The sequence below is a fragment of the Lemur catta genome, chromosome 4 (assembly GCF_020740605.2).
Source record: "Lemur catta isolate mLemCat1 chromosome 4, mLemCat1.pri, whole genome shotgun sequence".
Classification (NCBI taxonomy): domain Eukaryota; kingdom Metazoa; phylum Chordata; class Mammalia; order Primates; family Lemuridae; genus Lemur; species Lemur catta.
In genome coordinates, this window is record NC_059131.1 from 18,091,261 (window position 1) to 18,224,471 (window position 133,211).

At 53.0% G+C, this 133,211-nt stretch overlaps 1 protein-coding gene and 2 long non-coding RNA genes across 9 annotated transcripts; 2 read left to right on the plus strand and 1 right to left on the minus strand.

The window, feature by feature from the left end:
• Positions 1–23,036: 23,036 nt before the first annotated feature.
• On the minus strand, positions 23,037–118,734 carry DNMT3A (DNA methyltransferase 3 alpha). Of its 5 annotated transcripts, none has more exons than XM_045549183.1 (23): positions 118,574–118,734; positions 91,583–91,833; positions 79,996–80,100; positions 66,285–66,555; positions 60,230–60,273; positions 59,636–59,782; positions 36,607–36,822; positions 36,172–36,330; positions 35,645–35,752; positions 35,243–35,399; positions 34,754–34,903; positions 34,605–34,649; positions 33,869–33,948; positions 33,116–33,228; positions 32,748–32,931; positions 32,505–32,589; positions 30,549–30,694; positions 29,697–29,787; positions 29,358–29,506; positions 28,194–28,279; positions 26,245–26,314; positions 25,477–25,595; positions 23,037–24,470 (listed from the first exon to the last, which is right to left on the minus strand). In XM_045549183.1, exons 2-23 carry the CDS (start codon positions 91,643–91,645, stop codon positions 24,329–24,331), a joined length of 2,730 nt encoding a protein of 909 aa, XP_045405139.1. In that variant the 5' UTR covers positions 91,646–91,833; positions 118,574–118,734; the 3' UTR covers positions 23,037–24,328. The 5 variants fall into 5 exon arrangements, with proteins under 5 accessions (XP_045405139.1, XP_045405138.1, XP_045405140.1 ...); XM_045549182.1 differs by lacking the exon at positions 118,574–118,734 and adding an exon at positions 117,959–118,039; XM_045549184.1 differs by lacking the exon at positions 118,574–118,734 and adding an exon at positions 91,969–92,015.
• LOC123636677 lies at positions 39,484–44,609 on the plus strand. 3 transcript variants are annotated; one of them, XR_006734633.1, is made up of 4 exons: positions 39,484–39,551; positions 39,703–40,240; positions 41,172–41,520; positions 42,286–44,609. It is a non-coding gene; the product is annotated as an uncharacterized LOC123636677 (long non-coding RNA). The 3 variants fall into 3 exon arrangements; XR_006734634.1 differs by lacking the exons at positions 39,484–39,551; positions 39,703–40,240 and adding an exon at positions 40,467–40,774 and having other exon boundaries at positions 42,286–43,483; positions 43,565–44,609; XR_006734632.1 differs by lacking the exons at positions 39,484–39,551; positions 39,703–40,240 and adding an exon at positions 40,467–40,774.
• On the plus strand, positions 46,913–70,668 carry LOC123636678. The gene is made up of 3 exons (XR_006734635.1): positions 46,913–46,930; positions 69,446–69,656; positions 70,455–70,668. It is a non-coding gene; the product is annotated as an uncharacterized LOC123636678 (long non-coding RNA).
• Positions 118,735–133,211: the final 14,477 nt, after the last annotated feature.

Genomic DNA, 133,211 nt, shown 5'->3' on the forward strand with positions numbered 1-133,211 from the left:
ACTCTGGGAGGCTGAGGTGGGAGGATCACTTGGGGTCAGGAATTCGAGACCAGTCTGAGCAAGAGTGAGGCCCCATCTCTACTAACAATTGAAAAAATTAGCCAGGCGTCATGTGCACCTATAGTCCCAGCTACTCGGGAGGCTGAGGCAGGAGGATTGCTTGAGCCCAGGAGTTTGAGGTTGCTGTGAGCTAGGCTGATGCCACAGCACTCTAGCCCGGGCAACAGAGCCAGACTCTGTCTCAAAAAAAAAAAAAAAGAATGAGATCAATAGACCACAACTGAGAGACCCAAATAGACCCAAATAGACCCAAATATCTGTGGAAATTTAGAGTATGATAAAGTTGGCACTAAATCAGTTGGGAAAATGGATTATTCAGTACATAGTATTGGGGAAATAGCTAGCCACTTGGAAAATAATTAAATGTGGATCCATACCTTTCTCCTTTACAGTAAAATAAATTGCAGGTGGATCAAAAATGTAAATCAAAAAATGGAACCACAAAGCACAAGAAGAAAGCATGAATGTACTAGTAATTTGAGTTAAAAAATGAAAAACACCTTTGTGGCAAAAATAAAGACAATAGATAAATTGGGGGAAATATTTGCAACAGTATGAGAGACAAGGTGCCAATGTCCTTAACTACAAAGAATGCTTAGAAATCAATAAACCAAAGATAAAGAACCCAGCAGAAGAGGCAGGACAACACAATGCAGAAAAAGGGAATCACACAGATAACAGGTATATTAAAAGCTCAGCTTAACTCATAATTTTTAAAATACAAATTAAACAAAACACCATTTTTTTGATGATCAGATTGACAAAGATATGGGCAAGTGCTGGTAACGGTGAGGAGAACTAGCAGATTGTTTGTGGAAGTGGAAATGGTAGAGCCATTATGGGAGGCAATTTGGCAACAGCTATCAACATTCTCACGGCACATCCGCCTTAAGCCGGCAATTCCACTTCTAAGGATTGATTTCACTGCAGCATTATTTGTGAGACCAAAACGCTGAGAACAAGGGTGGCAACCCTTGGAGATGGTGATATGAACAGAGCTTCAGTGTGCCCTTTCAAGTGAAAAATGCAAGGTGCAGAGGTCTGGATTTTTTGTTTTTTAAGGTTACATACATACCTATATATTAATAATTATGCATATATGCAATTACATATGCACACACATATAAAAACACATATATGCTTTGAAAAATTTTGGAAGGCATACAGAAGAGACTGATTGCCTCTGAGAAGGAGGCCTGGAGGTTGAGGATGAAGGAGAAGGGACTGTCTTTGACTTTCACATAATATCCTCCTTGACTATATGAATTTTTACCGTGAGAACCTATGACCTTTGTAATAGTACCAAAGCTGCTGTTGATGCTGCTGTCGTTAAGATCACTCAGGCTGCAGTGGCCTCAACTGACCACAGGGGCATAAGTGAGTTGTGGAGAGACATGTGGCCATCCAGGTACGACATCACGCGCCGGGATGGTGGCACTGCTGGCTAAAAAGAAACAAATGAATTCCAGATTTACCTAAAAGGCAAAACTGACAGGAAAGATGGTGAAAACGGAGCCATTCTCTGTTCCCACGGCTACTCTTCCATCCCACCTTTCTGCTCCATGACAATCGTCATCCTCTAAGACCTCGGACTCAGAGTTGACTCCCATAGGGAAAGGCAGGGAAAGGCGCAGAGCATGAGGGGATGCCAGAGGGGACAGCGGGCTTGAGCCGGCTCTACCCACCAACCCCCACTACCCACCCTGCCGGGCCTTGACACGGGTAGGATCCTGCTTGGCATTTGAATGGGTATTTTGCAACTAATTGTTAACACCTTAATCTGGAAGGGTATGCAGGGCTCCTTCCTGGCGGGTGCACCAACTGCTGTGCACACTGGCATCCTCTCCCTGCCAGAACCCTGGGCAGCAGGAAGCACTGGCGGATTCTCCTGGCTGGACAGACGGGTCCAGAGGGAGGGCTGCTTAGACCCCCGCCTGCATCTCTGAGCACTGGCCGTGCACTCCCTGCCTGCCCCTGCCCTCCACACCTGGCCTGCCCTTTGCAACTCCTGCTTACCGGAAGTGATCCTTCCCAGGCCCACCCCACTGCCCGCTTCCGCTGGGCCACCACCTTCCATAGACTCTGACTCCCTTTAGGCCAAATCGAATGAGGAGGAGCAACAAATTTGTCCCAGGAGCACGAGAAAGGTCAGCACAGCTTCTCAAAGGAGCTAATATCTGAGTTGGGCCTTGAAACATGAACAGGAATGAGCTTCTGCGAGACAAAAAAAGGAAAAGAAAGAGCTGGGCACAGTGGCTTGTGCCTATAGTCCCAGCTACTCGAGAGGCTGAGGCAGGAGCATCACTTGCACCCAGGAGGTGGACACTGCAGCGAGCTATGATGATCCCACTGCACTCCAGCCTGAGCCACACAGCAAGACCCCATCTCTAATAAATAAGTAAGCAAATATAAAAAGAAAAAAGAGGATGTGGGTGTGCATAGGGTATTCCGGACCCAGCAAGCTTCTTGCAGGGTGGGACTGAGAGCTTGATGTGTCTGGGTTAGAGGCAGCCAGACTGTGAAATGTTCTAGGGAGTTACAGTCGTAAGAGCGACCTCACACCTCACTGGCTCCCACGCCCTGGTGCACTCCTCCACGTGCTGCTCACACAGGTATGTGGTTGTCAAGGCCGTGTGGTCAGCCTTCTCCACCAGACTCTGAGCTCCTCAAGGAAGGGCCATGGCCTTGATCTCTGTGTCCCAGTGCCAGGCACACCCTGGGGTATAGGGTATAGCAGATGCCCAGCAGATGTGTGTTGATCTTTAAAAAAAAAAAAAAAAAAAAAAAACCCAGGACAGAACACTGGAGACGCACATCCTAAACAGGGCACACGTATGCTCAAAAATTATCTGTTGCTTATCTGAAGTTCAAATTGAACTGAGTGTATTTTATCTGGCAATCCAAACAGAAACAAACAAAAACAAAACTGCTGGCTGGTGGGTCCCACCTGCAGTCCCAGCTACTAAGGCTGAAGTGGGAGGATGGATGGAGCACAGGAGTTTCAGGTCACAGTGAGCTATGATCCTGCCACTGCTCTCCAGCCTGAGTGACAGAGTGAGACTCTGTCTCTAAAATAAATAAATTAAAAATTTAAAAATTAAAATTAGTAATCCTAACACTCTGGGAGGCTGAGGTGGGAGGATCACTCAAGGTCAGGAGTTTGAGATCAGCCTGAGCAAGAGCGAGACCCCGTCTCTACTAAAAATAGAAAGAAATTAGCTGGCCAACTAAAAATATATATAAAAAAATTAGCTGGGCATGGTGGCGCATGCCTGTAGTCCCAGCTACTCGGGAGGCTGAGGCAGGAGGATTGCTTGAGCCCAGGAGTTGGAGGTTGCTGTGAGCTAGGCTGACGCCACGGCACTCTAGCCTGGGCAACAGAGTGAGACTCTGTCTCAAAAAAAAAAAATTAAAATTAATATAATAAAATTTAAAATTAAGAATTAATGAAATAAATTAAATTAAGTAAAATAAAATTTAAAAGATAAAAAATTAAAATATTTTTAAAATGCCACCGGTGGGTAAAGATTGTGTGCGCCGGGTGCCCGCCCCGCAGCGCAGCACGACCGCGGGGCCAGCGTCTCCCGGGGCCTGCGGCCGTGCTCGCTTTGGGACCCGGCGCGGGGACGGGATGCAGAGCAGCGGACAGCCCTGGAGGCGCCGGGCCCAGGGCTTGCCTGGCTGCGATGGCCAGCGCGAAATCAGGGTCCGTCCGTCCCCCAGGCCCCTCCCCACTGGGCGCCTAAAGGACGCAGCGGTTTCTCGACCGCTTTTATAACCGAATCCGGTGTGTTCAGAAATGGCTTTCTGTGGCTCTGGAAGGAGCGCCTGAAGAGGGAGCAAAGTCGGCTCTGTTTTCAACGGAGCCGAGCGCCCCTCACCACCCTCCCGTCCTCCGCTGCTCTGTCTCGCTGCGGAGACGGTCGCTGGCGCCCATGAGGTCCCAGGACGCCCGCCAGGGCCCCGTGGGAGAGGGACGCCTGTGACAGCTCCTCTAGCTGTGCTCTGCTGCTCCTGTCATTCTGCCACTCAAATCCCAGGCGTGACACTGTGTAGGCAGAAACAGGTGGGGCTCCTTGTTTTTGCCCCACAATCTGAATACTGAAAGGCGCAGCAGAGAACTTTTGCTCACTTAAGGAAAAGCCAATCTGTGCCTTAGAAAGGGCAATAATAAAGATATCATAATACTAAATTAATAATACATAATACAGTCATAAAGGTCCAAAACCTTATGCTCAGGAACTCACTGCCTGGGAATGTGTCCTTATGAAATGGTTCAAAAGAATAAAAGTGCCCTGTGCATAATCGGTTTCATTATGGCATTATTGGCAGGAGCTGAAAGTTGGAAACAACCTAACAAGCTAGGAAAAAAGAGCAATGTTGAGTAAACGGCTCTACACCCACAGAATGGAATGCTGAGCAGTCATTAAGTGATTATTGCAAGGTCTGCAGAAACACGGGGGTGGGGGTATGTTTATAATGTAATCTTAATGAAAAATGGTTTAACATGAAATGGTATTAATACATCCTCCAGAATTGCCTTTTCTTTAATTGAAAATTTTATGTAGATAATTGTAGATTCACATGCAGTTATAAGAAATAATACAGAGAGACCCCGCCTCTGCCCAGTTCCCCCCATGGTAACGTCTTGCAGAACTATAGCACCACATCACCAGCACATTGACAGTGGTGTAATGTGCCCATAGCATTCAGATTTCCCCAATTTTACTGATACGTGTGTTAGTTCTATACAATTTTATCGCAATCGTAAATTACAATTTACCGGAGTTCTTTTTCAAAGAACACGTGCATGGAGAGAAATGTGTTAAGATGGTGGCATTTGAGAGATTTTCTTCTAAATGTTCCCCTTTAATGTTGCTATGTTATCAATTAAAAGCAGGGGAAGGTTGAGTGAGAAGACGCAGGCAGGGGAGAGGCAGGAACTGTGGCCGTGATGGCGGGAGGCAGGGGTGTCTTCCCAGCGGGGCTGGGCCTTACTGGGCCTTCTTGGGCAAATCAAGGAACATCCCTTGAGCTGCAGTTTGTCAACAAATGGGGATTATTCTCCCTGCCCTGTCTATCTCACAGGGTCACCATGAGGTCACTTTTGCCAAACTCAGGCCAAGTCATCATCCAGGCCCGGAGCACAGTCAATTGACCACCCTGCAGAAGAGGAACCGTCCATGCTGTCTCTCACAGCCTCCTAACCACTCATGGCCCAGCTACTACCAAAAAGGGACATCTCTCCACCAGGCAGGAGACGTGACAAGGAGCTAAGAGGCCTGGTCACTAGAATTGGACTGTCAGGCTCAAAAATGAGTCCCGTGGGACAGCCGGAGGCAAACACCAGACAGGAAAGGAGCAAATGACGCGGTGTCTGGCGCCTGCAGAAAGAGAGTCTGCCGGACTTGGTTTCTCTCCCAGTGGGACCTGCTGGGGCTCCTTCCCAGGCCTCCCCTCCCAGATGCACCTGGGCTGCGTGTGCAGAGGGGTGTCAGTTCCCACACTCTCCTCTCCAGCAGCTAGAAAGCCCGAGGGCACGTTTCCGAGGGCGTTCGTTCCAACCGCAGATGCCTTGGGTTTTATCGCCAGCTCATGGCATGCCTTGTCTGTGAGAGCTTCAGGACCGCTGTCCTCAGCGGCATTCCTGACCTGCACCGTGTTTAGCTTTGCTGTCCCCTTAGCCTAGGATGCCCTTGGCCTTCTCTGCCCTGTGAACTCCCACCTGTTCCTTTAAGGCAGGGGATGGCAAACGTTTTCTGTAAAGGGCAAAATAGTAAATATTTTAAATTTTGTGTATAGTGTTAGTCACCATTAACCATAGAATGAGTGTTGTGTCCATTGCATTTTATTTATGGACACTTGTTAAGGGTTAAATTGTGTCCCCCTAAAATATAGGGTGAGTCACTATTCAATTGGAACTCACTGATGAGCACACATGTGCACAGAGGGAGGAAAATCTCAGTGGAAATCAAGTGGGGGGAGGGGGAGGGGATCACTGAAAACCTACCTATCAGGTACAATGAACACTACCTGGGTGACAGGCACACTTACAACTGTGTCTCAAGCGTTATAAAAGCAATTTATGTCACCAAAAATATTTGTGCTCCCATAATACTTTGAAAAAAAATTCATCAAACTATAATTCTCAAGACAGTGGTTTGTAAATGTTATTTAATCACATAAGTGACCTTTTATATTTCATTTTCTATAAATATTATGTTACACTTTGAAAATATATTCTGTTTAGCAATGAAGAATTTTTTCAACAGCAAAAAAAAAAATAAGATAAAATAAAATAAAATATAGGGTGAGGTCCTGTATCTGTGAATGTGATCTTATTTGGAAACAGGGTCTTTGCAGATGTAATCAGGTTAAGATGTAGTCATTAAAGGCCATAGTCCCCCATGATTGGTGGCCACATAAGAGGGAAATTTAGACATGGACACACAAAAAGAGAAGAACACCATATGAAGACACAGATATGGAGGGAAGATGGCCATGACCTTGATTTTGGACTTGTAAGCAATAGGCAATACATTTCCATGGTTTTAAGACACCCAATTTGTAGTACTTTGTTACAGCAGCCCCAGGAAACTAATACAACACTACAATCTCATATTGTGTTCACAGGTCACCAAATATTCTCTAGATATCATGAGTCAGGCCAGAACACGACGCAGCCCACAGATCCAGTATGGACTTGAGCCCTCAGCCGAGGACAGCCCCTGGTCCGACGGCTCTCAGGCCTCTCCTCCTCCCACCGCTAGAAGGGTTCAGTGACACAAGAGCTGTTCCCCTTCACAGCTCATTGAACTCAGGTGACCCTGAGCCAAGCCGTGCAACCAGAGTCTCTGTCCCAGAAACTTGAGCAGAGTCAGCGACAAGTCAGCCAGCGCCAGTGTAGGGATTGGAGGATTATGAAGGCTGAGACATGAGACCTTTGGAGTGGGCTGTGAGGGGGCCACGTAGACGTGGGAGTGCATAGGCGAGGGAAGGACCCAGACAAGCAGAAGGGCAGAGGCAGAGTGCACAGAGCCCCGGAAGGGAAGGAAGGACAGAGAGAGCCGCCGTCTGGGAGACCTTGCTTACTCTGGCGCCTGCCCTGCCTCCTACGCTGGGTTCCATGAAATGCCCTGATCCTTATTCCAAGTCCCCCGTGACCCGAGCAGCTTAGTGGGGCTTCTGGGCCTTGCAGCCCTACCAGCTGCCGCAGCACAGGCTCACAAGAAGGAAGGAAGGACCCAGCCCAAAGTAGGTCCTCAAAATATCTTGCCCATCCAAGGAGGTCCCACCTGGTTTTGAGGGCTGGGATTCCTTACTTCTCCCCAGGGGAAGGCATCTGGGGCAACTTCTGGAAAGGAAGGCTCCCTCAGAAAATAGGGAGGGAGAGGCCAGATGCCATGGCTCACACCTGTAATCCTAGCACTTTGGGAGGCTGAGGTGGGAGGATTGCTTGAGGTCAGGAGTTTGAGACCAGCTTAAGCAAAAGTGAGACCATGTCTCTACAAAAAAATAGAAAAAATTAGCTGGGCATAGTGGCACGCACCTGTAAGTCCCAGCTACTCAGGAGGCTGAGGCAGGAGGATCGCTTGAGCCCAGGAGTTGGAGGTTGCAGTGAGCTAGGATGATGCCACTGCACTCTAGCTGGGGCAACAGAGTGAGACCCTGTATCCAAAAAAAAAAAAAAAAAATAGGGAGGGAGCTGGGGCTGGGATTCTAGCAATTTCACAGGTGACAGTAATAGGTCATTAGTAAATGCGTACTAATACTCTATTAAAATGTTGGATTTCATTTATTGAGGACTCATACATATCCTTTATTGCCACCTTATATACATATCTTAATCCTCACAACAAAACAACCCTAGAAAGGAGGCTTTTTCTTTTTTTCAAGACTGGGTCTCACCCTGCTGCCCAGGCTGGAGTACAGTGGTACAATCATGGCTCACTGCAGCCTTGAATTCCTCCTCCTCCCTCAGCCTCCAGAGTAGCTAAGCCTACAGGTGTGTGCCACCATGCCCAACTAATTAAAAAAAAAATTTTTTTTTGTAGAGACAGAGTCTCTCCATGTTGCCCAGGCTGGTCTTGAACTCCTGGCCTCAAGTGATCCTCCGGCCTCAGGCCTCCCAGAGTGCTGGGATTACAGGTGTGAGCCACTACACCTGCCAGAGGGAGGCTATTAATTGGGCCCATTTTACTGAGTCTGTGAAGAGGTTGCGTTGATTATCACAGAGCTATAAAGAGCTAGGATTTGAACTCTGCTCTGTCTGCTTTTTCTGCTTTGCCACACTGAACTCCTACCACAATTAAGATCCGTATGCCTTGGTCTGAGTCCTCTAGCTGCTGCGGTCTTGTAAATGTAAGTTAATCAGTTGCAGAGCAGGGATTTCAATATTTGTATTCTAATTTTTCCAAGAGCTGAGCAGCCTCAGAGCAGTCTGAGGATAGCCAGCTGCCGGTACTTTCTATCGACCTGGCTGTTTACAAGTCTGTCTCCCGGACTACACCGTGTGCTCTTGGATGCCGTGCCTCTGCCTTCTTAATTTTTTACTTTATCCTGACAACCACGTGCAGGATCTCTGGCTGGTATTGTTCTGAGTTGACCAGCCTCTTTCAATCCCATTTCCTTCTGGAAATAGGCAGCCTCCCACCCTTCTGCCAGGTCACTCTAGCCTGGCCAATCAGCGCACCCCATAATGAGATGGTACAGGATTGAGCAGGACCAATCAGAATTCTTCTCTGGAACAGATCCAAGGCTATCGTGAAAATTCCACTGAGGCTGTAAGCTAAGCGCCTGGAAATTCAGGGCTGTCAGTGGCCATCTTTCCCCCACCTGTAAGGAGAAAGAGAGAGAAAGTATCAGGTATTAGTTCCAGTTCCTAGGGTCTGTTCAATTCTGTGAACAATCCTGGCATCCTTCCAAACTCTCTGAGAGCGTCCATTTCCTTTTGGTAAAGCACATGGTTCCATAACACGTCACCATGACGAATACAGCATGATTCACCTCCTGGGGTTCAATGGCGGAGGATGAGCTGATCAACAAGTTTCTGTCATGGTGCCAGCCAGCCCCATCTTCATGCTGGGAACGAGGACAGTTCCTGCTCTGCCCCCCAGCGTTTGATCTGCCCTCTGTCTCTGCCCTTTGGATGTCGACAGCGCATTCTACACAGCCAGACCTGGAGACCCGCAACACCTATCAGACCTCGGTTCGGGCTCCAGCTCCACAGAGACCCGAATGGCAGTTCCTGGGACCCCGTCTCTCCCATAGACCCCACATCAATCCAAGCATCTCTGCCTCCCACCCCTCAACCCTCCATCATTACCCCAAGCTCTGCCAAGACACCTTATATCAGCCAGACAGGGTCTGTGTCACTTCTGACTCGTGCCCTGACCTAGGCCCCTGCTGCCGCCATCCTTCCCCTCTTCCTAGAGGGCCCTCCTCCCTGCCCCGGCCTTCCCAAGTCTCTGGACATTCCCGCTTCCCGGTTGCTCCTCTGTTGCCTCCTCTCCCCAGGCTTGTCCCAGACCTAGTTCAACCGCGGCCTGGGAGCCCCAGGACCTGGGAGGCCCCTCCAGAGATGCCGACTGGAGAGGCCCGGCCAAGTCCAGGGAGTGCTGCTCTTGTCGGGCAGGCTGCCTCCCCTCCCCGGGTGACTCCAATTCAAGAAACACCCTGGCATGCTTGTGGGGTCCAGTGTGCACTGCCCAGTCCCAAGAGGAAGGGTGGGTAAGGCCTCCTGAAGGCGGAGCATGCAGCCAGCCACCTCTGCAGATGCCTCTGCTCACAAAGAACACGCACATCACAGTCCATTTTTATTTAAAAACTAAACTTAAACTGTGTATGTAGATGTATATATAGGCATCCATACACACATATTTACATTGCTCATAAATATGTTACATTTATATACATATACACTTATATGTATCTACATACATATATTTACATATGTATATCTAATAGAATGTACACTATATATAAATAAAAATATAGATTTATTTTTTTAAACGACATTTCCTTTATTTATTTATTGTTAGAGATGGAGTTCTGCTCTGTCACCCAGGCTGCAGTGTAGTGGTTATTTACAGATGCCATCATGGCACACAGCTTTGAACTTGGCTCGCTCGATCCTCCCACCTCAGCCTCCTGAGTAGCTGGGGCTATAGGTGCGCTCCACTGCAGCCAGCTCAAAAGTAAATATTCTAAAATGTCAACAGTGGTGGATTTTTTTAACAAAGACATTTTTAAATAAAAACTTTATTGAGCTATACTTACATACAATAATCTGTACCTATGCTAAATGAGTTCTAATGAAAATATACACTCATATAACCACCAGGTGGTTCAGTATTTTTATTTTCTCCTTTATGCCCTTTTTTTTTTAATTCAGTGGACACGTGTGACTTGAGGAGTTAGATAAAGACAGGTACTGAGAGAGAGAGAGAAATCATTTTTTAGTCTCTGGCCTTGCAGTCAGAGTCAGGGGAGCCCTGCCCCTTAGAGAGGGCAGAATGGCCTCTGGAGCTGGCTCTCCGTGGACCAGGGGCTTCTATAGCCATTGCCCATATGGCTTCCCACAGCCACTCTTGCAGAACTTGGTTAGGGCAGAACATGCTCCCATTTTGTGGTGAGTAAACTGAAGCTCAGAGAGGTCAGGTGACCTGCTCAGTAAGTGGACAGTCACAGAGCCAATAAGTGGAGGTCTTGGACTCTGAGTCCAGTGCTCTTTTCATATGCCATACTTAACAAAAGGACACACCACCTGGTGTGGGGAGCCCAACTGAACTTTGTCCAGGTGTACAGGGGTTCCAGGCACCTTGGAGCTGCAGGGAATGAGGCCAACAGCCTGTTTGGTTGGACACAGTAGCCTCAAAGCCTGGCCTTCAGGGACAGCAGCCTACTCCCTCCCCTTTCCACCTGGGCTGGCCACCAATTTGACTCAGGAGGGGATGGTGGAATACGGCCCAGGGCAGGAGGCCTGCTTCTTCTGGGGACCCTATTGACACCTCACCCACACTCAAAAAGGGTGAGCACCTGACAGCAAGACCCATCTCCTACTCTTGTCCCCATCATGCCAAAAATGCCTTTGATCTTGGCCAAGCCTAGCCAAGAGGAAAAGGAGACACCCCTTGATCTTGGCCAAGGAGAGAAGAAAACTCCCTTTTCAGCAAGCTGGGACAGGGAGAGCAACACCCCTATTCTCACACCCACCTCCCTCCTACTTCCAGAGAGGAATCCTACCAGAGCTGAGTTCCTTAGGGCTGCAAACCCAAGGGAGGGTCGTCAAGGCCCCTCCTCTGACTCAACCGGGAAACTGAGTGTTGAGGGGTTAACATGTAGAAAAGTGCAGAGCAAACAGCAGGGCCTCACAGCCTCAGTCTACCCTGGGAGGAGGCTGGAGGCAGGATGACCTCATCCACATCCCAAACCTGTGCCCACTGTGGACCCCGCCCCACCTCCCACCTCACCCTCCCACTGGCATATACAGCATTTATTATGCTCCTACTCTAGGCTAGCTGGGCCCTGTACAGACCCATTTACACAACAGGACCGCCTGCAATCCTCACAATAACTTCATTATTGCCCCATTTGCTTAAGTGAGGAAACCAAGGCTCAGGGCAAGGAAATAACTTTCCTAGGGCCAAAGGTTTCCAGAGGTTGCCCCCAAATCCTCTGCCAGTATCACTGGTTACCACCCAAGAGTCCTTCCCCACCACCACACGTGGCTTCATCCAAAAGTTCTTCCCCTGGAAACCGCGCGGAGACACCCAGAAGGCCTCCAGGTAAAGGTGCGCCCCCACGCACCGCTCCGCCCTCACCTACACACGGGCCCGGCGCCCCTCTTAATCCGTGCGTTTGGGAGCGCTCAGTCTTTTGGGGGACAATTTACCAAGATGGGTCCCGAGCCCTTCGATCGAAATTACACCTGAGACATTTACGCTAAGAAATGATCACGTGCGGGCGGCAACTGACTCGCCCCCCTGCACCGCGCTCCTGGCAGGCAAGGGCGCGCCCGGGCGATCCCGGCTCAGCAGGGCTGATGCAGGCGCCACCGCGGTGCGCAGGGCCGGCCCAGGTCGGGAGGGACCTTCCCGCGCCCCCGGAAGCCCCGGCGGGCTGCGGGCCAGGGAGCCGCCACCCCCGGCTGCGGCCGGCGCGGCCGCCGGGGTTGGGGCGACGGCGGCGTGCGCATGCGTGCGGGGCGGGACGACGGGCACCTGAGGCTCCTTGGTGGCTCACAGCGTCCCCAGCCCCAGGGTCCCCAGCGCCCCCCGCCCCGGGCTCTAGCGGGGTGAGGGGCGTCCAGGACAGGCAACATTTCGGGGCACCGAGTAACCGCACCCAGGAAAGCTGCACACACCCCATGCCACCGCACTCCTCCCGCATTCTGTTGCCTTTCTGCTCTGGCAGGGGTCTTTTCTTTTTGTTTTTTCCAAAAATATATGTAAATGCATGTCGACTTGTGAAGGAACAGGCTAGAATGCTCACTCACTTCGGCGCTGTTGATAATTGCACCCTCCAAGGAAAAGGCAAGAAAACAACCCAAATGTCCCAAACCAGAGGATGGATTGAATCCATCATGGAACACCTGAGGGTGGAGTAGTCTGCAGCCATTAAAAATGATGTTTTTAAAGATACAGGAAAATGTTCACAGGAAAATAATATCTATTGGCACACAATGAGTTCTCAATAAATGTTAGCAATGATCATGACAAAACAGGATGTTAGTGAACAATATGATTTTAAATTAGTACAGTTGTATATGTATCCAATGCAAAAGAAAAAATAGAGACATTCCAACAGGGATTATCTCTGGGAGGTGGGATTATAGATGATTTTTACTTTTTCCCCTTTTGGTTATTTTAAAAGCTGGCACAATGAATATAATTTTAGGCTCAGGGGAAAAGAAGGACATGCTATATTAATTTTTTTTAAAGCCAGTCGTAGTTCACTGTCTTCAATGTAGAGGTTGCTGTGAGAGCACAGGCAACGCTCCCACTGGGCAGATATCGCTCTGAGGAAGCCTGGAGGGTGGGATGTGAGACAGCATCTCGGTTCTTCTCCTACCCTGCAAGTTATGTAATCCCCATGAACCTCAATATTCACATCTGTAAAATGGGCATAATTCCCAGAGTATGAGGCCTTTGCATGAGAATTAAACAAGATAATGTACATAAGGGACTTGGCACAAGCCTGTACCCACGGGAAGTTCAGTCACTGTTGGCAGTTGCAGGGATTTCTTGTATATAGTGGACCCTCAACAAATGTTGCTTTCCTTCTCCTTGCCCTGGTGCACTGTGGACATAACCTAGGCATTGCTGCAGCTGAGTTGGAAGTAACTCACGGAGGTCCCAGACACTGAAGACAACTTCCTAAACCATTCTCAGCCCAGCAAAAGAGGCTTCTAAGCCCTTTAGAGCTGTTGTCCTGGAGATCCCCCAGGTGTGGGGCTGGGTGTGGTTACTGATCCATTCAACAACCATGCGATGAGCTTCTGAGGATACCAGAGTCAGTACAAGACAGAGTCCGATCTGCCCTCACGGATTTCCATTCTAGTGAGGGAGATACTCAATAAATAAGTAAACAAAATGATTGCCAGTTGTGATAAGAGCTACAAAAGAAACGAGCTGCAACAGAAAATCATGGGGAGGGGGTTCAAATCCAAGGCAGGGATAGGCCTCTCCTGGGAGCTGGTGCCAATGGGAGTGTCTGGGGAACAATAGGAGCCTATACAATAGGAAATCTACCGAGGTCCCCCTATGCTCAGCCTTCCTGTGCCACTGCCTGGTTCCCCTGGATGTCCCTAGACTGGGCTCTGGGGCAATGCTGTGGACTCACTGGGCTAAGCCCCTTGGTGGTCGAGACTGCCAGAGAAGACAGGTGGCCCCTTGCTCCCTCACCACTGTCCCAAGCCCTTCCTCATTCCCTATGTCATCTGATCCTCAGCTCAACCAGAGGCAGATAGGGCCCAATTCTTTCTCTCCAGTCTAAGCAGAGGGTAGGACTGGTTAAGAGACTTGCTCCAGATCATGTGGCCTTCAACTCCTGTGTGCCCCTCACTCTGCAGAGGCAGCCCCCAGGGTGGTGGGTGGAGAAAGAGCCAGGGCTAAGGCAGGGGCAGGGTGACAGGCTGCACGTCCAGACCCTTGAGAAGGAAGTGAGGAGCTCAAGACCTGTGAGAGGCGGAGTGGGGCAAGTAACCTATAGTGCGCAGACAGGTTTTGAAATTTGGGTGTTGCCACTGTGCACCCTGTGACCACGAGCAGGGTACACATCCCATCTGTAAAATGGGAAACTAGAACTTAGCACAGAAGCTGGTGAAGATCAAGTGAGTTAATACAGGACAATTTCTGGTGCATGCTGAGCACTCAATACACATGATCAATAACAATGATTATCATTACTACGTAACAATTATGGACGAGATCTGGTCTGGGTCCTGGAGATACTGGAGTAACTAGAAAGTATCCCCCCTTGCAGAACTTTCATTTTAGTAGGGAAGACAGACAATACATAGTAAGCAAACTAATAAGTAAGAATTTCAGAGATTGACAGCTATGAAGATAATAAATAAAGTAGAAACGAGTGAACATAGCACTACTTGATCAGAGTAGTCAAGGAGGGTTTCTCTCAGCTGAGACCTGAACGATGGGAAACACGCAGAAGAAGGAGATGAGAATGCTTTCCAGGGAGAGCACACAGCATGTGCAAAGGCCCTGTGGCAGCAGAGAGCTTGGCGTGGTCCAGGGAAAGAAGGCAGTGTGGCTGAGTGCTGAGGAGGGCGGGGCTTTGTGGGCCATTCTTGTCGCTATAGCACACAACTGATGGATTTTTTTTAAATGGCTTGATTTTAATTAGATTATTCTGTGTGCTGAACAGGCTGGAAAGGACAAGAACAAAGGCAAAGAGACCTCTTGTGGTGTATGGAGACAGAAGCCAGTTGAGGACACAGGATGGGGACTTGGGCTGAAGCTGCAGCTGTGAAGATGTGAAGATGGCCAAGCGGGCACGTTTAGGGGTGAGTGCTGTCAGAACAAGCTGGTGGCCTGGAAGTGGCATGTGACAGAAAGAGGGAGATCTAGGGTGTATCCCAGGGTTTTGATGCTTGTTGAGCAGCAGTTACGAAGTGCAGAAGATGGGGAGTAAGTTGGGAGGAGAGCAAAGAGCCTATCTTGACCAGTCACATTTGAGATGCCCCTTGAACACCCAAGCGGAGGGGCAAGCAGGCAGCTGGCGGTATGAGCCGGGGCCTTGGGGACCAGTCAGGCAGTGAAAGCAGACCCAGGAGCCCTGGGGCTCTCCGCCATTCAGAGGACAGAAAGAGGAAAAGATTTGTGGGGTAGGAAGCCCAGGGAGGTCACCTGAGCCCCAGTTCCTGAGAGATCACACGACAGTAGTGGGTGGACAGAGGAGAGGCCGGAGTGAAGAAAACAGAGAGCGCTTTTAAGTTTTGCTGCAAAGAGGAGCGGAGAACTAGGGCGTGTGTGTAAGAGGGACGGGGCCTAGAGGTGCACTCGTGTGCTCTGGACAAACAGAAATCCATGATGCCAGACAGAAGGAGCCCCCTCCCCACCAGCAGCCAGCAGAGGGAGGCCGCAGAGTGCAGCAGGAAAGGGTGGGAGTGGGGAGGAAGGACAGGGAGATAACAAGTCCTCACGCTGGGCCAGGCAGGACCAAGGTGCTCTATAAAGGTCGCCTGTTGCTGTGACTAAGCTGATGCAGGGCAGGCGGCGGGAGGCGGGTATTTTCCTCTATGCTGGGCTTCCAGCGGGGCCTTGGGATTCCATCCGGGCCAAAGCCTCCCCAGAGGCTCTGGGGTCCCTCTCTCAACTCAAGCACACTCCCTTGGTTCAGGGAGAGGTCTCCACCCACATCCCCCAAACCAACATTGTCCTCTCCCCTTAACGGGGCTGCATCTTTTTACAGTGGGAAAGGGAGCTTTGGGAGCGATGCTAAGAGACAGTCCCAGAGGTCCCCCATCCCCCTTGGATGCGACTTTCTTGTGCCCCCACCTGCAACAGAGCAGCTCCTCATGCACCGCCCACGCCTGGCACCTCTGCCCTGCTATATAAGGACTCAGCCATACCACCGCAGGCCCCCCTCCCTCCCTCCTCCATTCCACTCCAGGCTCACTGGGAGCTGAGACTCCTCCGCCCAGCCCTGCCCTGACCCATCTCCCCCTGCCCCTCTGCCATCAAATGACACCTTGTTTAAACCCAGGAACTTCTCATGATGGCTTTCAACCAAATGGCCCCAGCAGCTCCCTCCCTGCCACAAGTTCCAGCCGTGGATGACCCTGGGGTACTCAGGCAGGCCCCCCTACCCCCAGGCCTTCTTAGCCTTGGAGCTAGTCTTGAAGATTCTGAGTTAGCTTACCTGGATGTCTCAGGTAATTTTTAAAATTTTCAAAATTCAGTGACCAGATAGTGTTGCTTCCACCTCTTGCTTCTTGCTTGGATAATTTCTAGCTTCTCAAAAAAAAAAAAAAAAAAAAGTCTTGAGTCTTTACTTCCTCACTGGAATGAATGTGTTTCTGATCAAACTAAGGACCAGGCTTGTTTCTTCCTGAACTAGTGCCTCAGAGCTGAAGCCACCGCGTCTGCTGGACGCTCAGAAGAGACCAGGCAATGTGTTAGGAGCCAACCAAAATGTTCATCTACTTTGGCCCAGTTAAGTTTCATTTCTGGGACTCTATTTTAAAGAAAAAATACAAAATATAGGGGGAAAGGCAAAACATGAAGATGTTTATTGATGATCTATTTATAGCTAAAATAAATATATATATAGAAACAAATATCCAACAAGAAAATGCCACACAGCCGTTTTTAAAAAAAGAACTCTACATCCACACTGAAAAATATTGAGGAAAAAGTAGGATAAAAGTTAAATGTACATTTACAACTTTGTGAAAGAAAAAGAATAAGTGCCCATGAAAAAAAGCCTGTTGGTAGGGTTTTCCCTTTTCTCAAACATCCCTTATAATTTCTTTCAATACTGCCAGTGAAGTGGCGTAAGCCCTAAGCCTCCCCCAAGTCTGCTGTAAGAAAGGAACCTGAGCCACTCATTCTTAAGAGAAGCCAGGGGCTAGACCTACTTGACGCTTAGGAGATAAAATTGCAGCACAGAATGCCTGAGGTCTCAGAGTTGAGATGTGGTCCCAGTTCTCACATTTATTCAGATTGTCACGTTGGATGGGGACAGGAACTGTTAAGCAAAGAGTCATGAAGACAAAGGGGGCGCCGTGTGTGAAGGGGCTCTGTGGACCACAAGGCACTGTCCACTTGCAAGACAGTTCTGAGGAGGGCTGGACAGAAAAAGGAACCCAGACTTGGGGGCTGAAGACCAGGGGTGCCCCGCAAGGCTGTCCAGCGCCTTTAACTGACCAGGGCTCCACTGCACTCAAGGTGACCCTTGTGGGCTTGGCCCAGGATCTCCCTTATGCTGAGCTGGAACCGGCTTCCCCACTGTGGAACACCTGGAACATCCCCAGCCCTGAGGGCCCGCCATGTCCTACCAACTCTCACTTTTCCTATGCCTCGGTTCATTCCAGGGTCCCTCGACAGTCCAGACTGTCCCCCACCTGGCTGCTCTCCTCTGGACACTCTGGTTTGTCAGCAAAACCCCGTTTGGAGGGGAACAGTGCCCACGGTCTAAACTCCAGCCACATCTGAGGGAGACACAGGGGAGAGGCCTCTCCTCTCCCTGCTCTGGTCTTAAAGCCGCCATTGCTCAGCCCAGGCCAGAATTTGTCTTCCCAACAACCTTGTTTCACTATAACTTATCTTTGAGCTTCGAGTCAACCAAACTCTCTTCCTCAGCCCCGACTGAATGATAGAAAACCTGCTCGGGGGATGTTTTCGGTGGAGGCGCCGACGCCATCACCTCCTGCTCAGGTGCTCCAGCCTCTGGAGAAGGCCGGACGTCAGGTCAGGGAAAAGGAGACGCGAGACAAAAGGACATTATTACGGTGCTTTTTCCGTTTTTCTTTTTGCACAAAAACAGTCCATTTATTCAAGTGTTCTCCAGCACAAGTACATTAGAAAGGAGCTTTATTATATTCTTCTGGGCACAAAAAAAAAATGTGATGAAGGCGGAACTGACAGACTTTCTACATCTGTTGTACGCATTGACCTCTTTAATTATTTCATAAACAGCTATGTCACGAGCATCACTTACACAGAGATACAATAGGACACCAGGCAGGCAGGGCGGGGGCCGCTCAGGACCCCCTCCCTTGTGCCCCTCCCTGGATGCCCCAGAACCAGACTGTGAAATGTACATTATTATTGTCAATAAATAGAGAAGCAACCCTAAAAAAAAAAAAATACAGTGGTGAAAGGATGCTGGAACCAGGAAAAAAAAAAACAAACAAAAAAGGAAAAAAGAGGAACTTAAGAGAAAGGAAAAGGGGGCTGGGGAAGGAAGAATCTGGAAAGTCCTGCATTTAGCTGCGTGGAATGTGGAGTAAAAGTGCTCTGCCACTGGGGTCAAAGCGAAATCGTCTGTAACAGTAAAAGTTATTACCAAATCAGCTACGGAGTTTATTCTTCAGTATGAATACATGATTTCCCACAAGTAAGTAAGCACCCGCTACTTCAATGCCTCAGCTAAAACACATGAAATCGCTCATTTAGTTTTCAAGTACAAAGTTAAAATGCCTTTTTAATAATAATATATCAGAGTAAAATAATAGTCTCTTTTAAACTCCACTACAAGAAAACAAAACAAACAGTCATTGTCCAGACAGCAGACTTAATTTAACAATATATATTTTTAATAAAATGTTTTAGCACCTTGTTGAGTCACCTCCTCCCTCTGCGTATTCTAAGGAATTTCAGCATTTTTGTTGTCTGTTGAATTCTAGGGCTGTGCAACCGAATTGGTCTGTGAAGTGAAATGGGACCAGGGTGATGCTTTAGACCACTGCTCATGTCCTCAGGCACGGGGCTGGAGGTCGCTGGGCTGGGGTCAGGGGAGCCGCCCTCCCTGCCCTCAAGCGGGGCGGATCCTGGCAGTTTTCCAGTTACCGGAGTTGCGGGAGTCCAGGGGCCTCTGGTCAGGGAAGTGAGCAACACCACTAGCAAAGGGGTCTTCTGTGGCTGTCCTCCCTGCTGTTTCCCCCTCCCCCACAACTGCACTGCCCAGGGGCAGAGACAGGCCACCAAGCAAAGGCCCACCTTAGCTGGGTCTGTGAAACACACAGATACGAGGTCCTTGCCCCCCCCAAAACTCTGGCCTTCCTTTACCAAAATGTGAAGCTTCTGGAGCTCAGGCTAGAGCAGTGGAGTCCAGCCCTGAGTCCACTCTCCTTCCTCCCAGGCCCTCCCCACCCCAGCATGAGGCCTGGGCAGCAGAGAATGGCAGGAAGGGCCGTTAGAGTTCCATCCAGGCCTCCCTCCCTAACACCTTTCCCATCCTGTGGGAGAGAAGGGGAGGCTTCAGCTGCTCTTGCCAAACAGGCACGACTCCTGAAGGACAACCCCAGTATCTCTAGTCACCCGCGCTGGAAACAAGCACACTAGAGAACGCCCGATGACTAACTCGGATCACTCACCTCCCAGGATCAAAACTCGGGCCTGCTAGAAACTCAGCTCTCACCAGAATCTTGGCTCTGCCACACCCTGACCAAACAAAACAAGCCCTCTGCAGGGCACGGTGCCAGGCAGGCCCTCCGGCCCTAACCCACAGCTCGAGGGGGCTCCTATGGGTCTCCTGAAAATGATGGCTCTGAAAGACGCTTGGTGCCACAGCACCTCTGCACCAAGCAGAGCAGCAAGAATTCAAAACTGCCTCCAAAATCTACTCTCTATATACTTATACAATCAAAAATATGAAAACTAATGATCGCAGTTTTCCTGTAAGAACACCTTCCAGATGGCTCAGCTGAAATATCCCTTCTCTAGCTCCTATTACAATTTGCCTGTGCTAGAGAAGGCAGGTCATTCCCGTGTAGGCTTCCCTAGAGTCGCCGTGGCCTAGCCGGGCAGTGAGGGGACCTGGGCCCCGAGGCCCCTTTGATGTCAGCCTTCCTTCCTGCTGGGTGTGCCCGTCCCGATCCATACCCAGGCACCTCCGCCAGCCAGCCAGGCCCATTTGAACAGCTAAGAGGCCTGGATGCTCTTTTAGGAAGTCTGTTTTCTAACAGGATGTTCAACAGCAAGAAGGCTCTGGGTTCCAGAGAGAAATGGACAGCAACAGACTCACATTGTCATCTGCAGACCACGAGACCTCTCTAGCGTTCCCCTGCCTGCCTGTGCCCAGGCCAGTTGGCCCCACGGGGCAGGGGTTAGCACCAGCTGCCTGCTGGAGACTAGCTTCCTGCTCAGGCAGGAGGCCAAGGGCTCTGTGCCCCAGAATGAGCACCTGCTACCTCCCCCAATCAAGAGCCACGGATCTCTTTGGCACCATGCTCCACCTGGCACCTGCGGGGAGGAGGTTGTCATCTGCAGTCTCTAGAACCCTTATTTCCAGAAGAAAAATGGGCCTGCTCCTTGGAAAGAAAATTCCACAGGGAGCACACTCAGCAATTTCCCCCAGGCCCTCTTGGTTTCCCCCACTCCACTGCCTCCAACCTCAGCTTCATCTAGACCAAGTGTAATGACCCCCACCTGAATCCTTGTGCGATGCTACCTCCGCCTGTTGAAGCACTGTTCTCTTTTGGAAGGTGACCCAATACCTGTCCCAAAGCCCCCCCCAGGGCTGGAGGTGGATTAAGCATGTCCCAGCTTGACCAAGTTGGCACATTCCCAAGGCCCTTGACACTTCTACCAAGTTCTACTGGGAGACCAAGCCCACAGACTGGGCTGGAAGAAAAGCTGGTGATTGTTAACTCTTGTCCCTCCAGGGGGGCGCGGGGATGTGACCCCTGGGGCATCTGGTCCATTCTGGGGCCTAATCAGGACCAGGAAGAGCAAGCGCTCTGGAGCAGTCAGCCGCAAGGGCTCCTGTACTCAGCACTCCCTCCGAGCGAGCAAGCCGGCTGGCCCACGCCAATTGCTTGGGTGGAGCACCAGGCCCAGCTAAGGTAGAGCTCGGGCCACTGGGAAAGTCCAGCTCCTTCACACAAGCAGTGGCTTGGGAAAGCCAGAAGTGTTGGAAGAGGAAGGCCCACGAGGATTCTGTCCTGACACTGGGAGCTGGGAAGACCTTGGCTTTGGCCATTGGGGGAGGGAGCACCTTGGACTGCCTGACGCAGCCCTCCTCCCCGCAGCCCTCCTAGAGTGGCACCGCTGGAGCGAGAAGGGGACAGGCAAGCGGGGCAAGCACCTGCAGTCAGCACAGGGACTCGAGGGGCACCGGGCTCCCCCACTCCTAGCTGCTCCAGCCCCGCGGGGACCCAGTCACACCACCTGCCATATGTTAGAGGTGACAGGAAGCAACTGGGTGTGATCTTAAACACCAATCTATTAAGGAAACAAGTAGATTGGGGGCCAGGACTAAGCACCCCAAAAGGGAGACAACCACCAGCTGTGTGAGCTTACTCCTGAGAAATGAGCAGGGGGCCAAAGCCTCAGTTTGGTTTTGTCACTAATTATTAATTTGTTTTATTCAAAAGATGAGGTTCACCGTCCCAATTTTTTTTCCCCAATGTAAGCCCCCTGGTCAAGACAGACCTGGATGTCAATTTGATTTTAGTTGGGGGAGAATAGGTAGGGGGAGTCGAGGGCTGACTTTACTGGTGCCTAGAGTTGCAGGTCAGTATCACAGGTTGCTAACAGAAGAATCTTTTGACATCACCAGGGGCAAAAGAGATAGAACACTACCTGCTAGAGGAGAGCACCTGCTAAAATAAAACCTCCTCCTTTTCCTGCCTTCAGCACCTAGCAACTTCTGGGATTGACAGTCTACCTGCAATCAGGGCAACAGAGGTAAATAGCTGCACGGGCTGACTCCACAAAGTCCAGAACCCTGGGAGAATAGCGCTGGGAGCTCCCTGGCGTGTGTGTGTGTGAGTGCATTCGTTATGCATCGGTACAGAATAGAAATGTTCCTGTGTATGCGTGTGAGACTGATTGATTGGTGTGGGGCTTACGTCTGCGGTGGGGACCGAGGCTCAGCACACTGAGCCTGCGTCCCCCACTCCCCACTCCATAATATTTCTTATACATGACACTATCTATGTATTTATAGAGCGCCTATCACCGTAGGCCCCATCTTTCTAGGGACGCGGACTTGGGGCCGTGTGCTTGCCGGCACACCTCCCAGCTCTGCCAGTCCCAGGAGGTGCCATCCCCCCTCCCATTATAAAATATATATCTCTATATGCCACATATCTACACCCCATCTACCCAGGCAAGCACCTGCCCGTTGGGCCCTCACCCTGGAGCCAACAGCGTCATCCCTTCCTACCGCCAACGCCAGGCTGCCCGCCTTGGCAGGAAGTGGGACAAAGTGCCGAGCACTTGCGGCTCCAGTTGCTGCTGACTCGAGGTAAGAGCACAGCTATCATCAGACCAAGTACTAGAAAAGAAATACACACCACTCCAATCACACACACAAGGAGAGAGACTGCCCGGTCCTCCCTCCAGCCCTGACACACCTGACTCAAGAGGAGGGGAAGTAGAAGAGAAGAATGATGAGCCCGGAAGGCAGGCCTTGGGGACTCCATGGCCGCCCTGCTGCCACCGCGCCCAGTGGCCCACCTGGCCCGAGGGGTGGGGAGCCAGGGCACCAGAGCCACCGCTAACTTAGAAGCACCCTGCTCCCCGCACCTTGGTTTGAAACCTAAAGGGAAGGGTGTTGGGTTTTTGTCTTCTTAAAGAAAATCTTAAAACAAACATAATTATAACCAGAACCATAAGAATAACTATAATAAAAGGTGTCATCAGCCTCCCAGTATAAAACTGCAGCCTTTGGAGATGACCAAAAACATCACATTCCAGGGGCCGGGAGCCGCCTTGTGCACAGAGGGGTGGATGGTGGGGGCCTCATAAAAGAACACACAAAAGGCGACTTAGACAGGAAAGCACCAGTACGTTTTGTATGTTTTTTTATTTGCTCCAGGTGGGGTTTTTAACTGTCACGTGCCCACACTCTGGATAATTTCTGATCCCACCACAAGGAGCCCTCGAATAGGCTAAACTGAGAAATTGGGATTGAAGACTCCTTCCTCTGCCATCTTGCCGAGGGAGTCTCCTTTTAGAAAAAAATCAAAGGTTATTGCATGAGTCTGGATGAATTCCACGCTCAGCTTTCCACGGTCCGACAGCCTCCTCTAACCCCCTTTTTGGCAGGGAAAAAACGGGAGAACGCTGCTCCCAAATCCTCCTCCTTCACTTTGCATAAAAACCAAGGGGAAAAACCCACCTTGATGGCGAGTCATCTGCGAGCTGTCTCCCTTTCTCCATCCTCGGTCAAACCCTTTGCACATAAGGCAACGTGGAAGCTGATGTTTTTACTCATCTCGCTGTTTTAAAGCACCATTATGAAGTCGGGTTGTACAGTAGTTAACAGTACCTTTTATATATATATCTCATATCTATCATATATATATAAACTGTAAACAAGAGGTAACAGCGGCTTCTAGAAACTGATTTTCTTCAAGGTTTCCTGTGTGGTAGGCACCTGAAATACTGTAGAAAAGTGTAGTATGTGGTGTTCTTGTCTCTCTGCTGCTAGCTGGGTTCTGTTCTGCATGACCAGGAATGGTGCTGGCAAGACAGCTCGGTGGCTGGGAAGGAATTCTGCCACCTGAGTGTCTCTCTGTTTCTGCCTCCTGCTTGTGCTCCTATCTGATCAGGCTAGAGACAACAAAAAAAAGATATATAGTAAAAAAAAAAAAAAAAAAAAAAAAAAAAAAACCCAATATATAGATTTCTATAGAATTTTCTTTTTTCCTCTCTCCTATCTTTCCTCTGCAAGGTATTGTTACTATTTTTTTTTTTTTTTTTTTTTTTACTGATTTTTGCTGCAATAACCCTCTTGTTTCAGTCACAGCAAGAAACAAAAACCCAAACAAACAGAAAACCCCTCGTAAAAGAGTAGAAAACAAAAGGTCTGACCAAAAAAAGGGGGGGGAGGGGCTTGGTTTTGCTTTTAAATAGGACTGAAGATTAACATTGAAAAATCAGGAGATGATGTCCAACCCTTTTCGCAAGGCATGACCCTCCGGTATTTCCGCTCTGTGGTTTTTGTTTTAAATTCCTTTTTCTCTTCTGGGTGCTGATACTTCTCTCCATCCTCACGTTCTTGGTGTTTTATTATGTTTTGTGTTTTGTTTGTTTGTTTAACTTTGTGTCACTACCTCAGTTTGCCCCCATGTCCCTTACACACAAGCAAAATATTCCTTCAGTGGAGCGAAGAGGTGGCGGATGACTGGCACGCTCCACGACCGGCCCAGAAGTCTCTGTCTGGCCAAGCGGCTCATGTTGGAGACGTCGGTATAGTGGACGGGGAAGCCAAACACCCTGGTGGAGAGAAGGCAGAGAGGGCCGGGTGAGGGCTGGCCTGGCTAGGCCCAGGGCGCCTGGAAGCCATCTGACTGTACATTGGGACCAGGCGACTACCCCACTGGGGGCAGACCAGGCGACTGCATGGGACCAGCGCTGCCCCAAGTGCAAGGACAAGGTGCACCCAACAACCCCCACCCCCATGCATGCTTGGTTCTGCTGAATCTCCTGTCCTTTACAACCAATTCAATACTCACTCGGGTCACCAGACATGTGCCAGGCATTGTGCTAGTTTCTGGGGATTTAAAGGTAGTAAGGTATTCACTGCCTAGAGATTTACAACCCAGCAGAAACAGAGTATCTCAAAAAATCCTTCAAAAACACCTCCAGGACATCTTCTACAATTCCCCCCAGTGGAGATTTGAATGCACAATTGAGATCTCAGTCTACATGTAATAAATATACACCCCTAGTATCTTCCTGCACAAGATGAGAAAAACTAAGACGGAGTTGAACTCTTGCCTGACTCCAGGCGTTGAAGGATTTCCTGTTTGCTCTGGTTGTTTGCGTAAGTGGTCTCTTTGTCTGGCTAAATCCTAGTTATATCCAGAGAATGAGAAGATAATCCTCATGAGTCCAGTTTGCACCAAACCAGGGTGCTGAGGCTGTAAGGCCCACCTGCCTGGTCCTACACTCTCTTGGTTTAAAAAATACCTACAAAATTGGCACCACAAGTTAAGAAGGCTCCTGTAGCTGCAGTGTTTCCTTGGGGTTCAGCAGGAAGTCTGGGAGCCAAGGTATGTGGATTGATTCCTGGACTTCTCTTACTCTGGAACCTTAAAATACACTGGGGCCTGGCTTGCCAGGAGTTGGCCATGTGGGGAAATGCTTGGTAAGACCCACTGCTCACGCGGTATTTGGGGGAAACAAGTCTGGTGAGGAAAGGCAGACAACCCTCCCACAAGCCCAGCGGATCAGAACAGTCCACACCACACCCATCCTGCCAGCACATCGCCCTGGGTACCTTTCCATTTCAGTGCACCATAAGATGTCCTCTTTCTCATTCATGAAGACGGGGAAATGCTGGTCTTTGCCCTGCTTTATGGAGTTCGACCTAGTAGTAATGGTCCTCACTTTGCTGAACTAGAAGATGAAGAGGAGAAAAGAGGAATGAGTACAAATTCATTCAACCAACCGTGGTCATGTGCCTACTGACTGTGCCAGGCGTGAGCCTCCAGACCCCACAGCCCTGCTTTTCTTCCTACTCTGAGGTCGCCTGGCTGTCCTTAGTCCAACCTAGCTGGCCAAAGACTTGAGAGGCAGAAGCTCTAGCCACTATACTTCCTAAGTCTTTCAAAGAATTGGTACCTTCAGAGGTGGAGTAAGTTGCAAGCTAAAGGATGCCAAATTACTCTGGGGCTCATAGATGCCGTCTAGGGCGCCGGCAGTCCTGAGTGCTGGAACTGCTGACACTCAACGCCCCACACACCCACTCCAGGAGATTTCAGCTCCAGAGAGAAATGGCGCTTCCACGTCACAGGAGGCTGCTCTGCTCTGAAGGTTTCTGCAACAGGTCTGTATCAGGGGATGGCAGGCAACGCTCACCAGGGAAGAAGGGCTGAAGGCCAGCAGCCCTGGGCTGTCCTCTGGCTGACTGGCTGCATGACCCTGCAGCATCTCCTAAACCACCTTCTCCACACTGGCAGTGCCCCCCAAGGTCCCTGGAGGGGCAGGTGGGACACAGCCCTGCCCGTCTCCCTGCCCCAGCAGAGGCACTGACTCTCGGGCTGACCTTGGCTATCCTGCCGTGCTCCAGACACTCCTGCAGCTCCAGCTTATCATTCACAGTGGATGCCAACGGCCTAGGAGGCAGAAGAGAGAATGAACGGCGGAAACTTTCGGAACAGCAGGAAACCACCCAGAGGTGCTACCCCTCCTAAAATCACGCACATACCCCCATCATAAACCTCTTCAAACTGTCCCCAAACACACCAATACACACTGCAGCCATCCACAGACAAAAACCTACCAAGTGTTAATCCTTAAAGGTAAATTCAAAAATGGTCTCAAACTACCACAGGCAGATAACGTCTACCCAGAAGAGAGAAAAAAGGCTCAACTATTTTTACATGAGTTATTTTAAAACACACTGAGTTTTAGGTGTCGTACCACAAAGCAAACTTTGGGGGTGACAGATTGTTCTGTCTGGATTTGTGGTGATAGTTTCACGGTGTATATGTTAGATGAAATTCAAACTGTACACCTAAAATGCACAGTTCAAAAGACAGATTCTGCACAGTTCCATCAAGACTAAAGTTCTATGACACTAAATGCGTCACTTCTCAGGGGGCAGACCAGATAACTGAAGATCACCTTTGGCGCTGACCTTTTCTGACATTTAAGAAAATTAAAAAAGGTTTCCCATTGCGCTGGCTCCAAGATCTCAGCATGGGGCCTGCAGTCAAATGAGGCACCTCCCTGTGTTTACGAGCACAGTCTACTTGGCCCTGCCCTGTGTGGCACCTCTGCTCCTCCTAGAACCTGAGAATTCTATTGTTTGTGTTAGAAGCAACAGGTGAGAACAATCTCACAGGACAACTGAGTTAGTGGCTCCATGAAAACAACAGACCATATAAACCCATGCATTTTCCCAATACACACATGCATCTTGGGAACTCCGCGGGGGACACAGTTTCAGGCCAGCTGCCCCACTGACCCACCTCCTTCCCCCATCAATAAGCTCTTGCAAAAGATGGCAACGCTGCCAAATGGGTAGACACTGGAAGGGTCCCGCAACCTCACGTGAATGACAAAGAGGGAGATTATTCGACTGGGACCAGGTGATAAGATGCTTCCTATTTATAGGTATACCAAAGAGGTTTAAAATCCATGACTCAAAACATTCTGGAAACTACATCTCTCCAGAATGCATATCTAGATTGGGCGGCCCTCATTCTGCTTTTGAACTGCAAACTCTGGAGCAATTCCTTTCTCCTCAAAGTCCTTTTTATAATGCAATTATTACATCTGAGGAAATGAAACTGTATTCATTCCTGGATATTAAAATCTTCTTGTTGTTGAGATGGGGTCTTGCTCTGTCGGCCAGGCTGGAGCATGGTGGCACAATCATTAGCTCACTGCAGCCTTGAACTCCTGGGTTCAAGGGATCCTTCAGCCTCAGCTTCCTGAGTAGCTGGGTTTACATGCAAGTGCCAACACACCTAGCTAAAATCTTTATCTGTGCAAACTAAAATGAAGAAAATCCTTCCAACAAAGGCCCTAAAGCCAACAAAGTGTGTGATTACTAAGTTAAGCAGAACCCTTGTACCTGCATGGTGCTGTTTCAAGGTTCCCTCACCTACAGCAGGATGCGGCAGTTTCCCAACCCCAACGCCACCCTCCACAGCTTTACCCCAGGAGCATCTAGGGACCAGTTGGCTCTGGATATATCACCCATGGAGGAGAACCAACTATGTAACTCAGCAGCACAAATGCACTTTAACATTTTCAAGGTCCTGCTTTAAGATCACTAGTTGTTGGTTGCTCAGACAAGTATTTTACACCTGACTCCCCTTTCTTCTTCCAGGAAAAGGAAATAAAAAGAATGTGGCAGAGCAGCAAGCCATTCAGCAGAGGTCAGCCCGAGAGGGCCCACCCAGGGGATCCCCTCACACCCGCCCGGGCCGTCCTGCCTACAGACCCCGACGCACAGACATTCCAAGCCCGGGAGCTCTCACCAACCTGTTCATACCGGGAAGGTTACCCCAGAAGTAGCGGGCCCTGTGTGCAGCTGACACTTCTTTGGCATCAATCATCACAGGGTTGGACTAGAAAACAGAAGACAGTTTAAGGATGAGTGAAGGAGAAATATTAAATAGCTCTGGGTAATGTTGCTGGTTTAGAGCCTTGAAGCCTCAAAGGCTCTTACTTCTGTCTCAGGAACCACACGCTGGGATAGCCTGAAGTCTCCAGGAAAAGCTGGAATTAAACCTAACCACATTCCACATGCTCTCACTGGAACATTCTAGACCAGCATTGTCCAACTGAACTTCTGCGATGATGGGAATGTTCTCTATCTGCACTGTTCAATGCAGTAGCCACAAGCCCATTAGCTACAGGTGGCTATTTTGTGCTTGAAATGAGGCCAGGGTGACTAAAGAACTGAATTTTTAACGTTAATTTAAATAGCTCCATGTGGCTGGTGGCTACCATATTGAATAATGCGGCTCTAGACCACCCAGAGGCTCCGAGAAAGACAGTTCTAGTGCGTGTAGGTGTGTTCACTATATGTCCTTGTTACAAGCCAAACAGACGCCTGCTCACGTTTTAAAGTCAGAACACGGCTTGAAGGGTTACTGACCAAGGCTCAGAGGCATGGGCTCGAGCTCGCAGAGGGCCCACCAAGAGTGCCTCTGGCAGCAGGTCCTCTGTGCATGGCTCAAACCTGGCTCAGAGCTAAACTGGGACTTGTCTAAGGAATAAAAACTGAGATAAGCCATGTTTTCTTCTCAGGTGCCGTAAAGCATCCATCATGGTGCCAGGCAGTGAGGATGAGTCTTTCTGGTCAGGGAAAACTGATTTTGGCATCTCAGAGGTCCCCCAGCATAACACCACATAGAATGCCCAACCCCAGAACCCCACCTGATTTAGTGACACAGGTCCTTTGACCCAAGGCCCACACCCACAGTACCGTCTATTGGAGTGGGACCACCGGTTCTTTCTGAGGTGGGCCTGTAACACGGCTTCCTCCCTTGTTATTTGGGAAACCTGGAGCTTCCCAACCAGGCCCTTGCAAAGCAGAAGTCACCAGTCCCCAGCTCCACAATGCAGATGAGACAGGGATAAAGCAGCAGTCCAAGGTAGAAGCCATTAGTGAGCTGGCCAAACCAAGGTTGCTGGCTATACCTCGAGAAATCGCGAGATGTCCCTCTTGTCACTAACGCCCATGGCCACCACATTCTCAAAGAGCCAGAAGAAGGGGCGATCATCTCCCTCCTTGGGCCGCGCATCATGCAGGAGGCGGTAGAACTCAAAGAAGAGCCGGCCAGTGCCCTCTGAGAGGTCGGAAGAGAAAGCCATCAGCTGGGGACTGTCTGTGTAAGACAGTGGTGTGGCTCGGGCGTGGGTAGGGCAAGGGTAGACAGGGTCACTGGGAACAGCTGTCCCAGGGCAGAAGTATCCAAGGAGGAAACCTAAGTGCGGAAGCACCAGCTCAGAAGGTGGAGGGGTGAGGACAGCACCTACCGTAGAGTCCCTTGCGGGCAGGGTTGACGATGGAGAGATCATTGCAGGGACTGCCCCCAATCACCAGATCAAACGGGCCCCACTCCTGGATCTGGGAGGATAAAGGCAACATGATGGGCCTGCTGTCCAGGGACAGAGGCAGAAAGGAAGAAAGAGGAATTTCTGTGAATTTGGCAAAAAAGTCCTTTGGCATGGGAGAGGAGACCCGGCTGCTCTACTCACTACCCCACTCTGCAGACACGGGCAAGTCTCTGAGGCTGTCTGGGCTCAGCTTCCTAAACAAGAAGTGAGGGGACCACCGTGGGTCATCTCTGAGGCCAGCAGGGAAACCAGGCAAGAAATGCAGCCACTCACTGGAAGGTGGTCTAGGCAGACGCTGAGTCTGAAGGTACCCTGCCCTCTGAGCAGTTTAGGCAGTGTCTGGGCATCGGAATGCTCTCCAAATGCCCTTCAGGATTCCAGAGGGCTTACAGTTTCAGAGGCAGGCCCAGATAACTGGAAGAGCAGAGGCACACTGTCAGAGGCCCCCAGAAAAATGGAGGCTGGTAAAGCTACTTGTGGAAAACATCGGGAGCAGAGGAACCACCCAATCCACGGCACTCTACGAAGTAGAAAGGGCCCTGAAAACAGCCCGGGGAGTAGCTGGAGCTCAAGAAGGCAAGCTCCCCAATTCCCACTCTAAACTGCCCTTTACCTTCTCAAGGCAAAGAGGAGAAACGGAAGATAAGGAGAAAGAGAGGCTGGGGGTAAAGGGGAAGGAAGGGAGCAAATGAACAAAACGAAAGGGGACAGGGGGCTGCTCCAGGAGCCGGTGTGCAGGGAGGGAAGGCAGGGCACGTCCCACTGACATACATGCTTCTGCGTGACGCTGCGGACGTCCCCGACATACATGATCTTCCCCTGGTGCCGCACCATGCCCACCGTGATGGAGTCCTCACACACCTCCGAGGCAATGTAGCGGTCCACCTGGATGCCCAGGTCTTTCAGCACCAGGAGCCCTGCGTTGGACAGCAGAGAGCACTGTTACTCACAGCCATCTCCCCAGCACCCTGGCCTTAGCAGGGGAGCCCTCCGGCCACCAGGACTCCTGGGGTCAGCTGTAAACGCAAGCCCTACCCACAAAGCAGCCTCAAACCCTTTCTGGGTCAAACTGGAATATCAATAAGCGCATCAGGGCTGTTTCGAGCCTAGTGTGGTCTACTGGGGTGGTCAGAGCCCGGGAAGACTGACCACAGGGCAGGTGGCTTCAGGATTCAGGGAGAACAGCAGCTGACTTCTTTGGTGGCCTTACCTTTGTTGTTTCTACATCTACACCTTGGTCCTAACTCACCCCCTTACTGCCTCCTGCTGCAAGTCCACCCACCCTTCAAGACTCAATCTAAATGCCCCCTAGACGCCCCTTCCCCTCCCCTGTAAGCCCCCAGCACTGTGCATCCCTTGCCACCTCATCAGAGCAGTTTATATTCCTCACTCAGCCCCTCTCGTGGATTGCAAATGGTCTTCAAGACAGAGTAGGAGGCCCCACGCACTGCGTTTCCTCCTGAGCCGACTAACTACGCTGACTTCCTTACCATGATCCCTCTGTCCATGCCTGCTGAACTGACGCAAGGAAACAATCAGAACAGACCCTGAGAGCTGCAGGAGCAACAGGTACAGTGGCACCATTTCTACTGCTCCCAATAGATCCCCCCACCAAGGAGCTTTTACGTTTTACAGCCCCTTGGGTTGTGACGTGATTTAAGAAGGCCAGGTTCCAGCCTGGGAAACGAAAGCTGTAAATGAGCTTCTGTAGGTTTACAGAATATCAGCATCGAGATGAGAACAGAACATCTGGCCTGCAAAGCCACCCCCACCCTCACCCTTGGGCCAAGGTCCCCGCTCATCAGATAAGGGCACAAATTCTGAGAAGAGCTATTTCTTCCTTAAGAACTGGGAAGCCCTTGGCCTGGGGGCGGGGCAGGGGTGGGTATATACGTCAGTACAACCTTCCAGGGGGCTTTCTGCCAATGTCAAGAGCCATGTCAAAAAAATAGTGCTTACAAGGTGACCCAGCATCTCCTAAGGGTTTTTCCTAAGGAGATAATGGTTTAAGTGGATAAAGATGCATAAGGATACTTGCCACAGAACAGCTTACAATAATGCAAAAATAGTGAATGACCTAAAGTGGTTAGTTAAGTAAATTATGGGACTTTCAGTCAATGGAATCCTATATGGCATTTATAAATAAAGAATATAGCTGCGTATTTCTTGACATGAAAAAGTGGCCATAGCAATGACAAGATGGTATGCATTTCCTATCCTCTTTAACTTACCTGTCTATATAATATATGTATGATTATATAAACACACACAGAAAAATCTAAAGGACAAATACCAAAATATTAACGAACAGGTTAACAGGTGATTGAAATAAGGCTACTTTATACTACCTTGTGTGTAAGTAAAACACAACAGAACTGGCTCAACACAGTATGTTTGTGTTTGAGTCACTAAGTCCGAGTCTGTCCGAGGCTTTGTGAAATCCTCACTGATCGTAATGACAGCTCTGTCCCCTGCCACAGAGTGTCCTTCATTAAGGAAGGGGCCCATTGAACAAGACAGTATTTTACTTTTTAATTTTGGCCAAACCCCATGTCCACGGACTGTGTACTTTTTCATTTAACATAAAAGTTTTCTCTTTAGGGTAATATTTTAACAGCTGTGATGCTGACAATCCTTTTGTTTTGCCAGAGTTTAGCGCCCCTCCCCCCTACTGCTCTCCTACCCTGGGCACAGGGGCCAGCACCTCTGGTGGGCATATGCCCTCACCTGTAGCAATTCCGTCAAAGAGAGACAGCACCCGGATGGGCTTCCTCTTCTCAGCTGGGACAGGTGGATAAACCTTCGGAGGGTCCTAAGCAGTGAGCACGACAGGTCAGGTAAATGCCCACCAGTGTTCCACAGACCCCCCAACCAGGGCTGGCCCTCCAGCCAGACTCCTGAGACCTGCACAAACCACCACCAAGTCTCAGCAAAGAGAGCTCAAGACCTCGCTCCAAGCCCAGCACTCACAAATTCCTGGTCGTGGTTATTGGCGAAGAACATCTGGAGCCTAGAGGGCCAGTCTTCCCGCCGCCGCAGCAGCCCATAGGTACCCTTGTGCCCACACATGTAGCAATTCCAGGGGTCTTCCTTAATGGCCGCCTGTGCAGCCCCCGGCCCCACCAAGAGGTCCACACACTCCACGCAAAAGCACCTGGAAGGAAGCCCAGTGAGCAGAGGGGACTCCCAGCCCCAATCCAGGACTGCCAAGGTATGCCGCCTGGAACAGAAGCACCCAGTCCAGAGCACAGCTGGAGGGGCATGGTGGGCAGGCAGTGCGAGCCCAGGTCCTGGCCAAGGAGGGAGGGCCAGCTTTGGTCTGGGGCAGCAACCCTCACCTGCAGCAGTTGTTGTTCCCGCACATGAGCACCTCACGCCCCCCACAGCAGATGGTGCAGTAGGATTGATAGCCATCGTCATCGTACTGGTATGCACACTCCAGGAAGCAGTTCTAGAGAGTAGCATAGAGGGTCAGAAACCACCAGGGCAGGACTAGGACAGCCAGGGTGAAGGCAGGCTCTGAACCTGGCCTCTTGGAACCTTGACTCAGCCCTGGAGACATGATCCCATCACCCACCCAGCCTGGGTCAGGCCAAACCACAGATCTGGGAAGGGGAAACCATGAGTCCCCCCAGCAGTGGATAGAACCAAAGAGGGGCCTGAGAGCAAGGCCAGAGAGGGAGGTGCACACCACCTTCTTCCTTGCTGCGGGCCTGAGGCTTTTCTCCTGGGACTCCCAGGGCAACCCAACCACCGCTCTGCCTGCCCTGTCCAGGCTACCTGGCTCCCACCCCCATCATATTAGTAACTGTGACACTGTGAGTCCTGCCCACATCTGGGGACTAAAATGGGGCAGTCCCCATTCTAAAGAGGAAAAGAATCTCTCAGAGGAGGAAAATAAAAGCAACTCAAAAGCCTGAAGCCCAAGGACCCATGTTATGAGGATCCTCTGCTTCCAGAATAAACCTTAAGGTCTCTGTCATACCGACCCAGGTGCCTTCCCCTACATGCCCCCAAAGGCAGGAGGTGCAGTCGGCCAAGGGACCAAGGGCTGTCCTCAACTACACCTCTCGGGGCGGGTGTGCCCCTACCTTGCAGTTTTGGCACATTCCTCCAATGAAGAGAGGGTGTTCCAGGGTGACGTTGAGGCTCCCACAAGAAATGCAAATGTCTGGAGAGCAGAGTGAGCGGAGTGAGCACCACCAAAGGCTCCTCCCACCCAGGCCAGAGCCCAGCCCCAGACAGCTACCACAAAGGAGTGTGCTGGAGCAGCCAGGAAAGCAGGCAGAGAGATCTGGGAGAGCTCCCCACGGAAAAGGGAGGCACAGTGTCCCCAGCCTCAGGAGGCCATTCGTTTCTCAGAGCAGGGGACAGAAACCCACTCGTGAGAACTGGGCCTTGGCTCGGGTCACCCTAGAGGTATTCCTGGGGCAGTCTTCCAGTCCTGGCCCCTGCCCTCAATCCTGCTGGGCCCCAAACCACATACACTATCACCAGGCCAAGGCAGACAGAAGTAGGATGCGGGAAAGTGAGGAAAGGTGAGAAGCCAAAAGGTTATCTTCAGGCAAGTTCAATGAAATCCAAGAAGGGTCACCCTCCCTTGACCCATTGGGGCATCCCAAACTCTAAAGACCAGCCGACGTCATTGGCCGGAAAGCAAAACCGTAGCACCAGGAAGACAAACGGTGTGTGAAGCAGGCTGGAGGTGGTGGGACCTGCAGGACAGGCCCCGTCACTGAGTAACGTCACAGGGCTCTTCCTAAGTGGGTGCTACTCCATGCCTGGCACCACGCTGGGAGCACCAGAACACCCAGGCCACACACTCACCTTCGATATTCCGGCACTTCTGTCGCACCTCGTATACCAGCCGCTCTGCAGAGGGGAGGGAAGCCAGCATCAGAGGCGGCCGCCAGGGCCACACCCACTCCTCGGAATGCCGGCCTCCTGGTGCCACTCTCCAGAAACAGGCCAACTACCTCTTGTGCGTTCATCGATGATCTCTTTGACCTTGGGCTTCTCTGTTGTGCTCTTTCGGGGCTTTTTGGCTGGTGGGGGTGGTGCATAGGCAGCTGCCTCAGGTTCAACCCACATGTCTGTGTAAACTTCTTTGTAGGGATTCTTTTCCTCTGATCGGGAAAGCAGGTGACAAGGTCACAATTACAGGATGACAGGGAGCCCCAGTCCTCTCCCTTCCCCTCCTTATACCTACAGTGAGGAATAGATGGGTCCCCAGTTTGTCCCACCTCCCAGGTTCCAGCCAAGACAATGGAGAGCGCGTTACCCTGGAGCCCCAGCATAGCACTGGCTGACCCTGACCCCAGGGTGAGGGAGACCCTGGCCATTCCCACGGGGCTTCTTGGTGGAGGCCTCGGCAGCTCTCCCTAAGCATGGCTTTCCCAGCCCTGGCGTGGGTCCCCCCTGGTGGGCAGGGCTCCCAGAAAGCTGGGCTGGGCACCTGCATTTACCTTCTGGTGGCTCCAGGCCCTTGGGGCCGGAGGGCTGGAACCCCCCAAGGGCCCATTCAATCATTTGCTTGTTCTGCACCTCCACAGCCTTGGCAGTGTCACTCTCGTCGCTGTCATGGCACGCTGGGAACAGTTTCCCGGAGCGGCTGCTGGCCACCTAGAGGCCAACACATGGGGGTGGGATGTGTGTCAGGACAGGCTGGAGGGCAGGAAAGTCAGACTCCAGGGTACCAAGAGGTGGGAGAAGAACCACCGAGGAGGAAGAGTATAGAAAGGGGTGAGCGAGGTGGGGAAGCTGGGGAGAAAAGGAGGCTCTGCCCAGGCCTGACCACCACAGTCCGGCTTCCAGGCCTCCTGCTGCTGCCTAAGCTCCTCCTCCAGGCTCTGTGGAGGGTCGCTCACCTGCAGGACTTCGTAGATGGCTTTGCGGTACATGGGCTGCTTGTTGTAGGTGGCCTGGTGGAACGCACTGCAAAACGAGCTCAGCGGCATCAGCTTCTCCACGCACACCTGGAGGGATGAGCCGGGCCCCTGGTTTGCTGCTCCCCACACTCGAGCAGCCACTGCATGCCTCACCAGTGCCAGGGGTGGGGGGCATTAAAGTCAGACTCAGCCCTTAAGAGGACCAGGTGCACTGATAAATAATTACCCGATGCAAAAGGGGAGTCTGGACCAAGAGTGGGGAGCACCTGAATGCAGGTGGGAAAGAGACTCTAGTGAAGGATTTCCTGATGGCTAAAACCAGGCGAACGGGCTCTCTGAGCCAGGGTGCAACTTAATTATCTCTCAGGCTTCTGCCCACATGCAGAGTGTGGGTGCGCGGAGCCCACTCCTCCTGCCCCAATTCTAGTCTGCCTCCAGCCAAGACCACAGGCCATGGGATCCAGACCTTGTCCTCCCCCAGGCTACCGCGAAACCCCACGACTCACCACTGAGAACTTGCCGTCTCCGAACCACATGACCCAGCGGGTGCCTTCGGCTGCTCGGCTCCGGCCCGTCATCCACCAAGACACAATGCGGCCTGGCCACCAGGAGAAGCCCCGAAGTTTCCCCCACACCAGCTCCCCAATGCCAAAGCCCCGGCCGTCCTGGAGCCCCAAGGAGCAGAAATCATTACATGGTGGTCACGAGGCCCTGCCACCCTGATCCCCCCATGGCAACCCCAGCCCTGGGCATCTGGGGGCAGGCCAGCCAGGAGGGAGCTCCATCTGAACGAAGCACGACAGAGCAAAACCGGGGGACGGAGAGGTCTGGGGTCAGGTGGAGACAGTGAGCGGCCAGTGAGAGATGGAGTGAGCAGAGCAGGACAGGAGGGGCTGGCGTGTGAAGCCCCGGACAAGGCTGGTGAGAAGCAAGCCGCTCACCTCGTACTCCGGTTCGTCGTCAGCTGCTTTGGTGGCATTCTTGTCACCGGCATCAGCCCCCACGGGTTCAGGCGTGGTGGCCACAGTGGGGGATGCGGGGTCGGTGGGCTGCTGCACAGCGGGAGGGCTGGCCTCCTCCACCTTCTGAGACTCCCCGGACCCCTGGTTCTCTTCCACAGCATTCATTACTGCAATTACCTTGGCTTTCTTCTCAGCCTGGGGAAACAAAGAATGAGAAGTCACCTTGACCCGTCCAGCAGTTGGCAAGGCCACCTGACGCTCAACGGGCTCTTCTCAACCTGTCTGTGGAGGTCTGGGACGGTGACGGAAGGTAAAGGGTTGGACACAGGAGTTCTTCCTCATTGTCCCCGCTGACTCACCACGGAAAACGGAAAGACAGGAAGTTGGGAGATGAACTCAAAGCACTCAATTCCAGCCTTCTTTTCTGCCTCTTAGGAAACCTTCCTCTCCAGTCTGATCTTCCTCACTCTCATCAGCATATCAGTATCAGTTGCCCACCCTCGGATGCAGATGCGGAAAGGCCAATCCTATTGACGTACCAATCTGGCACCTTTATCAGGCACAGATACTGGCTCCACCCTCTCCCGTCTTACATTCCCAACCAAGAAATGGGATCATTTCTTTTCCTCCACAATTTCTCTGGACAATCAATCGCTTCCATTCCTGGTTTCCAGACCAGGACTCTAGTTTTGCGATGTCCACTGATGCTGAAATCACTGCTCTGGGTTTCAAGAGCATATCTCCCCCAGCACCTGCTCAAAAACCGCAAAGTTCCCTAAGTGCCTGCCTGTTCCCATGCTTGCAGGCCACTCTCGAGTTCTTGTGGATTAACCCAGTGTACACTGTTACCAGATTCTACTCCTTCTCCGTGCACCTTTCAGATCCATAAATACGTTTATTCCTTCAATTATTTACAGAGCAGGCACTACAGACCTGGCACTCTCTCTGCCATCCCACCAACAAATTAATAATCCAAACCCCAGGTATTCTCCTACTGAACAGTCTCCATCCTTTCACCATATCACACTCATCTTTCAGGCTAGGATCCCATTGCTTCTCGAAACCTGCTCCAGGATCCCTACAAAGAAGAATGGAATCCTTGATACTCAGCTCTGAGAACCATTCACCCTTTACTGCATTTAGGAAACACAGCCTTCTCACTTCAAGGCTCTACACCCATTTCCACCACACCAGATTCAAAGGGGGAAAAAAATCCCATATTTTATTAATACATGCCTTTCAATATGAAACTTTCCGCAAGAGCCCAGAGCTGCGAATGCAAATCCATCCCCAAGATTTAAAAAGTATCAGGAAGGAGTATCAGGAAGAGCTCTAATCTGAAGTCAGAGCATCTACATTCCTGTCTTAACCTTGCAACAAACTGGCAGCTGACTTCGCAGTAGTCCCTTCTCTTCAGAGATGATCCAACCTAAAAAGGCATTTGGACTGAAGGATTTCTGGTAACCTTTTCAGACCTGTTTAAGAATCTGATGCATATATCAAGGATTCCAAGGACTCTCTCAAAGCCCATCAACGGATCCTCCCCACATTCGAGGCTCCCAAGTTAACCTTTGTTTTAAGCTCAACGGTCTAATGTACTGCCTCATAGATTCACTTTATTTCATTCAACCTTCAAGTCTTTGCCTCCCAGCCACAGACCAAATCTGTTTCTTATGGTGATTCCTAAAACATAGGCTGTTAGTACCGGTTCTTTCTCTGACTCAACAAATTCTAAAATGGGATAAGGCATCCTTTGCCCCCAGCCCACAAACAGCTGGGAAAATGAGCTCATGGATGGCGGGGGTGGAAGAATGCAGAGTAATTGCTCAGCCCTCCTTAGTGTACTCTCACCTGGTCGGGACTTTGCCTTCCCCGTCCTACCTTCAATTAGCTATCACCTCCTCACCCACAAGAGGATGCATTGGGGTCTACAGGGAAGGGGTTCCCTTCTCCTGGAGGCCACCACCTACCTATCCTGGGATCCTGGGCCACACCAGTCACACTCACAGACAAACCTGTGCCTAGCTGTTGCTCCCTCTCCACCACACCTTCCCAAACTTCAGGCATGGATGCCTGACCCAGGTTAGGGTGCTGCTGGGATGATCCAAAGGCCCTGTTTCCAGGCATGATGAGGCCCCTCAGCCACCACAAGGTGTGCAGGTGGCAGAGGGCAGGAAGGGGAAAGGACCCGCCATCACTTCCACAGTAAGTGGCAGTGGGTGGGCACGGGCTCCTCCCCGGGCTCCCCAGGTCTAGAAGGGAGTCGTGCCTGACACCACCATCATCACTCCCCCACAGCCCCTTTGTCTCTCTCTTCAACCTCTCCACAGCGAGTTCCTGAACATTCTTCTTCCCCCACAACTTCCCCCAGCCTGTCAGATGCTGCTGCTGATAGCTGTTTAGCATCCCCAACCCACTTGGTGCAGAACACGCACCCAGCACGGTTTGGGCTGGCGGAGGAGGAAGGGGCCTCCATCAGGACAAGGGCAGCAGGGGTGGGGGAAGGAGGAAGGAGGTGGGTTAGCAGCAGGAGGCCAAAGGAAAGGGGAAGAAGGGGCAGAGGCGAGGCTGCATGGGGGAGGGGCTCATTAGAATAGTCTGCCCGGGGCAGTTTGGGAAAGCATCCTCCTTTCCACGTTCTCTCCTGCCCTCCTGCCCAGGCAAACAATAGGAGAGAGAGGGTGAGCTCAGGGCTCTCCCATTTGGGCTGATGGCTCCTCACCCACAGAGGGGCCAAGAGATTGGGCAGGATCCAAGAGGGGCACTATACCATTCCTCAGAAGGCACCTGGCCCAGAGTTTGGCCAGCCTGGGAAAGCCACCGGTAACTCCACCGACTACTACTGTCCATCTTCCAGTTCCATCTCCTCCGGCAGCTGTCCCGCATCCACCTCCCGCTGCGACTCAGCACTTCCCATTCCAAAGGTCAGAGGTCTGAGCACCACCATCCCCAAGCCCATGCGGCCTTAGGCTACCCTGGTGTCAAAGGCTGGCCCCCGCAACCCCCTGTCAGGGTCACCCTGCTTCCTCCCACCCCCAACCACTTCTTTCTGGCTGCCTGCCGGGTGGCTTCCAGGAACTCGCAGCAGAGGAAGCTGTCCCTCTCAGGAGGCTGCAAGCTGGCAGGGCCCCGAGGACAGCCTGGTCCCCTAGCCAGGAATACAGGTCAACCAGGAAATGCCAGGCACCCATCTGCCAGAAGCTCAGCTAGAGCAGCTTCCAAACCAACTCGTGGTCCACCAGCCCCGCTCAGCCAGCGCCTGCAGTTACCACTGCCCAGGCTCCCAGCCTGCTGCTCCTCCTGTCCCCTGGGAACACCAGGTGCCACTTGAGCCCGGTGAGGAGTGGGGCTTGGGGCTCCTGAGCAAGGAGTAGGTGGGCCAGCACTAAGTCAGCATCTCCAGCACTCAGGCCAGGAAGGGACGCCGCAGCTCCTGCGGGCCGGGGAGGCATACTTGACTCTTTTCAAACTGAGGGCTGCGGAGATCCTCCCCTCGGCCCTGCAGCCTCCCCGCCCCCAGTCTCCCCAGGGCTCCGTCCAGGAACCTACCCATAAGGCCAGGTGCAGCCCCTCTGCGGTCCAGCTCAGGTGTGAGCCCCGGCCCTGAAGCTCTGTAAGTAGCTGCCCGTCTGGGGGGAGGGGAAGGGGGCGATGGGGCTGGGGGCGGAGGGGGCCAGAGAGAGGGGAGGGGGGCGGTGGGGGGGAGGGAGGGAACATTTTCTTTGTCTAGAACTCCAGGTCACGTGGGCCCCGCTGGAGTGCCTGGTTGGCTGCGGGCGGGCCGGGGGAGGGGGCCGGCGCTCCGACGCTGGCGGTGGGCCAGCCCCTCTCCTCCGGTCCGAGGGGCGCGGGGGCCGGGGGCGCGGCCGGCCTCCGCCCGTTCCCAGGGCCCGCCCAGGCCGGGCAGGAGGAAGCGCCCCCGCCTCCCGGGAAGGGCCTGCCCTACCCCCTCTCCCCCAACTCTGGAAGAGATTAGCGCGGAGCCGGGGGGCGAGGCCGGAGCCTGCGGGGAGCGCGGGGGGAGCGGAGGGCCGCAGGGAGGGAAGGGGCTGCTCTCCTCTGCGAGCCCCGCGGGAGCCGCGAGTCCGGGCGAAGGAAGATCGGAGTTTTCCGACGGTCTGGGAGAGCCAGGAGAAAGTTGTTAAAAGTGAGTTTCTCAGAAGCACAACGAAAAAAAAAGAACAAAACAAAACAAAAAACTTACAGATAAGAGGCAAGGCCCAGAAGTTGTAGGAAAACTCAGAGAATACAGACTGAGCGCGACAGAGGGCACCCGAACAGAAACCGGGAGGCTTCAGAACTAGGACTGGGGGGAGTGGGGGGCGTTCCCGCCTCCACACTGCAGGTGGATAGAGGGTTCCTTAAAAAGCATGGCTCTAGGAGTTCCGGCTTTGAAAGCTTCTTCCTGGCCATGTCCCCGGGGCCCCTACGTCACTCTGGGTCTTCCCTGGACTTCTCATTTTACAGTTTGCGAGGGGTGGGGGAGCGAGGGGGGCGGGAGCGCCGGCGCTTCTTCTAAAGTACTGCAATTCCTTCATTCCCAGGCACGAACATCTGCACATCGAGAAGACTTGACTCTCTTGCTGGGGCTCCAGGTGCGGCTTCCAGGTGCAGCCTTCCCAGCAGAGGCACCTCCCCTCCAGGCCGACAGCAATCTCCACCCACAGCCCTCCACCAGGTTGGGTGTAGCATCAGATAAAGAAGCAGACTCTGTTGGCCCTGCCCTCAAGGAGTTGAAGATTCCGCTGGACTTGGAGAGATATGAAAGGATCATTGAAAAACAAACATATGTGAAGATACTATGCCACAAATACCAAGGAGAGCTGGCCAGGATGGCTTGGAAGACAACAAAAAATGGTATGAAAGATAAAAGAGGTCAGAGGCGAGTTGGAGGTGAGCAGAGACTGGGCCGAGGATGGGTGGGGTAAGAGTTGCCAGGGTGGGAAGGAGGGACTGCTCACCCACCTGCAGCCTCCCAGTACACTAAAGCTAAAGGGCATAGAAAGCTGGATAATGGCAAGATTTCAGGTGTGTCAACAGATGTATCCCGTAGCAGTGAAGAATACCTGCACATTTTCTGACAAGACAAGATGAATGGGTATCTTAGAAAGATTAGGCTGGTTTCAGTTTGCCTGATTAATGAGAAGGAAGAGCAGAGGAACTCCCAGCAATAGAGGGCTGTTTGGCTTGTCAAAAGATCTGAACTTGAGTTCTGATTCCACCACCATGACTTTGAACAAGCCACTTAATTAACCCGAAGAAGTTCTGTTTTCTCATCTGCAAAATAGGAGTGATGACTTTAGCCCTCCCAGACCTTGGAATACCAGCATCTCCTAAGGACAGTGAGGTAACTCCCTAGGTGCCTGGCTCCCAGCCACAGTCAGCTGGGATATACCAGCTGGAACAGGTGCTGGTATAATGAGGTCAAGAGATGCTAGGTGAAGGACAGCCCACCATCCCTCTTGGGGCTATCAAAGCAAGGAAACCCTGAAGAGGAAGGAGGCCTCCAAATCAGCCTTCTACATATAAAACTTGGGGGTACACATTTCCCCTTAGCCCTGACTGAGACCCAGAATCATACAGCTAGGAAAGGGAGCCATTATTCCAAAAAAACAAGGGGCCTTCTTCTGCTCTAACCCATCTCTCAACCCAATTAAGGTATCCACTTGATGAAGCAGAAATGAGAAGCCCTGAATTATGCCTCCCGCCTGCTCCCAGCCTTTAAGGAATGTAACAGGACTTGCTTAGTTGCTTCTCTCACTCATCCTTCCTTAGTATCCAGGTCCAGTGAATGGGCCACCTGAGACCTCACTCCAGGCCTCCCCTCAAAAGGAAGCTTCTGATTCTGGCTTGGCAGCCGCTTTCAGATACTCTGACTCATCTATGACATCTCCTTTTCCCTTACAACGTGGCTGAGCACCTCAGACTCTACCCTCTGTGGTCTTGGGACTTCTTTAGACTGTAATAGTGCCTGCACATGCAGCCAGGGCGCCAAGTGTCAGAACTGGCCAGAACCATTCACTTTCTGGCCCACAATACAGAAGCCTCTTCCCTCCAGCTGTCAAACTTCCTTGTTCTCATCCTTTAGAGTCAAATCTTACCTCTCCCACACAACTTCCCAACCTAAGCAAAGGAAGCCTAGTCTCAAAGGTGTCCCCTCACCAACCTAGGGCAACTTCCCTCTCCTATAACTATGCAAACAGGAAACATTTCCCTTTTGTAGATGATGAGTCACTAAAACAGAGATGTGTCTTCTTTGTGGTCAGTCAGACCTCAAAGCAGAAGAGACCCCAAGATCTAGGACAGAGGTGATTTTAGTAAAAGGTCAGGGGGGGGAAAAAAACAGGGCAGCTTTCAAGGATCCTCAGGTCACATATGCCCTTGACCTTCCAAAGTAACCCTCCCTGTATAGTTACTAGGATAAGTCTTTTTACTGAGATAAAGATAGCCAGCCTCAAATAGCAGCATCATGTAAAATAAGCCATGTTCTTGGAATTGTTATAAAAGTATGTTGAAAGGAGGAACTCCTGGATGAAAGGAAGATATGGTGGATGTCAAGAGCCTAAAAGAGATGCTGGAGAGGAAGTATCTAGCGTGGTCCAGCAGAGAGAGTGACCTGAGAGAGAGGGCACAGTTCCTGTTTGGCAGGCAGACAAGAGTGATCCAATAGGCCGCCAAAGCCTGATGAAAATACCTCTTAAGGACACCTGACTGTCTCGGCCCTGATCCTGTATTCATCAAGCAAACTTCTAATTTTAATTACATTTTCCAGTGACTCTGATGCCAGTAAGTTGCCAGAAAACAGCAGGACAAGTATTATGATCTGTGTGGCAAGGACACATCCTGTTATAAATTGGTAAATTTAACATTCTGGTGTGCACCACTTTCCTGGGTCTTTGAAGAACATGATCCTAAGTGTGTTAATTTGACTTTCCAGCCTCACAGAAGTGAGAGGAGACACGAGGCCATGATACCCCACCAAAAAGCAGAAATACCAGGAGGTCCAGGTGGGAAGGGCCACTCCTGCCTGACTGGTTTTAACTCAAAGTTCAGCACTCTGTGGCATGTTTTGTCATAAAATCCAGTCCTGGCACAATGAGGGCAGGTTATGTTGCTGCCATCACACAGGACATTTATCACCTAAATCCCTTTACTCAATATCAGAGAAGCCATGACCTCTGTAAAGCCATCTGCAAAGCAACATGTATGAAGTCACTGCATATTTTCACCAGCCCCAGGACCAGGGAAATGTTATCCAGACAAAAAGCCGTGAGATGAGGACAAATGTCTGTTCTGAACCTGTCCTCCTGTTTACAGCTCAAAAGCCTCAATGCCACACAGTCAACACTCTGCATGACATTCAGAGCCCCCACGAATCTGGAGGCCTCCGTGTTATATCACGAAGCCCACTCTGCCCACCCACCTGGTATTCCTCATGCCTGCCTTCTTCCTGGAATGCCTCTCAACCTCTACCAGCCAAAATCCTGCCCATCCTCCTACGCCAGTTACCTCCAATTGCCTCCACCGTGAAAGTTTCTCTAGCCCTGCACTGTCTGATAAGATAGCTGCATACGGCTATTTAAGTTAAAATTAAATACAAATGGAAATTCAGTTCCTTAGTCACACTGGCCACATTCCAAGTATCCAAGAGCCACATGTGGCTGGAAGCTACTCTATTGGATGGCAGAGATTTTAGAACATTTCCATCATCACAAAGTGCTTTAGGACAGTGCCACTCTGGCCCCTCACCCTTATCTTGCCCCACTGTCCCTTATCTTCCCTGCACTTTGTAAGCCTCTCTTAGAACCTGCCAGTCTGTGCTTTGCCTTGTACAAAGGTGACTGTGTGCTCATCTTTCTCCTCCACAGATTAAAAATTCCTCGAGGGCAGGGACTGGATCTTATTCAGCTTCATATGGAAGCAGTGTAGGCTGGAGCACCTCACACATAATAGAGGATTAAAACAGTGTTTGCTGAACTGAATGCAACAGTGTCTCAGGTGCTTCATCCCTAATCCACTGCCAAGTTCCAAATTGGGGGGCAGATCCTTTTCATAGCAGAAATCCTTAATAATTGCTAAGAGGTCCCAGTCTAGGGCTCCCAAAAGAGGCCAGGAATCTTTGTTTTCCTATTCCCCTGAAATCCATATGGAGGTTGCAAGCAAATGACCAGGGCTGGGTTGCTGGCAGTGAAGCTAAAAATAGCCACGGAGCCAACAGCATGGAGTTAGCAGGACTTGTTGCTAAGGAGACCAGTCGCAGAGAGAGCAACTAAGCAGGGAGAAGGTGTCAGATGTGTACCCGGAGAGCAGAGGCCATGTTGGAGGGACTCTAAGATGACGGGTCCAAGGCTCTCACCTAGTGATAGGTTTCTGCCTTCTAGCAGCTCCTAGCTAATGCTCTAAGTGGGGCAAATGTTCCCCCATCCCTCAGTAACCCATCTCCATGGAAACCACCAGGACTGGGGTGAAGTACCAGCCCCTAAAAGGGAGGCCTCTGCCAGGAGCTGGTTGTTATGGCAACATACCCCCTTCCTGTCATTCTCTGTCTCCTGGCTTCTCTGCAGAGGGAAAGATGGGGGCCTGGTCTTGGCTTAGGCAGCATGACCAGGAAGCAAGCACCTACTTTCTGACAAGACTAACCTGTAGGGGTTCTTTAGAAGCCCCTGAGAACCCAGAAGGGCCAGGCAGTCCTCAGCACAGGGCAGAGCTTCCTTTTCTTTCCATGGGGGCCCTAGAGATCATCTTGCCAGGAGACTCCCAAACTCACTTGGGTTTAATTGCATCAGGATCCCCCAAGGAGGATTTTAAAAATACAGATTTCTGGGCTCTACCTCTGTAGATCATCAGGCTTAGGGTGGGGCCAAGGAATCTATTAAAACCTTAGGTAATTCCGATACTAACCAGGTGTGGAAACCACTGATAGTCCTTGCTGTCTCTGTTACAAATGAGAAAACAGGCCTGGAGAGGACTGAACCCACCTGAGGGGTCAGAGTCATTAACTGAAGAGGAAGTGGTCTGGTGAGAGGTGGGGGAGGCAGAAGGAGAGGGAGGTGAGCGGCCCACCTGTGGGCCTTTCCCTCCTGTTCCCCTTTCAAGCCAGATCATGCTGTCGTCTGACACCGGATTGTGATTTAAAGCTGAAGCTCTCGACAAGCTGCCCTCTGTGGCCGAATGTGGAAGGTAGGGGCCAGGAGTCTGGTTCCCAGAGTGTACAGAATGGTGGCAGCCCAGGCAGATGATTTGGGCTGAAAGAGAAATCCATCCTCCTTCTAAAGAAAAGCAAAAGGGTCACCATGGCAACTGCATTGTGCTGGCCTGGTTGGGCTCTACGCCATCACCCCAAACCTGGGCCCTGCAGCAGAACCTCCTCCCTGAGTCTGGGGAGAGGAGCAGCATTTGGGCAAATGCCATGGGTCTAGTTTTAGGACCCATAAGGAAGCTGTGCTGTTGCTTGCAGCCAACCTCTCAGCCTGCTTGAGGCACACCCGAACACCGGGCCAGCAGGCTCCTGAGCCCTGAGCACCTGCAGCAGGTAGGCTGGTGGAAGCGAGGGGCCTCCACGCTTCTGCTACAGCCTAATTGTGCACCCACAGCCCATCATACATGAAACCACAGCCCTCGTTCAAGACAGCATGCAATTAGGTGATAAATTATGTGGTAGAGATGCTTTCTACGTGTGCCGAAGGGTATCTGGGGAGGCTGGGATCTGGAGAGGCAGGAAGACTCAAAGGAAGATAAGAGAGGGTGAAGTAGGAATGAGCACAACCTCCCAGGTTTTCCCTCCCAGGCCAGATTTTGGAGGGAATCTGCAATTGTATTAGCTCCCTGGCAGATGAAGGGCAGGAAAACACAAGCACCGCCTTATGCATATCTGTTAGGGAGGGAAGCGTGAGAGGGGGCTGTTGTGCTGATACACTCAGGTTAGATAAATTTTTCTGAATATTGAACTTCTGGTCAAGAGAGCAAAATGCAGGCTGGGGGAGCCCACCTCCTCGAAAGCCCCTCCTCGCTGATCCCTGACCTTTGTCCCAAGCAGGCCTCATCCCACCTGCCCCCCTTCTCTCCCAGGGAGCCCTGTACTTCCCCAGTGGTGTGTGCTGGGCAGCCTCTACTCAACAGACCTGCCATGAGGCTTCTGCAGCTTCAGCGGCTGCTGCTTCCTCACTGCACCCACCTGCCTTCTCTTCCCTACAGCTCCGGGTCTGCTCTGTACAGGGAAGGCTGCTCCACGGACACAACTCTTCCTTCCTGGTCGCTTTCAGCCCTAACCCAAACTGCGGGGTCTGCCCAGCTCCACCTGCAAGTGAGTCTGGGGGCCAGGCGGGGCAGGGGGCAGAGATGTCATGGCAGGGGTGGCAGCGCCACGTGACCCTACCCCAGGCCTCACGTGCACCTTACAAGGAAATCCAACTGGTGGGGTTGTGGGGTCTTGGGCTGAGCAGGAACTTATAGCTGCTGACCAGACCTTAAATAACCACCTAGTTTCTTTGGATATTGGTTTCCTAACCAGCCTAATGGCACCACAAATATCTGCTAAATATTACACGTAAGATCAAAGGAAGTCAGGAGGGGCTGACATGAGAGGTAGAAGGAACCTCATGACAAGTTTGCTTTAGGGCATGTCGATGTTGTCACTTTGCTTTAGAAACTGGACAGAAGTGTTAATTTTATACTAAGGTGGGTGTGGGCTGAAAGGAACTGTTAACCTTAACAGCCAGGCCTGTTTTCCCCACCCTTCCCCAGGCTCCAGGGGTGGAAGGGAGGGGCCTGAAACACCAGCACTCAGACTGAGGCATGCAGACCCTCAAGTTTCAGGGTCCAAAGGGGAGATTCGGGAGGAGCCCAGTAGACCTGCATAGAGCATAGCAGCAACCACTGCTGAACACAGCGGGAACCCTGCCATCTCCATCCAAAAGGAAAAATTTAAATTCCTGTACCAAGGCCTTTCCGGTCTCCTACCCCTATACATGCCCTGTTTGGAAATCATCCCTAGGTCTGCCCGCCTTAGAGCCCACATTTCTTCCTCAGCTCGTCACTCTAGTGGCCACCTGGGCTGTATGTCAGAATTACCCAGAGAGCTTTGGAAACAACACGTGCTGGGGCCATCGCTAAATTCCTGAAGCGATTAATCTGGCCTAGGCAGCGGTGTTTAAACCAAACAAGCAAAACGCCAGGTAACTGTAATGTGCAGTGAGACCCCCCCAGTAGGAGATATACTAGATAAATCTGCCAGTGCATCTGTCTGGAATCCCTTCTGGGCCAGATTTGCTTTACTTCTAATCATCAGAAGCTTGGTGGTTCTCACACTTTAGGAAGCCCCAGAATCATGCAGGGTGAGCCAGAAAGTCAGATTCATAGGTGCCACCCCAGGGACTCTGCTTCAGTAGGTTCGGAATGGACGGGGCCCAGGAATGTGCCTGTTTAACACATCGCCCAGGCATTTCTGCTAGGGTAATACGCAAACCATTCTTTAAGAAACACTGAATTCTAATGTTTTTGGTATGTATAAAACAAGTTTGATTCAATTTTTGTTTTTTGCCAAAGAAAGCTGCCTTTTAGATGGTATCTAGAGTCAAATACACAGGAGACAGAGCTGTTATTCCTGTTTTTGTACAATCCATCTGAGTTGGAAGTGAAGATAATATTTATGCTACCCGCCATTCGCTGACTAAAGAGGAATAGGGGAAGAGTCAGATGGCATCCGGGGAGAGTTGTTATTGAAGAATGGCAAGTCAGAAACACGGTAAAATTCACATGCACACACACACACACACACACACACACACACACAGAGGCACGCCCTGTGCGCTGGCATGGGAGGGAGTGCAAATTGAGAGGTGAAGGGTGAGGGGTGGCCTCAGGGACTTGATGGAGGTTGAAAAGGGCTCCACAGATAGGTGAGCAGGGGCTCAGGAGTCCTCTAATTGGTTCAAGAAATCCTTACAGGTGCTGGCCACCTCCTCCCAAAGCTCTGTGTCCCTGCCCCTCCTGTCCTGGCCCCCCCACGTGGGGCTGCTTTCTGTGCTCTGGGCTCTTCTCTCCCTGCTCTGCTGTCTGCACATCCCCTCCACGTGGCGGACTCTCCAGTCGGCATCCAGACCTACCTTTGGAGCTTCCCACTAAACCTCTCCCCAACCTGCCGGCTTCTCAAAAGCAGCTTGTCCAAAGCTCCTCCTAAAAAATACCTTCGTGACCTTGGGGTAGGCAGAAAATTTTTAGGGATCATACACACACATACACGCACTAACAAAAGAAAAAAAATGGATAAATTGGACTTTATTAAAAACTTCTACTTATCAAAATACAGCCTTAATAAAACAAAAAATTCACCTTCACCTTCCTGCCCCAAACCTGCTCTTCCTCCAGGATTCCCTGTCTCAGATAATGACACCCCCAAGTCCAGCCCCCAGTACCAAGTAGGTTTCTCCCTTCTCTGCAGCCAGGACCAGTCCTAGCATCTCTTGCAAGTCTGCCTCCCGTTACCTCGACCCCCAGTCAAGGCCAAATGTAATGCCCTCCTACCTGATCCTGCTTCTAAACTTCCCCTCTGGGCAGCTTACAGTGCTGCCAGGGTTGTCTTCTTAAATTCCATGTCCAGTTCTCTCACACCTCTGTTCCCCACTGCAGAATAAGCCTAAATTTCTCGCTATTGATGATCTGACCATCTTCCTTTCTAGTTTTATCTCTTCTTACACATCCTCCCCAACCCCCCTGCACCCTGGATACCAGATCTCCTACTGTTTCCTAGTAACAACCCAGAAGCATCATGCCTCCTTCTTTTTGCCATCAGTAGTTCCTCTTCCTGAAAGGCCTCCTCCTCTTTCACACTTACTGAAATTCCCAAAGGATGCCGCCTCCTCCAGGAAGCTTCCCCAGAGTCCCCAGAAGCAGCTCTCATCCTCTTCTATGCTTTGTGTTTTGTTCGTGGTACCAGGAGAACAGAGCAAGCCCCATGCTCTGCCTGCCGCTGGGGCTCATGAACATTGCGCCTCCTCCACTAGGCAATGTGTGCCTCTGGGACAGGGCCTGTGTCCAACTGGCCTCCTTGCCCCCACCCCAGCACAGTGTCCAGTGTATTTAGTAAGTACTGAATTACTAAGCAATAAGTAGTAAGTACTGAGGTCTGGTCCATTAACTCCTTCAACTAATGCATTGGCTCCTTAAAAGAGTCACAAGGAGTTCAGCAAAGTACCCCAAGCTTGAACATCCCTGGGGCCTCCCTGACAAGTGGCGCAGTCTTTAAAGCAGACAGAACATTAGTCATTATGTCTTTTCCTTTGCTAGCCCCATAGAAAGTGCTATGGGAATGCCTCTAAAAGTTGACCTAAATATGCAAGAAAGCTTGAGGAGCCCTAGACTGCAAACTCCTAAAGGATTACTTTGACCACCTACCAATCCATGCCCTCCCTCGACTGTCCCTGTCAGGCAAACTCCTGTTACAGCCAAGGGCCCACACAGTATCCTCCCTTGGCACAGCCTTCCCTGACGTCCTTGGGCAAGGTTAGGTAGTTGCTCTCACAGTCTCTCTGTTAATATTTCTAAAATAGGGGCTGAGTGCGGTGGCTCACGCCTGTAACCCTAGCACTTTGGGAGGCCAAGGTGGGAGGGTTACTTAAGGCCAGAAGTTCGAGACCAGCCTGGGCAACACAGCAAGACCCACCTCTACCAAAAAGTTTAAAAATTAGCTGGGTGTGGTGGTGTGCGCCTGTAGTCTTAGCTACTTGGGAGGCTGAGGTGGGAAGATCAGTTGAGCCCAGGAGTTTGAGGTTGCAGTGAGCTGTGATTGCATCACTGCACTCCAGCTGGGTGAAAGAGCAAGACCCTGTCTCTAAAAATGAAAAACAAACAACCCTCCCCCCACATTTCTAAAATACCCCTTATGGGGCTACAGCACAATCTATTCATTTACCTACCTACCTCTTGCAGGGGAGGATGGGATCCTAGGGTGGAACTCTGACATCCCTTTCAATTTGTTTCCTTAGTGTCTGGAAAATGCTGGAACATAGTGGATACCCAGACACACATGGTGGTATCTTAAAGGCTGAACACGCAGTATCTGCTCAGTAAATGTCTGACAACTCTTTGAAGTAATGAATGAATGATTATGTGATGGATGAAAAGAAAACTGCCAGTAAGGGGTAGGTAGATGGTGGCCAGAGCCAGAAAAAGGGATGGCGATTCCTGACCTAAGGGAGACTTTCGCATCAGGTGGGGGACACACTCTGCAACCTCACCTTTCAGAGACAGCTCAAGCCCCTCCTTCATATCTAGACCTAGGTGTCTACAGATGAACGCCCTGTTCTACCTTTCTGATCCAGGCACGAAACAAGCGAGGAGGGAGTTAAGAGGACAGAAAAGCCAGGCCCTAGCACCAAACACATGAAGTTTATGAAAGTCTTTTTTAAAAGAGTTCTCGTAAGGATGCTTTATTTATGTGCCTCTAGAAGAAGCATATATATGTGAGGTCTGAGAATTCACTCACATTTAATTTAGAATTTATGTACAAGGTAGTCTAGATGACAAAGGAAGCTGCTGATCGTAATTCCAGCCCCCCCGCCCATTACGAAATCGTAGACTCTCTGAGGTCATCTAGTCTACTTCTGTCACATTACAAACCAGGAAACTAAAGTGCAGAGAAGAGAAAGACCTCCTCAAATTGATCAGCTAATAAGCTGAGACCAGAAACCAGGCCTCCCGAATCTCATTCCAACATTCTCCTAATCCAATTTCACAACATCATACACATGGTCATGAGAAAACAGCAATTCAAGGGCTCGGGACCACATGAGTGAAGCAGGGAGGGATGGGTCGTGAGGGCCGAAAAGGACCCAGACCTCCCAAAGATGGGCACAGGAGCAGCCTGAACTGCAGCCCAGGAAGTGGGAGGCCAGGCCAGCTCTCTCTGTCTCTTCTCAACTCATACTTGAATTTCAAAACAGGCCAGGACTGGAAACCAGGAACACTGAGTGGTAGTTGAGGCATCTGGGTGCCCAAAAGAAGGAGCATGAGATGTGGAGTCTAGTTTTGCCCATTGGACCTCTCCACAAGGATATCCATGTGGTTCTAACCTGCTTAGCTAGGGAAATCTTAGTTATCTAATAGTAAAATGGGGATTAAAAACACTTATCATAAGGTTGAATTAGAAAGTATGAGGGTTAGAAGAGTCAAGGTTAATTCTAGACTTCTGCCTTAGGTACTGAGGGATGATGGATGGTGCTATCCTTTGAAATAAAGAACACAGACATTGCAAAAAAATACTTCTTACAATAAATGCAGATACTATATTCTGTGATTGTAGTGTAAGTGAATGCTCTCGCTATAGTGCCTGATGTAAAGTATTAATAGATGCTCAGTAAGGTTCAACACCCTTTTCCCTAGTTTGGGCTTCGCTGGGGCCAGGAGTTGGACCCTGGGTAAGTTACTAGCCACAATGCCCCACCTTTGACTTTCTCACCTCTAAAAAAGTGGGGGGTTATTCTCTGTGCCCAAGAAGAACTAAATACTCCAGTGTGCAAACAGTCCATCCACTTAAAGGACAATGGAGGGTTCCTTTGTGACAATTTTCACAGCCTCTGGTAAAGGCCAGCCCTGGAAGTCACTACTGATTACAGGCTGTCACAGGAGCCCCTTTAAAACACATTCAGCCGTTTGGTAAAGTATACTTGCTGTGCCTGCTCCAAATGTCATCATCTCCTTCAAGGGTGATGTTATTTTTGAGGCCACAGCAAAAGGCGTATGGCAAATAAGTGAGGAATGTCTGCAGGTCCGGATACCCTAAAACTGCTACCCATACACTTGGCTCATAATTTGGTTCTAGCCCTTACTGAGTCTAGTTGCCACTTTTCATGTATGTCTCCTGAACCAGACTAAAGCCCTGGAGATCATACCTTAGTCATCTTCTTCCCAAAGCCCCTAGCACAAGGCCCCCTGCTTAGTAGGTGTGGAGTGACTGCTTATTAAATGGAATATAGCACAGCAGGAGGTGACCCTCTGGACATTCACAGGCTGTTCTTCCCAGAGCGGACAGGAAGCACAGTCTGTTGAGACTGTGGGGCTGTAAAGCCAGAGGAAGCAACATTTGCTAAGCTCACAGAAGCAGCAGCACAAATGGCCAATAAACATACGAAAAGATGTTCAACCTCACTTATTATCTGGGAAATGCCAATTAAAATCATAACAAGATACCATTTTCCCACCCACTTGATTATCAAAATATCGATGTTGGCAAAGGTGGAAGTCTTCTCATACCCTGTTCACAGGAGCATAAATTGGCACTGCCCTTTTTAGAGGACAGTTTGGCAGATTTTATAAAATGCAAAATGCATACTCCCTTCAACATGGCCTTTTTCTTTCTAGGTTATCTAGCTTAGAGAAACAAAGGCATGACCAAGGATGTTCTCTGCTGCAGTGCTTAGACAGTAAAATATCGTAAACAACATAAATGCCCACCAATAAGAGAATGGCTAAATAAAATCATGGTAATCCATATGGTAGCATATAATAGTAATTATGTGGCTAGATTGCCCAGACTTATTGTAAGTGAAAAACCAAGCTGTAAAACAAAACTGCAGTGCGGTTCCATTTATGTAAAAGGAAAATTAAAAACAAACAAACAAACCTGTGAGGCAAAATATATATTTACACACATACATGGATAGAAAAATATCATGACATATACACACACACACACCCCCTCCCACCCAAACTGGTAGCATCAAGTACTTCTGGCGAGGGAATCATAATTGCAGGAGAGGGCAGATACAAGAATGTATTTGTGTAATACTTATGTAATTTAAAATCATTTCTAAAAGACTATCAAACTCCCATTATATGGTAGCTCTGATAGGAGCTTTAAATGTTGTGCATTACCTTATTAATCACACAACTCTGGGTTTAGAATTTATTCATTCAGGGCTCTTTTACCCCAGACCTCCCACATGCCAGCCCTGGGGGCAGAGGTGCCTGGAGTGCCTGCCTTTAACAAGCTCCAGTTGGGTAGAGGCAGAAAAGGAACTGGTGAGTGCTGCTGCCACAGAGATGAGACACACCTGGGAGAGCGGAGTACAGCCTAGTCTACCCCCAGAGTTGGGACCTCAGCTTGGGGTTGAGGTTAACTGATGTCCAAGGTCTCCCATTCAGTAAGTGGGACCTCACCTAAGGCAGCATTTGAACTTGCCTCCAAAGGTCACAGTAAACAGCACCCTGCCCTTCAGGAATGTGAGGCTCTTGCTACCTGCTGGGCAGCCTGGGGCAGAGGGGCCCCAGTGTGGCAGAGTGCAGGAGGGGGAAGGGAGCAGAGACTATGAAATTTGGGCCACAGATTATTTGTTGGCATCACTATTTAATATTTATTAAGTATCTAATAAGTGTAAGGATGCGTGAGTTGAAAGTTTCTACCAGCAGGCTGGGAGCCAGGAAACAGACCAGATCCTTGAACAGTAGGACATGGCTTCCCTGCCCTCTAGTAATTTATTATTATTATTTTTATTTATGTATTTATTTTTTTGAGACAGAGTCTTACTCTCTTGCCCAGGCTAGAGTGCCATCAGCCTAGCTCACAGCAACCTCAAACTCCTGGGCTCAAGCAATCCTCCTGCCTCAGCCTCCCGAGTAGCTGGGACTACAGGCATGCGCCACCATGCCCGGCTAATTTTTTCTATATATTTTTAGTTGTCCAGCTAATTTGTTTCTATTTTTTAGTAGAGACAGGGGTCTTGCTCTTGCTCAGGCTGGTCTCGAACTCCTGAGGTCAAACGATCCACCCGCCTCGGCCTCCCAGAGTGCTAGGATTACTGGTGTGAGCCACCTCGCCCAGCTGCTGTAGTAGTTTAGAATCTGGGGTGAAGAGATTCATGAGAGAGTCATAACATCGACGGGCTATAATTGAGTCCTAAAACCATAAGCAGTGATACAAGCTGGCAGTCAGCAACCTTCCCTGGCTAGGTGACGTCCCAGCTACCCACCCTAGGTCCCTGCACCTTGCAGAGCTGTAGCCAGGACTAAGGACTAAGGACTGGTGAGAAGCCCTTCCTAAAGGTACCCCACTTCCTCAGGGTCCGTTTTGTCCCGCTTATTATGAGGAAGAGGAGCCCAGGAATTGCTCTCCTTTGGGAGGAGGAACTGCCTCACTTCTGCCCCCTCCCGGGCTGGGGCTGGCTCTGCCCGGCCAAGGAAGGTTCTCCTCAGCTCAAGCAGGAACACAGGGTGGGGATGACTCTGGGCACCACCTTATTCGTGGGAGGCTTCCCCAGCACTGGTCCCCTGGTCCCATGCTATTCTCCAGGTATACCTGTCAGCACCCCTGGAAAAAGCACCTGGAGACCAAGGGCATGGGTCCTTGTCATGCGGAAATGCAAGGGCCCAAGCTCCCAGGGAAGGGGTCTCCCATTCACCAACCTCTCAACTGCTTAGCCAATCAACAGGTATTCACTGAGCCTGCTCTCCCTGCCCAGCATCCGGTTAGGCATGACAGAGGAAGACATGATTAACACATAAGCAATAGTGAAAAATACCCCATGAAATATAACTGAGTGTTAAACCCAACAATATTAATAGCAAGGACTACAGCAGTTCTGAGAAAGGAAGAGGTCAGTATGGACTAGAGAGATCTGGGAGAGCTTCCCAGAGGAGGCAGTAGCTCTTGGCCTCAACCCATGGATAGCAGAAAGCACAGCAGGAACAAAAGCAGGGAGGAAGGAAGGAGCATGGCAAGGGTGAAGGGGAGACTGGCCCCTCATAAGGGACCTTCCTATTAGAGAATTGTAGTGAAGTGGGGTGGGTTGATTGTGGAGGTCACAGGGTTGAAACCTTGAGAAGCACCCAGAGAATACCTGACACCATGGGAGGGACAATGGGGAGCCACTGTAGGTTCTATAGCAGGACTGGGCATGATTAAAGCAGAAGTTAATCCATAAGAGGACTAGTAAACAGGTGAAGGAACAGGAATAGGAGGTAGAACACACAGAAGACAACAGCTTCCCAGCTGCGGCAGGAATTCCCACGTCAGCCTCAGGGATAGAGAAAATGTCTCATTTCCTCATCTACTTATTTTAAATTTAATTCATTTTGTGGTATTCTGAGTCTTAAAATTTGGAGGGGAAAAGCCTGGGGAGGTTGATCTTGGGTAGACAGAAAAGTAAAGAGTAGGCCTCACTCAATAACTATGGTCTCACTGACAAGGGCAGTCAAAGAAAGAGGAAATTAAGCTGGGGGGGGTGCATTTTGAGGGAAGAAGCCCCCAGGTGGGGCACACAGACTAGGGGAAGAGGCAGGTGCAGGCTAGGGTCTGGTGGCAGCTCCGCAGCCAGGCACACGAGCCCTTCAGGCCCTGGCCTGACCCCACCTTCCAGCCACACTTCCTGCTACTCTCAGCCCACACCCCCATGCTGTGCTTCCATTCCTGAAAAAGCCACACTGCTTTATGCCTCAGGACTTTTGTACATGCTGTACATCTCCTTGTGAAATGCCTTTCCCCTCCCCTTCCCTAAATTCCAGTTCATCCTTTAAAAGCCAAAAGCGACCTCTTGCTGATGTGTGAATGACCCCAGGCAGAATTAGTCTGAGCCCCCTGCTCAGGGCAGTGCTCCTCCTGCAGGTGCCATGAGCCTCATCCTCTCTTGGGATAACGAGGAATCTCTATGCTTCCGGTAGCCCCTGTATCGTACGTGGTGCTCAGACATGGAGGGTTCTGGTAGTGGGCTCAGTAAAGATGCCACAAGTGAAGTTTTAAAGACTATGTGTGGCATTCTGACATTAGGAAGTGCTGGCTGGACCTGCAAGTGACATCGCCTGGGAAACAGTGGGAGCTGAGCACTGAAGGCGGGTGGCTGGTTAGGAGGGGAGGTGTCTGTTTTGGGAGGAGGGCGTGTAGCTGGATCTAGGAGAGTAGGTAAGTGATAAGTAGATCAACGCTGGCAGAGGGTGGGGGCAGCGATCTGTGGAGGCCACAGTTATGGGCAGAGGATGCTGCTAAGGAGACGCAGCTGAAGGAGGCGGGGAAGCACCTGCAGGCATGTCAGGAAGGCCTAGGGAGGCAATTTCAGAAGCAAGGGTAAATGGCAAGGAACTAGAGGGTGGATTTCCATACTCTTGTTACCCCACTTAGAAACCGGCCTGATGGCAACTGTTGCTACTCTTGAGTCTGAAGGGGACTTGGGAATCTTGAAAGCTGCCTCTGTTTCCCCGCCATTCCTGACACCTGCAGCCAGCCCGTCCCCAGCTCCCAGCGCAGCCCAGGAGGAGTGTGACCTTCAGGAGCCAGGCCCCTCATAGGAGCGGGAAGCCTGAACTCCAGTTCCATTCCAGCCCTGCTCCCAATTGTGTGAGCCTGTGGCCCCACACATCCCCTAATCTGAAAATGAGGGATCAGCAGTCCTAAAACTTGCACTGGAGTCTTTATCGGCATCTTTGCTCACAGCATGTAAATAAGGAACAATCTTACTAGCAGAAAATGTTTTGTTTGCAGGTCTCCACACTGCAAGTCACACATACCAAAAATATTTTAAATTAAATCAATTTTTTAGTTTTTCTGTTAATACTCATTGTTACCTTCATTGGGTGGGTGTGGGGAAGCAGATGCCAAGGGCTGAAGATTTACTAGAAAAGTTTTTTGATAAATTGTTGATGCCAGGTGATAGATACATGGGGGTTCATTACACTACTCTCTACTTCTGTGAACGTTAGAAATGTTCATAATACTAAAAGTCTTTTTTTTTTTGAGACAGGGTCTCGCTCTGTCACCCTGGCTAGAGTGCAGTGATGTCATGTAGCTCACAGCAACCTCAAACTCCTGGGCTCAAGCGATCCTCCTGCCTCAGCCTCCCGAGGAGCTGGGACTACAGGCACAGCCACCACGCCCGGCTAATTTTTCTATTTTTAGTAGAGACAGGGTCTCGCTCTTGCTCAGACCTCCTAAGCTCAAGCTATCCTCCCGCCTCGGCCTCCTACAGTGCTGGATTACAGGTGTGAACCACGGTGTCCAGCTACAATATTAAAAGTCTTTTTAAATATTAATAGAAAACTTAAAATTGAGAAATGTATCTATTATCTTAATTTTTGCTGTGAGTTGAGAAAGTATCCCTTTTTTTCATTGTAACTGAGGTCAGGACTCCCTACTGCCTCTTCAAGGGAGCACAGTTTGAGAAGCACAGACTTTCTAAAAGCTCTTCCAGATCTAGAAGTCATAATATCTCAGCTCCTGCCCCAGGGCCAAGCAAGGGCAGAATCGTGGTTACAAAGCACAGCCCCTCTCTGCAGGTTCCAGAGTGGAGACTGAAGGATGGAGAGGACAGCCCAGTTCCCAAATTTCCATCCCAAAGACAATACTTCCCCACTCAGGGGTAAGTGCCTCTCTTGCCCCAGACCTCAGACAGGGTATCCTTCTTCCAGGCTCTTCCTGGAGAGTTACTGCTGCCTTCCTGGATCCTGCAGGAACTAGAAACAGTCAAGTAGGCGGAACCCCGCCTGTTTGGCACTTTGTCTAGGGCAGGGTCTTGCAGGGTGAGGAGACCACCTTCCTTCAGAGGCCTGGGATAAAGATGAAATGAGAGCCAAGGTGAAGTGCCCCACGTGGTGACAAGTCTGGCGGTGGCAGTTTCCTCTCTCTTCCTGGTACAGATAGGTCACCACCCCCTTCTTTCTGTACCTCCCTTTCTCCACTAATCGAACATGCGACAACAGCTCAATACATGGTGCTGGGGGGAGCGATGTCCCTCCTGGGTCTCTCAGCCTCTGCCTCCGCTTCCTCACCTCCATCAGCAGCTGAAGCCCTCCAAGGGCTGCTCCCCTCCACCCTCACAGAAGCGTCTCTGAAAAGTCACCAGCTCCTTCCAGGTTGTCCAATGCCATGGGCATGTCTCCATGGGTTTGGTTTTCCACAGGGCTGTACAGACACCCTCCCAGGAAAACCTCTTGCTTCCGAGACACCACTCCCTCCTGCCTTCCTCCCTGGCCCCTTCTCAGCGTTCCTCTCAGTCCCCATGCCTGCCACTCCTCTCTATGTGGCATAATTGCTGGGTTTCCATGGACATGATTCCGATTCTGGGGCTTTGTCTCTCCCCTGTCTCCCAGGTGAGTCCCTCAGTCCCCGTGGATGTAAACGCCGGTTCTGCTCTTGCGCCCACCTTCACCTCTGCAGCCCCGACTGCCCTTGCCCCGCACTCCGGGCACCTCCCCATTCACACCTGTCCCACTGGCCTTCCATCTGAGCAGATGCACGACCCTCACCAGGGGTTCAGGCCAGGCTGCAGAGTCTCGAGCCAGCGAGCGCACGTTTCCCCGTCCCACCCATCCATCAGCAAGCCCTACTGACTTTACCTCCAAAGTACATCCCCAAGCTGTCCTCTCTGTCTCCACTGCTGCCACTTGAATCCACATCAAATCATTCCTCTGCTTTGAAACCTTCCGTGGCTTCCCAGAACACTCAGAAGTAACCCAGCTTTTGGCCAGACCCTGCCAGGCCCCGTGTGACTGGACCCTGTCTGCCTCTCCAGCCATGTGTGGCCTCTTCCTCCCTCGCTCTTTTCACCCTGGGCCAAACAAGTCAGGGCCTTGCAGGTGCTGTTTCCTCTGCCTAGAGCACTCTCCCCCACCCCACGCCGCACACAGCCAGCTCTTCGCTTCCTTTAGATCTTAACTGAAATGTCACCTCTTCCAGGAAGCCCATCTTGACCACCCTGCCTAAAGCTGGCCTCTGTTATCTTCCATATCAGCCTGTTGTTTCTTTGTTTTCTGTCCACAATGTCAACTCCACGAGGGTAGGGGCCATATATGCACAGAGCCTAGTACACTGCCAGGTATACAGTAAGCGTTCAGCAAACATTTGCTGAAAGCACAAATGAACCAGTCACCACCTAGGGATCAAGCAGTTCCCTTTAAGTTCTAGGGGTTATCTGAGGAGAGACTGAGGCTCAGCTAGGGCCTGACAACACTCCCAGAGGGTGGCTGAAGCTAATTTCTGGTTTTCCAGTTCCGTGGGACAGGCTGGGACTCAGGCCAGAAGACACCTCACCTCCCTTTTCCAGCGTGCCAGCCACTCGTCCCGCTTGCGCTTGCTGATGTAGTAGGGGTCCCCCGCCTGGAAGGTGAGCCGCGGCATGGGCCGCTGGCGGAGGCTGGACTCCCAGCCCAAGCCACCCCGCAGCCGGCCCCGGGAGCCCTAGGACAGAGAGATGACACAGAGGCATTAAGGTGGGCACTCACAGCCCCACTGCAGGCTATATTCCTCCTGGTGGGGGCTGAGGAGGCACTCCCCTCTAATGGCACGTGGGAAGTCTGGCTCCTGACCAGAGACGGCAGCCCTGGAAGCGCAAGCCCTGTCCAGGCTGGAGAAGTGAGGGATGTGCATGGTGGGGTGAGCGCTCGCTCAGGGACACAGACCACGTGGGGAGGTGCCTGGTCTCTGGAGGATGAGCTGGCTGCCTTGTTGGGGGACTTCCAACCCCACACCCACTTCCTCTCCTCATAGAGGGATGTGTAAAGAAGGGGGGCCCACCCTCCTGCCCCCCTCCCACACCCTCGCCACAGTGGGGCGGGGGCGGCAGAGGCGTGGCTTTCTTCTAGAATCGGGATCCACAGAGCCCCTGGGGGTAAGGAAAACACTTGCCTCCATTTTCATGGATTCAATGTTGGTCTCCTTCTGTTCTTTGCCTGTGGAGAGGGAAGAACAAAGGGACTGTTGGCAGAGTTACAGGAGTGGCTCAGAGGCCCCACCTTGTGCCTGGGGTCCCTGCCACAAGGGACAGGGGCCCTTGAACCATTTACTTGTTCAGGTTTCAAACATGATGGCCTGCCACATGCCGGAAACTGTGCTGAGGGCAAGACCTAGGCAGGGTTTCAGGCCCAAGTGTGAAGGAACAAGAGGAAAGTCAGAGGCTATGGTTTCTGGCCTGTTGACTCTGTCTCAGGTACACAGAAGATAAAAATATCCTCACTCTGCTGCTCGCAGTCAACAGAGCTCCTTTGCCAGAGGACGGAGCAGGAAGGTGGAGGGAGTACAGGAAGGGCTGGACTTGAGGGGCCCTGGGAGTGCTGGCTGCTCTGTGTGGGGTAAAGATACCCCCAGGCTTCTCTGGGTGTGTGTTGAGGGGAGCGGAAGAGCCCTGGGCCAAGTAGAACAAGACCCTGGTGAAGCAACTTTGTCACTATGAGACTCAGTTTCCTCTCCTGGAAAATAAAGATGCTGGAGATGGCTTCCAAGGTCCTCCTGCAGTTTGAAATATTATGGTTCTATTATTATCTGCCTCTGTCCCTCTGTTCCCCGCCCCATTCTCAGGCCAAGAGTTCAGCCTTTAGACTTGGGTTTAGGTTCCAGCTGTCTCAGTGTGACCTCTGTAACTTCTCCTAGCCTGTTTCCTCACTGAATCAAGGTAGATGAATGTTCTAAAATCATTAGGTTCTTGTGACCATTAAGTGTCTAGAGAAGGGCTTGGCATACAGTAGGTGCTCAATACATGTTAGTGTTGTTCCCCTTCGCCAAGTGATTCCCCAGTGCTCGGCTTCCCAGTTTCTCCGCAGGCAGGAAGGTTAGTGCCCTCTCCCTGTGCTCCTCTGGGACACCCCTGCCCCCTCCCCAGGCCACACCCTGGGGCCAGGTGGGTTCTGCCCTCCCAGCTTCCTGCTGGGGTGTGTGTGTGTGTGTGTGTGTGTGTATGTTGGGGGGAGCCCTCTTTCCACCTGGGCCGCTTTTCTCTGAAGCTGAGAAAGCATTGAGCTTGGGCCCAAAGCAGGAAGGTCACCAACGCTGGCTCCTGGTAGCTTGGGGTGGGGGGAGACGAAAGGCCCGAAACGGAAAAAACAGCCCCTACTTCATCTCCTGGCTCTGAGCGGAAGCCAGCCCGGCAGTCATGGCCTCTGGATGCTCAGCCGGGGAGGATGTTGCCCTCCCGCTCACCAGAAAGTCCCGGGGCTCTGCCCGCTCAGCCCCGGGGCCCGCACAGCTCGGTCCTCAGTGGCTGTGTCCCGGGTGACAGCACCGGGGAGGGAGGCAGGAAGGGCAGCCCCGTGGCTCGGGGCCCTGGCGTCGGGCATGTCACGCGGGCGGCCGTGGGGGCGGGACACGGTGCGTCTGTCGCGGGCACCTGTGTGGGTGGGTGAGAACGTGTACTTGCCAGTGCTTTGTACGTGACCGGCCTTTTAAGGTGTGTCACACCGTCACGTCTGTCTCCCCCTCCCTGCTTCTTTTCCGGCCTCTCCCCCTACAGCCAGCTCCCCACCTTTCTCGCAAGCCCCCGCCCCCGGCCCGCCGCCGCCGCCGCCGCCGCCGCCGCCGCCGCCACCGCCTCTCGGACCTCCGCGCTCGGCCCCGAGAGCCTGCGGGCGGCCGGGAGGGGGCGCTGCGAGCAGCCGCGTCGGCCTGCGCCAGGGCTGGGAGCCGGGACCCCGCACCGCCCCAGACAGCGTCGTCTCCCGGCCTCCTTTGGACCGCAAACGGTTCCCACCTGGGACCTTCCATGGCGCTGGATTACATTTATGGGGAATCACTTATTCACTAGAAGAAAATCAAGGCTGAGAGGAATTGTGAGATGATTTGAGGACTCGTCCAGCCCCTAAATTCTGCAGAAGAGGAAACTGAGGCCTGGGGAGTGGAGTGACTTCCGGCCAAAGCTGAGATGAGCTTTCAGGACCCCTGAAACCCCAGCCAGCTCCCTCTCCCGTGCACCACCACCGTTATTCCTTGACGTGCCCTTTCCTGATTCCGCAAGCTCCCCCAAACAGAATGGCTTTTCCTCAAGCAGTTTCCAACCGGCTTCTTTCTGGAATTTTCTCCCTGACTCTGCGCATGCCCACTTTAGTGATCTCTGTCTCTCTCACTCACTCACTCACACACACACACACACACACACACACGCACGCACGCACGCACGCACGCACGCACGCGCGCGCGCCTTCCAGCCTGGCCCAGCTGCTTCAGAATGCGCCACTTGTCCTGAGTCAGGGAGGGTCAGCTGCTCTCTCAGTACGCCCATGCAGCCCAACTGCTCCTGGCCCAGACGCAGGGTCAAGGGCAGGTCCAGGTGGCTGTGTGCCTTGCAGGGTGGCCCTGGCAGGCCTGAACGTGACCCTAGGGCATCTCAGGTCATGGGGAAGGGGCGGGGAGGCCAGAGTGCTCTGACATTTATCTCGAGGTCTGAGACTGTGCTCAGCCAGGGGCCACCCAGGTCCTCATCACGGTGAACCCAAATCTCCATGGCAGGGCCGAGGCCAGGTCTGCCTCAGAGGGCAATTGCTGGCCTGATCCTGGGCCCCAAGCTCAATCCAAGCAGAGGGGGGCTTTGTGCTGACCTTAATCCAGTCCTTTACTGGTTCTATAATCTTGGGTAAGTAACCTTTCTGAACTCCCAGTCTCCCTATCTGAAAGATGGGGATAAGGGTCTTCCTCACGGGATGGCAAGGATGAAATCAGAGTACATGCAGAGCAGAGCTTCTCCACCTTTAGTATGTGTGGAAATCTTGAGAAGCGCTTTGTGATGTAGATTCTGATTCAGTAGGTCTAGGGTGGGACCTGCAATTTGATTCTGCTTTTCCTAACTTCCCAGGCAATGCGGCCACTGGCCGTGGTCTGTGGACCACTGTGAGCATCGAGGATTGAGAACGCTCAGTACAGCGGATATTCAGTAGAGGACAGCCACGTCACCATTGCTACTGTCACCATCATTACGGTGTTAATGCAGGGCATGCAGGAACAGTCCCAAGGCAAGCAGCGGCTTGTCCAGGTGCTGGCTCTTGTCCTTATGGCTCATTTCACCATCTCCCCTCTTCCTGATTCTTTCCCCGGGCTGTACTAGCAGCATCTGGGCCTCCTACGTGCACATGGGAGGGTGCCCAGGGCACAGGCATGCTGCCTTAAAGTCCTGTGTTTTTGCAATATAAGAACTAATGAAAGGGGTTCCAGGAGAGACGGACAGGGCCCCCTGAAAAGAGACCTGGAATGAGGGGAACTGAAAGGAGACCACAGCCAAGCCACATCCTCCCTGGGGCCTCAGTCTCCTTCCTCATCTGAACGACCAGCTGAACTGGGTTCTCTGTCAGCTGACTGCAGGAGCCTCCACCCCGGATCAAGCCACTGCCTGCCACACCCTGGCAGAGCCTCCAGCAGGCCACTGCCCACCCCTCTACGACACACCTCACCAATCTCAGCATCCGGGCCATTCACAGTGGCCTTCAGGGATCCCACCAGCTCTGATCCCTGTCAGCGTCTCCACTTCCTGGGTAGCTGGGGCCACATAGGAGTGCCCCATGCCAAATTCTGGAGGCCAAGACTTGGAGCCTTTCTGCCTGCCACGCTCAGCACTCAGATTCTGAGGAAGATCCACCTAATGTCTGAAAGTCCCAGGCTGGGAATCATCCTTGACACCATCTTTCCCTTCCCTCTCATATCCCTGGCATTTGTCACCTCCCTCCATCTCTGCTGCGATCTCACTCATCAGAGCCACCCCACCTCCCCTCTGACACCTGCAGCAGCCTCCCAACCTCTCATCCTGCTTCCTTGCCCCTCTGTTCCATTTCAGGATGCAGATAACACAGTGATCTTTTCAAATAGTAAAGGTGATCATGTCACCCCTGAGAAGGCAGCCTTGAAGGCCTGGTCTGGCCCGTCTGCCCACACGGCCTCCCACACCCTTCTCCCTGGCTCTCTCCACTCTGGTTCTGTGGCTTCTGCCAGGTCCCTGAATGCCCTGCTCCCTCCCACCTGGGAGCCTTCCTACCTGTTCTCACTGTCTCTCTCCACTTCCCCTCCCCTGATGGACTAGCTCATTCTTCAGTGTAGGCATAACAGCTCACGCCAGCCCAGCTTCCCTTGTTATAGACCTCATGGAACCATGTTTCATTTCCCTTAGAGCACCTATCTCCATGTATAATCACACATTTTGAAGTGCGGATTTCTCATTAATGTCTGTCTTTCGAGCCAACTGAAGTCCTTGAGGGCAAGAACTGGGTTTTTGTTCATGATGGTTTCCCCAGTACCTGGTAGAGATCCCAAGACACACGAAATGGGTATTTAATAAGCACCTGTTGATTGAAGCAGGAGCTCCTGAGAACAACTAGAAATGGAGACAGGGAAATCTCAAACTGAAAACAAACCTTCAAGACTAAAGAGCAGTCTTAGAGCAATGGTTCTATCTCACAAAGCAGGAAGGCCTTGGGCAGCAGCTTGGCACCAGCTGTGGTGGGATTCCAGGAACCTGGAAATCAACTGAGACTGGCCCGTGGGGAGGCACCACGTTTGGCTAGGAAAGGCTGATGAGGTCTCCTCTTGCACACCTGGCATTGTTGGCTGGAGGGATGGTGACTTCTCCTTTCCTCCTCTGTTTCATTCCACTCAGGCCCTTCCCACACTCCCACGAAGGGTCAGAATACATGCAAGGGGGCTTGGACAGTTCAGGAACCGTCTCAGCACCAAGCCCCATTCCAGAACAGCAGAGGATAGGGGGAAAGCACGTGACCAGGATTTAATAAATCCTAGATCTGCCACTTAAGATTGGGGTCTGTGAGCAAGTTACTTCATCTCCTTAAGCCTCAATATTTTCTCCTTAAAATGGGGATAATAATGCCTCCTGAATAAATTGTTTGGAGGAGTAAATAAAACAACAAATGCAAAATGCCTCAGAAAGTGCTCTGCCCATAGTGCGAGCATCATAAATATTTGTTGAATAATAAATGAGTGAAGGCTTTTTAATAGGTTTGGAAATCTCTTTTCTGGAAATGTTCTCTATCCTGCATGAATATTAGGTTTGGATCCATGCAAAATAAGTCACGCCAATTAATCAATTTACTCATTCCATCATACACACTTGGAAGGAAGACTTTTTGAAATTAAAATGCACATATGCAAAACAACCTGGCAGGGCCCTGGGAGGATCAAATGTGATAATGTATGAGAAAGCGCTTTGTAAACTGTGAAGCCCTGTACAAATGCTAGTTGTCCTCATTACTAACATGTTTACAGCTCAGTTGGCCCTGAAATTGCTGGCTTAACCTAAAAGAGAAAAGTGGGCAACTTTCCAGGATTCCAGGGCTAGGCCAAAGAGTCCCCAGATGAAGAGGCCTGGGCTGGGCAGTGCACAGACCACCCCCACCCCAACCTGGCCCCCATGCCCCACTGTCACAACCAAGTTTCCAGTGGAGTCAACCAAACTACGGTGGACTCAGGACTTCCACATTGGGGGAGGCACACGGGCATCTGCTGCCCTTGAGTGCCCAGGCTGGGTCTATAAACACGGCAGTCCCCAAGAGCTGCTGGCCACGTGGAAGAGTAAGCAGGCCAGGCGGGGGCTGAGGGAACTGGGGGACACAACCAGCCATGGACGGGACCCACCATCATCCCAGTCTAGCAACCATTGGCACTATGCAAGCCCACTGTTGCCAGATCTAGCTTTTTTTTTTTTCCAAGAGAAGCCAAAACTCCAGATTTTTATGTGAAATTTTTTGATTTTTAAATACTGGCAACTAATTTTTTAAATGTTTAAAACACTACATGAGCCAAATAAAACGTGTGCCGGCTGCATTCAGCCTGTAGCCTCCATGCCATAGCCTTGGCAGGCAGACCTTCAGCTACCACCCTGCCCATCCCTCCCAGGACCTGCCAGAGAACCAAGTCTCTGCCCCTCAGGGAATCCTGGGGGGCCCAGAAGAGGCTGCCCCGTGTGTTGGGGACTCACCCTCTTCTGCAGGGGCTCCTCGGCCCTCCTTGGGGGTGCAGCAGCCATTTTCCACTGCTCTGGAGGCTTCAGGCGGGGTCTCAGCTGCACCCTCTCCCTCTGCCGGGGCCCCGCCCTTCTGCCCCCCAGCAGGGCTCCCCTCTTCTGGCTGGGGCTCAGTCCGCTTCTCCAAGTCCCCATTGGGTAACAGTTCAGAGGGGCCTGAGTCCTGGGCCGTGGATGGGGACTTGGAGGTCACTGCATTGTCCTTCGGCGTGTCACTGCTTTCCACCTGCAGAGATGAAGGAAGATATACAAGGGAGAATTAGACCAGCAGTCTTAGCCTATTTTGGGTCATGACTCCTCTGAAATTCTAGTGAAGGTTGTATACCCTCTGTCCAGAAATTGTGTTCACATAAATCTTCATGAAGCAGATACATTCATAATTTTGCTTTCAATGTCAAAGGGGTCATGGCCCTGACCCCTTTAAGTCATGGGGTCTGTGGAATCCAGTTTAAGTAACAGGAGAAGAATCCAGGCAGGTTTGGCAGCCTGGTTTCACTGCCCAAGGGGCACCCCTGACCCTCATTCACTGAGGTTACATAGGGCTTCCAAGCCCTCTCTGCAGCTCCTAATAAAAAACAAATGCTCCCCATAATTCAAATCAGGACCCCCTCCCCAGAAGGTTCCAGTGGCACCAGATCAATTCTGGGAACTCAAGCTGGCCTGACTCCCAGCTTTTCTTTCAGTCTCTTGAGACATGAGGGTCGAAGGAGGCCTCCCAAGGAAGCAGTCTCTGGGCCCCATGGGTTCTCCCAGGGTCTCAGACCCAGAAGAGCCGAGCCCCCAGCAAGTACTTTGCAGTCTCTGCAGCAGCCCCTCCTGGGCACGGGGTCCCACAACGCCCCCTCACAAGGGAACACACTTCTTTTCCCCTCGAGTCAGAGAACTGAACTTGCTAAGCTTCCAGGTAATAACAATCAAATCAAGAGTACTCCTGGCTGCTTCTGTGTGTGTCCCTGCACGGTGGGCAACGCTCTTCTCACCCATGACCCCTGTAGAGTTTCTCAGCCTCCCTGGGAAGCTGGTGAGGAACCTGGGGCTCTCTGGGAATTTTGCGATTTGCTCGCGGTCACACGCATTGTAAGGACAGAGCAAGTGCAGGAGAGCGGGATGCCCTCTGCGCTCTGCTGTGTGTACACACTTGGTCCTTAGCCACCTAGAAGCAAGCGGCCCAGGGCACCTCAGGAACAACGGAGGTGTCCAGCTTGGGGCAGGAAAGGTCCCTGTGCTCAGCGCTCTGCCATGCCCAGGGCCACCAGGCTGCCCCACTGGCTCCACGTGCAGAATAACACCTGCCCAGAAGGAGGGCAGGGTAGCGTCAGCTCAGTAAGGCACTGCTCTCAGCACCTCGGTTCCCTGCCTACAAGGTGGGGAGGACTAGGCTAGACCAATGGAGGTTTTGTCTTTTCCAAGCCTTGATGTTTTCTATTTATAAAAAGTTAGGCACATATTTTTATAAAAATTCAAACCACACAAAAATGACTAGTGTTAAAAAGTTAAAGCTCCTATTTCTTTCTGTCTTTTTTTTTTTTTTTTTTTTTTGAGACAGAGTCTCATTCTGTTGCCTGGGTGAGTGCCGTGGCGTCAGCCTAGCTCACAGTAACCTCAAACTCCTGGGCTCAAGCCATCCTCCTGCCTCAGCCTCCCGAGTAGTTGGGACTACAGGCAGGTGCCACCACACCCAGCTAATTTTTTCTATTTTTAGTAGAGATGGAATCTTGCTCTTGCTTAGGCTGGTCTCGGACTCCTGAGCTCAAGTGATCCTCCTGCCTCAGCCTCCCAGAGTGCTAAGATTACAGGCATCAGCCACCTCGCCAGCCCTAAAGCTCCTATTCCAACTCCCTACCCCGAAAATCACCCCCCCAAGGTAAACCATTATTAACAGTTTGGCGAGTATCCTTTCCAGACTTTTCTCTATGCATCTACAATCATGTGTAAGTTACATGTTTATACATATGTATTCTTACACACATTCAGATCCAGAAATGTTTTTTTCAAAAGGGTAACATACTAGTCATAATGTTCTGCAACTTGCTTTTTCACTTAACAAGCATAGTGGGCACCTCTCCATCCCAGTGCATATGGATGTGAATGCTCCAAAATTTATGCACACAGCTCCCTGACGGTGGGCATTCAGGCTGGTTTACTTTTCGCTGCAGTGAACATCCTTGCACGTACAGCTCTGTACGCCTGCATGTTTCCAAAAGATAGAGTTTCATACGTGGACTGGCCAGGTGAAAGGGCCTGCCCATCTAAGTGTGCAGAGACACCTTGCACAGCCCGAGGGAACTCTGCGCATCCAGCCCCTCCCCTGCACAGTCCAATCTCCAAGGCTGCTTCTGCTCTGAGGGTCTAGGACTTGAACTCTGAGTCCACTGCTACCTGGTGAGGAAGCTCAGAGGTGGCAAATAGAGACAAGGGCCTTGGAAAAATACGAGACCAAACTCAAGTCCTCCCAGGTAGGCTTCCCTCCCTGGACAAGCTCCCAGGCACATGGAGCAGCCTGAGAGGAAGCAGAAGGCACTCCAGGGGCCTTGCCAAGCTGCTTTCCCGGGCTGTGCGGGCCGGCTTGAGCGGGCCTGCTTCCAGGAGCAGCCTCCCCTGGAAAGCTGCACATGTGCGCTCCTCAGAGCTGGGGGTGGGGGGCCACAACGGAGGAAGAGGAGGCATCTGGTGGAAGTGAGAAGTCCTCCGCTGGACTCTGGGGCCTGGGCCTACGCCAGCAGAGCCAGGAAGGCCCAACACAGGAAGGAAAGTGAAACAAGCAGACCCCTGTCCACCACCTCAGCTTCCACCCCATGTGTCGGGACCCTCCCCAGGGCTCAGAATGTTCTCTCCCACATCAGTGCTTAAGCAAACAGGGCACCTCAGACCTAGAATGATCCTCTCTGCTGTAAAACCTGTCACCTTCCAAGCCCCCGTCATGTGCCCAGGCAGGCCGGAGTGGAGTGCATCCCTGCCCAGACAGCTGTGGTCCAGCTGTGGTGGGCACCACAAAGCCCCGAACATGGCACTACCAGGGAGGTGGGTGTGGGGTCCTGTCTGGCCAAATCAGCCTGAGTTTAGGGCAGAGCCAATCTCTTACCATGGTTGTGTCTTTCTTTCCTCCCGCCCCACAGACACCTCAGGTTGGGGCAGGCTCTGAGCCCCGCAAAGCTGCTCAAGGTAACTCTACTATCACTTCCTGCCCGGGCCACCCAGCCTCCTCTCACTCTGGGACTCACTTCCTGTTGACTGCCAGCCAGCTCCATGGCATAGAGACGCAGGACTGCCAGCTGTGAGACCAGCAAGCCCCAGGGGCCAGACAACCCAGTCACTCACGCGCATGGAGTAAGCGCCTGCCCGGGCCCTGCCCCAAGCACCCCGGTCTGCAGCGGTGCCCACAAAGGCCGGAGGGAGCCAGGCACGCTGGGCAGAGGAGGAGCCGCACAGCTCCAGCCCCAGGGTTAGCTCAGCGGCTGAAATCCCCACGGCCCCCATCCGCCAGTCCACACCCTCCTCTCTTCCCAGCCAACCCAGCCTCCACCGCCTGCCCTCTCTGGTTCTGGGTGAGCCCAGTCAGCCAAAGCTCTGGGATTGGGGGCTGACGACTCCTGCTCTTGTCAATCCTCAATCCATCTCACCCATCAAGAACCCCCTGGGCTAAGTGTGGCCCTTCACTGGGGCTCTCTGGGGCCCAGGATAACAGGGCCAGCAAATCCACCAAGAAGAAGGCATGAGGTCCACAGGCAAGTGGCCTGAAGCCACTCTCTGAATCCCTGGGAGGAGCTGGGTGCTCACTAAAAGGGGCATCTCAGGTAAGAACAGCATGAACCACAGCCTGGACCCCGGCAGATGATACCCCAGCCAGGCCTGGCCTCTTCTCCCCACATGCCCTCCCCGCCACCCACTTCTGCCCTCTCCTGTCCACTGTCACCATTACCTGTCGACTGCTGGAGGGCAGAGACTTTGCTCGCTCCAGCTAGGCTTAGCATGGCGCAGGACAGGCACTCGGCATTCACGACTGACTAATTAATGGCAAAGACTAGGTTAAAAGTGAGATCCTGCTCACAGTCTTAGAAGGAGATTTGCTGCCATGTCAGAGGTGATTGTTAAACAATACACTTTTGTTTGCTTTTATTTTGACAGTGGCCTGGAAAGGAGACACACAGTGCCCCCCCCCAAAGATACTCATTTTGCCTATTACCTGGGCAGCATCTGGTGGCATCTTAGAGGGTACCAACAGCGGCTGCAGCTGCAGGTGACAGTTTCAGAGTGGGAATTGCTGCAGTGAACACTCTCACTTCTCCTCCCTCGGTGGGGGCTGGCGGGGGGGCTGGGGAGGCAGCTGTGGTCGTGAAGCTAGTACCATCCTGGATGTGAGTAAAGGTTGGGCCTATCCCACTATCCACCTACGCCCACCCGGTGTGCCTCATGCTGAGTCTTCAAACTCTGCCTGCCACCTCAGGGGCCCCTCAGGCTTTGCTGACCTAGGCCTTCCATCTGGGCAAGACCCCCAACCCCCACTCCGGCTTCTCTGTTGCCCACCAGCCTCCTCAGGCCTCTCCTGTGAGCAGCTCATCCCAAGCAGGTTAAGGAGGACCTGTCAACTAGGGGAGACATTTGGCGACGTGTGATGTTTTTGGTTGTCACATGGAGGGGGTGCTGGTATCTAGTGGGTAGAGGCCAGGAAAGCTGCTAAACACCCTACAAGACACAGAGAGCCCCACAACAAAGAATCAGCTGAGCCAAAACGTTAATAGTGTCCGAAAAGCCCTGGGTTGAGGGGAGGGGCAATGACCAGGCACTGCCTTTATCTAAGGAACATCTGAGAAAAACTTTCAATCAATTGCACTAAAATAGACATAACATAAAACATACCATTTTAACCATTTTTAGGTGTATATTAAGTACATTCACATTGTTGTACAACCATCACCACCATCTATCTCCAGAAATTTTCCATCATGGCAAGCAGGAACTCTGTCCCCACTCGACACTCACTGCCCGCTCCGCTCCCCCAGTGACCACTGTTCTATTTAACACTTTCTGTCCTCTAAGGAACATTTTAAAGTCTGTGTGTCTCTCTCTCACGCTCACACACCTGGGAGGGCCTGTGCTGGGCCTGGGCTTTGGGGCCTCAGCCTCGCCCCCAGCTCCCAAAGTCCCCTCTAGGGGCAGGTGTGGACAGCTGCCGCCTCGCCCTCAGGAGGGGTAAAGTCCGCCGGCAGGCAGGGCCCCTCCCCAGCCCGCTGTGTTTACAAGGCGCTTTCTCGCCCCTCCTCCTTGCACCGAGCTCGAAGGGAACCTAATTACTTGTTTACTGTGTGTCTCCCTCCCGGACGGTGAGCTGCTCTCCACCTCCAGCTCTCCAGCGCGCACAGGACCCGGCACACTATGCTTATAAAATTCAAACATTTAATTATCACAGTGATCCTGAGGTAGCTAGTGTCATCCCCACTCTTTGGAGGAACAAGGCTCGGAGGTTGCCTGGGTCACACCCGCCTGGGGTAAAGCTTCTGGGAGGACCAGGCACAGGACAGGCACTGGAAGGCTGACTCCTCTCGGGGCTCCCAGATCCCAAGGGTTCCAAGAAGGAAAAGGAGGCTGGATAAGCCCCGGAAGGGCCAGGAAGAGGGTGCTGGCAATGCCAGCTCGAGGAAAAGCCAGAGGCAAAGCAAGGAGCCTCCTGCAGTGACCTGTCCAGACCAAAACCAAGTCCCCGGCCCCTGACACCACCCCCTGTGCTCAAAGTCTGGTCCAGGCACCAGAACCCCTGACCTCTCCTTCACCCCAGGTGGGGCCAAGTCTTAATAGGGGGAAGTGATTTTTAAGAGTTGCTTTATTTACACAAAAAAGTAAAAACCTGGGGTAGGAGAGGTGGGGGTCACAAAACCAGGGGGATGGTGCCCAGGCACCTGGGCTTCGACAGCCCATTCTCCAGGCTGCAGCCTGGGCAGATGCCCTCCTCCCTCCTCCCCTGCCTGGGGCCTCTGTTGCCTTCTACTCAAGACCCCACCCCAGCAGACATGGGGGTGGCCTTGTCTCAGTCACCACAGAGAGCTGGGCCTGCCATGGTGCCTTCAAGGCCTCCATGGGGCTCTGGTAACCCAGACGTCTGGCCAGCCATAGCTTCTTTTTTTTTTATTTTTTAGGTAGGGTCTCACTCTATTGCCCAGGATGGGGTACAGTGGCATCATCATAGCTCACTGCAGCCTCAAACTCCTGGGCTCAAGTGATCCTCCTGCCTCAGCCTCCTGAGTAATTGGGACTATAGGCACGCACCACAACACCTAGGTAATTTTTCTACTTTTGTAGAGATGGGGTCTCGCTATGTTGCTCAGGCTGGTCTCAAACTCCTGGCCTCAAGTGATCCTCCCTCCTCGGCCTCCCAAAGTGCAAGGATTACAGGCGTGAGCCACTGTGCCTGGTCCTCAGCCTCTTGACATACAGTCACACGCACAGACACACGGAGGTACGCACCAGCCGGCCACACACCCTCACTGCCGGCCACGGGACAGAGATGCACAAGGATGCCAAGCAACGAAAACAGAAACAGCCCAGCAAGTCCCGGCTACTCACGCCGCCACTCCTTGCTCCTTCCAGTTCCTCAGCTCCTGCAGGCCTGTCACCCTCACCCAGCCTGGATTTTTCCAGGTTGACTCTAGTTCCAGGAAACAGCTGCATGTCCACATAAGCAGGGCAGCTCTGCCCCCAAGGCACTGGCACTGGGCCATGACTGCCCGCCCCCAGCCCTGCTGGCAGCCCCCTGCCCTCTCCCAAGAGAGGTCCCCAAATGGCCTCCTGCTCAGCCTTCCTGGGGTGAATGGACTCAGGCTCCACCACTTTGGAACCAGGACCCTGACTCGTCCAATTTCCTTCTTCCCAGTAGAGCAGCTAAAAGGCCACCAGTGGGGTCAGGGACAGCAGAGCCAGAGGCCAAACAGGGCCAACTCTGAACACTCAGGCCAGCCTGGGCACCCCTCCAGGTCCCACCATTGCCCTCACCACTACTTCTGCCAGAAGCTGGACCCTCTACTTTCTCCCCACAGGTCTCTCCACCTGTTTGTGTCCAAGGAAAGAGCTTTGGGCCCAGCAAAGCCTTAGAGAGCACTTAGCCCGTGGCCTTGCCAGGCCATTGCAAGCTGTGGCAAATGGACACGAGTGGCCAACCACTCGGGGTTCTGTTTCCAGCAGGGACACCTGTCCACCTGGAAGAGGGCCTGGCTGTGCTCTTTCAAGTCAACCTCAAAGGATTTCAGAGTGAGCTGGAGGCTCCCTTTAAAAAGCCATTATGTATAGAAGATCCACGTATTTAAGTCAATCTCTTTTGAAGTTCTTTCTGTTTTCAATCTCCACCATCCCTACGGTGACAGGTTTGGTAAGAAGGGACTCCACCATGGAAAATGCTTGCTTTTCTGTGCTTCATTTGCCTTTCTGAAGTTTCTAATGGATGTCCTCCCCCAACCCCCACCAGACATGAGTTCAGAGCCTTAATCACATCCCCTCTGAGCCTGTGTCTCCCCAGACTGGGGAGACATAATCTCTTTAGTCTACCTGTCCTCACTTGGCAGCCCTGCCTCCCCCTTGGTCAATTTAGCTGCCCGTCCCTGGAGCTCTGCCAGCTCGCTTATGTCTTTCTTGAGGTGGGAGAACCAAAACGTACAAAATTCCCCAGGTGGGGATGATGAAAGAAAACCCGTGCCAACAGCTCTGCTGGGATGCGTGTGCCGGCGTGTCCCTGCAGCAGCAGGAGCCACACAGGTGCAGCCCGGGCTCTAGAAAAGCTCACGTGGCCCCAGGAAGACCACGGAGGCTGAGACTGTGCGAATGAATGACTCGCTGGAGGTGGCCCTGGAACGTGGACGGATGAGAATAAACAGGGATGTTTTGCAAAAACAAAATGGAGACCCCGAGATTTACCTTAAACGCTCCCCCTGTAGGACCAGGTATCTAAAGCGGCTCCTGAAAGGGCCCCAGCCCAGCCTGCTCCTTCCAGAAGCCTCAGTCTCTGGTCCCTGCTGGTGTCACTGGGGCCTGCTGCGTCTCCTTTTGTCCCTTCCTCTCCCTCATGGCCAATGGCCAACAGCACAGGCCCTGCCAATTTTGTCCCGCCATTGCCACCCGCCGCGGGCCCCATCTCCCTGCATCTGCCTGTGCTCGTGGGTGCCAGAGTGAGTTTCCCAGACACGACTCCCAGCACTTTATGTCCTCCTCCTCAGAACCTTCCAGATAACACTTTTCAGAGAAGATAATGAGTAAACCCCCTCAGGCTGCCTGCAAACTCCCTTTCCAAGCAAGGTAGAAAACATTTGTAAATGAAACCCCAGTCCACCCAGCCAGGCCTCAGGGCCTCCCCTCAGAGCCATGCGGTCCTCGGAGGGATGGCCTCTCAACTCTCCCTTGGCTTCTCCACGGCACCTGCCTTTAAGGCCCAGGCAGGCCCCACCTCCTCCAACGGCTTCCCCAGCATCCTCAGCAGTCTCAAGACACTTGTAAACCCAGACTCCTGACCAGCAGCCAGTGTCACTTTGCTCAGGTTGGGGAAGGAGCAGATGAATCTGCAGGGAACAATTAAAAGTCTCTAACCTCATGAGCGATATGACAGTCCTCTTTCCCTAAACACGAGACAGCGGGCAGCTGCGAGTACTGACTGAGGCAGACTCACGGGAAGAAAAGCCGCCTTGGAGGGCGGAAGCCCAGGAACGGGAGATGCTATCTCCAGAAGTTTCGTGCATACAAACAAGCAGACGGTGATTCACAGAGTCAAGGCTTTACGGGTTCGCGCACGAGCAGTTCTGATCTGGAAACAAGGAGGGGATTTGAGCTCTGTCTTAACTTGGAGAAGAATCAAAAGGTCATATTAGGCTGGAAAATTAGCCAATGCTGCAAACCCCCGACAGCTGCCTTAAACTGTGCCCAGCTGATTTAAGCTGCAGCAAAACGGTTCCCTGACTTCCCGGTTTATACCCCAAGTCTTAACTCCACAGTGAGGCAGTCGCCCTCTTGAACTCACTCCTGGGTGCCATTGGAGGGTCAGACGTGGCGCAAGTAATGCTAGTTTCGGCTCAGCTGAGCTCAGTGCCAGCTCCCAGCCCCTCCTCCCTCCCTTTCTGGGTTATTCTTAGCAAGAGGTGACCTCAGAGTGCTCCCTCTGAGCAAAAATAACACGGGAGGAAGTTGGTGGGCATAAATCTTCAATGAGTAAATACATACAGCTAGTAAACAGGGGATAGACCCTGCGGGGCCCATCACCTCTCAGGGTCCGGTAGGCAAGGGCGGAAACTGTCCCTCCCACCCTGACTGGAACCACCCACGAAGGACAAAGGCCTTTGCAGGACGGGCTGGGCTTGTGACCAGGCGGGAACCAGCCTCAGACACCCTCACTTGTCACCCTGCAATGTCTTCAGGAGCTGCCCCTTCCTCTCAGCCCCGACACCCACACCCACACACAGGCTCAGCCCCCACGCTGGTCTCCACCTCCCTGTCCCGGCCCTGGCCAGCCTGCAGGCCCTGGCCCAGGTGCCAGCCCCCTTCCTAAGCCCCGCCCAGCCCCGCAGCTGCTTCCTGTTTCCTGTTGCCGCTCAGACGGCAGCATCCTGACTCGCTGCCCAGTGCCACCGACAACCCAGGCTGCTGCCGGGTGCTGGGTGCTAAGCAGGCCCACCTCGCAGTCCTTGGACCACCGCAACCTCCCCCACTGACACACGGGCTCCCTGGTATTTGGGTCAGCTGCGGTCCTCAGTTATATTTTCTTTGTGTGATTTTTGGACCAGTTCTACACACTTTTCCAAACAGCCCTGCATTCACACATTAACTTAAAAAGAACCTTTGCACAGGTGCCGAGCAGCCAGACCCCCTGGCTGCAGTGGTGAGGAGAAAAGAGCGCCACACACGTGCTTTGCAGTTGGGAGGTGTGGAGTTCACACCCTGATCATTCTCTCTGAACCTCAGTCTCTTCTTCTGAATGTGGGGACGATGCCGACAGTGGTCCTCACCTCCCTCACACAGGTTTGTTGTCAGCATCAAATAAGGTAATCGTTGTAACAGGTCTTTGAAGGCAATAAAGTGCTGTCCAGCTATGAGCCTTTATTCGCGGTCTCTGTTCTCAGTGAGGTGGGCAAATGCGGAGTGGCTCAGCTCAGCGACTGTGCAGTGGGGGTGGCACCAAGATGAGCTCTCTCAACCTGCTTTTCAAACGATTTGGGGTGAAAGGTCAGGTTTTGGTTTTGGATTTTTAAATTCTCAACCCACAGAGAAATGATACGTTTATAAAATACGAAATCACACTCGTGGATGTGGCGACAATATTCCATTGACACAAAAGCTTCTGAAAATACTAGAGTTCCATATGGACAGGGGACAATCAGTGCTTCTCAAGGTGGGGGCTGCAGACCACTGCTGCCCAAGCGGGTGATCAGTGGACCTGTAACTTGCCTTTGATATCTCAGGAGTTCATTTTTATTAATTTTATGAACAGTTCAAGAAGGGAGAGGCCAGCATGGGTACAGTGGGTGAGCTGGGCCTCCTTTTCAAGCCAGGCTCTGATGGGCTGTGGCCCTGGGCAGGCAGGGAGGAAGGCAGGCTGTGGACCGTGCAAGGGGCAGCAGGGAAATGGCTGGCGTGTTCAGGGGGCAGCAAGAAGACAAGGTTTCTACGGCCCAAGGGCTGGTGTCACCAGGCCCGAGTGGAAGGAGAGGTCGGATGGTGAGGAGCTGGAATGCAGATGGACACTGCAGATTGTGTCCCCTAAGAAATGGAGTCCCTGGAGAGAGACATGCCAGGTACCTCACTGACTGTGATTCGTGTGGCCCTTTCTCTGCAGCACACTCGAATGAAACGTGAGTCTTTGTGTGCGTGGCTCCCCCACACGACGGGAGCTCAGTACGTGCAATGTGTTTGCTATTGAGGGGCGCGCACTGGCCTGGGCACGCTGGGGCAGGAGGAGGCTGGTAGGGTGAGGACACAGCCATGAGGCCAAAGGTGCCCAGGGACAGACAGGTCTCGGGGGCAAAAGGAGAGAGCCCAGGATTTCTTGGGCTGGGGCTAGTGAGGACACTGGTGAATGTGCCTTGACTGTCCCTCTCTGGTGCTGGCTGTGCAATGTTGGCCCAGAGGCAGCCCCTAGCCTGCAGCCAGGGTTTCTTCTCTCACTTCCCAGTGTCCCCCCCCAACCCCTAGTCACACCTGTCAGGACCTAAGCCAAGCTCCCTCCCCTCCGTAGGCTTAGCCAGATGGCACACTCAGCTGCTTTAAAGCTCCCTGGGTGATCTACTCCCAGGGCCACAGCTGCAACTGGTCCCTGAGGAGCCCTCCCCGCTGCGTTGCTGCCGGGGAGGGGAGGAGGCCGGGACCAGTACCTGCCCCGCCAAGTGCCGAGGCCTCCAGCCAGAACCCTCCGGCTGACCGCTGGCTGCAGCAGGAATCTCCCCACGTGGGCTCCCAGGAAGAGCTGTGCCGGCTGCTCTCTGGGGTCAGGATTTCTCTGTCCCTACAATGTGTGAGGTGTCCCTTTCTCAACAGTGGTCTCCCAGTCAGCTTTGCCTTCCTCCACTCCCTCCCACCCTGGGGCCTCTCCTGAGAGCCCAGGTAGCTGCAGGTGTAACCTGGGACTCAGGCTGGACCACATCCAGATCACGACTGGTGACTGGTAGGATGTGCACCGCCACCCACCAGGGCTGCTGGGAAGCCGAGGCTGGGCCCCCGCCCCTAAGGCCTGCACCCCAGCCAGTGGACGCTGGCCCCTGCAGTGGCCCCAGGCTGATTATACTGCCAGCCCTGCACGTTTGGACTCCACTTTGCTGTTTGCAAGGTGCCCCGGGAGGTGCACAGGGCAGGTTTTACTGGGAGCCATATGTTACCAATGAGGAAGCAGCTCAGAGAGGTTAAGTAACTTGCTCAAGGTCACATAGCTGGGAAGCATTAAATGCAGGTGTTGCTGCCTCTGTCAAGCTGCGGTTACCGTGGCCTCCTGAAGAGCAAAGGCTTGGCCTAGCAGGAGCAGGCCCGGCCTGTGCCGCAGCTTGTTGGTACCTGAACCCAAAGCATCCCTATCACCTCCATCGTTCAGAAGGGGAACCTGAGTTCCAAGCAGCAACTTAAGGTCACACAGGTGGTCACTGGTACAGCGGGATTGGAGCCCAGGTCTTTTTGTTCCAAAGATAATGTTTTTCCGTCCATACTGGAGCCTGCTCCAGGCCAGGGATGTATGACCCACAGCTCCTTCTCCACGAGCTCAGCCATGCCCCTGCTTCCTCTCATTGTCCTCTGATGTCCCACCCTCTGACCCTCGGCTTCACCTGCCTCTTAGTGATATGTCTTCCCTCGGGTTCCAGAGACTCACAAACGTGAGTCTAAGGGTTACCGGGTCTCTGTTTGTTACAGGTGGTGGCTCTTGTCCCCAGCAACTGGATCGGGGACAGGAGGACTTTGCTTGCAGATCACGGCTGCCAAGCCCCAGGAGAGCAGCTCGGCACTCATGCACATGTGGGACTACAGTGGACTCTGACACCAGCCTGCACCCCCAGCCTTCTCCGCCAAGTTGCCCTTATGGGAGAAGAGGGAGCAGGGGACCCGAGAATCCACAGGTGCAACCTGCAGAGTCTGCCACATGCAGGAAATTCCTTTGAAGTCCTGTTTTATCTTTCAGTGTCATGTGAGTTTTTCATTCTAAGCCATAAAATATCCACGTTTGCTTTAATATTAAAATGTTTAAAATTACCAGTTAAATTACTCCACGTGGGTCCCGCCCCTCCAAATCTTCAGGCAGAAGTGGCAGTGATGCACCTCGGTACTCAGCAGGCTCTCAACCTCCCGCCTCTAAGAACCTTCCCCCTTTGTCCCTCCCCACTCCCCTTTCACTTTGGTCCCCTTCACCCCGACTCTCCACCCCAAGGGAGGAAATCCTGGGCCCCTGCCCTACCTAGAGCATTTCCTTGAAGGGCTGCGTTGCAAATTCCGAGCCCCTGGCTCCGCTCACCTTCTTGCTCCAAGTTTACCATTCTCAGCTGGAAGGGGCTAAAAGAAAGGAGCCAGCTGTCCTTTGTGGTGGGAAGCAATTACTGCTCCACCGCTGAGTTTAAGGCACAGGGGAGGCAGGTTCCTTCAGCCCACCACCTTGCCCCCCAGAGTTCCTCGTCACCTCCCGGCACTGGCTCCCAGGAGCCTGGGGTTTGCAGGCTGGTCCTGCCGCCTACACCCCTGTAGGACTTCAACAGCATCCTGGCTCTCTTCTCTCCCAAAGGGGGGACCAGCCAGACTGCATCTCTCCTCTACTGTTTGATTAGACTCCCAGGCCTCAGTTCCCTTCCTCCAGGCTCTCCAGGTGGGGGCCGAGGCCAGGTTGGGTGCATGGCCAGGGAAGTCTCAAGCCAGCCTGGGGATTCTGGGAGGCTCTCTCGCTGCCCTTCCAGAGGAAGGCTGGGGTCAGAGGCCTGGTTCAAGTCTCAGCTCCCAGACACACCAGTCAAGTCGCCTGGCCTCTCCGGGGCCCCGGTTCCGGATGTAGAAAGCAGGGAAATGTGAGGGTGGTTGTGGGGCTTAAAGAATGGGGAGTAGGAAGGAGCTCGACACCGGGAGGGACACGTCCCATCGCCCAGTCTTAATGTTCCCCAGGTCCCTGAAGGACACACATCACCGCCGTCCAGAGCAAAGCACGTGTGTGCATGCCAGGGGTTGGCAGGACACTCACCGGGGGGTGCTTGCGCTTCCGCCCAGGCCGGCCCACCTTCCGTGCTGTGGTGCTGGGCTCCTGGCGCTCCTCCTTGCCACGAGGCTCCTCCTGCTCCTCTCCGTCCTGCGGGCACAGACACAGACTGTGAGGCCAGGGGCCGACCCACGAGGCAAATCATTCCAGGCTTGTTCCGGGCTGGCCTTGGCCTCCCTTCTGGCCCCAGCCTCCTCCCATCCCACCCCCACGAGCCCCACTCCAGGGCTGTGCCCGCCACCGCTGCAGGATGCTCGCCTGCCCGCCCCCGCCCCCCCGCCATCCTGCCCGGTGAAGCTCGGGGCACCCCTTAGCGTCCTGTTTAAATACATCCTTGGAGGACTTCGGGGGAGACCCCACTGTCCTGGAAGGCATTTCTCCCTCCCAGTGACATTTTCCACATCACAAACTCATCACACAAGCTCTGATAAAGGATTTGAGTTAGAAGGTTATAGGAAACACATTTTTGTACACAAGCACAAAAATTAGTGATCTATTTAATGAATCACCTTTATTGCAAAAAATATAATCAAATGAAAATATTACATTTAGCGATGTCCACTTGAAGTCCACGCAGTACTTGAAGTGAGGACGACGGTAGAAAATGGAGGACTTTGACAACTGCTGTGACTATCCCTGCCCCGAAGCCTTTGCCCTGTGGTGCTGGCACTGCAGGTGCCTGTCACCCCACAGGAGCATCTCAGGGACCATGTCTTGGCTCTCTTTGCTCCCCCCAATTCACCAGGTTCTGGAGAAGTTCATTTCATTGCCAAGCCCTCACACAGCACCTGCACAGGGCCGGGCCCTACGATGCTTGTCTCCTGGGGCACAGAGACATAAACCTAGAAAGTCCTGCCTCAAGTACTCCAGCCTGGCCACAAACCACCCACAAGTCCCTTCTGACTCAGCCGGGCTCCAGCATGACTAATCACCAGCAGAAATGATGCTGGGGAAGGAGAGAGAAAGGGACCCTGGCCTAGCAGAAGGACAACAGGCTGCTCGTCATACCCTGCATGATGTCAGGAGCCGAAGATGGCTCCACAGCCCTCCCGGGGAGGGCACCAACCCAGAGCAAGGCTGGTGTCATGGATGGAGCAGAAGAGGGTGCACAGGTCCCTTCGAGATTTGATTGAGATGGCCAAGTCCCACTCAACTTTCATTTTCTGTGATTGTAAAATACCTTGTGGTTTGCCACATTAATTTTCAGGGACATGCAAATGGAAACCTACTGCGACCAACTGAAGACATGAGGACAACAGGAAGGGCATCAGTGGCCCCTCCATCCTTCCATTTGAGGCTTGTCTGTGGGACAGACCATCAGAGCCTTGAAGAGATGCACACGGGGATGAACGGAGGCACCAGGCCTTACACCATGTGGTGGCCGTGGGCAAGCTGGGGAGGGCAGAGCTCATACAGGAGATGGAGAGAGACCAGTCAGAGGTCTAGGGGGGGACGCCAGTGTACAGTGGGAGCAAGGAAGTTAGAGCTGCCAGCCCAAAAGACCAGTCGTCCCGCACAAAGACACCCAGGACAAAGAGCTGGCTAGGAGTTGCAACGGCTGACCTCTGAGAGCATTGTCACTAAGGTGTGCAGAATGAGGGGCTGGAGAAAGGCTAAAGAGGACAATCTGAGGAGCACAGCCACGGAAGGATCTGAAAAGGAAGCCCGGGGACAGGGGAGCTCTGTGCCGTCTGTGGAGGAAGAGGCTGGCACTGGGACCACAGATCCTGGAGGGGCTCTTTTCAGGAAAGCATGGCAGAGGGGTGGGGAGGACAGCCAACTGGTGGGAACCTCCCTGAGGGCTCAGGGTGCCCAAGGGCACGTGCTCTGTGGGAGGCCAGGCCTGCTGGTTCTGGACTGTCTTCTGAAGACCCCACAGACCCCCTGTGGGAGAAAGGATCACTTGATCACACAGAGAGGAAATAATACCAATGCAGCTTAGTATTTGTGAAGGTTTAAATTGGATGGTGCTTTTGGTCTGATTCCACCACTGCCAGGTGAGCACCATCTTGATCAGCATTTATAAAACTATCTGGGTCTGTGTGAGGTCACGGAAAGAGCAAAGTGCCTATGAGCCCAGCATGTCCACTTCCTAGGTATAGATGCAGGCTCTCTGGGCCTCAGTTTCCTCATCTGTAAAATGGGTATGAAGCTGTCCATTCTGCCTGTTTCTCAGGTTTTTGAAAGGACAGGTGAACAAATGGTCTATTCTTTTGCATACTTTGTTCACTGCTGAATCTCTAGAGCCTAGAAGAGATTCTGGAACAGCTCCTACCCTCCAGAAATTCTGGGCTTTGAACTATTTCTTTAACAAGTTGCATTTATTAGAGGGATTCGTTTGATTTTCTAACTTTTGTTCTGAACTAACCAGAGATGTGAAAGCCAAACAGAGCCTTTGATTAGCCAAAAGGAGCCACAGTTAGCACACTTGACATTTCAGGATGGGCACGGTAGGCACTGGCTTCCATCAGACATGTGGAGAAAGCCTCCAGGGGCCCTGACAGGCCCCTCTGCCACGTGCAGACTTGCTGCAATTCCTCACCTACGCCACGCGTGCTGGGCCTGCCTACCATACACGATCAGTACGTCTTTCTTCCATGTTGGATTCGATTCACTGCAACCCAGCCCAGGAGGAAGGGGTAGACCCCCGGATGCCAGGCCACCCCTCCAGGTCTGACGGGTCCAGAGAGTGTGGGAGTGCCAGGCAAGGAGCCACGTGCATGAGGAGCCTGCACCTGTGCCTGGTGCAAGGTGCTCTCTGGTGGGTCCAGCATTCGGGCCTCACGCACTCCTGGGTTGTGCCTGGGGAAACCAAGACCCACGCAAGCACAGGTCAGGATTCACACCCAGGTCTGAAGGACTCCTGGCCCTGGCCCTTCCCATTTGGCTCCGAAGCACAGCTTTGTGCAGAGCATGTTATCTTCCACCACTGTATCATTCTTCCGTGATGGAGCGACAAGTGGCAGGGCAAAGCGGAAGCGATGCTTTCTGCTCCGGCCTGCCTGAGGTTCACCCTGCCGAGGCAGGGGGCTAATGCACCGAGAAGGGTGAGCAGATGGCGCGGCCGTGCCCCTCAACGGCTCCACGGAGGCGTAGCGAGTGGTTCATTCTCGCATCTGTCACGGGGTCTGTTTTAGTCAATGTCTTTGCTGATGGGCTGAGCAAAGGAATTTAAAATATGCTTATCAAATCTGCAAGTAGCACTGCATTAGGAGGCGTTGCTAATACTCTGAAAGAGAAGAATCTGATCCACAGTGACTTGGAGCAGCTGGGAAACAGTAACACGTTTAGCAGGAACAGATTTGAGCCCAGGTTGGTTTCCTCATCTGTCATCTAAGGGGACTGAATTAGTCCATGCTTCCAGCGGGGGAGGGGGGCAGAAATTCTAGATCGGCGGGCTCGTGAGAGGGCAGAGCTGGCTTGGGAGTTCTGCTCTGCTCTGCTCTTACTAGTAACTTCAAGCTATTGAACCTGAGTCCTGCTTTCCTCATCTACAAAATGGGGACGATATCTACTTCACAGTGGTAGTGCAAGTATTAAATGAGATAATATAGTGAAAGCTGACACACGATCGTCTCTCAAGAATTGCTAACGTCCTCCCGGCTCCACACATCCTGATTAGAACATTTCACCAAAGTGTATCCCTCCCACCCCACCATCCCCATCCCCCCTCCCCACCTCCCTGCAAATCCCAGCTCACAGCCCTACATGTGCAGCTATCACTCACTGCCCAACATCTGGTGGGCGCTGCTGCAGCAAGATACGCAGGAGCACTGGGGCTCCGTGCTCTTTCCAAAATGCAAAGCTGATTATGTCACTCTGCAGCAGAGCTTAAACCCTCGCTGAGGGGGTTCCCAGGGGCCTGCAGGATCAAGCCAAGCTCCTTGGCCCCTGTGCAGGAGGGTCCCCAGGATCTGGCTGGATCGCCTTGGCCTCCTCTCCACAAGGGGTCCCTGTGGACTGCACCATGTGCAAAAGCAGACTGCACGCCTCCTCAGCACCTCCGCACAGACCGGTCCTTCTGCCCAGACCACCTTCCCCTCAGGTTTACCAGCAAACCTTACTCACTTTTTCAGCCCCGCTTCCTGGATCCCCTTGCCCTGAGCCCCCTCCTCCCCTCCCCTGCCTAGACTGGGCTGAAAGACCCTTCCTCTCCCAGAGCGCCCGAGACCCAGCACCGCGACAGTTGGCTCCTTGAGGGAGATGCCCGTGTCTGGCTGATGGTGACATCCACAATGTCTAGACTGATGCATTCGCACAAGGCAGGCACACAAAATACCCGATGAGTGACTGGCACAGAGTACATGCTCAATAAATAACCAAACCCACACACACAGCAGAGGCACACGTAAAATACACAAACCCGCACAAAGACAACCATATGTGAAGCTCCGGTGCCACTTGGGCCTTTATGACTCCAGAATCAGGAAACAAGATGACTAAAATGTACTTTCTAGACTTAAACATAATTGTCACTTTATATTTATGTCATTCTTGGCAGCTTTCAAAGCACTTTCACATTTCATGGCCTGTTAGATTAGGTGGTTCCCATCAGCCTCTCCGTAAACTTCTGAGGCTATGATTTGACCTACATTTCAACACTGCTCACTGGATGGATTATTTTAAGCCACATACAATGTCTCATTCTGATGCGCTGGGCTATGATGATAATAATCTCTCACATTCGTACCGTACGTAGTAATTAACAAGCATTTTCACGTATGTTATTTCATTTTATTCTTACACTTTACAGAGAGCAGAGCCGGAATCATTTTTTCCCATTACACAGGTGGGAAACCTGAAGCTCAGAGAGGTTATCTGGCTGCAAAGGTCAGAGAGCCGGGAGGGGAGGCCTCCAGAACCAAAATTCAAACCTTCTGGTCCCCAGCACATGGTTCTTTCCACTCCAGCAAGCCACTATCCCCTAGCATGCCACGTTTGACAGACACACAGTGACAACATAAGGACGTGGGCAATCCAAGATAAAGGCTCACACTGGCACTCACATGCACACAGACACACACATACTCGGCTGGCCATGCCTAGACACGGGACCCCTCCCCCCAAGAGACTGATGTTCCATGAGGCCCTCACCCAGAGATGGCCTGCCTGATACACGTGCTCGCCTCAGCCCTTGAACCGGATGCTACTGACCCAGCATCCGTTGAGCAGATGTCTCAAGTTGGTGCTTGAGTCGAGGGGATGAACTTGCCGGATCTAGCCAGCCACTTGCCCGGGCCCCCTGGGACAAGAAGCATGTACAGCCTCTGCCAGCTGGCTGGCTGGCCTCCCAGGGACTGTCTGTGGTCGTGGAATTCAGTGAAATAAATTGGCTTCTGCAACAGGCAGCGCCCGGTCCTGGGCCGCGCCTGAGCACCAGACTCCGCAGAGCTACAGCCACCTTTGCACACCCCACACACTGCACGTGCACACACTCGCACGCGCACGCACACGTACAGACGTGCTGGCTGACCTTGCCGAGGAGGCTCGAGAGGTGAGGGCAGAGGCTGAGGACGGTGTGAGCAGCCAGGCAGTGGTGCCGGGAATCAAGGCAGATGCCCGCGTTTCCAGAGCCCTCCAAAGCCCCCTCCTTGTTCTGATCTCAGCCAACACTATCCAACAAGTATTCACTGGCTGCTTAGCTGTCTTCATATATAATTCCTGATGAAAGGCGAAGGCCATGTGTCAGTGGCCCCTCTGGGTCTCCCATAGCCCCTGGGTACTTGCACACAGCAGGGGCCCCAGAAATGCTAAATGGTTGGAAGTGGTGGTGCCCGTGTGGTCCCCAGGCCCCCTCCCCATAGCCTGCCACGCTGGGGCCTCACTGTCTTCTGGAGGTGACGGGTGGGCAGCACCCCGCACCCATGAAGCGGCACACCTCAGCCGTGCTCACCTCTGCAGTCTCGGTGCCACCACAAGGCCAGGCGCAGGGGTGTGGCACCTACTATGTACTAGAGACAAAGACAAGCTAATAGGGAACTCAGTTCAGAGGGAAAGACAACATGTAAGCAAGTAAGTACCTGGCACCACGATGAGCCCAGAGCAGAGAGCGCCGCCGCTCTGCCTGCGGCCATGCCCACGGCCACCAAACCCACTCACGTCCACTCTCCCGGCTCTGACAGCCCTCAATTTGTAGAGGGAAAGATCCAGATCAAACTACTCTGTGGCTGTAGGACCTCTCTAAGCCTCAGTTCCTCATCTGTAAAACGGGGATGACGACAGCGGGCGCCTCCTGACTTACTATGACGACGGAGTGAGTTAACTGCCACGCAGAGGGAACTCCTTTATCTGCCCTTCCACGCTCCACAAACCTTAAGTGGGGTGACCTCATCAGGCAGATCCCCAGTTGCCCGGGCTCCCGGTGAGGCAGCTTCAGGGCATGGCCAGGCTCGTGCCAAGCCCAGGTGCCAGAAAGGAAGGTCCATCTCACCACTGTCCCGGGACAATGCTCCAGCTCCGCACCCTCTCCCCCTCTGCACAGCTGAGCCTGGCCTTTCCCGCCCTGGCCCTGGGGGACCCACCTTCTCAGAAGGGCTGGGCTCCATTCCTCACCTCGCCACCAAGAGCAGAAGGGACCTGAGTGACCCAGGCCCCGGAAGCTGTCCACAGCCCCCACCATCAGGAGTTAGGTCTCTCCGCCACTTGCCTTGGCTTTGCTTCTGTGCAATGGGTAAAGGGACCTCAGGGCTCGTGTGACTGCAAACTCAGAGAGAGAGAACCTTCCCTCCACGAGCTGGGCTCTCGGTGGACTCTAAGCCCACACCACTCATACCCCACACGTGGTTCCCTACGCTTCTCCCACACCCCTGCAATCCATGGGGCTGCAGGGGACCTAAACCACGAAGGCACAGGTAGGTAGGTAGGTGAGTGGGGCGGGGGGGTAGGCAGATAATCCAAAATAAGTTATAGGGCTAACTTAACTTAATACATGTCAGGCCCCTGTGTTAACCACAGGCACACACCACCTCATTTAAACCCCTCAAGCCAGCAAGGAGCCATCTCCCTGCTCCCAGCCATGTTGCCAAGTCACCGAGCAGAGTCCAGGTTCAAACACAGGTCTGTCTCCAGAGTCCAACCAACTCCCACCCAAGGCTGGGTTGACTGTAAGGTAAACTAAATTTGACATATATCTAATTTAAGAAAATTCTAGAGAATCTGAAGCCTAAACTGTAGGTCCTGGTCAGCTGTTTTCATCACAAACCTACCGAATGTGCGCAGGCACCTAGTAACTCTCCACTGAGCTAAACACGAACACACCATCGTCATTCGCTGTGTTCCTGAAGCAGTAAGGGTCGAGTGGCATTTCTGTAACGACTTAAATGTACTAAGCGGGATACTCTTTAAACAGCCCGATAGTGACTACTGTAAAGCAAAGGGCCAGCCCTAAGTGACCGTGTGGGGGCATCTGAGTGCAATAAAGGCAGAGCAGGAGACAGACCCGGGGGCCAGCAAGAATGACTGAGGCTGGAGCTGGCAGGGGCCCCACCCGAGGACGCGTGCCCTTGTGCTGTGTACCGGAGCGGAGAAGTGCTGGGAGCCCAAGGGAAATCAGGACTTGCCAGGCCTCTGGGCTGCCCTATAAGGGGGAGGGGAGCCGCAGCCCCAGTGCAGGCCATACACATGCACGCACACACGCATGCATGTGTGCACACACACCTGTGCTCCCTCAGCACACATATGCACCCCCGCCCCCCGCTGCCACTTCTACTACACGCAGAAGAGGGCGTGGTCAGGTGAGCTGCACAGGAGGCCCCACCCTCCTCTGGAGGGCAGGTGAAGCTTACCCGTCTTCGTATCTGCCCACCCCTTTCCTTCCCTAGGTCCTGCAGGAATGTTCACTCAGTTCACCCAATAGACTGTGGAGCCCTACTGTGTGCTAGGTACCTGGAAAGGGACCTAAGTCTGAAGAAAGGAAAAGAGGGAGGGACGGAGGAAGAGAAGGGAAGCTATGTGTCCACAGTGGGAGAGAGGCAGGGAAGGAAGGAGGCAGGAAGAAACGGTAAGAAGCGACATATCTACAGCAGTGTCTCATCTGTTGTGTATGTGTGTGCGTGTGTGTGCACAATCATGCATACATGCCTGTGTATGTGAGTTCCTGCTGGACATGAAGTGCTCCCAACATCCACCCCAGGGCAAGAGCACTGTTGTCCTGCAGCAGTAGAGACCTGAGCAGGACTACGGGGCATCGTGGCCAGGAGGCACTGCTCACTCCGTCCCCTTCATGCAGGAGGCAGCCTCAAGGGCACAGAAGCCAACAGCCCAGGCTGCCTGGGTTCCAGCCTCAGCTCTACCGCTTATTAGCTGTGTGATTTTAGGCAAGTGACTTAACCTCTCTGAGCTTCAGTTTAATCCTCAGTAAGATAGAATGATGAAATAATAGTGCCTACCTTATGAGGTAACTCTAAGACTTAACTAAGACGATGCATGTGGAGAGCACCTGGCAGATGGTCAGTGTTTGATGCATCTTGGCCGTTATGTTTCTGAGGCCAGAGGAAAGAAGGGGGGTGCGTTGAGGTCAGGGGCCCAGTCTAGGGCTCTGGACTCCCCTCTGATTTGTATTTGGGATCTGAGGAGACCCTTGGGATGTCTCGGTCCTCTCTTTCTGCCCCTCGCCATCCCGCCCCACAGGGCTGGCACCCACCTCCATGATCCCTTCTAAGCTCTTGGCCTCCCCACTGCCCCGGCAAGACCAGCCCCCTCCCTCTGCTGTGGCCACATTTACCAGCTGCCTTACCCGACCAGCCCCAGAGCTCAGCCCCCCAAAGCCTGTCTCTTCCCAGTCCCCACAAGCAGCCCCCGCTCTGCCCACCATATGGTGGGGGGTAGTCTCTGTACACTCCCAGCCACAGCGTGGCTGCCGCAGCTGCCACACACAGTTCTGCACTCCGCCTGCCCGACCCTGGGCGCGGGGTTACTCTCCTGTGGAAGGGTCTATCCACTCTCGCTTTCCTTTCCAGCCCGCCCACAAAATATTTCCTGAGCTCCTGCTCTGCACCATTCCACGTCCTGGGGAGTCACAGGGAAGAAAGGGGCTGGGGCCCGGCCCTGCCGCGTAGCAGGGGGACGGTCATTATCCACACCAGCAGTGCTCAAATGTTGGTGTGCAACAGAAGCCCCTAGAGGGCTGGTTAAAACATGGGTCACTGGGCCCCGTCCCCAGAGTTTCCAACTCGGCAGGTCTGGGCTGGGGCTCTAGCTTTCCCTTTCTAACACCCTCCCAGGTGATGCTGAGGCTGTAGTTTGGGGATCTCATTTTGACAACTGCGGGTCCACTGTAATCTGTAATCCGAGGCAGACTAATGCCTTTGAGGGCTTTGAGGCTTGGACCAGAGAGGAGGACAGAAAATTAGGGAAAGGGCTCCCCAGGCAGAGGGAGCGGCATAAACAAAGGTCTGGCTGCTGTTCGGGGAAGTCGTGGGGCTGGAGTGAAAGGTGCTTGGAGGCGTGGCCGGGGGAAGGCTGGGTGGCACATGGGCAGGCAGTGGAGGGGCCGGTGGGTGGCCACACCTCTTCCCGCTGGCTCATCAAACAGTCCCTTTGTGCCCCTGGCACCTCCGCCAGTCTCCTTGGGCTGCAGACCACGCCTGCGTCTCCCCCTCTGCAGCACCCGGCACTCCTGCCCCAGGCGTGGCTTTCACGGGCTGCCCTGGTGGCTGTCAGTGTCTCTCCCCGCCCTCCCTGGGCGGCTCCCTGGAGCTGCTGGAGCCAGCCCAGAGGTGCCAGGGAGGTGTGCCAGGTGAGCCAGCATGCATGGTGTGGGCGTGGGCGGCCGGGGAGGAGGCCCGGCTGTGCCCCAGCCCTTGTCTCTCCAGATCGCTGCCATCTTTTGGCACGACTGCCTGCCTGCCAGCGTGTGAGTGTGCTCGCTCTTATCGGCACCAGGATCTGGGGCTGGGTGTGTGTTTGTTGCCGCTTGAGCCAGAGCAGTTACTATGGGTAGATAATAATAGCAATCACAATCCCTCATAACTGGACCAGACTTTGCTGTCTGCAGGGCACTTCCATGCCCATGACCTCATCTGACTTCCACAACCGCCCTGTAAAACAGGCAAGGCTAGAGTCACTATCCCCATTTTCCAGCTGAGCAAACACAAGCCCAGATCGCCTGAAGTCACATCTCCAGTAAGTGGCACACTCAGGACTGGGACCTGGGATTTCTGACTCTGCAGTGCTCCTTCTCTGTCCCGAACTATCACAATACAGAGCCCGACATGCTGCGTCTGCGAGTGGGGCCAGAGGCTCCGCTGCCCAGGGCAGCAGCAGGGGCGCAGAAGCACAGTCCAGTAACAGGAGGCCTTTGTCCCGGCTGTCCCCACCTTCCCCACCTGTCGGGGGTGGCTGACCAATAATTGCAGTGCGTGGACGAAGAGCTGTGTCAGCATCTGCTGGGATATTGGACCCAGAGTAGGGGAGGCTGAGGGTCACCTATTCCAACAGGGAGACCAAGCCAGGCCCGAGGAGGCGAGGGAAGCAGCCAAAGCCACCACTCAAGAGCACAGGTAGCCGCAGGGTCTGGGTCTACACGCTGCTGGGGTCCTGAGCCGGAGTCACCCAGAGGCTGGTGGGATAACCTGGACTGTCAGTTCTTTCCCTCTGGGGTCAGAAAGAACCAAATGGAACGATGGGTGGAAACACACTCTAAGAATGAGTGAGCCCAGCGAGGAGACAAGCATGCTTGAGGCACGGTCGTACATGTCCTGCCACTCCCGGACACCACCGAGCACCACGATCCATCAGCCCTGCTCAGGGAAAGGGGTGCAGGCAGGGGGACCTCTGGGGACAAAGACATAGAAGACAGGCTAGAAGCCCCACGGCCATCACAGCGTCCCTGGAAGGGTGGCAGCGGAGTTTACCATTACACTGACGTGGGGGGAGGAAACAGAGCCCAAGTGTTGGGGGTTAAGGGCTGGCTTTTCCTATGGGTGGACACAGCTTGGTAAGGTCCCAAGGCAGCCTGTGGGGACCCAGCAGGGATCCATCAATCGGACATAGTGTCCTCTCACTGATTTAGGCCCAACCTGGAGTTCAGCAGAAGGGCAGAAAAAGTCACCAGCTCCACGGCCAGAAGCCAGGTCAAGGATCACCCAGTGACGCTTGGAGCCTGGGGTGGGGGGCGGGGACAGGAAATCGCCATCTCCAAGGTGTGCTGGTACCACCAGGGTGCCTGCGTGTCTGTGTGGGAGGGGACACTCACACGGCCTCGTGTCTGCAGTGCCCCTGCACCCAACTTTTCTTTGGCCCCCCCCAGAAGCTACTGAACACCTTCGGGAAACAGAGATGAGGACTCACAGCTACTGAGGGGAGGATGCAGAAAGGAACCCAGGTTTGGGGACTCTGTGAGGTGGACCCCTCACAACTGCACCGACCTGGGCTTTGAGCCTCTGCTCAGACACCACGGTGGCTAAAGGCTTGGGTCCTGGAGCCAACTGTCTGCTCCACCACCAGACCCTAACCTCTCCAAGCCTCGGCTTCCTTAACAGCAAAACAGGGATGTGACGGTCCCACCACCCTGTTGAAGCTGTCTGTCATCGTGTGGGGACAGGGCCCCTCCCCGGTGCCGGCCGCTGCTCACCTTTCGGTCCTCCTCCCGCTCAGCAGCAGAGCTGCTGGTGTCCCCGGGGCCGCTGGCGGGCATGGCAGGCAGCTGGGCTGTGGGAGGCAGGCCGGGGCTGCGCGGGGCTGGGGGGCTGCTGGGCTTTGGGGAAGGAATTATCGTGGTCTTTGTAGGCGAGAGTTAGAACTTAAACATAGATGCCAGTGTCGAGCCCGCTGGGGAAGCGCTGCCTCCGTCTGCCTGTGCGCTGGGGCTCCGGATGGTTCCACCTGTGGGGAGAGAAGGGGGTCAGCGGGGCAGAGCACCCCGGGCCCCGCCCGCCCGTGAGGCCTGGCACCTCCCAGCCTCGCCAGCACCCCAGAGAGCCGGACACCCAGGCAGCTCCCCGCAGGGCCGCCTCCTACCCCAGCAGCCTCTGAGACAGGCGGCTGCAGCCTCCAGGCCTCCTCCCTTCTCTTCATTCACACTGTCCTCCCCTCTGCTAGCTTCCTGCACCCTCCCTCCCACTCCAGCAGCCCCTGGGAAATCCCAGCCTCCCCCAGAGGCCCCCAGCCTGCTACATTTTCCTTCTGATCTGCCCCCACCCGCACCCCCACCCAGCTCCGCCACGTGGAGGAAGTGAGCAGTAGTCACAGGATGTCATGAAATGAATGTCACCTCACTTCAGGACCAGTGAGCGCCTGGGCTGGGCCCGGAGAAAGCTGAGGTCTGTCTGAACTCAGGCTGTGGCCAGGCTGAAGGCCTGGTTTGCTCTGCTCTAGGGGACACCGTGGTGGGGAGAGGCCACGGTCACAGCCACGCCGAGGCATGGGAGGCCGCTCTCCCCCACCCCCTGAACCAGCCCCATTTGCCTGCAGCACTGGTGGGCTTGAGAGGGCCCTCCGAACCCACATGGCTGATTTAGGGGCTTTTCTTCCTCCCTGCTCCAGGTGTGGGCCTCCAGCCAGGGAACTAACAAAGCCAGTGCCTGGGGCCACAGCTGGGTGGGGTGCTGCTGCTTTGGCCCCCTTCACTCGGAGACACACAGAGCGCCCCTGCTCCCCACCCCCTAGGAGGACGCAGCCAGAGCCCCTGAGCCCCTGCCTCTGCCTCGAGTGCGCCAGGGCCCGGGAGGGGATTGGCAGCAGGAAGAAAGAGGGAGGCAGCCTGGATCTGGGCCCACCCACACCCTTCCCCTTCCAGTTCCCGGTTCTGCTTCCCTGGCTCCCCTCCCGCCAGCCTCGGCTTCTCCTCCCATCCCCCTCCCACCAGGGCTCCCTGGAAAACCAGGAACTGGAGAGAGCACAGGCTTGGGTCGCCCACAGGCCAACCTCTGCCCCAGGGGTCCACAGCTGCCTGGGCAGGGGCAGTGGGTGCCCCAGCCCTGGCCCTGCCCTGGGAGTAGAGGGGGACACCGTAGCCAGGCAGAGCCTTCCTAGGGCCAGGGCAGGAAGGGCTCCAGGGCAACCCAGGCAGGCTGGTCGTGATCACGCCCCACAGGCAAGCCGCAAGGAAGCCCCAGGTGCAGTGCATCTTGACCCCCACTCTCGCCCCAGCCCAGCCAGGGCTCAGCAAAGGGCTGGGTGAGAAAAGAGTAAGGCCAGAGGAGCTGCATGTGTCAGACACCGCTCAGTACTGGACTCGGGCTTGTATTTGGGCAGCTACTAGAGCTCTTCCTAGCTCACAGTGCAATCTAAGGCTCAAAAAGGTTAGGACTTGTCAGAGGCTGGAACCCAGATCTCTCCAACTCCAAAGCTATGAGGGGTTGGGCTCTCTACAGAGCTTCGCCTCCACCTCACACCATGCCACAGAAACAACTCTAGTTCCGGTCCAACCCAGAACTCCACGCGGCTTCCACCCATTTTCAGCAGTGACTCCCCTTCAAGTCCCCCTCCCCATTTGTTACCACAAACATCTCTAATCACCCCCAAACCAAAACCTTCAAAAGGATGCAGAAGCTAGAGAGGCAGAGTCTGGTTGGAAAGAACATGATACCCAGAGCCAGCAGATGTGGGTTCTAAGTCCTGACTGGGGCTTCTCTGGCCCTCAGTCTCCTCGTCAGAAAAATGGGAGAGCTGGGCTAGATGATCTACAAGACCTCTCTCAGCTCTGACCTGCTGAGCAAGCTGAGGTCCCATGGGCAGCGGGGAGGGGCAAGGCAGCGGACACATGAGGGCCAGACAAGGCAGGGACACACCAAAATGGAGTCAGGGAGACCCAGGCACAAAGTAAGTAAGCGAAGTGCATCTCCACATTGCCCTGAGGCCTGGAGACACCCAGGGGGTATCTGTGCCACCAGAGTGCTGTGAGAAGAACCCTTTCAGAGAACCTCTGGCTCCCAGCGGGGTGAGGAAGGAAGCGGGAGGGCAAAGCAGAACATCACAGGGCATTGACCCCAAGGGCGGACACCCCGGAAAGGAAAGGAATGGAGAGGAAACGTTTCTTCCTCCTCCTCTGTCCTCACAGAAAACACAGCTGCCCTGGGTCAATCCTACATCCTTTCGTGTTGCCCAATGGACCAGCCCTGTCAGTAGATGCCCCTCAAAACCACCCCGCATCATCTAGAATCATCCAGTATGTGGCTGGGCAGGCCATGCACTGCACAACTTTAGGGGTCCCCGCTTGGTGACCAAGGTCCCAGACCTTGACACAGCACTGCCCAGCTGCCCGGTTCGTTCTTCTCTCATGCGCCCGCAGTCCCAGCAAAGCCGTGTGCGTCCACCACGCCAGTCCTTCAAGCAACACGGTCCTGCCGCTCCCAGCACCCAAGCATCCTCCCCACCCGGGCCAAGGGCTGCACCACAAAAACCACCATCACCAAAAAATCCTAGCCAAGAACCCGACCACTACAACAAGCAGCTCTTATTTTCTCCTTTGTACTTTTAATGTCCACAGTGACCATAAATAATGTTTATAACAACCACTTAAAAATGTTTCAGGAATCCCATCATGGGAACATCTTGGTATCACAACTGATGGGATCACCGTCATCACTGCTTCAGTTATAAAAATGTTGTGGAAAAAGAATTGAAATTTTGGAATATACACACCAAATTTCACTACTTTCTAAATTCAATCTAGTAAAAAGATTTTTTTAAGAAGATAAAAAATCACAAGATTGGGCTGAACAAGAGCAGGGAAACCCCCAAGAATATTTTGGAATCTGGAAAGCGAATTGTGACGGCCAGATTGCAGACAGGAGTGTGGTAGCTGAGCTTTCGCACGGAGCCGTGACAGACGCCTGCTAGCACGGTAGCACCAGGCACCTGGGACTAGAGGTGAAGAGGATGTGTGTGAAAACAGAAGGCTGAATGAAAGCAGTGAAATCCCCAGGCCCACTGCCCCCAGAAGGCAGGGGGCACAGTCTCTGGAGGGCATAAAATAGGGGTGTTTGCACAGAGGCGACTGGCACAGCTGAGCAAAGGCGATATATCAAAACCGAGGAGACGGAGATTAATGCTGACGTGGAGTCCCTCCGGCTGGTCCCCCACTGGGCTCCACAACACCAGTAGCCAGACCCTTACCTTCTTCCCTGCAGAATCTAATCGGGCCAAGAGGAAAGGTCTAAGGATGCCAGTACTGACACTAGTACCAAAATGGAATCAAAGTGGCTTGTTCAGCTCAACCAACGTGGATTTGAAAGTTGACAAGTCCCACCATTATGCTCAGAGCTTCCAATCAGCTTTTTAATCCCCTGTTCTTAACCCAGGAAGGACAACCAAGGACCACCAGACATTTGAGGGAGGCCTCTAACTTGGAAAATGGAGACCAGAGCAAATCAAAACAAAACTTTACAAAAGCAACTTGGAGGAAACAGATTTTATGTACAGAGAAGATACTACATCCATGAAACAAGAATGTGATGCTCTTAAAAAAGAGCATCCAGAGAACAAAAAAGAACTACTAGAAACAAAAATCATGCTGTTAGAAATGAAAAATTCAATAGAATAGGTACACTAAAAAGAAAAAAGATGGAAAACAGGAGAGGAAGGAAAACAGAATTAGAGTATTGGTCCAGAAGTTTCCACATCTGAATAATAGGAGTTACAGAAAGACAAAACAGAAGGGAAAAAAATTACTAATGAAATAATTGAAGAGAATGTTCCAGAATTGAAAGACCCAAGTTGCCTGACTAAAAAGCCCCACTAAATGTCTAGCACAACAAATGAAAATAGACCCACACCAAGGCACACCACTGTGAAATTTCAGAACACTAAGACAAAGATCCTACAAGTTTCCAAAGAAGGAAAAAAAAATGACATATAAAGGACCAGGAATCAGAATGGCTTCAGATTGCTCAACATCAATCTTGAAAGCAAGAAGACAAAGGACCAATATCCTCAAAATTCTTAAAAAATTAAACAAATCTTAGACAATTCTCCACTTAGAATTCTTTACCCAGCCAAATTATCATTTGTGTGTGAAAGTAGAATGAAGACATTTTCAGACATGAGGTCTCACGCTCGTTTCCCAGGAAGCAGGGGAAGATGTCCTCTAAGACTGCGGTCCCCAACCCCTGGACCATGGACCAGTACCAATCCATGGCCTGTCAGGAACTGGGCCACACAGCAGGAGGTGAGCGGCAGGCAAGTGAGTGAAGCTTCGTCTGTATTTACAGCCGCTCCCCATCGCCCACATCACCACATAAGCTCCGCCTCCTGTCAGATTAGCATTAGATTCCCGTAGGAGCACAGACCCTACTATAAACTGCACATGCGAGGGACCTAGGTTGTGTGCTCCTTATGAGAATCTAATGCCTGATGATCTGAGGTGGAGCTGGGGCAGTGGTGCCAATACTGGGAACTGGCTACAAATACAGATTATCATTAGCAGAGAGGTTTGACTGCACAATAAATGTAATGTGCTTAAATCATCCCCAAACCATCCCCCCACATCCCATCCATGGAAAAATTGTCTTCCATGAAACCAGTCCCTGGTACCAAAAAGGCTGGGGACTGCTGCTTTAAGACACAGAAGACTCAGCATAGGAGGGAAGGGAAGGGGGTCTTCAGGGTGAAGGTGAAAAGGAGCTGCATGACACCACCTGCCACGGGCCAGAGAGGGCCACCGTTCCCATCTAAGCAGTGTGGCTCGAGACTAAGGTGTGATGAGTGCTGCTGTCACCGTGCCCTCTGCCGCTGAGCTGTCTTTGTAACTGACAAAAGTACAGGTATCATTCACTGCCGTCCTCTGCTCTCTGAACCCAGGAACCAAATGAATTCGGATATGGATAGAAATCTATCCTGAATGATGTGCTCCAACTAGGGGGGCAAACCAAGCAAGAAAACACAAAAGCCAGAAGACAGGGACTTCAACTCTAAGGGAAAGGGAATTCCAAGGAGACCATGAAAGGAAGTCACAGAACCTCAGCTACAATGTGCCACGTGCCTAGAAAGCAACCAGCCTAGAGTGAAAGAGATTAGATAACTCAAAAAATGGAACTGAAACATTTACTACTGTGACCACCCGTGCGGAAAGCCATACCGATGGCTACTGGAAGGTGTGGTAGGCCTACCACAAAGAAACGATAAATGTTTGGGGTGTTGGGCATGCTAATTACCCTGATTTGATCATTACACAATCTACACATGTATCGAAACATCACATTGTACCCTGTAGATATGTATAATTATTAGGTGCTAATTAAAAAGAAAACAAGAAAAACAACCAAAAGGAACAGCATTGATACAGAGAAATAAAATTATTTTTTTCACATAAAAAAAAAAAAAACAAGTTGGCCAGTACAGAGTAGGGCTCACACCTATAATCCTAGCACTGTGGGAGGCCAAGGTGGGAGGATCACTGGAGCCCACGAGTTTGAGACCAGACTGAGCAACATAGCAAGACCTTGTCTCTACAAAAACTAGAAGAATTAGCCAGGTGTGGTGTTGTAAGCCTGTAGTGCCAGCTTCTGGGGAGGCTGAGACAGGAGGATCACTTGAGCTCAGGAGTTTGAGAATGCAGTGAGCTATCATGACACCATTGCACTCCAGTCCAGGAAACAGAGCAAGACAGCATCTCCAAAAAAAAAAAAAAAAAAGGTTGTGGTAGGTTTTAGCAACAAGTATGAAGAAAGTAACACAGATGAAAAAAATGAGGTAATTATTAACTTCAGAAAAAAACAAAAAGAAAGAAAACTATTGTAGTACACTATAAGGCTCAGCTGTGAATAATAGTTGCATTGATGTAAACACTATGTTGATTTAACAAATATATGAGTGTGTATATACACACTTATGTATGTATGTATGTACATACATAATATATTAAAACAATACAAGTTCATTATCTTGCAACTCTGCAAGTCAGAAATCAAAAATGGCTCTCCTCACTAGGCTAAAGCGAAGGTGTTGACAGGGCTGCATTCTTTTCTGGAGGCTCTAAGGAGAATCCGTTTCCTTGACATTTTCAGCTTCCAAAGGCTGCCATCATTCCTTGGCTCATGGCCCCCTTCCAAAGCCAGGGATGGCCAGTCTCTCTTCCACTGTGGTACCCTGACTCTGTCTCCATCACATTTCCCTGACTCACCTGCCTCCATCTTTCGCTTCTAAGGACTCTTGTGGGTTCCACTGGGGCGCTCAAAAAACCCAGGATCACTTCCCTGTCTCAAGGTCCTTAACTTAATCATATCTGCAAAGTCCCTTTTGCCATGTAAAGCAACAGATTCACAGGGGATTAGGACCTGGCCATCGTTGGAGGGCTATTGCTCTGCCTACTGCATGCATACATAGACTAATATATGCATAAAGCATTTTTGAAAAAAATATTAGCATGCCTTATATATCTTAATACCATGCCTACCACAAAAACTATTTAGGAGGACGGCTGGGGGGTAGAAAGTTTGGCCATGTATGAGAATCTACTAAATAGGAAATCAATGGAAAATGTCAAACTAGATGAATCAAAAATATGCACATTACTCAGAAACATGAGATGTAAACTTGCTAGAAGAAATAGCTGAAAGGGTTGCAAGTGGCTGCCTCTGAGAAGAGGACGAAGGTAGGAGGAGGCAAGCAACGACTGCATTTTGTTAGGAGATTTTAGTACTATTTGACTTCTTAAATTATACGCATGTACTACTGTGAGTAAATAAAAATGAATTTTTAAAAAGAGAGAATGGGGATGGGAAAAGGGCTTACATCCCAACTGCAGTTGTGTTTGGCCTCCATTTCCTCCTCTATAAATAAGAGTGTAGCGAAGGCCCTTGCACCTCTGTTGTGCTATGAAATCATCACGTCCCACAGAAGAGCCATCATCAGCTCCTCACGCCCACACAGAGTTCCATCACCAGCTATAAAAGTGGTGCCTCCCTCTCCAGCCCCCACCCCTCACGAAATGTTTAATCCTCCAAATGCATCATTTCCACCAGGTCCAGCCCATGCACAGCGCCGGGCACCTCCTGCGTATTCCTCCCCAGCTGTGACTGTGCTCATCGGGGCCACCCACATCCCTAACCACACCCCGCTCACTAGCCCAGCTTCAGCTAAAGACCCACATTTCCACCCTCTCCTGTGGCACAAGACCGTCCTCGCCACGTCAGCTCCCACCCCACCACCGCACTGTCCCCAACACCATTCCCACCTTCCTCACCAACCCAGCCCCACCAGCACTCCAAGAAATAAATTAAAAAAAGAAGTTGGCCAGGTGCAGTGCAGTGGCTCACACCATAATCCCAGCACACTGGGAAGCTGAGGCCCCATCTCCATCTTCCTCCAACCAGCACCAACTAGATGGTCCCTTCGCAGGGGCCTGCAGATAATCACCATCTTTCAAACACAAAACCGGTCATTGCCCACAAACCTAGATCCTTGCTCCAGCAAAACCAATCCCAGTCTTCTCACCCTAAGAGCCCCTTCCTCGCTCAGGTCCCCTGTCTGAATTGCTGGGAACATCTGACCATTTCTGGACTCTGGTCGTTCCAGCGTATTGTGATACCTTCCCCTTCCTCCTGGGGGGGCTCCCTCGTCATGAGGTTTTGGTTGCACCTATGAAGACCCCATCCCCTACCCCAGTCACAGAGTGAGGATGTGACCAGGCAGAGCCAATCAGAGGCCTCTCCGGAACTTTACTGACGCCATGGAAAGATGCTAACAAGGTCGGATGTGAGTCAGGGGCTGCTGGCTGCTATCTTTCCACTATGCGGGGCGAGCTTGCCTGAGAACCAAGAGCCAAGACCCGAAGACAGAGGGAGAAAACCTTGCAGTCATCATCTGGGCCCCTGATCTGGCTGTACCTGGAGGCAGGGGCATCCCTGAGCTTCCGGTAACGTGAGCTTTCACTACTTCAGTGTGAGTGAGAATGTGACTTGTGGGTGACACAGTCCTGACTCACAGACTAATCTTAATCTCCCTAAATCCTCCCTGGGAGGCCTTATTTCTTACCAGTTGTGTGACCTGAGGCAAAACGGTGCCTCAGTTGTCTCAGCTGTAAAATGGGGGAAATCACAGTATCCACTCACAGGCTGCTGTGAGGAGAGCGGAATGCATTAAGAGCGCTTACAAGAGTGCCTGGCACAGAGAACATACTCAATAAATCTTAACGATTATTAGTTCCTGACTCAACCGGCCCATAGGTTTCTCTCCTTTCTTGAAATCCCTGGAGTGCCCATAAGCGGCCTTCGCTCAAGCAGGAGCTTGTATTTATTAAGCTCCTATGGCGTGCCAGGGCCTGTGAGTGGAGCTTTACAATGTCAACATCTCATTAATCCTCACACCTCACCCCAACCCTTTGAAGTGGGTACTATTTTTATCCCCATTTTCCAGACAAGAAAAACGAGGTCTGGCGAGGTTAACAAAACTGCTCAAGGTCACGCAGTGAGTGGTGGAACCAGACACAATCCAGGTCTGTCCCACCCAGAAGCCTACAGTTTTCCACTCTGTCATGTTCTCTCCCAACAGCATGTGACAGCTGCACATATGTTAACTTTGGGTGTGGATTGGTCAGAAAATGAAGTTTCCAGTGAGTCTCCCTTTCTTGGTCAGGCTTGTCTGTCGTGGGGGCAGGGAACCTTCTAATCACAGTATTCAATGCCCTGCCTGATGCAGGAGTTACTCAGTCATTCATTCACCTGTTTGCTGAGCACCTGCCACACGCCAGGCACTGTGCTGAGGGACATGCGTTATTCCATTCAATCTTCATAACAACCCTCTGGGGCAGGTTCTGTGGTCATCCCGATTTTATACAAGAAACTGAGGCTTAGAGAGGTTTAGTACCTCTCCAAGGTAGCACAGCCAGAAAGTTCCCGGGCAGGATTACGAACTAGGTCCATGCACTTCGTATGCTAAACCCGATCCCAGAGCCAGTCTGTGCCCCTGGGGTGACCCCAGTCCACAGCCTCATGGCTGGTTTTCTATTTGATCTTAGGAGGAGGTGCAAATGAGTCCAGGGGGTGACATAAGGCAGAAGAGCAGCCACCCACCAATCACCTGCCAGGGTGATAAGCTCCCAGCCTGGAGCAGGCTGCTTAGATGGAGATGTCTATCTGCCACCTCTTCCCCTCCTGCCACAGCCTCTCTTGGTCACAAGACTGGGCTGGAAAAGGAGGAGGGGGAGGGAGGGAGGTCTCAGTGCCATTTTCGAGTAGATGCCCATCACCCTTCCATTGTTGTGACTTTCAGAAACATCGCTCGCACTCAAACCACCAGCTGGTGACAGGCCAGCAGTCCTGCCATCCTATTCCCACTGCAAAGCCCACCTGTCTGGCTCTGGTAACAATATGATGACGTGGGGCTCTCACACCACCCTTGAGGCCACGGAGCCACCAGCACTGGCACCACCAGTGTGATCACTTACGTTCACACCAAACCTGCTGCCACCGTGGCCGCCACATGGGCAGAGATGAGTCTGCGTCAGACTCCACTGCTCACACTAATGGTTACCAAGACACAGCCCCCAAAGGAGGGGGAAAAGGTTTATACCCAAAATAGATGCTGTTAAGGAGCTGAAGTTGTTCTCGGGAGCCAAAATGAGCCAACACAGACTTCCATAAAGGAGCGCCATTTGCAAGCGCTGTGAGCCAGAAGCCCTGTCTGGGGTCACATGTGCTATGGCAGTCACATGGGCTTCCCGCAGCCTGGAAGTCAGGGGGACGGGGTGGCCAGGCTCAAACCCCAGGTGGTCCCTGTCGGGTGCTCTGACAGCCACCAGCATGGGTCTGGCTCCATCCTCCCTGGCGGAGGTGGCCCAGGGGCCACACCTGTGTTTCTCTACTTTTCCAACCTTTCCTTAAGAATGGGCCACCCCTGCCAGCTTCAGAGTCTCTCCACTTAGTCTTCCCTTAGGCCCCTGCGTCCCCTACCCCATTTCTCTGAAACCGTATGGGGGCACTGAATGTCTTAATCTCCAAAGGGAGAGCTTCCACCACAATGGTTCCACTGGAAGATAAGACACCCACATCGCCTGACTCTTTGAACCCCTTATGCCACTGAATAGTCAAAAAAAGGAATTACTCCACTGTCTAGAGGGACCAATCCTAGTTACCAAGTTACCAAGTTACCAAGTTACCAAGCAGGAAGGACTGATCCCAGTTACTAAGGAGAAATTGGATTGCTGATATACGACAGCGCCAAGCAAAGACTCGGTCTGGAGCCCAAGGGATTTTCCTAGGCATCTCTTAGAACTTCCATGCTCAAAAGGAAGTGTTAATGGAAAATTACAGTAACAACAACAACAGCAAAAAGCAGGATAACCAAAGATTCAGATCCTCTGGGAATGAAGGTTTAGGTTACCACACCAAGTAAAGGAAGTGTGACCTGCCGAGGCTTGGCTGAGTGCAGGGGACGTACAGGACCGGTAACGGGATAGGGAACCCAGAGCACAGTTTCTGCATTGAGGACAACTGCAGAAACGACTGTAGTTGCTTCGCATATTTCTACTTACTTGATATATACGTGCGTGTTTATTTACATATATGGTAACTACTTTCTTCTTTTTTTCTTTCTTCCCACTGTTGCCTATACAAGTTGTTGGCAGTTAACGCTGTAATTTGGTCTTTGGGTAACAGAATATTCAGTGGGATTGTGAGTGAATTTGAGAAGTTATTCACATAGCCGGGGAGCGCCAGGCTCCTGCGATGCAAACAGCTTCTCCAGCGTGACAGTGAGCAGCACCCAACAGCCAGGACCTCCACCCAGCACCCCCCTGGCGGAGTTAGGAGCAGTGTCTCCAGCAAGACACCTCCCCACGAACAGCTTTCCTTGGGACACAAAAGGATGGATTTCTAGTTAAGTTCCAGAGGCCGATTTCCAGCAAGTTCTGCCAGCATGGCACTACAGTCACTTCTGTGCCATCCAGGGAGCCATGGCCACACCCTCTCCATCAAGGTCTGGGCCCTGGGGGGCCTCTTACTTGGGCACCCTGTGGCAACCCAAGGAGTGGGTGTTCTCATGTCCGCTAGTTCTGTATTCTTTCCAGTTCTTTTTACTTCTTACTAGCCAACCCCTCATTATTCCATCACCTGTTACAGTTAATAATTCTTTATATTAAACCTTACAAGTCACTACGTAGTTTCTGTCTCCTGAATGGACCCTGACTGATACAGTTACCCATGGCTTCAAAGGGCCCTTTTCCACCCTCGAGGTCTTTGAGCTCAGGGGGGCACCCTTGCCCGCTAAGCACCCCCTGCTTCCAGCACTCACTCAGCAGCCGTTCATCGACTGCCACTGCCAATCCAGGCTCTGGGGGACAAGGGACCCCTGCTTCTGGAGCTCGAAAGCAGGTGTGTTCTCTGGCACTGTCTCCCCGCCGTGAGTCCACCTGGCTCCCTGCTCCGGGCCCTCTCGCCCTCGGGCTCTGCAGCTGCGTGTCCTGGGCTGGCTTCAAGTCTTGCTCCCACTTCTGCACATGAGTGCTCCTCAAGGTCACACTCTGCCTTCAACTTCTCAATAAATTCTCCTCCTCTAAGCCACCTGGGCTTAAATTAATGCAGACCTCCCACCTCCAAGGGCTCTGTCCATATTTATTTTCTAGATATCTCTACCCGGATAACTTGCCATCACTTAAAATCCTGCTCTTCCAGAACTCTTCTAGGACACGTTCCCTTCAGAGCCTGCTCGAATTCCTGGTTTCTCTCTAGATGGAGGGAACACTGCCCTCCCCTCAGCTGCCCAAGCCCAAACACCGGAGAGAACTCAGGTCCCACCATCCCGAGTGCCCCCATCCGCAGGTACCTGGTCCTCGGGCTGCCCCATGTCCTCCTCCCCCAGGCCCTGTGCACTATGGTGGTCGCCGTGCAGCAGGTCTCCCTGCCTCTGCGTCTCTACCTGCCACCCCAGCCTCTCGGCAAGGACTGTCTGCACACGGCCTCCTCTACCCAAACCTATGATGCCTGCTGGCAATGTGTAAAAACTGACTGTAGTGATGGCTGCACAACTCTGTGAACGTTCTAAAAACCATCAAATCGTACACTTACGTGGGTGAATTATATGGAATGTGAATTATATTAATATCCTAAAAGCTGTTTAAAATACCCCTGTGATGCCAATGATTTTCACACAAGGTAAAATCTGCACCCTGGGCTGGTCTTACCCCAACAGCTGGCTGCAGCATGGCCTTCGCCTGCCTCTCTGGCCTCGCCTCCCTGGCCTTGCCTCCCACCTCTCCCAGCTGACCCCATCATTCCAGGCCCAGCCACAGCCTCCAGCCGCCATCCCTGCTCTCACCCTGTGTCTGTGTTCACACAATCCTCCCCTCCGAGAGGGAGGCGCCTCCCAGAGGGCCCCCCCAGCTCCCTCTCCACCGTCCCTCAGTCCAACATCGCTCCCTCCTCCCCCGTTCTCCTCCTCGCCCACCTACCCAGGGGTCTTCAGTCAGCTTCAGCTGGGTGGTCATTCAGTGTGCCAGGTATGCATGGGTGTGTCTGTTTTCCCAAACAGATGAGGTCAGAGTTCATGTCCTGGACCTTGCTGCCCCCAGCCCACAGTCAGCGCCTTCCCCCGCCCCCACCCCATTCCGGGTGACCCCTGAGGCAGAGAGGACTGTGTGAAGTCACTCCCAGGCAGCTGCAACATCCCCAGCACAGTGCTGCGGTGCCTAGAGTGACCCCCCACAATCCCCATTCTAGGGGTTGCTTGGCAGAACCCCCACAGGCACTGTGCCGTGGCAAAGCCATCTGCGGGAGTCCAAAGCTCCTGCTCCACCGTTCCCAGGCCACAACACACATCTGCCACGGGGTCTGCAGGCCCACCTGCCCCCACATCCCCATGGTGAAGCCGGTGGTGAGGGTCTAAGGTAGCACTGAACCACAGAAAACTGGGGGGGGCTGCCCCCCTCCAGGCTCTGGGAGGCTGAGTCCCTGGCTTACCTGTGACCACCCTCTCCCCACACCACCTGTGGACATGCGTCCCCCAACCCCACTTCCCGGACTGAGTGACACCAACTGACCACTCAGCTGACCCCCTCCCAGGTCAACACTAGGAGGTCCCCCAAGGGGTCTTCAGGGCCTGGGAGCTGTTGTTGGAGCTCAGCCCCCTCCCCACCCACTAAAGTGGAAAGAGCTGGCTCCTCTTGGAACTTCCCATAGGCCCCTGCTCTGTTTTTTCCTCACTGTGGCCCCAACCAAAACCAAAGCATGGGTGGGGGTGGGGGAGGGGAGGGGGAGAGCCCAGACTTCCAAGCTGCATGTCCCAGAGCCCCGGGCCCCTGCTCCCAGCAGCCCTCAAACAGGTCGGCCAGGCCCCACCTGAAGCCCTGGTGCTGTCACTCAGAGGCATGGGCCTCAGTTTCTCAAGCTGTAAAATGGGGTGAATAAGAGTCACTATCTCACAAGTCTATTTAAGATTTATGAGAGAGAATCTGAGTAGAGTGTTTAGCATAGTGCCTGGCGCAGGGTAGGCAATCAATAAATGTTAATTTGAAACGGTATTATGTGATTCATCAGGATGAAAGGCCAGTAATGTGTCTTAGGAAACCTAGATTCTGGCTTGTGCCCACTCCCAGGAATGGCTGCTGTGCCAGCGTCCCTCCCCCAGCTAACGCCCTTAGACTCCCTCCGACACCCAGCCAAGGCCCCTCGCCACTGGCATGGCTAATTCTCCACCAGAGGCTTTCACCCTGCCGCTGCGGAGGCTCTCGCAGCTACACGCATAGAGACAGATGCAAACACGCACGGACACAGACACGCAGACACAGATGCACGCACACGCACAGATAGGCACACGCAGACACGCAGACACAGATGCACGTACACGCACAGAGACAGACAGGCACACGCAAACACGCAGACACAGATGCACGCACACGCACAGAGACAGGCAAACACGCAGACACAGATGCACGCACACGCACAGAGACAGACAGGCACACGCAGACACAGATGCACGCACAGAGACAGACAGGCACACGCAGACACGCAGACACAGATGCACGCACACGCACAGACAGGCAAACACGCAGACACAGATGCACGCACACGCACAGACAGGCAAACACGCAGACACAGATGCACGCACACGCACAGACAGGCAAACACGCAGACACAGATGCACGCACACGCACAGACAGGCCCACGCAGACACACAGACACAGATGCACACACATGCACAGAGACAGACAGGCACACGCAAACACGCAGACACAGATGCACGCACACGCACAGACAGGCACACGCAGACACGCAGACACAGATGCACGCACACGCACAGAGACAGGCCCACACAGACACACACAGACACACACACGCACATGCACAGAGACAGGCACATTCAGACACACACAGACACAGACACGGACACACACAGACACACACATGCACACACAGACAGACAGGCACTCACAGACTCGCCTGCACAGACACACAGAGACGGAAACAGACACATGAGCGCACACACACAGACACAGAGACACACGCAGAGACCCAGACACACAGACAAAGTGCACACACGGAGACAGACCCAGGCGCAGGCACGTGCACACCCCTTGCGCTGCAGGCTTGGGGCACCTGGCGCAGGAGGACCCCGGGCCTCCCCGACAGGCACACTGTCGCACATTTCACCTACTGTATGGGCCAAAGAGGCATTTGGAAACCAGCTTGGGAACCTCATAACCATTCATAACATTGTTCTGAGAGAACACACAAAACATTGCCCCATAAACAAACATTTGCAATAGAATTCCTCCAAAAGCTGGGAATTGCCTGTACTAGAAAACTAACGGAGCAAGAAGAGAAAAACCGCATAAACTTGGTTTGCCTCCGCAAAATTAATACCAATTACAAAAACATTTATGTGAACTGCTTACCATTTACACCTAATTACCATGCAGCACAATTATGCATATCATTAAGGCTATGCCAGATTAATTATGCTGTACGTTTCATTTGATTACACCATCATGCCGTGAGTTCATACATGCCTGCTGCCAGAGGGCCGTCCTGGCTCGGGCACTTGCGCAGGTATGTACAAACCAGAGAAGCATGGCTTTCCCCATGTCCTCGTTTCCAGATCAAGAGCAGTCCCCACCCCCAGCAGAGACATCCCGACTCTTGCCAGGCCTTGCCTACGTCACCGCCACAAGAGCCCCTGCTGAGAAGCCCTCTTCCCACCAGAGCCTCCAGAGGCAGAGATGCTTTGGCGGTCTCTCCACGGGTGTGGCTGCATGTCACAGGGCCACAAATACAGCCCCACGGCCACCATGTGTGCCCCTCACAGAGGAAGTGGCCCCTCCACCCCCACTGTCTCCTGAGGCCTGGCTCTGTGAGCAGGGCAGCCTAGCCCACGTCCAGGTCCAGTCACCCCCGAGGTCACCTCCCAGACCCACCAGGGCTCTGCGCCCCTTTCCCCTGGCACACTAAGCCAGCCACAGTGCAAGGTCCCAACCGTGGTCCCACAGGGCCCTGGCCCCTCGCGCCCTCTGCTTTCCAGGCAGCCCTAGGCAGCTCTGCACAGACTCCTTCACCTTTATTAAAAAGAGAAAAGGAACTGACCCCCCAACTCCCATTTAGCTCAGCGGATGCTCTTCAAATACACTGGGGGACCGAAGTTTGTGGAACAGAATTGGGAACAAGGAAGTCAACAGAATATGGTAAATGGACCTTCCCAGGAACTGGGAACTGCAAAGTGACTGAGGGGACAGGAGGGAACAGGCCCCTTGGGAGGCAAAGCACCAGAGGAAACACAGACGTGAGAGAGGGAAGGAAGGGGAGAGTGTGTGTGCCCTCTCCGTGCTAAGGACTGAACATCCACAGCTGGATTTTAACCCTCACACACCTACAAGGCCAGTTATATGTGAATTCTTTGAAAGGATGAATGAAATAAAATATCCAGGTTTAGTGCAAGAAGCAAGTGTTCGAAACAAACAAAACCACGAGCCTGTGAGGTTATGTCCATTCTGCAGATGGTAAAACGGAGGCTCAGAGAGGTTAAGCCATCTCCCAAGGGTACACAGCAAGGAGGTTGCAGAGTCAAGGTGAGATCACTGTCTGTTCAGTGCCATATCTGGTGGCCCAGTATGATGCCACACTGTCCCTTGCCTCTACCTGGGTTCAATGATGCTGACATGGCTCAAGTCATTTTTCTAGAAATTCTTTGGAAATGGCCTTCAGACTATACTTCACATAACACACACAGCAAGACTCATTTCTAGTTCAGAGAAACAGTTGTTTGTTTCCTTTCTGTTGCTTACCAAAAATGCTGTCACCAGCTTGTCCCCAACTATTTCTGCAGACCTGCCTCTGAAGGGAGAGTGGCTGGAAGGCAGCTTCACGTACACTTCCAATCCACATGGATTCTCAGAAGGCCATGAGACTCACCCCAGGCCATGCAGCCAGGAGCAGAGGGACAGGATTGAGGTCTTGCAGCTTACCTTTTAGGGAAGTTACTGTGATGCAGAAGCCCCGGCTCGGGTCCTCAAACATCAGCATCCCCAATATACATGGTGCGAACTCCTGGTTAAGTTACTCCCTTCCTCAAAAATCTGCCAGTTATGGACCCAAATGCAACTGCCTTTCTAATGCATCACACTGCGCGCCCCACCTCCAGGCCTTAGGACTCAGCTGCTTCTGCAAGCCCAGCCCTGCTCCCCCTGGGGAAATCCTACCCACCCTCAAGCCCCAACTCCAATCCTGCCTCCGGCGGGAAGCACACGCAGTTCCCTGCCAGACTCCCCCACCTTGAGTGGCATCTCCACCCACACAGTTGGCTGAGCCAGAAACCGGAGGGTCTCCCCCAACTCCCCTCAGCGCCTCCATCACCCAGCTGTTCCACCGACTCTACTTCCTAAATGGGGTGCAGAGCACGCCTCCTCCAGGCCCACACTGCTGCTGCCTGGATGTCTGTACCAGCCTCCCGCCCGGGCTCCCTGCCCCCAACCTTCCCTGCCCAAGTTCTCCTCCTCCATGCCCCAGAATGACCTTTCTCAGATATAAACCCCAAGCCTGACGCCCATCAATGGACAACATCCCAGCCTTCCATGGCCAGCCTGGCTCAGCCTTCCGGCCTCATCCTCGTCATTCCCTACACCGCAGGCACATGGGACCAGAAAGTCCCCTTGTCCACCTAGCTGACGGCCCCCTGCCTGTCTGGATCGTCCCTCCTCCTGAATTAGCTTCCTTTTCTGAGCCTCAGTCATGCCCCAGGCACACCTGGCCAGGGCTCCTTCTGCCCCGCCACATTCCAGTCTAAACTGCAGGCTACTTGAGGACTAGCAGCCTCTTTCATCTGTGTAGCCAGTGCTTGGCACACAGTAGGTCTTTCCTAATGAACAGATGAACATCATGTGTGGATCTGAAGCAAGGGACCTCTGGCAAGAAAACTCGAGCGCTGCCAGACCTGTGAGCTTGGGGGCCAGCATCTTGCCCGCCCTGCCCTGGCTCTCAGCTCCAAGCTGCTAGCAGGGTGTTGACAGAAGAAAACTCAGAGGCGACTGCCCAGCCCCACTGGGCTTCCCAGCTGAGCTCTCAGTACCAGGCAGGGCCCTCAGGCCACCACCAGTTGGGCTGGGAACCACCGGCCTGTGAGTGGATGGCAACAAGCACCACATTGTTGCTGGTAATAAAACCATTAGGATCCATCGCTGCGTGCCAGCTGCCAGGCCGGGCTGTGGTCTAGACCCTCCCATGCCTCCGGGCCGTGTGTGGCAGAGCCAGGCTGCCAGCAGGCCCAGAACCCAGCAGAAAGGCCACACTGCCTGTCTGGCCCCAAGGAGACCAGAGAGGGCAGGGAGGTAGAGAGGGCCCAGGGGACTCTAAAGAGATTATTGAGGGTGCAGCCAAAGCCTGGCTTTACTGAGGAAGAAACGGAGGCCCAGAAAGGCCAAACTCCCTGTTGGCATTGGGTCAGACGTGAAGTCTAAGGAGGACAGAGACATCTTTCGCTGTCCCTGCCACTCCTCTGGCCCCTGCCCCAGACCAGAGTCCACCGTGGGCTTGGGGGTCATTCTCAACCAGGCAACATTTGTAGGGTCTGACGGCGTAAGAGGGTTCATCGGGGTCGTCCTCACCCTGGAATGACCCCCATGTAAACAAAAGGAGCACACACCTGAGCACCGACGATGTGCCAGGCACAGTGCCAGCTGTTTTCATGAAGCAGTTCATCTCTTTCAGGCCACACCTGTGAGATGCGGATGCCACTCTCACCCGCGATCTGCAGATGGAAGATCTGCAGCTCGAAGCTGTTTAGGGCCAGCAGCAACTAAGCACTAGTAGGGCCGAGACGCTAATCCAGGTCCACCCAACTCCCAAGTTCCTTCGTTGCCCCACACATCTGTCCCCCACCAGCCTGGGACAAGGGAGCCGGTATGCAGCCGGCCCACTGTGTGTTGGCCTCCATGTTGCAGGTCCCTTCATGTCTCTTCCTGCCTTATTCCAGGGAACACGGCCAAAGAAGTGCACAGACTCTTTCCCATATTGTGTTTAACAAGTGTAGCTTCAAGGGGCAAAGGACTCTCCAAGAGGCACCCATGGGCTGGGGTGGGGAGGGAAACGTGGAAGGGGGAGGGGGGCGCTGTTGGCAAAATGACTGCAGGAAGAGGAATTTGTATCTGCCCCTCCCTCACCTCCCCACCCCATCACCAGGGTCACCGCCACCTGCACGGGGGCCCCTAGATCAGAGTTGGACACAACGTGAGCCCACATGCCAGACAAGGTCCCCAGGCATCCCTTCCACCCCTGCTGGAGCCTTTGTCTTCCTTGAGTGTGGCTTCCCAAGGTGCTCTTGCCACGCCCAGGCTGGGCCCCAGTTATACCTCCAGTGTCTGGGGCACCACTTGGGCCACTACAGTCCACCTGACTGATGCTTTTTGGGAAGATGCTCAGTGAGTTGTTTTCCATCCTGGGTCAGAACTGAGTTGCAAGTCACCTGCCTATAAAGCTGACTTATTTGCTGCTCTCACCCAAATCACTACCAGCCCAGGCCTTCGCTCACAGACCTGTGTCTGCAATACTTCTCTCCGCAACCTTTCCAGAAAAGACAAGTACCTGAGTAACCGTACCCTTTGCTGTCCGTCTCTAAGCCAGTTTCTTATCCATTACAATAAACAGTCCATCCCTCAGCTTTAAGGTGTCTTAATTTTTTTTCATATTCTTATCCACAAGCTTTAAAAAAGTGTGGTTTTATTTTTGTTGTTGTCATTAAGAAAGTAACACACGTCCACTTACATTTTTTCAAAGAGTACAAAACAGTATAAAATAAAAAGACAAAATCTTTGTTGACAGGTTGGTATATATCCTTCCAGAATGCTTTTTCCATGCATGTGCAAGCCCACAAATGTGTATATTTGTATATATTTTAAAGAATTTTACAAAAATGAGATTACATTATGCACATTTTGGGGGGGTAACACAACATTACCTACCGGACATCTAACATATCAGCACAGACGTGCATACTACACCATTTCAAAGGCTTTTAGGAAATCTAAATAGATTCTCCTTTACCTATAAATTTATTTATCCTTTCAGAATCTATAAAATTAATCACACAGGACTTCCAGAAGCCTCCTCCCAAACAGGTTCTGCCTGCTGGGGTGTAAGGATCCCACTGGCCTGGCATGGGCCGGGGCACCCTCGCTGTGCCTCCCAGGGTCCTCTGGAGGACCAAGGGGGAGGCACACTCCAAGGGCCCCCTGCCTCCCAGGCATTCCCCGTGACACAGCCCACATTCAACCAACAGCTTAGAAAGCCACAAATCTAACCCCACGTAATCTCCTCTCTAAGCATCTTTTTACCTTTTCAAGTAGGGATCGCTGGAACCCATGACCTAGCCGATCTATTAGGTCTAGAACATCTTCTGCAACCCCTACGCCATTCGTGTAGCAAGACGAGCACCAGTCTGGGAGCCAGAGCCCAAGTTGCAGCTCTCCCATTACTGGCTACAAGGGATGGCCCTTTGCCCCTCTGTGCACTCAGATGGGGCAGCTAATCACTGGCTCAGAATTAAAAATGACCTTGACATTTGAAACAGAAGCAGAGCGGGAAGATCAACAGCGATGATGGTGAGCATGGCCATGACCGCAGGGAAGAGAATATAGGAACCTGGTCATATATCTAACAAGGCTGGGAAGCCAGGGGCCGGAGGACCACAACAGGACAGGAGTGAGGAACGCAGAGCTATGCTGAAAAAAAAAAAAATCCAGTCCACACTGGGATTTGGCTAGGAAAGCCCCAGGCATCAGTACCTCCCCACCCCCCACCACATACTGTCACTGTCATCCAGACAGGCGGGTGGCCTATGATGTGATTAGCAAGAAAGATTTGGCCTGGTGGGCCCTGTCCATTGGTTGTCCTTGCCGGGGGCTGCCAGGCACCTGACCCATACTTGGGGGCACCAGGCCACCTGCCAGGGCAACTCCCCTCTGAGTTGGCAGCTTGTTTCTGGGTTCTGCCGAGTGTAGGGGAGGGAGGGTGGAGGGCAGGGTGGAGTCGGGGCTACAGAGGCAGGAGCCTGCAGTTCTGCCCCCATTTCCCTTGTGCTGGCAGTCCCTTGCAGGAATGTTGGAAATGCTGGGGTGCCTCCACCAGGGGGTAGGCAAGGGGGAACATGGAGACCTCTGGGAGTCCAGAAGAGGGACCCCTCCCCACCCCCCATCCACAGCATGATTGCCGCCACTGGCATGGAGACCAGACCTTACCCTGGCATCCCCCTTAATCGCCACAACCCCCTGGGGTTGGTGTAATTTAAATCCTGCTCTGTTCGTCTCCAGGTCTGAGCTCTTAAGCTCTAGTCTATAGCATATAAAGAATCAAGATCCTATACCAAATGAGCTCGTTTGACCGCTTCCCTCCCTCAGCCCCCAACAGCCACCACAGTCAGGGCAGTTCAGAGTGATTCTCCCTGGGCCTTACGGGAGCAACTGGAGCGTGGAGACCCTCTCCCCAAGCCCTCACAGGGCCTCTGCCTGGCCACCAGCACAAGCCAGGCCCCAGTCGCCTCCTGGGCTCCACAGCTGTCCCAGACGAGGCCCTTCCCGGCAGCTGGTTTCCTCCCCTCAGCCTGGAAGCCCCATTTCTGCACTCTGAGGCCCCCTCAAGTGCCATCTCCTCCAGGAAGCCTTCCTGATCCCTCAGCTGGCTGTGACCTTTCTCTCCTTTGAGCACTTTATTTCTCCCTCCCCTCAACCCTGGTCTCACTCTGCCCTCAAAGCCAGCACAGAGCCTTGCTCACAGGAAATGCTCAGCAACTCTCTGGAAAATGGAAGCAAACATGGCGGGGAAATGCCACTGCACTCCAGAGAATGAGCAAAAGGAGCTGAAACTACAGCGGGAGGATTTGAGGAAGATGCACAAACAACCTGTTGACAACACGCTGCGTTAAACTCCAGAACAGATTGCTAAGTGGCGCTGAGGAGCCTCCCACCTCCAGAGATTTTGAATCAGAATCAGCACTTCCCTCATCTGACCAAGATTCTGCAGGAGAGACAGGCGGGTGGACAAGACTTCCCAGAGCACTCGCTGCAGCACCAGTCCACGTGAGCCGCCCAGACGGCAGAGCCGCTCACAGAGCGCTTCCGCTCTAAGAAAGTAACGCACATCAGCTCATTCCATCCTCACGGCAGCCTGCAAGGTAGACTCTACTCTTACTCCCGTGTCACAGGCGAGGAAACTGAGGCCCAAAGAAATTAAGTTAGTTGCCCAAGATCCTGCAGCTGGGAAGTGTCACAACGCAGCTCCTTCTGAGTCCTCACTTACACTGCCTTGAAACTGGCTCATGTTGACGCGAGTCCTACCTATTCACACATGGTGGCTGCACGTACACCACACGCACACGCAAATACGCTCAGACACATGTGCACCAAAGCCCATCTTGCCCACACCACCGAGTGGAGCCGGCTCGGACACAGATACAAATCTCAGGTTGACACTTCATGGATCTCAGATTTGGTCAGGTTTTTAGGGGAAAATAGTCAAAGAGAGAAATGACTAAAAATGAGTCCTCAAAATTTAGGTGGAAAGGAATCTCTGGCCCCTTTAGTTTACTATTAAAGCCCTGCTCAGAGCAACAGAAACCCAGGCTCAGAGAGGCAGGCGAGGTCCTGCTGGGTTCTGGTATCCACTAATACAAAAATGCAGGTAGAAGCAGTTCCCCGAGGCCTGCGCCCTGCCCTAACTGCTAGAGGCCAGAGACACACTCAGCTCTCAGTGGGGCATGAGGTGGGGAAATGTGGGCACCCCTTTGGGGACAACAGGTAAGCAAGCTGGAGGCACCAGAAAGTGCCAAGGGAGAATGGCATATGACAGGCACACAACTGGCCCTTCAGGTCTCAGGCTCTGGGTAGCACAGCCAAGTCTGAGAAGAACTGGGCCTGGCCCCTCCCACATAGCCCCCTACCCAGTTCCAAGTACGCTCAGAGCTTAAAGTCCTCTTTCAGCCTGAAATTCTAAGGCTTGGGTTCTAATAGTGACATTTCAGGCCCAAGGATGGCAAGGGGGTGACCTGTTTTTAACTCACCCATTAGAGAGCTGGCAAGGCTACTCTCAGAGTCCCCTTCCTACCCGGTTCCCCCCAAAAAGAAGCCTCAGGGGGGCCTGGCCTCTTGCTGGCAGAGAACCTGGGTCTCAGGGAGGTTCGAGCCTAAGGAACTGGCCCCTAAGTAGGCAGCAGGCACTGGGAGAGCAGCAGCAAGCAGCACAGAGTCCAGCCACCGAAGCTGCCTCCAGGGAGAGGGCAGGGCGGTGAGTGAGCTTCCCTCATTCAGCAGACACCCGTGGAGGCCTCACGGGGTATCCAGCAGGGACTCAAGGGAGCCAAGGCAAAGTCCCTGTTTCCTGGGTAGACTGGCACACAGCAGACGGCAGGAGCCAAGGAAAGAGCCGTAGCGTGGGGCCCTCTGAGTTCCCTGGAGTGCAGGCCTGGCTCCACTTCCGCTGGTGACCCTAGACAAAGATTTTAGGGCTTGCCCTGTCTTCGTTGTTGGCTTTTTGAGAGGATAATTGGCAGAGATGGGCGTGAAAGTGACAGTAAAATATCCATAAGGGACTGAGGGGCTTACTGTGAACTGGACACAGAAACCTCAGAAATCATCTGCACACACAGATTTATACATAAAACTACACACACGTGGGAAAGCTCAATGGAGGCTGTACTTTCACACCCTCTTCAGAGTCAGACCTGACCAACCTGTCTCCTGCAGGGCCCCCGCCTCTCATACCACCTCTTCCGTCCAAGGATCACCTCACCCCCCTGGAAGGCCCTGCTCTCACTCATACCTCCTCTCCTTAGAAGCCTGTCCTGATTACCCTTGTGTGGGGAAAAACGGACCACCCTGCCCCCATCCCCGGGTCTGAAATTCCACCACCGGAATCAGAGCCATAGAATGTTAAAGTTGGAATGGACCTTCCGGCTCTAGTCCAACCCCCACCCCACAGAGGAATCCTGTCCGCAGACACCCTGACAGATGGCCACTGGCGTCCTCTCCTAGGCGTCTCCAGGCTTGGGAGGGCAGCCCTTTCACTGTGGATCAGTCATTCCTCGAGTCTAGAAGGAATTCACCTTTCCTGGGGTCAGTCTCCTGCTGAAGGTACTGGTGCCCAGGTGGGGTAACAAGAACAGCATGGTCAGCCTGGACCAGGAGCTGCTTATTTGATGTGCAGCTGCAGACAAGCACCAAGGAGCCCAGCAAGAGGCTGGAGAGGGTGCCAGGGCTCAGGGCAGGAGGGGGGCCCAGGAGGCGAGGCAGGCAGGTGCCAAAGCCGCTGCACAAGTCGGCCTGGGTCTCCGCATGGATGGGGCACATGTACACACATGCACACACACTTTGACAGAGTCGCCTGTCACACACCCCAACCAGGGCCTCAGTGGAACCTGGAGGCAGACGGGGGCACCATCTTGCCCCAGAAACCCAGCAGGAACTCCTCACAACTCAACTCTCCAAAGATAGGCAGCTCAGAAAAGTACCTGGAGATGGCCCCGGCCAGCAAAGGGGACAGCCCAAAGAGGGTCCACTCCACTGACAGCTAGGTTCCCCAAATCCCACAGGCCCGTCCTAACACCCCAGCAACATGCAAGGAGAATAGCTGCCCTGGCTGCAGCTGTCACATCTGCCTGGGAGGGAGGAGGCACACTGGAGCAGCACCTGATCCCAGGATCCCTTCGCAGCTTGCCCGCCCAAGAGGCGGTTCAGCCGCTGGCAGCCCAGGGTGAAACATGAAGACTGCACAGTCCCCCAGGGATGCTGATGGCAGTCTCTGGGCACAGCATTGAGGGCCAACTTGGGTCACAGGGCAGAGGGCGCTTCTCCCAAAGGCTGGTTTAAGAGGGGGGAGTTGTGCGGCTCAGGGGCCCCAGCCCTTCCTCTGCCCCCGCCTGCCGCAGGCCACAGCTGCCCAGCTGGGTGCAAGACGCCATCTTGGGTCAAGGTGCAGCCACAGGGGGCTCCCTTCAGGAGGCAGGGGAGAGAGCCCCCGAGAACCAGCGGGCCCCCACTCTCTACCCAGGTCGCCAACACCTCCTCAACGGGCCTTGCAGCAGAGAGAGAGGTTGTAAGGACGGAGGGGATAGAGAGGGGGAAAAACAGCAGGGGGGGAGGGAAGGGAAAGGGTGCCCCCAAGAAGGGAGGCTCCAGGAAAGCGAAACGCAGTTTGGCAGGCCGAGGGCCGCGGGCCCCAGCGAAGAGGGGCTGGGGGAGGCCGGGGGCGGGCCCCTGGACCCGCGCCAGCTCGGTCCGAGCCGAAGGGGAGGGAGGGCAGGGCGGCCTGGGGGAGGGGAGCTGGGATGAGGGCGGGACATGGACGGCGGCCGCCTGCGGCTCCGAAGCTCGGGGTCTCCCGGGGTACTGGGACGTGGGGACGAAGACCCCGATTCTCAGCCTTGGCGAGGCCTCGTCCTTCACTGTGCAGATGCGAAGCTTTCAAGGACACGTCTGCACCGGCCCGGCGGGGGTGCGTGTGCGTGAGTGTGTCCGCGTGCGTGGGAGTGTGCGTGGGGGGGGGCTGCTGCAGGGGGCGACCCCGGGCGTCCCCACCCGCGCCGCTCCCAACTCCGGCCCCGCTTCTCCCACCCCCGCGTTTTCCGGCCCCCGCGGCCCGGGGACGGTATCCTAGCCCGCCCCCGCCCCGCCCCCACATTGCGGCGCAGCCACCACTGCCGCCCCGGCTCCCACGGCCCGCGGCGGGGACAGGGAGGAGCCAGGCACGACGACCCCCCCCCGGGCCGCCTGGTCCTCTGCGAGGAGGTGTGCCCCCCCAAATGGGCACTCTCCCAGCCCCGCCGCCCCTCCCAGATCCGCTGGCGCCCCGCACCCCCAGCCACAGGTGGCCGGAGGAGGATCGCTGCGCAGCGCTCCCCGGCCCGGCCCCACGATCACCCCTCGGCCCGCCCCCGGGGGCCTCCCGGGTCCCCCGCCCCGCGGGGCCGAGGAGGGCCGGGAGCCGGGGGGAGGGGCGGGGGGCCGGGTCGTGCCAGGCTGCCATTTTCTGCCGCCGCCGCGGAGCCTGCGCGGGGCCCGGCCCCCCGCCCCCCTCCCCCGCTCCCCGCGGGCCGCGGCGGGGGCCGTTTATTCTGGGTCGGGGTCCGCGCCCTCCAGCGCCCCGGCCGCGGGCCGCAGGCAGGGCCACGGGGCGGGGGCAGAGCCCGGAAGGCGGGGGCGGCCAGGCCCGGGCCCCTGCGGCAGCGCTGAGCCGGGCACCGCGGCTCAGGCCGGCGGTGGAGGGGGCCCCCCGCGGCATTGTATAGACTTGAACTTGAGCCCGGAGCCGGGCGGGGGCGGGGAGGGGGGTCCGCGCCGAGAGCGGGCGGGACGGGAGGGGGCGCCTGCCGAGCCCGCGGGGACATAAACAAACCCTCAAATCCCCCGCGCCGCCCCGGCCAGCCCGGCCCGCCGTCCCCGCCCGCTGCCCTGGCCCCGCAGGCGCCCGGCGCCGAGTTGCAGGGGTCCAGGAGCGTGCCCCGAGCCGGGTGCTGCCCGCCGCGGTGCCCCCCGCCCAGCCTCCTCTCCTCCCCGCCCGCCTCCGGGCCGGCCTCCCGGGCCGCCAGCAGCGGCGCTCATTACCGTGTGGCCGGTCGGGTCGGGCCGGCCCGGCTGCGCGCCCTGGTGCCGCGGCGCCGCGTCCCGGCTCGTCCTCTGCTCTCGCCGCCGCCGCCGCCGCCGCCGCCGCCGCCCGCGCGCCCTCCCTCCCTCCCGGCCCGCCTGCCTGCTCCGCTCGCTCGCTCCCTCCCTCCGCTCGCTGTCGCGCTCCCTCTCTCCGCCTCCTCCGCCGGGTCCCCCCCCCACCCCTTCTCTCCGCCTTCCTCCTTCCCTCCCTCCGGCCGCCCGCGGGCTCAGGCCTCCGCCCGCCGCTCGCCCCCCGCGGCCGCGCTGGCCGGGGCCCCGGCGCTGCGGAGCCGGCCCGGGAGGCAGCGCCGACTGGGGGGCCCCGGGGCGCCGCGGCGGGAGCGGCCTGGACGCGCGGCCGGTCCTAGCGCCCTCGGCCCGACTTCCCGGCCTCTGCGGCCCCGCCGGGGGTCCCCGCACGCTGGGAGACGGAGGGCCAGACCCCGCAGCGCCCCGACCGTGCGCCGGGCCCGGGCACCTCGCCTCGGCCGCGCTCCCGGCCACTCCGGCCCCTCGGGTCCGAGCCGAGCCCGGGGCCTTGCTGCAGCCCTCCCCCGCGGGGCGCCCCGCTACCTGGCGCTGCCTCCGCGCTGGGTCCCCGCATCCAGCACTGGCCGCAGGGACAGCGGCCCCTCCTCTCCCCTGGCCGGTGTCAAGTGCCTCCCCCCGCAGCCCGCGGAGCCCCCGGCGGCCTTCGCCCTGCAGTTCTCCCGACCTCCACCAGAGTCCACTGCACTCTGCCTGCCTCAGCACTGGGGCTGGGGACAGCAGCGCCGGCCCAGCCTCGCCGCAACCCCCAGCCAGGTGCCGCCGCGGAGTGGAGACCAGCCGGCTCAACAGGGCCAAGGTCGGAGCGCCAGGCTCCTCCTGGCCGTCCCGGAGGCTCCAGAACCTCTATGAGAAATGCCGCCTTGAAGGGAGTGAGCTCCCCGTACCTTGAGGTGTCCAAGTAGAGTTGGGTGCTCTCAGTTGGACACTGGAAGATGAAGATTTCATGGGGTGGGAGGTTGAACTAAATGACATTGAAGGTCTCTTCCAGCTGTAAGATTCTGTGCATACCTACACTCCGCCCTCACCTCTTCACTGTGGGGGTTGTTCTCATTCCCCACATAGCGCAGGGCTCCAGGATTCTGACTTTGGGCATGGCTGTCTAATTCCACCAGCACAGCCACCCTCTGCTCATCACTCTCCTCCAACAGCTACCTCTAGGACTTGGGCCCTCTGACCCCCAGCCTCCTCTTTCTGCCCATCGCTGCAACAGACACATTCCACCCAGCCCTCCAGCTGTGTCGCAGTGCCCTGAACCCCCCCCACCACAGGACATGGTGAGCCTCCTCCCCAGGTGCCTGCCCTCCCACTTGTGGGCCAGGGCTACTGGAGATGGCACCCAGGCCTTTGCTGCTGAAGATGGTCAGACTTTTCCCTCCTCATGCAGCATCCTCCACCCCCAGCAACTCCACCCCTTTGAGGGTCACAGGTACAGAGTTACCTAGTTCTTTGGGACCCAGAGCTGACCTTTCATCCAAGAGGGAAGGTTTTCCCTCAAATGCATCCGGGTCCTTCAGTCTCTCCCACCCCACCCCTAAGCCTCAAGATCTGAGACCACTATCCAGGCAATTGTCCTGGCCTTTTTCAATGTCTCCCTCACTCAAGTGGCCACCCAATGCTATTGACAATATATCTCCACCTGGCCAGTTCCAGAGACTCATGATGCTCTGTGAGGACAAGGACCACATCCATCATCTCTGTAGTCCGGCACTTGGTACATAGTGTGTTCTCCATAGACCTTGGTTGAATTCATATGTGACCGCAGGCGCCTAACCTCCTTGCTTTCTACGTCAAGATGGCCATCCAAAAACAGCTTGGTGGAGGGGAAGACCATTTTTAGAAAGATGACTGTCTACCTCTACCTTCAACAAGAGCTTATGTAACACTGCCCCCAAATAGCAGCAGCCGTTTACTGTCTGCCATGTGCCGGGCACCAGACATGGCGCTCTTCCCTTGTCTTTGCCAGCCTTGTGAGGTGGTTTGTACCATCCTCACACTACAGATGAAGAAACTGAGACTTAGGAAAAGCCACACAGTTAGGAAGTGACAGAGCCAGGATTCGAAACCAGGTTTCACCTAACTCTGAAATCACCATACCACCCTTTGAAAACATTGTAGCTGCTCTTAACAAGCTGCAATTCTCAGGGCCACGACGGGCAAATGTGAACTTCTGTTCAGCAGGGCTATTTATGATGACATCATTGGGAGCCTCTGAAGAGCATGACCTTGAATGTCTGTGTTGCTAGGGTCAAGAGGCCCAAGGTGGCCCTGTTAGGGGGTTTGTGTCCAGTAAGAAGCAATCATGTGGCTGCAGGGTTGGTTCCAGACCCTGGCCCTAATGGCTTTGGTCCCAGCAGGAGGTGTGTCAGTGCTGGCTAACCCTTGTCACCGCACATCCTGCTTGTTCCAGCTCCGATTGCTTTAGCCTTTGGACTTCTACACCCCCTCACTTGTGTTCACCCCACTGTGAACTGGCCTCACTGGAATCTTGGTTGATCCTAGATAATCTAGGCTCTGGGGCAGAATCAGTCAGGATAGGCTAGGTTTTCCTGAGGTAACAAACAACCCCAAATCTCGGTGACTTAAAACCACAACGTTTCTGTGGAAAACAATATGGTGGTTCCTCAAAGAGATTAAACATAGAATTACGGTATAACCCAGCAATTCCACTTCTGGGTATATATCCAAAAGAATTGAAAGCAGAGATTCAGATAGATATTTGTACACCAATGTTTATAGCAACATTATGCACAATAGTCAAAAGGTGGAGACAACCCAGATGTTCATCAACTGAGGAACAGGTAAGTAAAATGTAGTATATGCCTAGAATATTACTCAGTCTTAAAAAGGAAAGAAATTCTGACACCTGCTGCAACATGCGGAAACCTTAAAGACATTATGCTACGTGAAATAAGCCAGGCATGGAAGGACAAACATTGCAGCGTTCCACTTACACGAGGCACCTAGAGTTGTCAAACTCAGAGAGAGAAGTGGATGGTGAGTGCCAGGAGCTAGGGGCGGCGCATGGGGAGTGAGTGTTTAATGGGGGAAGAGTCTCAGCCTGGGAAGATGAAAATACTCTGGAGATGGACAGTGGAGGTGGTGGTACTTATGCCACTGAACTATATGTGTAAAGTGGTTAAAATGGTAAATTTTATGTTATGTATATTTTGCCGCAATACAAAAATATAGCATAGTCAACTGTACATTAAATTTATTAAATAGACTAGCAAAGAACCACATGTGACATCTTGCTCATGTCACATGTCTATCGCAGGTCTGCAGAGAGGTAGAGATAGGGGCTCTGCTCAGTGAATATTCAGAGACCCTGGCCAACAGAAGAGCCACCAACTTGAGGAGGGCACTGGAGGGTGTCCCACTGACAGGAGGCCTTTGTCACTACAGGCAGTTGTATAGCTCCAGTCACCTACAAGGATCCAGGAAGCAAGGGCTACCATGGGCCTCAGAGCGGGGTGAACCGGCACAGTCAGCACCAGCGCCTGCCACAGGGCCCTTCCAGCCCTTGCAGCGGCCACACGTTCCTCTAACAAACATCCTCTACCCAGGACTCCAGCGGGAGACTCAGCTCCCACCCTCCTTACTCAGATGGGAGAAGTGGCAGGCAGGCCCTTGGCCCCAACACCCTGACACACCTTGTGTCCTCTCCATCAATCCTTGTCTCAAACCGTTGCATCTGTCTTCGCCACAGTAGGTGACCTTCCATCCTCCCTGACTTCCAGACCTGACTCACCTGCCACCCAGCTCGAGTCATTCAACCCCACGATGACTCACCACCTCAGTCATCTCAATATTCCCTCTGTGTCACACCTGCCAGAGAACTACATCCTGGACCCCATCAACACAGGTTCTTCGTCTATAACACACGCTGATACTTGCACCTACCTTCCGGGTAAGGTTGCCATGTTAGTCAAGACTCTCCATTGCTATGACAGAATCCCAGCCTAAACTGGCTTAAAACAAAGGGATTCAGCTGTTTAGAGCGTAGACAGTTGGGAGTCTAGGGTTGGGGATTCAGGAATAGGTAAATCCAGGAGCTCACATGGTTCAGATGCCAGCTCCAGAGTGTGCTCGCGTGCACAGTCTCTCTCTCTCTCTCTCTCTCGCTGTCACTCAAGTGTGCTTCCCACTACGTTGGCATCTTTCCCTGCTGCTTTAAACAAACTCCACAAAGCCTTGGAAAACAGAGACGGGCAATCTCAGGTTCGCATTCTCCCAGCTTAGAATCCCGGTGGAAAACTATCATTCTCCTTGCCTTCAGAAAGTCCCTACTGCCCCAGGACATGAAGCTCCAGGTCCTTTAACAATCCCCCACCCAACTCTCAAGAGTCTCAAGGTCTGAGACACACAATTGCCCAGTTTTTGGGTTTTATTTTAATTTTTGCAATGTCACCCTCACTCAAGGAGCTATCTCTAACAGAAAATCCCAAGGATTACTTCAGTTGTTCTGGTTTTGGTCACAAGCTCTTCTTTTTTCTTTTTTTTTTTTATTTGAGACAGAGGCTCACTCTGTTGCCCAGGCTAGAGTGAGTGCCGTGGCGTCAGCCTAGCTCACGGCAACCTCAAACTCCTGGGCTCAAGCGATCCTACTGCCTCAGCCTCCCGAGTAGCTGGGACTACAGGCATGTGCCACCATGCCCGGCTAATTTTTTCTACATATTTTTAGTTGTCCAGCTAATTTCTTTCTAATTTTTTAGTAGAGACTGGGTCTTGCTCTTGCTCAGGCTGGTCTCAAACTCCTGAGCTCAAACGATCCACCTGCCTCGGCCTCCCAGAGTGCTAGGATTACAGGCGTGAGCCACCGCACCCGGCCACACAAGCCCTTCCTGAACCAAGTCTAAGGCCAGTGAGACAGCATGGATTACCTGCCCACCCCCATAAGTGGGTGCAAGAGGTGGCTTTGGGATGGACAGATCCAGCCAGCACCGCATGACGCAGGGCAGGGCCGTTCCCCAATGCAAGGGATGCTGGGCAAACACACTACATGCCACCCACTGGCTGCCCGGCATCGGGCACGTGTACCTTTCCTCCCAGAGTTGGTGGTCACACAACATCATGACTGTACTAAATGCCACGGAATTGTTTACTTTAAAGTGGTTAATTTAATGTTAAATGAATGTCATCTCACTAAAAAGATATTGTTAAAAATGCTCCTGCTAATATAAAGAACCCACCCCATCCACAACTGAAAATGCATTTACTCTCCTTCCCCACCAAAAAAGATAATCCAAGTCCTGGCCAGCTCTAAGATCAGGATTGCTGAGCAATACGCATTCCTCTCCATGAGGTCTCAATGAGGCTTCTTTATTATCCTGTTCCCTGTGGTTAAACTGTAAAGTCAACCATCCCAAAACACCACATACACAATGGTGGAGAGAAATAGATTATCCACAGGGAAGACTGACTTTGGAAGAGGGGAGAAGGGGAAGAGCACACAGGGTTATCAGGCCATGGCCCACATGACACCCTGCTAGTAGGACGGCCAGGCTCCCATCTTGGCAGTGGAGCCAGGTCCTGGTCTGACTTCCTGGGACAATCTCCCTGGGTCATTGTCCTCCATGGCTGCAGCTGAGGATCTAAAGGGAAGAAGTCCCCTCTGGGGAGGACCAGCTTCCTATTGGCATGGTCACATCTTCCTGGGGATTCCTCCAGAGGCTCAGCAATCTCTGGGTCTCGGGATTGCAATGTCGCCTCCTTACAGCCTCTGCCAGCTGCTAGCCAGCTCATTTCCCAGGAATGCCAGGGACTAGTAACTAGCCCTCCGAAGACCCAAAGCTGCCTGCCCCTCACAGTCACCGTGAGCATTGAAACAGAGTGGATATGAAAGTGCTTTGCAACCCATAAGACACCATTATCCTCATTCACAGAGAAAATCATGAAGACTCAAGTTCATTCTGTATGGTTTTACATGTGCCAATACACAGTCCTTTTATTCAATTATTTTTATCCTCTTATTGGATTTCCCATAGCAACTTCCATAAATGTCCCCCCACTCCTAGATGCTGATTCAGCCCCTTCCCCAAGCAGATACCTCAGGAATATTTATATATTGCCTTGTTCTGCCCCTGAGAGCACCTAGAAGCCATGAAACCTCCATAGCAATGAGCACACCTAGAGTTCAGATCTTGGTCTCTAAATACCATTCTTTACTGAAAGGAACTGGATCTTCTGGGAGAAATGGCAGATTCCAGAGTTGAGACAAGAAAGGAACCAGCTGTGCCCAGAACGTGTCACATGTGAGAGGAAGGAAGTGCTCAAAGAATGGTGGGATACAGAATGGGCTCCCACAGTGAAATACGGGACAATTTGAGCACCAAAATAAATGATTATTCTAACAGATTATAAGCCACAGGGTTCACACTGAGAAATAATGAATAAATAGCTAGTTTAATGAGGAATGAGATAATTACATAGTCTCAAAGTACCTTCCACAAAATACTTATTAATTACAAAGGGGAAAAGGATAACTTTAGCATGGAAAAGCCTGGGATGCACCACTTTAGTGAAGTGACCAAAATCAAAGTCAGTGTCATCAGTAAAGGGCCAAATCCGAATGGTGTGCCGCCTAACAGGATGCATTGAGAACGACGTAGCATCATTTCTGTCATGTTCCTGCCAAAGATGACTACCTGAATCCGATCCCAAGGAGACATCAGACAACCCCAAAATGAAGGATGTCCTACAAATTAACCAGCTTGCATTTTTCAACAGTGACAAGGTCATGAAAGTCAAAGAAAGACTGAGGAACTGTTTCCTATTGACGGGAACTAAGGGCACGTGAAAACTAAATGTGTGCTTCTGGACCAGATCTTTTTCCCATAAAGGTCATTATTAGAACAATTGGAGAAACTTGAATGGGGTTGGAGGATTTGATGGTAGCAATGTGTCCATGCTACTTTCCTGATTTTGATGTTTATACTGTAATTATGAAAAACAACATTTTTAGTTGTAAGAAATATATAGTAAAGTTTTGGGGGGAGCAATGGAGTTTTATGTTGACAACTTATTCACAAGTGGTCAGAAAATGCAAGCTGTTAAGTTTGAGATTTTTTTTTCTTTTCTTTTTTTTTTTTTGAGATAAGGTCTTGCTCTGTCACCCTGGCTAGAGTGCAGTGGTGTCATCATAGTTCACTGCAACATCAAACTCCTGGGTTCAAGTGATCCTCCTGCCTCAGCCTCCCAAGTAGCTGGGACTACAGGCATCCGCCACCATGCCCGGCTAATTTTTCTATTTTTTTGTGGAGATGGAATCTCACTCTTGTTCAGGCTGGTCTTGAACACCTGACCTCAAGTGATTCTCCCCTCTTGGCCTCCCAGAGTGCTAGGATTACAGGTGTGAGTCACTGTGCCTGGCCTGAGATTGTTTTAAATTAAAATTTTTAACAATTACCCCTAGGGATTAGAGCATTTTGCCTTCCAGCCAGGAATATATATGAGAGAGCCTGGACAGTTGAGTATGTTGTCAAACTCTTGAACTTTTGCACATGTAATAGGTGAGTAGTAGTCTTTTCCTGCATGTTTTCTTTTGCATTTCTCTTATTATGAGGAGGTTGAACATCTTTTCATATGTTTAGGGACCATTAGCATTTGTAAACTGAGCACTACCAGTTTATATCTTTTGATAATTTATCTATCAGGTTGTGGTCTTTTTCTTCTTGATTTTTATGACCTCTTTATGAATTGAGGAGGCTCTCCCTTTGACTGATACAAGGCAACAATTATTTTTGTGTTGTGTACTCTGTGCCTAGCATTGTGCCAAGGAGACTGATGAGATGCTCTTTGCCTGTACGAAGTCCAGGCCAGTGTTAGCAGTTAATTATGAGCTCAACTGGGGAGCTCAAACAAGAAGTGATCTTGGCTGGAATGAAAGTATTCCTGAAGAAAATGGATCTGAGCTGGGTCCAAGGAGTGGTTGGTTTTGGCAGGCGGGGGCATTCGGGCTGTCGGGGCAGTACAGCAGGAGCACACAAGTGGGATGGCTGCGGTCGCTGCCCCTGCTTCTCTCTCCCGCTACCCTTGGCCCACACCTCAGGCTTGGTTATCCTGCATTAAAGAACCTCCCTAACTCCGCACCCTCCCTTCATCTATGTCCCCCCTTCCGCTGCTCCTCTAGAGGGAAGAGGGGAAGGAGCTGCCACCTACTGAACCCTCATTTAATCTGCACCAAGCAGCTGTCTCCGGGAGCACAGTGAGAAATCCCACCGCCCACCCAGCTTTCTGTGGGGCGCACTGATTTCACGGTGAAAGATTAGAAGCCCATGCCTGTGTTACTACTTTTTGGATACAAACATTTTAGTGGGTAAAAAACAGTGATGGGTTTTTAAAAAAATTCATATTCTTTTATTAGGTAATATATTCCCTAAGTTCTAAGTTGAGTTCCATATCACTCAATAAATGGGTGTCATTTTTTAAATTTAACTTGTTATTTTGAGATCATTTTAGATTCTCATGCAGTTGTGAGAAACACTACAAAGAGATCCCAGGTACCCTCTTCCCAGTTTCCCCCAAAGGTGACATCTCGTGACCCTTCAGTGTGCTGTCACAGCCAAGGTATTGACAGTGACCCGGACATTTCTATCACCGTGGGGTTCCTCGTGTTGCCCTTTTTACAGCCACCCTTTGGCTGCCCGCCCCTTAATCCTGGGCAGCTACTAATCGTTCTCGTTTTCTATAATTTTGTCATTTCAGTAACGTTATGTAAGTGGAATCATATATATGTAACCTTTGGATTGGCTTTTTCATGCAGCATAATGCTCTGGAGATGTGACCAGATCGTCGTATGAGTCAGTAGTTCATCCCTCTTTGTTGCTGAGTTGTATCCATGGCATACGTGTGCCACCGTTTACCCATTTACCTGTTGAAGGACATCCGAGGTGTCTCCAGTTTTCAACGACAGCTTAGGAGGCTGAAGTCAGCGAGTGAACCAGCTGCACCAGGGCACACAGGCCTGGCGTTTGCCAGAGTCGTGTGGGGGTACGTGTGGGACATAAGCCAGGCAGGTTCAGGGGGACATATGGAGACTTGAGAATCATGGATAATCGATGCCTTGAAAGTCGTGTTTAAGGCAGGTGAAGCTGAATCGGAGGGAGGCCGGGGGATGTGTGCCCGCTCTGGCAAGCGGTTGGGGAAGCTGTAAGCCACCTTCCAAAGGGAACATCTGTTGCTCACTGAAAACAATCAGTATCAACTGATTTGGGTTGTTGTAGAAGCGTCCAGATAAAATATATATGCAGGGGCTGGAGGAGAAATGGGACTGAATGCAGATGAGCTGGTGGAATTGGGGAAGTAACTTTGGAAACATGGAATTGACACAACACTTACCCATGACCACAGCCATGAATGGACGGGCTCTCAGGAGTACAGAGAGAGATGACAGGGTAGCCCACAACTTGGGGTGGAAAGAGATGACGACGGAGAAAGAAGGAGGCTCAGGGAGGGAAGGAGGGAACCAGAGGAGTGAATGAAGGACAAGGACAAAGGGACTCAGAATTACTGAAGCGCTGAGGTTGAGGGGAAAGGAGTGTATCTGTCATCTATTGCTGTATAACAAGTTAGCCGAAATCTTAGAGGCTTCAACAACATGTATCGTCTCACAGTTTCCGTGTGTCAGGAACCTGTGCATGCCTTAGCGGGTGCTCTGCCTCAGGGTCTCTCACGGGTTGTTCTCAAGGTGCCGGCTGTGGGCATCCCCAGGGTCGATGGGGCAGGGTCCATTTCCAAGCCCACTCATGTGGTGGTTGTCGACAGGGTTTAGTTCCTCGTGCGCTGTTGGCCTGAAGGCTGCAATTGCATCCTGGCTGATGCCTCTGGCCACCCTCAGCTCCTTGCCACGTGGGCCTCTCCACAGGGCAGCACGCAAGGTGGCAGCTGGCTTCACCAGAGCAAGCAAGCCAGAGAGAGTGCGGCGAGATGGAAGAGACAGTCTCATAACCGAATCTCAGGCTTTTGTGCATTCTCTCTGTTAACGGCAAGTCAGTAGGACTAGCTTACACTCAAGGGGAGGGGATTACAAAAGGGTCTGAAACCAGGAAGCCATTTTAGAAGCTGCCTACGACAGGGAGCAAAGACAAGGTAGCTGGATTTGACCTAGGATGACCCCAGGTGGCTTGTAAGACAGTGACCCTCAATGTCTTCTGAGGGGCAGAAGACAGGACGGAGGGAGACAGCGGAGATATGGAAATCCCAGCTGCCCCCAGCACCTCAGGGAGACATGGACACACGGACACACTCAGGGCCTCCACCAGTTCCCAGAAGATCCCAGCTCAGTCTTTTGCCTGGGTGTGCTCCTGGTGTCCCGCTTCCCAAAAGAGCCAGGAATAAAAGAGCAAGACTGGCCATGCACAATGGCTCACGCCTGTAGTCCCAGCATTCTGGGAGGCCGAGGCAGGAGGATTGCTTGAGCTCAGGGGTTTGAGACCAGCCTGAGGAAGAGCGAGACCCCGTCTCTACTAAAAATAGAAAAATTAGCTGGACGTGGTGGTGCATGCCTGTAATCCCAACTACTGGGAGGCTGAGGCAGGAGGATCACTTGAGCCCAGGAGTTTGAGGTTGCTGTGAGCTACAATGATGCCACTGCACTCTACCTGGGGCAACAGAGCTAAGACTCTATCTCAAAAAAAAAAAAAAAAAAAGAACGAGACTATATGGCTGCAAAAATGCCCCTGCAGGAGCGCATGAGCACAGCTCCTGGCTGGCCCTCTCCACTCACTGAGGCGGCCGAACCCCTCCAGGCCATGGGAGGAGGGGAGCCCCAGGATTGGCACCCTCTCAGCTGCCACAGCCAGCAGCCCCCAGTCCCATGAGCCTGGCCAGCACCCTGGGGCCCGTTCTCCTGTGCCCCTGCAGCTACAGGGCTGTTCCTCCCAGAGGCCGTGGTCCATTTGTGAGCGGGACAGACAGAAGCCAGTGCTGAGAAGGTGGGCTCCAGGAGCTGGCACTCTGCAGGGAACACTTCCCGGGGTGGTCAGGAGGCAGGAAATGGAACGAAGGGGACATCTTCAAGGGCTGAGGCTGTGGCTGGACATGGACTTTTGTGGGGAGGTGGACAGGAGAGTAGCAGGTACCATCTCAACCCACATGTCAGGTGCAAGAAACAGAACTATTTACAGAAGTCCCCTTTGGGACAAGGGACATATGGAGATAGGCAGAATAATGCCCCCCCAAAAGATGTCTATGAATTGCTGGGACCTGTGACTATGTTAGGTCACACGGCAAAGGGAATTAAGGTTGCTAATCAGCTGACCTGGAGATGGGGAGATTATTCTGGATGACCCAGGTGGGTCACATGCAATCACAAGGGTCCTAAAAGCAGAAGAGGAAGATGGAAGAGTTGGTGTCAGAGTGACGCAACCCGAGAAGGACTCAAGCCACTGTTGCTGGCTTTAAAGATGGAGGAAGGGGCCACAAGCCAAGGAAAGTGGGTGGCCTCTAGAAGCCAGCAAAGGGCAAGGATGCTGATTCTGCCCTAGAGCTTTCAGAAAGGAACACCGCCCTGTTGCTGCTCTTTTTCTTGTGCTCTGCCCTCTGCTGCGAGCTGGGGCCTGGGCCAGGGAGCCAGGCTGAGAGTTGGGAGCCCTGGATTCCAACCCTGGCTCTGCCTTTACTTTGCTCTTTGACCCTGAGAAGTCTTTTTTTCTTTCTTTTTTTTTTTTTGAGACAGAGTCTCACTCTGTTGCCCGGGCTAGAGTGCCCTGGCGTTGCCTAGCTCACAGCAACCTCAAACTCCTGGGCTCAAGCCTTCCTCCTGCCTCAGCCTCCTGAGTAGCTGGGACTGCAGGCACAAACCACCATACCTGGCTAATTTTTCTATTTTTAGTAGAGACGGGGTCTCGCTCTTGCTCAGGCTGGTCTCAAACTCCTGACCTCAAGCAATCCTCCCACCTCGGCCTCCCAGAGTGCTAGGATTACAGGCGTGAGCCACCGCGCCCAGCCGAGAAGTCATTTTTCTTTATTTGACCTTAGTTTTCTGAAACATGGGCTTGGTAACAGGCTCCCTGCCACCCTCCTGGGGTGGTTGAGCCCAGATCACAGATGGGATTACTTAAGAGCTGGGCAGAAATCCTGAGGCCCACTTTAGGGCACTGACCCTCGAATCTAGATCTGTCTCCTTTTTGTATTTTTAGTCCTTTTCTAACCTAACATAGGATCAGGGCCCAGGATGATAAAAGTGACTCCCAGAGAGCAAACCTGTTAGACAAAAGAGGGCATGGAGGACCAGAGAAGTTAAGTAAGTCCCCCAAGTCCACACAGCGAGCTGGAGCAGAGCAGTAAACTTCCAGACATTTCCCCTGGCCAGGGGGGGTCTCCTTCAGGAAAATTTCTGTCCCAGGATGGCGCTGAGGTGAAGGGCAGATGTGGGTTTGGTGACCAGCTTGCCCGCTCCCCAGATGTGGTGAGCTTGACAGTGCTGACGTTGGCAGTGATGATCGTGCCTGACTCCCAGGCTTGTGGGACAATTAAATGAGATGGTGCTGAGTGCCTCGTACAGCACCGGCACACAGCCCGCCCTCCGCAAACCTCAGCTAACACGACCATCATAGCCCGCCTTCCTCGTTTCACAAGGGAAGGGAGGGATGAGGAAGAGTCCCCTTTCAGACGGAGCTCTCACTAGATCCTAGTCACAAACCTGAAGGCAGACAGGCCAGCAATTGTTGCGTCCATTTTAAGGATGAGGCCACTGAGGCCCAGGGAGGTCTCTCGGTGAGTCAGTGGCAGAGCTGGGACCAGACCCAGACTCCCAGCCTCGCTCTCTGCCTGCATAGAATTTCCCAGAGGGACCAGGGCTGCTCGTGCATGTGAGGATGGCTGAGACCCAGGTCCCAGCTTGTCTGCCCACCTGCTGCCATGCTGGCTGTGGGACTTTGGGCTCACAGCGCTGTCCCTGGGCAGGTCTAGCCCTCCCCTTGCTGTAACCCTAGACCCCACAGCGTCCCAGGTGCCCGGCATCCAAGGAGCACTTGCAAAACCTGTGTGCCCAGACATCTTGAAAGCTCTTTACTGGAGACCTTTCATTCTGTAATTAGTGAATTCCCAGGAGCTGGATGTGACCTGCAGCCCGGGGAGATTGGGGGAGTTCAGGAGAGGAGGGGAGGAGAACCTAGGTCGTGGGAGCCAGTTTTCCTGAGGAAAACCGAGGTTAGCACGTTCCTGGGGACAGAGGAACTGAACTAGGGGAAGATGGAGGCTGGGCGTTCAGCTGTGCTAGCTCAGGAAAGGCTGCCTCCCACGCAGTGCCTGCCTCAGTGTACCCCAGCACACGCCACGGGGACCTGGGGATTGGGCCTCTCGTCCAGGGAGTGGCAGAGAGGGCCTGTCTTAGGTTCTGGGGTGTCTGCTGGCTCTGCCGGGACTAACTTGGGTGCCCAAGAAGCAAGTCCTCTCCTCGGGCCCCAAGACCACCCATGGTGGCCTTGGAGAGGTGGCTCCCCCCAGCCCCTGGAGCCCTGACTCAGGCGCCCCTGGATTCCCTGCCGTCCCAGCAGCCAGCTCTGAGCAAAGACTTGCTCTGCCTCTTCCCCGGCTTGACCAGGAAAATCACCTTGGAGTTTCCAGAGCGGGTTACTTCCTCACCTGCCAGGGAGAGGCCTGGGTCTGCATTTCCCTATAATTCCTCTGGCACTAGTCAGACCCGACCCTCTTTCCCTTCTCAGGGGGTTTTGGTGGCGTACCTCTGTCTTTCTGTCCTGTACCCACCGACTGTCCTCCCCAACTTTTTCTGGCCACAGACAAGAGAGGGGCAGGGTCACAATGGGTGGAAAAGAGCTTAAAGGGCTATCTCTTCCCCTTTGTGTAAAATTAGTATCTGATATTCGAAGGATACATAAATATATTTTAAAACCAGATTTCTTGGGCCTGTGTGAGGCTGCTGTCCTGGTCAGAAATTCAATATGGTATGTGGCACAACAGTAGGTGCCCAATAAAATAAAACTCCAATGCACACTCCTCTCTCCCCAACTTTCCTATATGCAAATACCTGGACTTCCCAAAGCACAGGGGCCTGCGGGAGGCAGATACCCACCTGCCCTGCTGCCACCCCAGCCTGTGTGGGCCCCTTCCCCCAGAACAAACCTCTTCTGCAGGGGAGGGCAGGTAGCATCCGAGGGACTGTCCTGAGGGCCGCTGAGTGACTTGAGGGGAAAATCTACCTTGAGCCAAGCAAAAGTCTTCAGTGTTGGCCAGGTGTGGTGGCTCACACCTGTAATCCCAGCACTTTGGGAGGCTAAGGTGGGAGGATTGCTTGAGGCCAGGAGTTTGAGACCAGTCTGGACAACATAGTGAGACCCCATCTCTACAAAAACTAAGAAAAACTAGCTGCGGGAGGATCACTTGAGCCCAGGAGTTCAAGGCTGCAGTGAGCTATGACTGCACCACTGCACTCCAGCCAGGGTGACAGAGACTGTTCCCCCCCCCAAAAAAGTCTTCGGTGTCTTTTGGGGGGCTGCTCCCCAGCTCTCCTTTTAAATCAGGAGCAAGGAGCATGACATGAAAGATGATTATTTTAGTTCTGTGTCCTGACCTGGGGGGGGAAAGCGGGACTGAAGCCTTCTAGTCTGGCCTACTGTTGGGGTGGGGGGAGCTGAAGACCCTTGGCTGCCACACGTATTAAGTCTGGGCCCCTCCTGGGATCTCTGGGCCACTAGCTGGGTGGTGGGGACAGCACCTGCAGGCCCTGCCCCACTGACTGTGGATCAAAGAAAAGGTGCCACCTCCTGATCCCAGGCATCCACTCTGCTTAATGGGGGTTGGACCTAAAGAGATGCACTTGAGCATCTAAAACCACCACTGTGTCACTTTTCTGAGCCATTTTTCCCCATCAAATCCATTGTTTAGGTCAAGTGGGGATAATTTACAACAGGAATCAGGTGAAAGTTGTGGGGAAAGTCACTTGAGTAACGGATTAAAACGCGTTGTTGATAGCTCCTCACCGGCTCCGCGGTCTGCGGGGTGCCGGGGCAGAGGCAGCGTCTCCACTGGCCGAAAAGGCGGGGCGCGGGACCCGTTCAGCAGGCGCCGCACTTGCGCGCCTCAGCCTCTAGGTGGCGCTGGCGGGGGCGGAGCTCGAGTTTGTAGCCCACGGGAGGGCGGGGCCTCAGAAATGCCGACTTCTGATTGGCTGGGCTCAGTCTCACTTTCTTTTCCCGTTTCT

Bases quoted from the DNA above. Each gene is read 5' to 3' on its own strand.
- DNMT3A (XM_045549183.1), bottom strand. From the start codon at position 91,645: ATGCCCGCCAGCGGCCCCGGGGACACCAGCAGCTCTGCTGCTGAGCGG. The intron at 29,507-29,696 runs GTAGGTGCTGTC...CCGACCTCTCAG, and splicing joins TGCCCGCAAGGGACTCTACG to AGGGCACTGGCCGGCTCTTC. The intron at 25,596-26,244 runs GTCAGCCCGAGA...TTCATCTTCTAG, and splicing joins AGCACGGCAGGATAGCCAAG to TTCAGCAAAGTGAGGACCAT.